Genomic DNA, 120,383 nt, shown 5'->3' on the forward strand with positions numbered 1-120,383 from the left:
ATGGAGAATAAATTGAATAAAATAACAACCATCATACAAAACGTAGCAGATTACACCGCCACTGCCCTAGATAAAATTTCTGACGAAATGCGAGCAATTTGAACCGTGGTATTACAAAATCGAATGGCACTTGACTATGTGCTAGCTGAAAAAGGTGGCACCTGCGCCCTGATTGGTGCAGAATGTTGCACTTTCATTCCCGATAACTCGAAAGAAGTGAAAGATTTGGCATTACATATCCAAAACGAAATCAAAAAACTTGATCCACCCCAATTTATCTCTCTCTGGGATAAAATTTGTGGGTGGCTTGGACCCACTGGAATGTCCACAATAAGAATAATCTCATTCTCCTGTGTAGCTGTATTCACCATTTACATAACATACCAATGTGCTAAGTGCATAAAAAACCTATTCGCTAAACGCAGGGGACCAACTATCAGAATGATTCAAACTAACCCAACGGTACCCGTAATTGATGAACTTGAGCTGAAATACTATTATTGAAATATTACTGATCAATCAACTATTTGACTATTATTAACATATTGTATAATTTATTAATACTGAATCAGTAGGATCAAATTTGATTAATTCATTAATTATAATAATTATTTTGACTGTATTATTAACATTGTATAATTTATTAATACTGAATCAGTAGGGTCAAATTTGATTAATCTATTAATTATAATAATTATTTTGAAATGCCTGTTGTATTTTAAGTGTCAATTTTATTGTTTAAAACTGCAATGATTCTTTGCGCTTTTACCTATCCTATCGCATTAATGATGTATTTTAACCTTTTCTGATATATCTCAATTTTTCGATTTATCAAAGGGCCGACTGTAGAAGCCAGGTATTTCGAATACAACTAGTCTCGGTAAAAGATAACTGTTTAAGCATAAATGTTGAGCCCCAGTTTTAATACCCATTTATACAGCATAATTCACTTTTACTGAAGTCCGTTGTTCTGGCAAATGCATATTTTCAAAGACAGTGTGACATTAAAACAGCAAGATAATTTGACACTGCTTGTGCTAATTGTCAAGGACAGGGACTGAATACACAGCACCATTGTTCACAATGCCGATAACAGTTAGGTCAGAAAAGCTGATGTTGCACATTGAAGGTGGACGGCTTGCCATCAAATCAAATGTGTTTGAGTCTAACCCAAACCAATTAGGATTATATTGGGGTGTAATTAGACGACTTAAGACAGATATGAAAGTGTATAACTGAAAAGTTTCTCCCGGCCATTTTAGGTTAGGTTTGGTTTTAGTGTTTAGTTTAGTCAGTTTTGTCCTTTATAGTCTCCATTTTAGAGATGTCTTTTGAGCGTTCTGTCAGTCTAACAGTCTGTGTCAGTGATGTTAGTCCACTTTTGACTTTGAGTTTGAGTTTAGCTGAAGATTAGCTCTCTCTCTCTCTTCATGTTTCATTGCCAGACTTTGACCTTTAAAAAGTTACTTTCGAGCTGTCTGCCTAAGCAAAGAAAGATAATGTCTGTAATTCTCTGAAAGCTTCGAATTGTCTACGAATTGCCTTTTAAATGACTTTCAAATTGTAATCAAGCGACTACAAATAAAACAATTCTTTTTGGCACCTGAGGAGTTGAGACTGCAAATTTCTGCTGAGTTCCAGTATTCGCAAAGTGCTACTGATAACCGAATAGCAGAGATGATATAAATTCCTTCAACTATACACAGTCGAATAATACAAGGAATCGAACAACTTAACACAGTCTACAAATAGTACAAATCTTATAACTTGTCGTATTGCGCCAGGACTTGATTCATCAACTAAGCTTCCCCCAAACTTGGCGTGGTTCGACAGGTTAAGATCCTATAAATTAAAGATTCCTTCAGATGTTAAGATGCCTAAGATGTTAAGTCAGACTAAACGATCTACTATAAATATGTCTGCTTCTGACAAGTCAATGCCAACCATCCAAGACGTCATAAGATTACAGGAGGACGCTCCTGAGAGTGATAAACAAATGTGGAAATGGTTAGGTTGTACATATGATTCTGTTTCCTCTTTATGGACCACGCCTGCACATCAGACTTATATGTCTGATGTGCTGGCTTTATGGGTAATTGAATGTGTACACTTTGCAACTCATTGTGGGGCTCGAGGGACTAGTGATTTGTTGCTGGACACTTGGTGGCACCCTAAAATGCAGGGGTTGGCCCAAAGTATCAGTAATCGGTGTTTGATTTGTCAGCAATATAACACCGGAAAAGGTATCTCTTGTGGGATGGGGCAAACCCCGTTGCCCAGTGGTCCCTTTGAGACACTCCAAATGGATTACATTGAGTTGGAAAGGTGTCAATGTTATAAATATGTTTTGGTCATTGTGGATGTGTTCAGCAGATGGGTCGAGGCATATCGGACTATCGATAATAAAGTTGCTACTGTGGTTAAAGTCTTGATGAGGGAATTGATTCCCCGGTACGGTATACCAGCTCAGTTAAGTTCTGATAATGGGCCTCATTTAATTGGACAAATTAACAAGGAGTTTTGCTCCCAGTTGGGCATACGCCAGCAGTTACACTGTGCTTATAGACCGCAGGCGGCCGGGTTGGTTGAGAGACACAATCAGACCCTCAAAACTAAATTGGCTAAATTAAGAGCAGACACGGGACTGACATGGCTTAAGTTGCTCCCCGTTGCCCTCTTCCAGCTGCGGGTTACACCTGCGGGACCGGCCCGGCTCTCTCCCGCCGAGATTCTTTATGGCAGGCCTCGAAGAACTCCCTGGAGCCTGCAGGTTCCCAGACTGGTTCAGTTTCATCAGATGACTGAAGAGATGACCACCTATGTTCTAGCCCTCACGCAAGTGCTCAAGGAACTCCATGGCCAGGTCCACGTGGCTCACCAGCCATCGCCCCCAGTACCTAGCTCACTTTCAGTCCAGCCCGGTAGTTATGTCATGGTCAAAAATTGGACTAGGAAGGGGTCGGAGCCGCGATGGGACAGGCCCTTCCAAGTTCTCCTTACCACCCCCACAGCAGTTAAAGTGGAGGGGCGAAGTGCTTGGGTCCACCTACATCACTGTAAATTGAGTCCATCTCCACTATTGTAAAAGGTCGGATACTAAACTGCCTCCCTTCTCCAGTGCTATTTTACAGGTGTGGAGCATGATGGAGTGGCTACGCATCGTCTGTATGATATTTGGCCTCACTTCGCTTGGCGTGTTATTGGCGATGGACATGGAAAAGGGGAATATTATGTATCTGTGTAGCCCCAACCAATCTACAAGGTTACATCACCTCTGCAAAGGTGATGTTCTTCGCTGCCCCCATATACGAGGACATGGTATCGACTCATGGAAGGTCATCAAAGTTAAGGAGAATGCAGGAGTCATGAAGCAGTTGCACCGGTCCCGGCGATGGGAAGGGAACATTATATGGACATTGCCTTGTTTTTGGAATACATGTAAATTCGATTTTGGATGTGTTAAGAGTGGTGCAATAAAGGTAAAATCAGGCCGTCAGGAGAGCGTAGGAAGAGGCTATGAGAAAGTGAAAGGGACTAGAGAGAGGACGGGGCGTATGAGAAGGGAAGTACAGCTAGAACGTAGGTTACCGGGAGATACACTTAAGTTAATTAAAGGCCAAACTGAGGAAAACCCGGGTAGTATGAATCTCTTCTACCAGATTTACCACCGCTTGTATGGCCAGGGACGGGTTGTCTGCTACCCAAACCCCGCAGCGGTGTCTAGGTTATTTTCTGTTTCACCGCTTTGGGGCACTACCCAAACGGTGGTCCATTGTCAGCATTCCGAACCACTGCCCGAGCAAGTCACTCTTCCTTACGATCCGGATTCAGCACCACCGGCTATTTGCCTTCCCCTTCCTCGGGATAATTCCCATTCACAGTACGATAGGCTGCGACGGTGGAGGGCGTACATACCTAGCCACTTCACTCCCAATAGGGATTCCCGGTCGTACGAGAATTGCTTCAGCAGTGAAGGATACGGCTGTTTGCTGGTAGAGGTGGACACAAATATAACATGTCTGTTTCCCACCTGTACGGACAGAAGGTGCCATATCACCCAGGCGTCTGGCCAATGCGTTTGTTGCAACACCACTTGCGTTCCATTGAACGCCGGCCTCCAGCTCCTTTGTGGCTGGGCGAATGTCTCTCATATCACTGTTGGGACTTGGGCTTTCCGCATTGCTAGGCGGCCCGAATGGGCGTTTCAAAGTTGGATAAACTGGGCTACTGGAGGGTCCTTACGCAACCGATATGCTGATTGTGATGCTAGCCTGCACACGGAGCAAGGATACTACTTTTTATTTAATGGTACAGCGACCAATGTTTTGTCACCCCCATTTCCCCGCCGAATTGCTATAGGGACTCTAGTCCCTACCACAGTCCCCTGCCCTTCGGCGTGGAACCTGCATAATCAGTTAGCACGCTGGGCAGTCTCTGCTGAATTTTGCGAGAACTGGAAAAAACCACAGGATCTTGCACCCAACCGGGGCCACTCAGCCGGGTGGGGCATTCTGGGCGTATTGACACTGGGAGGTGTGGGGGGTTCCTTGGCTGTCAGTGATCGGAATTATTTTATTTGCGGCCTTACCATCTTGGGAAATGAAACCTTGGGAGCCCTCGGGGCAATAACCAAGGAGTTGTCTCAGCTACGGTTGTTTGCAATGCAGAACCGGTATGCTCTTGACTATCTTCTGGCCCGTGAGGGTGGGGTATGCGCCATAGTGCAGGGCAAGTGTATCGTGGGAGTTCAAGACTTGACCGCTAACATCACTAAATTTATGGATCGCATACGGGATCACTTGGACGGGATGCAGGATCCTGGCTCTTGGGGTAACTGCGGATTTGGAGGTTGGAAGGACTGGTTGATAAATATGGCCATGTATCGAGTGGTAGCTATCGGCTGCATCTTTGTGGGCCTGGCCATCCTTAAATGTGTGATGGGTAGAATGCGGGGTGCACTGGATCAGATCACCGCCCCAAAAAATTTAACTGTTAAAATCCATGAGGGTGAAGCAGATGAAGGGGGGCTAAGACAGGAATTGGAAATGCAGCGACAGGTCTTTTTAGATGAGGAACCGTAGCTATGGATTGGATAGTTCGGTTATCATGGAATGATAAAAGGAGGGAATGACGAATGTGATATAAAATCGTTACTTTAGAGATATTAGCTAATGTAATGTAGAAATAAGCCACTTTGATTCTGGCAAGTAGAGACAAAGGATTTTAGACCGCATGGAAAAAAGCAGGAAGAGGTGTGTCTATGAGAGTGATGTTGAATTGATAGGGGCCGGAGAAAGGGATTGGAAGTGAGCCAATCAGAATAGATCAAACAAGTCAGGAGGGACATAGGATGACCTATGGGTGTCGAGTATGTGAAACTTGATGCCATTTGAATGCATCAGTACTGATCTCTTTGTCTGGGACATTCACTTAGTTCCCGGGGCTGCAGAGAGCAACATGTTATCTGTATCACTGTGGACTAGGTAGCTTGCAAGCTGAATAAAATAACTAATGTTATACCTGCAAATCCATCTCGACTTTTATTGAGGCCAGACTGACGGATAAAGAAATTTGGGATTCAACATTCAACATTCAATGCATTTACACTTTCAGGTCAAAGCATGAAGCCTGTGAAAAATGCTTGTCATTTAATGGTGAACACAGAAAATGTTGACAACATTTCTGTGGTGCTGACCTTCAAGATTGCTTTTCCTTGATTTATGTCAAACTTGATTCAAACTCCCATATCTCCCACTTTTCACGCAACTTCCATTTTCCTCATCTACTCCATTGCATGTAACCTCGCTTCAGCTCTGAATAAGGATCACACGGATTTGAAACATTAACTTTGTGTCTGGCTCCACAGACATCCTCAAATTTTATGAGCTTTTATTTAATCATTTTTAGTTTCTCATGCAGATTCACAACATGTGCAGTATTTTCCTTTGAATGCACGACAGGATTGACCTCAGGAAATCCAGAAGGAACATTTTGAATGTCTGTCAGCGATGTCTGTGAGCAAAGATTGAATGATTAAATGATTTACTCTGATGAAGAGTGACGCAGCCTCGAAACGTTAGCTCGGTTCTCTCTTCACAGATGCTGCCAGACCCACTGAGATTTTCCATCATTTCCTGGTTTGTTTCAAATTTCATAACTGCAGTAATTTGCCTTTTTATTGGACGATATATGTTGCTGCATGTCAGCAAGAACGATTTGGGCGGCATAAAGGATGGGGCGTTTTCTCTGAAGATGTGGCGTTGACAGATCTATTTGCACCCTGAAACTTTGCGATTTGCATAATTTTCTACTTTACCCGATGAGCTTACTTGCGTTCACACTCTGCCACAACAAACAACAGATGACACGCTTTATTCCCTCTCTCAAAATACAATCTGTATCTCTGCAGCTTCCCACTGATATCTCAGCGAACTAATCGTAATCTTCAATGTCTTGAAGTCCCATTGCATGTCCCTGCGTAACAACAGTTGTCACATCACAGGTCATTGGTAAAATGCGAGTCCAAGTTGAAGAATTTGAGAAAGAAAGCCGAAGGGAGGCTGCCGGTCTGCTTGCGAGGGAAATCAGCTGGAGAGGCTGAATGACCAGTGAAGGAAATTCAAAAGATACAATATGAGACTTTGACGTGAGCTATGAGAGAGTTGTTGAAATGGGCCCTGGTAGCTCAGTCGGTAGAGCATCAGCCTTATAATCTGAGGGTCCAGGGTTCAAATCCCTGTTAGTGTCTTGATTTTGGCTCAAGGCGTTTGCTTCCCAATGACCGGAAATAAAAATAAAGAATGCAGGATGCTTTATGGAAAGTGGAAGAACCGTGACAACGTCGTGTTTGCCAAATTGCAACAGCCGTCCAGAATTTTCAAGAATTTTTGCTAGATTTTCAGTTGATGTTTAAACTCTCTCCTGGTCTTGTCCTGCATTATACCACTATAGTTTTCTCGCCATGTTTAATCACTTACCAATTCGCAAAATATTTCCTGTTTGTATACTTCTTTCCTGCAGAACTGCTTTTAAATTAATAACTTTCAGAATAACTGCAATTTTTACAGTGTCAAAAGCCCAGTGCCGATGAATATTTTAATTTGCACTCTCAAAGTCAGCAGGAGAAATCAACAATACTGATGTTTAATCAAAACAATTGAAATCTGTTCTACACTTGCAAAGCTGTTGCGCAGATTGGTGCTGTGGCTTAGATGGTGAAAGTGCCTGTCTTGTAAATAGGAGATCCTGAGTTCAAATCTCAGCAGTATCTTTGTACATTCAGGTCAAAGCATGTAGCCTGTGAAGAATGCTTCTCATTTAATGGTGAACACAGAAAATGTTGACAACATTTCTGTGGTCCTGACCTTCAAGATCGCTTTCCCCTGTTTTACGTCAAACTTCCATATCTCCCATTTTTCACGCAACTTCCATTTTCCTCATCTACTCCATTGCATGTAACCTCGCTTCAGCTCTGACTAAGGATCACACGGATTTGAAACATTAACTTTGTGTTTGGCTCCACAGACATCCTCAAATTTTATGAGCTTTCACCCAAGCATTTTTAGTTTCTCATGCAGATTCACAATATGTGCAGTATTTTCCTTTGAATGCACGACAGGATTGACCTCAGGAAATCCAGTAGGAACATTTTGAATGTTTGTCAGCGATGTCTGTGAGCAAAGATTGAATGATTAAATGATTTACTCTGATTAAGTGTGACCCAACTTCGAAATGTTAGCTCAGTTCTCTCATCACAGATGCTGCCAGACCCACTGAGATTTTCCATAATTTCCTGTTTTAATTCAGATTTCACATCCGCAGTAATTTGCTTTTTTATTGGACGATATATGTTGCTGCATGGTAGCAAGAACGATTCGGGCGGGATAAATTGTTGGGCATTTTCCATGAAGATGTGGTGTTGACAGATCTATTGACACCCTGAAATTTGCGATTTGCATAATTTGTTAGTTTTCTAGATGAGCTTACTTGCGTTCACACTCTGCCACAGCAAACAACAGATGACACGCTTTATTACCCCTCTTAAAATACAATCTGTAGCTCTGTCGCTTCCCACTGATATCTCAGCGAACTAACCGTAATCTTCAATGTCTTGAAGTCCCAGTGCATGCCCGTGGGCAACAACAGTTGCCACATCTCAAGTCATTGGTAAAATGCGAGTCCAAGTTGAAGAATTTGAGAAAGGAAAACAAAGGGAGGCTGCCGGTCTGCTTGCGAGGGAAATGAGCTGGAGAGGCCGAATTACCAGTGAAGGAAATTCAAAAGATACAATATGAGACTTTGAAGTGAGCTATGAGAACATTTTTACATTGGGCTCTGGTAGCTCAGTTGGTAGCGCATCAGGCTTTTAATCTGATGGTCCAGGGTTCAGGTCCCTGTCAGAGTTTTGATTTTGGCTCAAGGCGTTTGCTTCCCAATGAACAGTCGGAAATAAAAATAAAGAATGCAGGATGCTTTATGGAAAGTGGAAGAACCGTGACAACGTCGTGTTTGCCAAATTGCAACAGCCGTCCAGAATTTTCAAGAATTTTTGCTAGATTTTCAGTTGATGTTTAAACTCTCTCCTGGTCTTGTCCTGCATTATACCACTATAGTTTTCTGGCCATGTTTAATCACTTACCAATTCGCAAAATATTTCCTGTTTGTATGCTCCTTTCCTGCAGAACTGCTTTTAAATTAATAACTTTCAGAAATAACTGCAATCTTTACAGTTTCAAAAGCCCAGTGCCGAGGAATATTTTAATTTGCACTCTCAAAGTCAGCAGGAGAAATCAACAATACTGATGTTTAATCAAAACAATTGAAATCTGTTCTGCACTTGCAAAACTGTCTGGCAGATTGGTGCTGTGGCTTAGATGGTTAAAGCGCCTGTCTTGTAAACGGGAGATCCTGAGTTCAAATCTCAGCAGTACCTTTGTACATACAGGTCAAAGCCTGTGAAGAATGCTTCTCATTTAATGGTGAACACAGAAAATGTTGACAACATTTCTGTGGTACTGACCTTCAAGGTTGCTTTCCCCTGTTTTACGTCAAACTTCCATATCTCCCATTTTTCACGCAACTTCCATTATCCTCATCTACTCCATTGCATGTAACCTCGCTTCAGCTCTGAAAAAGGATCACACAGATTTGAAACATTAACTTTGTGTTAGGCTCCACAGACATCCTCAAATTTTATGTGGTTTAATCCAATCATTTTTAGTTTCTCATGCACATTCACAACATGTGCAGTATTTTCCTTTGAATGCACGACAGGATTGACCTTAGGAAATCCAGTAGGAACATGTTGAATGTCTGTCAGCGATGTCTGTGAGCAAAGATTGAATGATTACATAGAACATAGAACATAGAACGATACAGCGCAGTACAGGCCCTTCGGCCCACGATGTTGCACCGAAACAAAAGCCTTCTAACCTACACTATGCCATTATCATCCATATGTTTATCCAATAAAATTTTAAATGCCCTCAATGTTGGCGAGTTCACTACTGTAGCAGGTAGGGCATTCCACGGCCTCACTACTCTTTGCGTAAAGAACCTACCTCTGACCTCTGTCCTATATCAATTACCCCTCAGTGTAAAGCTATGTCCCCTCGTGCCAGCCATTTCCATCCGCGGGAGAAGGCTCTCACTGTCCACCCTATCTAACCCCCTGATCATTTTGTATGCCTCTATTAAGTCTCCTCTTAACCTTCTTCTCTCCAACGAAAACAACCTCAAGTCCATCAGCCTTTCCTCATAAGATTTTCCCTCCATACCAGGCAACATCCTGGTAAATCTCCTCTGCACCCTGTCCAAAGCCTCCACGTCCTTCCTATAATGCGGTGACCAGAACTGTACGCAATACTCCAAATGCGGCCGTATCAGAGTTCTGTACAGCTGCAACATGACCTCCTGACTCCGGAACTCAATCCCTCTACCAATAAAGGCCAACACTCCATAGGCCTTCTTCACAACCCTATCAACCTGGGTGGCTACTTTCAGGGATCTATGTACATGGACACCTAGATCCCTCTGCTCATCCACACTTCCAAGAACTTTACCATTCGCCAAATATTCCGCATTCCTGTTATTCCTTCCAAAGTGAATCACCTCATACTTCTCTACATTAAACTCCATTTGCCACCTCTCAGCCCAGCTCTGCAGCTTATTTAAATCCCTCTGTAACCTGCTACATCTTTCCACACTATCGACAACACCACCAACTTTAGTATCGTCTGCAAATTTACTCACCCACCCTTCTGCGCCTTCCTCTAGGTCATTGATAAAAATGACAAACAGCAACGGCCCCAGAACAGATCCTTGTGGTACTCCACTTGTAACTGAACTCCATTCTGAACATTTCCCATCAACCACCACCCTCTGTCTTCTTTCAGCTAGCCAATTTCTGATCCACATCTCTAAATCACCCTCAATCCCCAGCCTCTGTATTTTCTGCAATAGCCTACCGTGGGGAACATTATCAAATGCTTTGCTGAAATCCATATACACCACATCAACTGCTCTACCCTCGTCTACCTGTTCAGTCACCTTCTCAAAGAACTCGATAAGGTTTGTGAGGCATGACTTCACAAAGCCATGCTGACTATCCCTGATCATATTATTCCTATCTAGATGATTATAAATCTTGTCTCTTATAATCCCCTCCAAGTCTTTACCCACTACAGACGTGAGGCTCACTGGTCTATAGTTGCCGGGGTTGTCTCTGCTCCCCTTTTTGAACAAAGGGACCACATTTGCTATCCTCCAGTCCTCTGGCACTATTCCTGTAGCCAATGATGACATAAAAATCAAAGCGAAAGGTCCAGCAATCTCTTCCCTGGCCTCCCAGAGAATCCTAGGATAAATCCCATCAGGACCCGGGGACTTATCTATTTTCAGCCTGTCCAGAATTGCCAACACCTCTTCCCTACGTACCTCAATGCCATCTATTCTATTAGCCTGGGTCTCAGCATTCTCCTCCACAACATTATCTTTTTCCTGAGTGAATACTGACGAAAAATATTCATTTAGTATCTCGCCTATCTCTTCAGACTCCACACACAACTTCCCATCCCTGTCCTTGACTGGTCCTACTCTTTCCCTAGTCTAAGAGTAGGGAGGGCACCTTCAAGGTTAGTGCCATGGAGATTTTGCCAATAAACTCTGCATTCACCATTAAATTGGGAGCTTTGCATAACAGGTTACTTGTTTTGACGTAAAGGTATAAAGGCACTGCTGAGATTTGAACTTAGAATCTCCTGTTTACTTAGACAGGCGCTTTAACAATCTAAGCCACAGCACCAACTTAAACCAGTACTGAGCCGACTTCCAGTTGCGGCAGGGATGAGCTAGCCGCACGTTTCGGCGGCTCAAGCTCCGACGGAACTTCGGGCTCTTTTAAGAGCCCCAACGGGGACTTTGACGGCCGAAAAACCCGGTGCGAGGCGCGAGGGAAGGGAGTCCCCCCCGAACGATGGAGGGAAAAACCGGCGGCGGCGGCTACAGCCCGAAGAATCTGCAGCCAGAAGGTCAGAGGGAGTGGAACAAAATGGCGGCGGAGAAACCACAGGTGACATGGGGGCCTGAGCAGGACGAGGTGGTGAGACGGTGCGTGGACCTGCTGAAGAAGGAGGTAATGACCCCGTTGTTACAGGCAATTGAGGGGCTTAAGGAGACTTTAAAGACCCAGGAGACTGAACTTCGCGTGGTGGAGCAGAAGGTGTCAGGTATTGAGGACGAGGTCCTGGGCCTGGCGGTCAAGACTCAGACGCACGAGGCACTTCATAAAAAGTGTGCTGACAGGATTGAGGCCCTTGAAAATGGAGCGCGAAGGAAGAACCTCAGGATACTAGGTCTCCCGGGGGGTGTGGAAGGAGTGGACTGTGGAGCGTACGCAAGTAAGATGCTGAGCTCACTGATGGGTGCTGAGGCCCCTGCGGGCCCAATGGAGGTGGAGTGGGCAAATCGGATCCCAGCGAGAAGACCAAAAGCGGGAGAGCCACTGAGGGCGATAATCGTGCGATTCTACCGCCTTAAGGACAGAGAAGAGGTCCTGAGATGGGCTAAAAAGGTGCGGAGTAGCAGATGGGAGAATGCGGTGGTAAGGGTCTACCAGGATTGGAGTGCGGAGGTGGCGAGAAGGAGGGCGAGCTTCAACAGAGCCGAAGAGGTTTTGCACGAAAGGAAGGTGAAGTTTGGGATGCTGCAGCCGGCAAGACTATGGGTCACGCATCAGGAGAGACACTATTATTTCGAGACGGCGGAGGAAGCATGGTCCTTCATCAATGAAGAGAAACTGGACCGGAACTGAGGGACTGATGCTGCAGGGAACTGTTATTGTTGTTATTATTGTTTTTGTTAATGGGATGGTGAAAGTTAATCGAGAAGTAAACAGGGAAGGGGGGGGGACACTGGGGAAATGTGGGCGCCGGTGAGGGGGGAGAGGCGGGACATAGTCGGAGAATGGGGAAGGAGAGGGGGAGGGGAAAGGGAGCTGCGCCATAAGAGGCGGGTCAGGTAAAGGGATGTTCCCGCGCCAGAAAGAATAAGGCGGGAAAATAGGCGCAAGGCGGATGGGAGTTCCCTCACACCGGGGGGGGGTCGAGGAGCGAGCAGGAGTAGCCGGGGTCAGTTGAAGTCAGCTGACTTACGGAAGTGATATGAGGGGAGCAATCAAGCTAGATAGGGATCTAGTGGGGCGGGGGGGGGGGGGGTGGGAGGGGACAACCGGGTTGCTGCTGTGAAATCCAAAAGGAAATGGCTAAAGAGAGGGTGGTCGGGGGCGGAATGCGACGCTGGGGGAGCGAGCGGGAGCGCGGAGGCGGGATATGGGACTGGCCTAGAGAAGGTAATGGCTAGTCGACACGGGAGGGGGGCAGGTAGCCCCCCAGTGAGGCTGATCACGTGGAACGTGAGAGGCCTGAATGGACCGATAAAAAGGGCCCGAGTGCTCGCGCATTTGAAAGGACTGAGGGCAGACGTGGCTATGCTCCAAGAGACGGACCTCAAGGTGGCAGACCAAGTTAGGCTAAGGAAAGGATGGGTGGGACAGGTGTTCCACTCAGGACTGGACGCAAAGAACAGAGGGGTGGCCATTTTGGTGGGGAAACGGGTAGCATATGAAGCAAAGAACATCGTAGCAGATAGTGGAGGTAGATATGTAATGGTGAGTGGTATGCTGGAGGGAATGGAGGTCGTGTTGGTTAATGTGTATGCCCCAAATTGGGATGATGCGGGGTTCATGAGATGGATGCTGGGGCGTATACCGGACCTGGTGGTAGGAAATTTGATTTTAGGAGGGGACTTTAATATGGTGCTGGACCCGGGGCTAGATAGATCCAGCTCAAGGACTGGAAGAAGGCCGGCAGCGGCCAAGGTACTTAAGGGGTTTATGGACCAAATGGGGGGAGTGAATCCATGGCGATTTCTTAGACCCAGGGCTAGGGAGTATTCCTTCTTCTCCCACGTCCATAAAGTGTACTCTCGGATAGATTTTTTTGTTTTAGGAAGGTCGTTGATCTCTAGGGTGGAAGAAGATGAATACTCAGCCATAGCGGTTTCGGATCATGCCCCACATTCGGTGGACCTGGAAGTAGGAGGGGACAGGGAGCAGAGAACACTCTGGCGATTAGATGTGGGACTGATGGCGGATGAGGGAGTGTGTGCAAGTGTGAGGGGGTGTATCGAGAGATACCTGGAGGTCAATGACAACGGCGAGGTCCCTGTGGGAGTGGTCTGGGAAGCACTAAAAGCGGTGGTCAGAGGAGAGCTGATTTCTATTGTGGCCCACAAAAGGAAAACAGAGGCCAAGGAAAGGGATAGATTACTGGGGGAGATTTTAAGGGTGGACAGGGAATTTGCAGAGACCCCGGAGGAGGAGCTATACAGGGAGAGGAGACGACTCCAGACCGAGTTTGACCTTCTGACCACCAGAAAGGCGTGGTACTGTGGAGGAAGGCACAGGGGAGGAGGTATGAATATGGGGAAAAGGCTAGTCGCCTGTTGGTGCACCAACTGCGAAAGAGGGCAGCAGCGAGGGAGATAGGAGGAATTAGGGATGAAAGGGGAGACACTGTGCGAAGGGCAGGAAAGATAAATGAGGTGTTTAAGACCTTTTATGAAGAACTGTATAGGTCTCAGCCCACAGAGGGAGAGGAGGGGATGCGGCAGTTCCTGGACCAGTTGAGGTTCCCGAAAGTGGAGGAGCAGGCGGTGGCAGGCCTGGGGGCGCCGATTGAGGTGGACAAGGTTATTAAGGGACTGGGAAGCATGCAAGCAGGGAAGGCCCCGGGGCCGGACGGGTTCCCGGTGGAATTCTACAGAAAATATGTTGACTTGTTGGCCCTGTTGTTGGCGAGGACGTTCAATGAGGCCAGGGAAGGGGGACACTACCCCCGACAATGTCGGAGGCGACGATATCGCTAATTTTGAAGAGGGACAAAGATCCGATGCAGTGTGGGTCCTATAGGCCTATTTCACTATTGAACGTGGACGCCAAACTGCTAGCAAAGGTGCTGGCATTGAGGATAGAGGACTGTGTCCCAGGGGTGGTGCACGAAGACCAGACAGGGTTCGTAAAAGGGAGACAATTGAATGTTAACGTGCGACGGCTATTAGGGGTGATAATGATGCCCTCAGTGGAGGGGGAGGCAGAGATAGTGGCGGCAATGGACGCAGAGAAGGCATTTGATAGGGTGGAGTGGGAGTATTTATGGGAAGTGTTGAGGAGGTTTGGGTTTGGGAACGGATTTATTCGCTGGGTTAGACTACTTTATGGGGCACCAACGGCAAGCGTAGTTACAGGTCGACATAGATCGGAGTATTTCCGATTATATAGGGGAACAAGACAGGGATGCCCGCTGTCTCCATTGTTGTTTGCGCTGGCAATTGAACCTCTGGCCATGGCGCTGAGAGACTCCAGGAAATGGAGAGGGGTGACTAGAGGGGGAGAAGAACACCGAGTCTCGTTATACGCGGATGACCTATTGCTATACGTGTCGGACCCAGCGGGGGGGATGATAGAGGTTATGCGAATCTTGAGGAGGTTCGGGGAATTTTCGGGGTATAGGTTAAACATGGGGAAGAGTGAATTATATGTGATAAATCCAGGGGACCAGAGTAGAGAGATAGAAGGCTTGCCGCTAAGGAAAGTGGAAAGAAACTTCCGATACTTGGGGATTCAGATCGCTAGGAGCTGGGGAACCTTGCACAGACTTAATCTGACACGGCTGGTAGAACAAATGGAGGAGGACTTTAAGAGGTGGGACATGCAGCCTTTATCGCTGGCGGGCAGGGTGCAGGCAATTAAGATGATGGTCCTCCCGAGGTTCTTATTTGTCTTTCAATGTCTCCCTATTTTAATCACCAGGACCTTTTTTAATAAAATAGATAGGGGCATTACGAGCTTTGTGTAGGCAGGGAAAGTTCCGAGAGTAAGGAGGGGGTTCCTGCAGCGCAGTAGGGACAGAGGAGGACTGGCACTACCGAACTTAGGAGATTATTATTGGGCCGCCAATGTGGCAATGATACGTAGATGGATGATGGAGGGTGAGGGAGCGGCATGGAAAAGGCTGGAGAGAAGGTCCTGTAAAGGGACGAGTCTCGAGGCGCTGGTGACGGCGCCGCTACCGTTCTCACCGAAAAAGTACACCACGAACCCGGTGGTGGCGGCAACACTGAACATATGGGGACAGTGGAGGCGACAGAGAGGGGTGCGGGGAGCCCTGGTGGGGTCCCCTATCAGGAACAACCATAGGTTCGCCCCAGGAAGAATGGATGGAGGATTTCAGAGCTGGTACCAGTTGGGAATTAGGAAGGTGGGAGATTTATTCATAGATGGGACTTTTGCGAGCTTGGGAGCACTGGAGGAAAAGTATAAGTTACCCCGGGGGAATTTCTTGAGATATATGCAGGTGAGGGCGTTTACCAGACAACAGGTGAGGGAATTTCCGCGGCTCCCGACACAGGGGATACAGGACAGGGTGCTTTCAGTGGTGTGGGTCGGAGAGGGCAAGATGTCAGAGATTTATAGAGAGATGAGGGAAGAGGGGGAGGAGTCGGTGGGCGAACTAAAAAGAAAGTGGGAAGAAGAATTAGGGGAGGAGATAAAGGAGGGTATGTGGGCTGATGCCCTAAGCAGGGTAAATTCCTCTTCCTCATGCGCCAGGCTTAGCCTGATTCAATTTAAGGTGCTACATAGAGCACACATAACGGGGGCAAGATTGAGCAGGTTCTTTGGAGTGGAGGACAAATGTGGGAGGTGTGGCGGGAGCCCGGCAAACCACGCACATATGTTTTGGTCATGCCCGGCACTGGAAGGGTACTGGAAGGGAGTGACGGGAGTGTTTCGCAGGTGGTGAAGGCCCGGGTCAAACCAGGCTGGGGGCTAGCTCTATTTGGAGTTGCGGAAGAGCCGGGAGTGCAGGAGGCGAAAGAGGCCGATGTCGTGGCCTTTGCGTCCCTCGTAGCCCGGCGCAGGATCCAACTCATGTGGAAGGAGGCGAAACCCCCCGGACTGGAGGCCTGGGTAAACGATATGGCGGGGTATATTAAACTGGAGCAGATAAAGTTTGCCCTGAGAGGATCGGCTCAAGGGTTCACCAGGCGGTGGCAGCCATTTCTCGACTACCTAGGGGAACGTTAGAGGGAAGACAGATGGCCAGCAGCAGCAACCCAGGGGGGAGTGTGGGGGGGGGGGGGGGGGGGGGGGGGAGGAGGAGGCTTAGTTGAGTATAGGTCAATAGAGTACGAGGTTTTGTTACTTGTATATTATTATTATTATTATTATGGTTAAAAAGTTTTTTTTAAATTCTGTTTTGTTATTGTTATCGTTTCGTTTGTTTTGTAAGCGGGAAAAATGTTGCTCAGGGAAAAGAAATTTCAATAAAACCAGTACTGAGCCTCTGACTGTGTGTAACTATCCCCAGTACTGAGCCTCTGACTGTGTGGCATTAACCCCAGTACTGAGCCTCTGACTGTGTGGCACTATCCCCAGTACTGAGCCTCTGACTGTGTGGCACTATCCCCAGTACTGAGCCTCTGACTGTGTGGCCCTATCCCCAGTACTGAGCCTCTGACTGTGTGGCACTGTCCCCAGTACTGAGCCTCTGACTGTGTGGCACTAACCCCAGTACTGAGCCTCTGACTGTGTGGCACTATCCCCAGTACTGAACCTCTGACTGTGTGGCACTATCCCCAGTACTGAGCCTCTGACTGTGTGGCACCATCCCCAGTACTGAGCCTCTGACTGTGTGGCACTATCCCCAGTACTGAGACTCTGACTGTGTGGCACTACCCCCAGTACTGAACCTCAGACTGTGTGGCACTATCCCCAGTACTGAGCCTCTGACTGTGTGGCACTAACCCCAGTACTGAGCCTCTGACTGTGTGGCACTATCCCCAGTACTGAGCCTCTGACTGTGTGGCTCTATCCCCAGTACTGAGCCTCTGACTGTGGCACTATCCCCAGTACTGAGCCTCTGACTGTGTGGCTCTATCCCTAGTACTGAACCTCTGACTGTCTGGCACTATTGTCAGTACTGAGCCTCTGTCTGTGTGAAACTATCCCCAGTACTGAACCTCTGTCTGTGTGGCATTATCCCCAGTACTGAGCCTCTGACTGTGTGGCACTATCCCCAGTACTGAGCCTCTGACTGTGTGACACTATCCCCAGAACTGAGCCTCTGTCTGTGTGGCACTATCCCCAGCACTGAGCCTCAGACTGTGAGTTGTTATTCACAGCACTAAACCTCTTGATATGTGGAACTATCCCAAGTATTACGATCTGACAATGCGGCCGCTCTTCAATGCTGACTTGAACTCACACGGTTCTGATGCTAGAAACGGGCTGTGACGTGCAGATTGATTGGAATAACACAATGGTTAAAATGGCTGAACTGGGAGTATGTACTCCAACCTCGAATATTATCTTGAATAAATTAAAATAAATTAAGAATAATTGGAATCATGAATATAGTAATACACAGGATCAGCAATAGGCGATTCAGCCCATCGAGCAGCGAAACCGTGGATGGCCTGATTGTGATCTTAGTTCCACTTTCCTGACAGTCCCTCTGGTCAGAGCTTCCACTGCTGGCTGGGAAAGGGAATGGAAATACCAGCGACCCTCAGGTTGAACCAATTCCCACTCCGCTCCATCTTAAATTTAACCTCGCCCCGCTTTTAATGTTCACGAAGCTCCAGATTACTGAAATGAAAGGAACATCTTCTCCTAATCTTGCCTGCCACGCCTCCTCGGAATGGGACATGTTTCACTAGGATCACCTCTCATTCTTCAAAGATTTAATGAGTATTGTCCAACATGGGCAAAGTCTCCTCCTAACCAACACCTTCATAACAGGAAAAAGCCAAGTGAAACGATTCTGAGTGTCATCTAATTGGAGCTGACCAACTCTGTGTTCTCTCCAATGCCATGTACATCAAGAAATCTCATCTTTTATACTTGTAATAAAGTTGAGCATCCGATTTGCATGTTGTGAGCATGTACATCGCAAACATACTGCTCACCCATGTCAATCTAGTTCTGCTCTTCTGCAATCCCTGTCCAAGTGAGCAACTCTGTGACCCTGTATGTAAGATTCTGTAGGATTTGGTGTATTCTCCTCCTCATCATGACCTACCCTGTCACCCCTCCGCTCTGTACAGATATTTGTTGTTCCTCGTCCCACATCTAGGGGTCCACAGCGAGCTTTACTTTGCACAGGTGGTTCCCCTGAACCAGGTTCAAGTGTAGCTGAAAGTGCATGCCTCAAATATCATGTTCATGTGTTCTCCTGTTCACGTGTCACGTGCTGTCCCAGCTGAGATTGTGATAAAAATAACATGCAGAAAAGTAAGCCATAACTAAATGTATCACAGGTCAGAGAATGCTCCTTAGGTTTTATTGTTATTTATTGGAAGGGGAAGAATTTGGATGGAACGCTGAGTACAAATATGTCCACAGTGTTGTCATTGAATACTCACGGGATGTATTCACACTCGATTATCCACAGAATAAATCTCCTTCTGCACCGCACTTATCAAATGCCCCCAAACACAGGGTTCGATACAAAGTAAAGCTAGCTCTACAATGTCCCTCCCAGGGAACATGGAGCTAGATACATCCAAAGCTCCCTCGATATTGTCCCTGTCAAGCACTTCCATCAAATGGTTCTCTAGAGATTGCAGTCCCCGAAACTGTCCAAAAACGACGTCCTGGGCAGGTGTATCAAGATGTAATTGAAGAGTAAATGCCCCTTTAGATTGTCCCATCAACATTTCCAGGGCAATTAAAGTGCCCATTAGATGCAGAATAAAGGTCTCTACACATTTTCGTTAGACCCATTCAGGGGCCTGCATTGGAAGAAACGCAATGGGTGTGGACAGATTGCAAGGAAGGGGAGAGACAGAGGGTGAGACTGAGAGAAAGGGGAGCAAGCAGTATGGTTGATAAATAGAGAGTGGGAGAGCGAAATAAAATAAAATGTGTGGAAATGATTATAGGGAGGCGAGAGGGACTGATTATGCTGGAGAGTGAGGAAAGGTAATGGGAGAGGAATTCAGTGTGATGTTGAGTGAGAGATAAAGTAGGAGAGTGAGTATTGAGCAGGAGGCAGAAAGCAAAAGTGGAGCCTGAGGGTTGAAGGTGGGAACAATGGACTGTGAAGAGACATATTGGTGTTGGGCAGTGAGAAGGAGAGTGGTAGATATCTGGTTAGAAACTTGTCTGATGTCAGATATGAACAGTCTGCAAACAGGCAGCGCCAGCTGCAGACAGTTCCCTGGAAGAGGGATGGAGTCGTCAAGAAAGCCCCAAGCTAAGTCTAAGAGTTGTCAGTACCGTTTGCCAATCCATTCACTGCCCTCGCATCCCTTACTGTTCTCAGCTCCCCACTGAGGTCCTTATAACCCCCTTCACCCACCCCCCCCTCCACCTACTGTCTGTCTATCCAGGGGAGAGGAGGGATAGAAAGAGAGAGAGAGAGTTCGCAATGATCAGGCGGGCGAATGAAAGTGGCACATATAAATAAATAGAATAATAAATAAATAAAATGTATTCACACAAGGTTTCCACAATGAGCAGCCTGTTGTATTTGTGAAAGCTCTATTCTTTCTTCTGAGACGACTGAAGGTGTTGAGAATCGAGACAGAGGAGGTGGAGGAGGCACGGGCCTGCTGTTGTATTTCCTGATGCATCAAGAAGTCCAGGTTAAAGCCCAACAGGTTTGTTTCAAATCAGTAGCTTTCGGAGCGCAGCGCATTCCTCAGGTGAATGACGAGGTGAGTTCCACATCCACATATGCAGACAAAGTCAATGATGCAAGACGATACTTTGAATGCGAGTCTTTGCAGGTAATTATGTCTCTACAGGTTCAGATGGAGCAACTGGAGAGAAGTATCATCGCAGGTTAAACAGGTGTCAATTGTCTCAAGCCAGGACAGTTGGTAGGAGTTTGCAAGCCCAGGCCAGATGGTGGGGGATGAATGTAATGCAACATGAGTCCAAGGTTTCGGTTGAGGCTGTAGTGCAGAACCTGGCTATCTGCATTGTCGTGCATCCTGAAGACCGCCTTGGAGAACGCCTACCCGAAGATCAAAGGTTAAATACCCTTGACTGCTGAAGTGTTCCCCGACTGGAAGGGAACATTTCTGCCTGGCGATTGTCGCACGATGTCCGATCATTCGTTGTTGCAGCGTCTGCATGGTCTCGCCAATGTGCCACGCTTCGGGACATTCTTTCCTGCAGGGTACGAGGTAGACAACGTTGGCCTGTTTGAGGCTGTGTGCTTGTCTGAAGGCAAGCAGTGGGGTGTGGGGATGGCCTTGTCAAGATGTTCGTCTCCATTGATGGCATGTTAAAGGCTGCGAATAAGATGTCGTAGTTTCTCTGCCCTGGGGAAGTACTGGACGGCGAACGGTACTCTGTCGGTTGTGTCCCATGTTTGTCTTCTGTGGAGCTTGGTGCGGCTTTTTGCTGTGGCACGTTGGAACTGTTGATCGATGAGTCGTGCACCATATCCTGTTCTTACGCGTGATTCTTTCAGTGTCTATAGATGTCTGTTACGTTCCTCCTTGACTGGGCAGATCCTGTGCATATGGAGGGCTTGTCCATAGGGGATGGCTTCTTTAATGTGTTTAGGGTGGAAGCTGGAGAAGTGGAGCATCGTGAGATTGTCCTTGGGCTTGCGGGAAGTGCTGAGGTGACCGTCCTTGATGGAGATGCATGTGTCCAAGAATGCAACTGATTCTGGAGAGTAGTCCATAATGAGTCTGATGGTGGGATGGAACTTATTAATGTCATTGTGTTGTCATTTCAGTGATTCATCGCTGTGGGTCCAAAGGAAAAAAATGTCATCAATGAATCTGATGTTGAAGGTCCTGTGCAGTGAGGAGGTCTTGTTCGAACTTGTGCGTGATGATGTTGGCGTATTGGGATGCAAATCTGATCACCACGGCTGTTCCGTGAGTCTGGACGAAGAACTTGTTGTCGATGGTGAAGACGTTGTGATCCAGGATGAAGCGGATGAGTTGCAGAATTGCGTCTGGAGATTGGCAGTTGTTGGTGTTGAGGACTGAGGCTGTTGCAGCAATGCCGTCGTCATGGGGGATGCTGGTGTCGAGTGATTTTGTCAATGTATGGGTTGTGGAACCCACCTCTTCACTCACCTGCTGAAGGAGCAGTGCTCTGAAAGCTAGTGATTCGAAACAAACCTGTTGGATTTAACCTGGTGTTGTCAGACTTCTTACTGTGCCCACCCCAGCCCAACGCCAGCATCTCCACATCAGTATTTCCTGATGTTCAGAGACTGTGCTGTCTGTCCTCCTGGCCCCTTTACAGCCGCTCCTCTGAATGTCAGCGCTTATCCATCGTGGCCCGATCTGTCGTATTCCCTCCTCGGGGGGTTTCCTTCCAGTCCTCCTGCATTCCTCTGTTACCCTTGAGCACTGGGCCATTGAGCTCCTCTCAGTGTTTCTGTTTCTTCATTAATTTAATAATTGACACAGCCGGATATCTCACTAACTTCACAACCTGTTCTCTAAATTTGGACTGAGTCAACACATAATTAAACGCATTGGTGCAGCAATTTAAATTCCGCAGCATGTATGAGACTTTTTCAAAGATATAAGAAGAACTATCATCTAAATATCCATCGACATCAAAAAAATATAAAATATACATAAACCACAGGAATATGAAGCTGCCCGATAGAGTGAAGAGTAAAGATTTCCTTCTGCTCTCCATCTCTGGGTCACTGACATTCTCTCTCTTCCTCTGACCCCTCAGTGCCTTCCGGGCTCGACTGGCCACTAAAATGTGTCTGACTGTCAGAGCGTTGAGCAGCAGAATCAAACCGAATGGCAGCAAAGGAGTTAAAACCTTATCAAACATTCTGAATCCAATCCAAACCGGGTCAGTAAAGTAGCTTGGCTTATTAGAACATCTGATTTCAACATTGTTAACTATCCTGCTGGGTTCAAATCTGAAGTACAGGGGAATGTTTTTTAAACAGAGAAAAATGCCGGTTGTTGCTAGTATCACCTCCGCAGTTGTCTTGGTGCAATATTTAGATTTCAGCTTCTGACAACAAATAAGGACAAATCGATCAAAAGTGAAGGTGACGGTGAACCATACAGAACAGTCGATGCCTATACGGAGCAGGACATATCGAACTCGACACGCAGGGGTGAATTCCATTAAAACCATTGGGAAATAATAATTATTGATTCGGTTGAGTATGACCTCAGTGATAATTGACAGGAGATCTGCCATTGCCATGGCTACCAGGTAACGAACGGTACCAGCGGAGAGGCCACACTTTCCCTGTGACACGACCACAATTACCATTAAATTCGCTGTCAGAGAAAGAGAGAAGACTGAAAATTACCAATAAACATTCCTGGTTTCTGAGCCCATGTAGTAAGGACTGCTTTTGTCACGCAAACATTGGATTTGGGATTGCTTAAGAGGTAAAAAAATCGCAATAATGACCTCACCTTGTCTCCGATCTAAACCTCCAGGCTGAACAGATAAGCAGCTGGGACATGCAGCAGATCACTTGCAGGTGGCAGGGGAAGGGGGCGCAGACTGTGACCAGAATAGGGACAGAGTGTATCACAGAAAAACAATCAAGTCAGAGGGAATACAGTGGCAGTAAGTTGCAGGAGAGTAAGAGAACGCTGAATGGCCTCTGCTTTATTAACGGAGTATTACAGGTAAAACGGATGAGTTAAGGGCGAGGATTGACACGTGGAATTATGATATAGTAGCCATCGCAGACACGTGGTTGAGAGAGGGGCAGGATTGGCAGCTTAACCTCCCGGGATACAGAATCTTCAGGACGGACAAGGGAGGGGGCAAAAGAGGGGGAGGATTTGCACTATTAGTTACGAAGACAATTACTGCAGTAAGGAGAGATGAGAGAGAACATACAGTGCAGAAGGAGGCCATTCGGCCCATCGAGTCTGCACTGACCCACGTAAGCCCTCACTTCCACCCTATCCCCGTAACCCAATAACCTCCCGAACCTTTTTTGGTCACTAAGGGCAATTTATCATGGCCAATCCATCCAAGCTGCACGTCTTCGGACTGTGGGAGGGAACCGGAGTAAACCTACACGGACACGGGAAGAAGGTGCAGACTCCGTACAGAAAGTGACCCAGTGGGGAATCGAATCTGGGACCCTGGTGCTGCGAAGCCACAGAGCTATCCACTTCTGATACCGTGCTGCCTAGGGTTGCATCTTGGGGGTTGCATTAATTGAAGCTTTGTGGGTAGAGCTTAGAATAAAAAAGGGACAGCCACATTGCTAGGTGTTTATTATAGACCCCCGAATAGCCAGAGGGAAATTGAGAAGCAAATATGGGCGTAATATGCAGATGTAAAAATAACAGAGTAATTATACGGGGGTGAATTCAACTTTCGCAACATTAACTGGCGTAGTCATTGTGTTAAGGGCTTAGATGGAGCAGAGTTCATAAAACTTATGTGTGGAGGGTCCAACAAGTGATGTTGCAGTGCTGGACCTAATGCTGGGGAATGAAGCCAGACAGAGTGGTAGACGTGATGGCGGGGGAGCATTTTTGTGATAGCGACCTCAACATGGTGCAATGTCAATTTATTATGTACAAGGAAATAAGCAAATTGCAGAAAATCCTTTTGGATTGGGGAAGAGCAGACTTTAATAAAATAAGGCCGGATCTGGCCAAGGTAGATTGGGAAAAGTTACTGGCGGGGAGATCTACGGAAGAGCAGTGGGGGGTGGGTTCAAAGAGGAAATGGGGAGGGTACAGGCCCAACATGTTCCCTTTAGGGTAACAGGAAGGAGTAACAAGCCCAGAGAAGCATGGATGGCCAGAGATATTCAGGATACAATGAGAAGGAAGAGAGAGGCCCTTCATAAGTACAAGGGAAACAAATCAACATACACATTCGTGGAGTACAGAAAGGGCAGGATTGAGCTTAAGAAAGCAAAGAGGGGATATGAGAAATCTCTAGCTGGTAAAAGTAGGGAAAATCCCAGGATATTCTCTCAGTATATCAATGGGAAGAGGATAACTAGAGAAACAGTAGGGTCCATTCGGGACCAAAGGGGGAATCTGTGGTGGAGCCAGAGGGATTGGTAGTGTGTTAAATTAATATTTCACATTTATCTTCACCCAGGAGAATGAGGAGGCAGCTATGGAACTCTGGGAGAGAGATTGTGAGGTTATTGAGCAAGTTGTCACAGGGAGGGAAAGTTATCGGAAAGTGTGAGGCGTTACATTTTGGAAGGAGCAAGTTGACAAGGAAATATTCAGTGAATGACACCACACTGGGAAGTCCTGTGGAACAAAGGGACCTTGGCGTGTTTGTAATTAGATCTCTGAAGGCAGAAGGGCAGGTTAATAGGGTGGTGAAAAAGGCATATGGTACACTTGCAATTATCAATCGAGGCATAGATAGTAAAAGCACGGAAGTCATGTTGGAGTTATGTAGAGCATTGGTGATGCCACAGCTGGAATACAGTGTGCAGTTCTAGTCATCGCATTATAGTAAGTATGTGTTTGCACGGGAGCGCCTGAAGAGGCGTTTCAACAGATGTTGCCTGGGATGGGACATTTTAGTTATGAAGAGAGGTTGGATAGGTTTGGATTGTGTTCACTAGAGCAGAGAATACTGAGGGGTGACCTAATCAAGGTGTACAAGATTATGAGGCGCATGGACAGGGTGGATGGAGAACAGCTGTTCCCCGTAGCTGAAGGCTTGGTTACGAGGGGACACAAGTTCAAGGTGAGGAGCAGATGGTTCAGGGAGGGTTTGAGGAAAAACCTTTTTACCCAGAGGGTGATGAGGGTCTGGAATGCACTGCCTGGGAGAGTAGTAGAGGCAGGTTGCCTCACATCCTTCAAAACTACCGGGATGAGCACTTGGCATCTCTTAACATTCGAGGCTATGAGCCAAGTGCGGTAAATGGGATTAGGATGGGCAGACCATGCGGCGGTGCAGACTTGATGGGCCGAAGGGCCTTTTCTACACTGTATTTTTCTGTGATTCTGTGAGGCATGTTTAATATTCTAATCATGAAACAAAGAAACTGATCGGTTGGCAAACCCTTCTCTGGACTTCGGTCACTCCCGAGGTTGTAACCCATCCAGGATTCGGATCAGTCCCCGGAATAGGAGACATTCCTCCCTGGCTCAAATCATTCAGTTAGACAGTGGACTCTCATTTGAATCACTGACTATTATTAGGATACCGGGGTTGCAAATGCATCAATTATTGAAATGAAAGCGAGTTTATTTTGATTATGTTAATATGCTCAAAGCACTGGGTGCATGCCTACAAGAAGACCATTAAAAGAAACAAGGTCATATTAGCTTATGTAAAACCAAGTTTATAGCACATTTAGCACGGTATATACGGTTCTAGTCTACAAATCATGTCGAGGCATTGAAGTAGGTGCACACGGTATTTTCAGTAATAATGCCACCATTGGAAATGATAGGTGTGGTGAAATATTGAACCGACTGAGGCACTATTCTAAGGATGGGAGAAGACTGCGTGATGACCCAATAGATTACCCTAAAATTATAGACTGGTTTGAGAGGGGCATATGTAGAAGTTATTTCCACATGTGAGCGTGTCTATTTAGAAAGTAAAGGCAGAACTGTTTGTTCCGAGTGGTGAGAATGGGGAATTCTTGGGAAACGGAATAGTTCAGAATCGAAACATTTAAAGGACGTGAGCTCAGTGCATGAAGGAGACAGGGATGGAAATGCATTCTGATGGGATTCGATGAGCTGGAACAGAGGAGGCAGGTGCGCAGCACAAAGTCAGATGGAACTCAGTTGGCACAAATGCCACGTTTCTCTGCTGTAACATCTGTAACTTCATAATCAGCAGAGTTTTAACTTCATAATATTGAGGTCATTTAAAATTTAATACAGTTCATTCCTGACTCAGCCACTCTCTGGACTGAAGAAGGCAATTATTCAGTTGCAAAAGGTGCTGTCATTACCCCTACCCAGAGTAAGAATAAGATGGTTCCCCACACCGAACGTAATTGAACAATGGAAGATTCTGCAGGAACAATATCCTAACTGTGGTGAGGTGTTACACACCAGTTAGTGATCCACACTCTGTGCTTTGTAACATTGACAGATACTCCCGGTAGCATACACTAACTGCGGTCAGATATTCCACTCTGGTTAATGATCCACACACAGTCCAATTCTACACGGATAGATAGTCCCAATGATACATCTTCACTGGAGTCAGGTATTCCACTCTGAATAGCGACAAACACAGTTGAATTATTCCCTGACAGGAACTCCCAGTAATAAATGGTCACTACTGTCAGGTATTCATTCTGATTAGTGGCCCACATTCTAGACAGACAGTAAACCTCAGTAATACATTTCACTTGGGTCAGGTCTTCCACTATTACTCATGATTCACAGTCAAGACAATTCTACATCAACAATGGGAAATAGGAAAATATCAAGACATTTCTCTTTATACGTGCACTGCCACACATCACGAGCCAACAGAAAAGCTCTTCCTGTTTTTAAACTATTGTATTGGTGAAACACAGATGGAGCTCCATTAATTGGAGAGATATTCTCCAAATAAAGTGTCATTTCAAAATAGGGTCACCCTATTCCACTTGTATTAGTGCCTTACAGTCAGCAAAATTTAGGTGCTCCCAGTAACACATGCTAACTGGGGACCGGTATTACACTATAGTTCGTGTCTCACACTCGGTACAATTCTACACTGACAGCTGCTCCCAGTAACACATGGCAACCAGGGTCATGTAATCCACTCTTGTTCGTGACCCACACTGAGTACAATTCTACACTGACAGGTGAACTCAGAAACATATGGGGTCAGGGAGGCACTGTTGTTAGTGACCCGCAATCTGTACAATTCTGCTCCCAAAAATAGCCACAGTAACACAGGGTCATTGAGATCAGGGGCGTCATTCTCCGACCCCCCAGTGGGTCGGAGAATGGCCGTTGGCCGCCGTGAATCCCGCCCCGGCCGGTTGCCGAAGTCTCCGGTACCGGAGATTGGGCGGGGGCGGGAATCGGGCCGCGCCTGTCGGCGGGCCCCCCCGCTCGATTCTCCGGCCCGGATGGGCCGAAGTCCCGCCAATAAATTTGCCGCTGACAGTTTCCCGCGCATGCGCAGTGGGGAGAGTCTCTTCCGCCTCCGCCATGGTGGAGACCGTTGCGGAGGCGGAAGGGAAAGAGTGCCCCCACGGCACAGGCCCGCCCGCGGATCGGTGGGCCCCGATCGCGGGCTAGGCCACCGTGGGGGCACCCCCCCGGGGTAAGATCGCCCCGCGCACCCCCCCAGGACCCCGGAGCCCGCCCATGCCGCCTTGTCCCGCCGGTAAATAGCTACTCTAATTTACGCCGGCGGGACAGGCAATTTATCAGCGGGACTTCGGCCCATCCGGGCCGGAGAATCGAGCGGGGGGGCCCGCCAACCTTGGTCTCACCAAGGCCCTGTGTTACTACACTAAGATATGTGTACTTCTGAACTCAAATCCTCTTGCGATGAAGGCTAACTTGCCATTTGTCTTTCTAATTGTTTGCTGCATCTGCCTCTTCACTTTTGTTTATAAGGAAACACTTTGTACATCCACATTTCCCAAAATATCACCATAAAAACAGCGTCTCCAATGCCCACTCTTTTGTAACAGTGTTCATATCAAAGAACTAATAGAACAAAGAACAATACAGCACAGGAACAGGCCCTTCGGCCCTCCAAGACTGCGCCGATCACGTGTCCTATCTAGACCAACCGCCTGTATCCTTCTATACCCCGTCTGTTCATGTGCCTATCCAGATAAGTCTTAAAGGTCACTAACGTATCTGCATCAACCACCTCACTTGGCAATGCATTGCAGGCCACACCGCCCTCTGTGTAAAAACCTTCCCCCGCAAATCACCACCGAACCTATCCCCCCTCACCTTGAACTTGTGCCCCCTTGTAATTTTCAATTGTGCCCTGGGGAAAAGTCTCCAACTGTTCACCCTATCTATACCACTAATAATTTTATAAACTTTTTTCAGGTCACCCCTCAGCCTCCATCTCTCGAGGGAAAACAATCCCAGTTTATTCAATCTCTCCTCATAGCTAATGCCCTCCATACCAGGCAACATCCTGGTAAGCCTTTTTTCTACTCTCGCCAAAGCCTCCACGTCCTTCTGGTAGTGTGGTGATCAAAATTGGACACAGTATTCCAAATGTGGCCTCCCCAATGTTTTGTATAACTGTAACATAATTTTCGAGCTTCCCCAAGCACCACCCTGTAAAACAATGCTAATCTCTGCCTTTGTTGTCATACTCCTGTGATGATACGCTCACTATTATTGAGACTCAAGTTTGTTCCCGATTTATTTCTTTAGTCAAATATATTCCCCCAGCTGGTGGAACTTTCACTCCAGGACTCCGAATTATTACCCCAGTAATTTAACCACTGTACTAGCGTTCCAGGTGGACATAAGGAATGTGTCACATCTGAATCATGTTATGTACATGATTTAGACTCTCTGAAGATGAGTCCAGAATATGGGTTGTTACAGTGTCAATTTATTGCATAAAATGTGTCTCAGGAGAACGCGAGTGGGCTCTCTTGGCAGCCAAGGTCAGTTTCAGAGTGAAATGACAAGCGATGGAATGAACAGAGGTCATTGATGTGTATTTCATCAATCTTTATTCTGATCAGTGGGGAATTTGGAGAAAGGTGTTCACCAGTCAATGATTTATCGACCCGCAGCGACAATTGTGACTGACTGATTACTCATGTAATAACTGTTACATTTCCGTCTCAATCACAGCCAGATAGGGGAGGGATTTCCCATACCCTCTTTTATTGTTTTTTGCCTCGAGTCTTGAGTTTTTTTTTCCAATTCCACGGTAAGTTTTTCTCTGGCATTCTGCACCATCTATTTCTTCTTAAACACTGAATGCCTTCCCCGTCATTTACCTACAAACATTGCATACATCCTATAGTTTAACCTTCTACACAACTCTCCTCTGTCCTATTTCTTACCTAACAATCAATATGTTCCATTAAGTTCCCTTCTTCTCTATTCCTAATTAAACATCACAGCACTTCATTCAAGTTATTTTTATTCTATTCTAATAATAAGTCACTTTGTCCCATTAAATCCACTTTGCTTTGACAAATTACATTATTGTTGCATTCCTCAAAATTCCAATATCCTCCAGTTACAGCTTACGAGTTACCAATTTTGAACTTCCTTTATTCCCATTGTAATTAAGCAATTCCCCTCAATTCACTTCCCTCTCTCTTCAAGGAGCTCCTGTATTACCAGCTCCCCTCTGTTTTCTCTATTTCCGGTCTTAATTCTTTAAGCTCATTAGTGCGAATTCTATCCAACTCGTGACCTCTTAACCCGATTCACCTGTTGATCATTCCGAACTGCAGGCTAGCTGATAATACGAATGGTTTATTATATCCGTCTCCCTTTTCAATTAGCCAAAATCTCGTAGCTCCGACCAAATACACTTTTGGGTCCTGTGGTTCTAATCTACTAGCCCAGCTCCATCCTGCATTCCCTCTCCAGAATCCTTCAATGTTTTCTCGTCTGCCCAAACCTATCATCCGCCTGAGGTTTCAGATTTGTGCCTTTGACACAGCAGTGAAATAACCTTTCACAAAGTTTGAAAAAGGCGATGGTGTCATTCATTCTGTCTTTGACATGGTTGGAGCGCGCCTTCCACTCTAAACTCAAGGCTCCAGTTAGCAGGTGGGTGGAACTGCCCTCGCCTGGTCCCACTCTTACCTCTGTGGTCAGATACAGAGAGAATATCCTGGAATGATTCACCATCGAGTGCTGGCACTGCTACCTCCGCCCTTTCCACTGGTTGTCCCGCTCACCTTGTTATTCTTTATTGTCCAGGCTAACTTTGGCGAAGTTATTGAGAAACACCTGATCAGATTTCACATACACATTCCTGACTCTGCCTCGACACCACTTTTCTCGACGCCTCCATTGCCTCTTTGTGGTCAAATTCCTTGAGCATGTTCTGCATGTTCAGAGAACATTTTTTCTGTCATGACATTAAACCAAAAATCGGAACAGATGACTCGAGTGCAGAGAACCTAGAAGTGACTGTATGACACGGTGCACACACTTCCAGTGAGAGTAACATATTACATAGAATTTACAGTGATTTGGCCCGTCGGGTCTGCACCTTGGAAAAAGCACCCTACTTAAGCCCACACCTCCGCCGTATCTCCCTACGGCCAATCCACCTAACCTGCACATCTTTGGACTTGTGGGAAGAAACCGGAGCACCCGGAAGAAACCCACACAAACACAGAAAGACAGTGCAGCCTCCACATGGACAATGACCCAAGCCGGGAATTGAACCTGGGACCCTGGAGCTGTGAAGCAACAGTGCTAACCACTGTGCTCCCGTGCTACCGATTAATCCGGTTCCCACCTAAACTCAGACCCTGGGTCAGTGAGGCGTAGAACAAGCCAAAAGTGGAAGGTTTCCCATGTGATGTGGCGGGCATGTAAGGTTAGGTTACTAAGGATCAATGTTTTAGACAATACAAATGTGAGGGGCCTTTCATTGTTGCAGTTAAGGGTCCATCAATATGCGAGGGTTTGTGTCTCAAAGATTCATTGTTTGGTCCTCGGCTCCATTTGTGATGTCAGCTGGAGACGGGAATCAGCCCCTAGTTACAATTCATTACCTGGAGTTACCCTGGGCACGGAGTGGAATTACTATCACACCTAAATAAGAGGAGTTATGGCTGGACGAGATGTAGATCCTCACATTATTAATCTGTGTCTGTGCCTATTCCCCAGGTTTAAATGGGCAGAGAAAGGTTTGCAGCCTCGTGATCTTGTCCTTCCGTCCCAGTGACTCCCATGGCTTCCTCCCAGAGATGGAGAGAAGCATTTGTGACTGTCTCCTGCACAAACATTTTAACCGAGGGGAAATAAAGAGGAGGAGACGCAGGGTGCCACCCAGCAGATGCTTGTCTTGGTGGAGGCCCATTTAGAAGTGTGCATGAGGATGAGGCCAGGAACCCTTCCTCTGTAGCTCAGAGGGACTGCCAGCAATGTGATGGAGGCTCAATAAGTAAATAGAGCGATTTTGCACAACAGGAGACTGACAAACTTCAGCCGCAGGTTAGCTCTCCAATCCCCACACGCACTCATTCCAGCCAGGAAGACGACAGCACAGAGAGCGGAAGCCGATTCATAGATGCAGAGCTCAGGTCCCTGCTGGACGCCATGGAAGAAAGGTGGGACACCCTGTTCCCCAAGGTGGGAAGGAGGATGCCAACTGCCATCATACAATGGGCCTGGGCGCTGGTGGCAGAGGCTGTGAGTGCCGTGGGCCCCACCATCAGGACTGGACAGCAATGCTGGAAGACGCTGCACCAGTTTCTCAGGGCCGTCAGGGTGAGTAGGCAGAATTGTGCCCCTGGCACTAACGCCCATCCAAAACACCTGTAGCCCCCCTCCCCCACACCAAACCCCACTCGCCGGCGGTGTGCACGCACCCCGCACTGCAACAAATGTCAACACCCATATCGGCCACCATGGCTGGTGCCCTGACCACGGACGCCACCAGCTGCTCCACCGAGTGTGGCACGGGTCTGACTGCCGAACACTGTCCACTTTCTGTCTCCTCCCTCCCACAGGAGAAGATGGCGAATAACCACAGTGAGAGAGGGGACCGCAGCGGGACCGCTTGACCTCAGCAGTTGCGGAACAGCGGGCACTGGACTTTGTAGGTTGGCTCGGAGAGAGGGCAGTCACCGAGACGGAGATCTGAATCGGGCAACCAAGTGAGCTCCTCGCTGCATGGTGGATTCCCATGGCACGCATGTGCACCACGCCCATCCCACCACCACCCCACCCCACACCCACACCGCCCACACACCACCTCGCCCCACACCCACACCATCCCTCCCCCACCCCACCCCACACCACACCACCCCACCCCACCCCCACACCACCCGCATACCACCCCCACACCATCCCACCCCACCCTCACACCACCCCCACAGCACCCCGGCCCACCCCCACACCACCCGCATACCACCCCCACACCATCACCACTCTCCCACCACCCCCACACCATCCCACCCCACTCTCACACCACCCCCACACCACCCCGGCCCACCCCCACACCACTCCCTCATCACCCCACCCCACCCCCACCCCACCCCACTCTCCCACCACCCCCTCACCATCCTCTCACCACCCCAACACCATCCTCTCACCATCACCCTCCAATCATGGGTCACGAATTGTGTCTTGCAGGATAACCGGGCGATGATGCGGGCCCTTCTGGTGTCCCCAACCCCAACACCAGGAGAGCAGCGAGGAGGATGCAGACACGGGCACGGGTGGGCGCCCTCGACCCGCAGCCAGAGGTCCCCCAGAGCACCAGTCTGGGGATGAAATTGACTTCCCATCAGAGCTGTCTCCAACACCCTCCACCATCCCAGAGACACTCACCTGGGCTGGGCAATTCAGTGAAGTGGGCCTTGTGGCAGGATCTGGTGCACATCACTCACGTGGAGCAGTACAGCAGGTGGAGGGAGGATCCCCCGAAGGGGTGGACGGTGGGACAGTGACCCTTTCTCAGGGACCAGCTGCCTTGTGGGCAAGTTTCGGCCTTCAGGAAAGGGCGGTCCCATCTATTGTGGAGATGCAGTCTCAGAGCCAGGGACTACATGAGGGGAGTCGGCAACCACCCATCGCCTGAAGGTGCAGTTAGAGCTGGTGAACCAGCTGTAGGGCAGGAGATGGTGCCGACCATGCGTACTACTGAGGTCAACACCGTACGTGCAGTATCTGCAATGGAGGCCTTGAGGACGAAGGTTTCGGCCATGGGTCAAGATGTCCAAGGCCTGGGCCACTCTGCACTCTCAGTGGCCAAGGCCCAGGACAGGGCTACCCTCTCACAGGCAGCCATGTGCCAGGGCCACCTGGATTTTGCAGCAGCACTCCTGGGCACGGCCCAGTCACAGGGGGACCATGACTGAGGGCCTCGGCAGCATTGCCCGGGTGCTGGCCGCCGTGCCACAGACCCATAGGGAGGTGGCACCGTCACTGCCCGATGTAGCACAGACCCAGAATGTGATGGCCCAGTCCCTGGGTGAAATGGCGCAGTCCTAGAGGGATGAGTTCCACTCCCTGCCCTCCATGGCTGCGAGCATTGCGACCTTGGTCTGGGCGCCTCAAAGAGTTCATGAACCGCCAAGTGCACCAAGGTAAAGGTGCCGCGCGCACTACCCGGGTTTCGGGCGCAGACGTGCATAATGCCCAGGTTTCGGGTGAAGAGGTGCATGATGCACATCTCATGGTCACACAGCAGCTGCACGTTCATCGAGAGGAACCTCTTTCAGTTTGTGAAGACCAGCCTGTCCTGTACCGGAGCTCGTAGGGTGACATGCATCCCATCAATCACCGAGCTCTGTGAGATTCCCGACAAGCCCCCACTCAGCGCTTGGAAGTTCCCCTTTTCATAAAGGATCAGGGCGACCATCACCTTGATGGCCAATGGGAGCGGGTGTACTCCCCCATTCCTCCGGGGTGCCAGATGCACCATGATCTGGTAGATATGCCTTAGACGGCATGCTCGATCCGGCAGGTCCTGGGATCACATGTGCTACCGGTGCACATGAGGCTTTATGCGGAACCTCCTTTGCACCTCCTCCCCCTCGGCCTGTTGGGCGACTGCCTTCAGATACCTTCAGGTACGCGCATTTCTAAAAACACAAGTGGTGTCATTTCCGCTGCTACCCCCACACAGGATACAGGATAGGGCGGTCTCCGGCACCTGGGTAGGGGAGGGGAAGGTGTCGGACATCTACCAGGAATTTCAGGAGGCGGAGGAAGCCCCAGTGGAGGAACTTAACGGTAAATAGGAGAAGAAGCTAGGTGGGGAGCTAGATGCGGGCCTGTGGACGGATGCCCTAAACAGGGTTAATTCTTCATCATCATGTGCCAGGCTTAGCTTAATCCAGTTTAAGGTGGTCCACCGGGCACACATGACGGCAACCAGGATGAGCAAGCTCTTTGGGGTTGAGGATAAATGTGCGAGGTGTGCGGGAAGCCCTACAGATCATGTCCATATCTTCTGGGCATGCCCGACTCTTGAGGGTTTCTGGCAGGGTTTTGTTCTGGCAATGTCCAAGATCTTAAACACGCGGGTGGTGCCGAGTCCAGTGATAGCGATCTTTGGTGTGTCAGACGTTCCGGGAGTTCAGGAAGTGAAACAGGCCGTCGTATTGGCCTTTGCCTCCCTGGTAGCCCAGAGACGGATCCTTTTAATGTGGGAGGACTCAAAGCCCCCTAGTGTAGAGACCTGGGTTAGTGACATGGCTGGCTTTCTCAGTCTCGAGAAAATAAAGTTTGCCTTGAGAGGGTTCTCTCGGAGGTGGCAGCCATTCCTCGACTTTCTCGGAGAGCAGTAATGTTCAGCAGCAGCGGCATCCCGGGGAGGGGGGGTGGGGGGGGGGAGAATTGTTATGTTGTATTGTTCTTTTCTTTGTATATATGATTAACGTTTACTTCATTTTGTTCTGTTAATGGTTGCGCATGGTTATGCAAAAATTATGTATTTGACAAAAATTTTGAATAAAAATAATGTAAAAAATAATAAAGACAAAGGCCATTGGGTGAAATGATATGAAATCTAAATATGGGAATCATGCTGTTTACAGGAACGATTCTAATGCTGGTTAATACAGCTTCCAATTGTTTTTTATTACATGTGATGGGACTTGTACACTCTTGTGGTAAGGAGGTGGAGTACAATTGCATCACAGAGTTTCTACAAGGGAATTCATTCAGCTGTCGAAACTTGATATTGCGATTTAGATCCTTGGGATAAATACAAATTCTCAATTCGCCGGAAGGCTTTTTTTATACATACCATGGAACTGACCCAGTCGGTTGGTTCCGTGACTTTGGAAATCACTCCTTGGGTCTGGAGGTCCTGCAGCTGCTGCTTGAGGCGGTCCTTAAGGGGTCCTGGGACCCTGCGAGGTGCGTGCACCACAGGCGTGGCATTCTGGTTTGTCGATGTGGGAAATTACAAAAAAACAACTTGAACCGTTTTCTAACCTCAGCTTCCCTGGAGAGATCCTGGAGAGTATAAAATGAATGCAGTTTAATTGAGAGACATTGGTTGCTTCTCAACGGAAGAGATTCACTCCACACAGAAAATGCATCGATCAATTCAGATGGTCAGGAAAATATACTACTTGATACTTGCCATAATTGGTGTTCCAGGTAAGGGTTTATAACAAATGAAGTTCTGAAATTATGCACATGCGCTGGTTTCCGGAATTCACCTTCTCATGGCTGCTTTAGTCACAGAAAATCTTTCATCACGAAGGATTAAGAACATTATTGTTTAATTCAAGGACACTGGTTGTTGCTGTTCCTGGAAATCACAGCATTTTAAAAAGTGCCTGGAAAACGGCTTACAAGCTGTTTTTTGGTTTCGGTCTGCGTGCTGAATGCAGAAATTGTTAAATAATATATTTTATGTTCGTGGCAGTAATGTGGCTACTAATCTATGTTAAGGTGTCCAGTCTCTATATCAGCTAAAGCTGTGCTTCTGTGTTATAAAAGGCGTGGCCATTATTGATGACAACCACTTGATTATTTAAAATTCAAGCAACCAATGGAAATGTGTTTTGATTGCTGGAGATTCACTGGAGTACAGATAATTTTACAAGGAGTGGTGGTCAGTCCTAGCTAAACAGGTCATGGAACCTAGTGGGCTACAGATTATATAATCAATGGGAGAAGCCAGATCTGTGTGCAGTTTTTCAGTCTGCCAGAAGGTTTGAGTTGAATAGCAGGCTTGCCAAATGCAGTCTGGCTGGGCACAAGAGTCTGATAAGACAGAAGGATTTTCAGACTTCCTGAAAGGGAACTCTCTCCAATGGTCTGCACAAATAAGCAGGGAAAGCGTTGTGTTAACTTTACTTCTAAGTGGCATTTGAACCATCTTGGGTTGCTTAGTTGGAATATATATGGCGATGGTGTAAGGCATCAGTTTGAGATTTCCCTTATGTTTAAGAGCTCTTTAACTGATAATTGTAAAACTATCTTCTTTGCTCTAAATGTGGGTAATTCTGTTCTTAAATTAAAGTTTGTTTGAAATAAAGGATACTTATTAATCAGAGTGATCACTCAGTTTAAGGGGGAATTTACTGGTAAGATTACTCTTTCAGTGAGGACGAGTTTCCTGGGTGTGGAAGAGGTTACTCTAGTTGTTTTGCAAAGAGTGGTTAAAACAAAACTTTTGGCTTTGGCGGTCAAACTGCAATTGACTTTACCTGAAGGGGTGCAGACGTTGGAGATAATTAAAGCGATAGCTCAGCATTTAAATTCACCAAAGGCATCATTCGGAATCACTAGAACTAGCTAAAATTTAATTACGAGTGAAACATTTTGAAATGGAGGAAAAACTTGAGCTCCTCAAAAGAAAATTGAAATGAGGAAACTTGTTGTGGAAATGGAAAGATGAGCAAGGGATGAAAAGGAAAGAGGCAAACAAAGAAGAAAAGGTAAAGGAAAGAGCAGCAACGGTAGAGGGAAAAGACAAGCAGAGAGAATTTGAACTTCGGAAAATGAATCTGCAAATAGATTACAAACTGAAAAGTTTGCAGTTAAATGCGGACATTGAGGCTGTTGTATTATATTACTTCTCCTGGTAGCATGTTATATTACTTGAAGTAATGTGTGTTACACATTTGTTTATGCCGAGAAGTTCTTAACTTTGATGATGATGAATACTCAAAGTCATCTCGTGATAGCGAATAATTTATTGAGTAACTAATCAATTACCTTGTGAGTTTGATTCTTCAATACGTTTATCAATACTTTTACTAGCAGTTAAATTAAACAAGATAGGATTGGATTAACTATGAATATTATACTTGTTCTCTGAGCTACCTCTACGCTTCTGTTCTCTAGTCACAACACACCCAAAGAGAACGGGGAAACAGATTGAGCCTGTATTTATACCCCCTATTAGTGTTGTCCTCTAGTGATCAGTTGACTGTACTGACTAACTATTAACCCTTTATGTATATACATATACAGAGATCACTACAGAGGCAAGTTCAGAAGAAGGCAGGACCCCTCTTTGTCAAAAGCCTCAAGTGAAAATGTTTGAATATATTCATGAACTTCCTACGGTTGACGAGAAAGATGTCGAAAAACGTCTTTTGTCTCGTTGTGAAATTAGCCAAATACCATGTGGGTATTGTTGGTTCAAACAAAATTGTTAGATGGAGCGAGTGAAGTGTTTGCATTGTTAGCAGAGGAGTTATCTAGGGATTATGATGAGGTGATAAAAGCCAATTAAATGCATATGGACTAGTGCCAGATTCCTATGGATGAAAGTTTAGAAATCTATGGAAGGAATCATGTCAGACGTATATGTAATTTGAAAGAATTAAACAAAATAATTTTGATATGTGGTTAAGAGAATTAAAAATTGACCGAACGCATGAAACCCATGGGGACATAGTTATTTGTTGACCAATGTGAAGATTCACTTCCTATAGTAGTGAGAACTGCTGTGAAAGAGCAAAGGGTTAAAATTACTCGACTGGCAGCAGAGCACTGTCAATTAGTTCATAAATCAAGGTTTGTAGTTCAACATCAATTTTAAACTGTGAAGGATATGAGCTGGGGAAATGAGAAGACTGCAGGTAGTGAAGGCAAAGCAAGTCTCGGAGATATTGATGACTTTTCAGCTCAGGTCAGAAAGGAATCGTCTGGGTGTGGAAGAGATTGAAGAAAAGTTCAATGTTTTCATTGTAATAAGTTTGGATCCACAAAGTCACGGTGTTGATGTCTTAAGATAAAAACTAGGAAGACAAACAGGATAAACTAACTGGTTTGTTTAAATATTTTAGATGTGGGGTCGGGTTTACACATGTCGACAAGGTGGGTATGTAAAGAGATTAAGACCTTCAGGCATACAGGAGGAAGTCAATCTTTAATGGGTGAGAGACAGAGGTATGTAGTTCAGATTAAAATTGCCCGATAAAGTGGTAAAATGTGGGATCACAATGAAGTGTGTCGTATTCCATTATGTAAAACTGGTGAAGTGGCTGCAGGGTAATTATCTTTTACAGGCAGGTCCAGTCCTTCGTGGGTAATTATATAGCGAGTGATGCCTACTGTGGTTGAAAGGCAGTGGAAAGTGAAGCGACTGAGGTGTTTCAAGAATCATATCCGAGTGGTGTTACTAGATTGTGTGGGAATAAAATCACAAAATCACAGGTTGAGACATGAGGCGGAGAAAACAAGGAGTACGGATAGCGAGATTGAGGTTCATTTATCAGGTCCAGCCTTTAACCAGATGACTGATAAAGAACAAGAGCAAGTGGAGGGTGGAGTTCAGCTGTGGAATTCTCTGTCAGCGGATACTCCGGCCCGCCGGTAGCACACCCACACCACGTTTGCTGACGGCGAGGGTCGGCCCACAATCGGGTACTCCATTGGCCAGCTACGGGAATGGGGAATCCTGCTGCCGACGGGGGTGCGACGTGCAGGACTGGTGGACCGGAAAATTCCGCATATCTTTAGTTCCAGAAAATTAGGAGAATTACAACAGAGGAATTCAGAGATAAAGTTGATCAGAAAGCATACACAGAGATAGAATCTGAGTAGCCAGGAGTGTTATTACACAATAAATAATGTATTAATAAGGAAGTGAAGCCCTTTAAATGCTCAGGTTGATGATAAAAGGTCAGAGCTTGATCACATGGTATTAACAGTGCGTTATAGAAATGAAGTTCTGTGGGTAGCACATGAGATTCCTGTAGGGGGTCATTTAGGAGTAAGGACAACTCCAGCAAATATACAAAAACATTTTCATTGGCCTGTCCTGCAGCGGGATGTCGTTGAACTTTGCCATACATGTCATACTTGATTGGTATTGGAAAATCTTAAACAACAATCAAGCCAGCTACCTTCATACCCATTCTTGCATTTGAGGAAACATTTGTTGAGGCCTCAATTGTTAAGACGTTAAAAATAAATCAATGTTTGTTGACAATAATGGGTGTGTTTGCTAGATTTCCGGAAGCAATTCTGTTGCAAAATATTACAGCAAAAAAGATTGTAGAGGACTTAACTTTGTTTTTGCCTCAAACGGGCTACCAAAAGATATCTCGTCGGATCAGGGATCCAATTTTATGGCAACATTATTCAGGGAAGTTATTAATAGCTGAGGAATAAAGTGCATCATCCAGCATCAGAAGGAGCTTTAGAAAGGTGGCATTTGAAAAGTGGAATCAGACTTTAAAGACAACATCCATATTGACTGTGTTGACATCTTTATTTCTCTGTGAACCACAAGCTGTTTCCTGTATTGACTGAATGACCGCACAACTGGAGTATTAGTTCAAAGACAGTTTTCTGAATAACACAAGACTTACATCTATATGCAATGATACACGCGACTACGCACTAAATTAGACCTAATCCCAAAGATGACCTTTACTTCACTTCGGGGTGACTGGCTCTGTGCGAGAGATCAGGCCTTTATCTGTGTCCACGTGGGTCGGTTGGAAGTCTTCAGGTTCATCTCGGCTGGACTCGTCCTTCTGGTAGCGATCACGGGTCCTTGAAGTTGGCTAGTTGATATGTTGCAATTGGTCACACACAGGCTGGTTCAAAAGAGGCCGATCTTTCGGTTTGCAGTTCTTCTTATCCCCCTGGGCTTTTGCCCCCTTTGGGCGGTCCTAACTGCAGATCCAGTAGATCGATAGGGTTTCGATCACACTCTTTGACCCTAGTCATTTAGGGGCGGATACCTCGGTGGCTGGGCAGGTCCTAGCTACCATTGTCATAGGCACATCGGCCTTTCCAAATAACAGGAAGTGGCGCCGGTTAGTCTGCTACCGTTGTAACACCTTGATTCAAACTTGAGTGTGCTGGGGGACATGGTGATTGACTCTTAGTGGATATAAGTTTCAGTCAGGCCTGGCTTCTTTGCACAATACACAGAGGCTGTGTACCTGTCTGTGTCCAAGCTGACCACAATTCCCGTGATCCTTTGCAGGTGGCCATTTTAGATGGCTACCGATACAAAGATTGCTCAGATACAAAAGGAGATTGCAAGCACCCTTAAGAATATCATTGAAGTCAATTACAACGATGGAGATCAACTATTGTGATGGTACCAAAACCAGGTGGAACAAAATGATTGTGTGTTGCACAAGCAAAGAGTAATATCAAAGTTTATTTACTAAACGTATACTGACAAGTACCTTTAACAGACAGGGTGATAGAGATTCTGGCTTTTGTATCACCAAATGGCCTGCATCAGTTTGGGTCGATTAGCATATTGATGGCCCGTCTCCGAGAAACAAAGGACTAACACTCAGGTAGTTGATATAGTTCCACAGTTACAGTACACAGATACAGTGCACAGATATGTACACAGATACATAGTTACTGGGGCTGGTTTAGCAGACTGGGCTAAATCATTGTCTTTTAAAGCAGACCAAGGCAGACCAGCAGCACGGTTCAATTCGCGTACCAGTCTCCCTGAAAAGGCGCCGGAATGTGGCGACTATGGGCTTTTCACAGTAACTTCATTTGAAGCCTACTTGTGACAATAAGCGATTTTCATTTTTCAGACATCCCGGCACCAGAAAGACACAAACAAAGCCAGGCCAACGGCCACCTAGGACAAGCCCAACCATCAGGGCACCCACCCCTTTCACGCCCAGCCATCAGGGCACCCACCCCTTTCACGCCCAGCCATCAGGGCACCCACCCCTTTCTTGGACAAGATCGATAACAATGATCGAGAAGCGGCCCAACTAATTGGGGCCAAGTTTAAGGCCCGCCTAAATGCGCAAAGCCCCTCCAAGTATAAGAAGGAACCCCCACGAGAGATTTGCTCTCTTGGACTTGGCTCTCAAAGCGGAGACACCCATCCACCAGCATCACCAGAAGCAAGTAAGTCCAAGGTCAGCGCTCGCTACCAGACGGACGACCTTAGCTGTTCTCCTGTATCTGTTCGAACCCAACAGCCTCAGATCCGAACAACGGCCATTGTTCCTCTGGCTGAGTGGACGCCCGAAGTTAAGTATAGGCGTTAGCGTTAGAGATAGTTTAGTTTGTAGTACTGTTGTGCATGAGTAGATCTTACTGTGTGTGTAAATAAATAGTATTGACATTGAACTAACTAACTGGTGTACTGGCTCTTTGATCAGTATTCGGGTTTGAACCTTGTGGCGGTATCGAGAGATACCTGACGACTCTAAATGTAAACATAATAATGATTAAGGAAGGCGGCCATATTGACCGCCATAGTTATAACCAGATCAACAGAGGTTGGGATGGCGAAGGTGTCCAATGTGGAACATTCATGATTGGGAAGGTGGCGCCAGGAGAAGGTATGGAATGTGGTACATCAGGGATGGGGAATGTTGGGAATGAGGAATGTGGAATACACAGAAGGTGGGGGGTGGGGAAGATGGGGATGGTGAATTTGCCGGATGTGAAAGGTGGGGTGTGGTCAAGCCTAGACTCTGGCAGAGCGGTGTGGAGGTTGGTCGTCACCACCAGGACCCATTTTCCTTGTGGGGTGGCTGTGGGAGGACGGGGTGGGGAGGTCTTGGGGAGGGGGAGCAGAGATCCTTGGCCATGTCAGTCGGGATGGTCAGTGTCTGAAGCAGCAACTCCTGCAGGTAGATCATTCTAACTGACAGGACAATGGAACAATGATAGATGATGTTGTGATGCAACAAAGATCATTGATCAAAAAGTAGGAGGGACTGGATTCCTTTCTCAAATTGTAGCTTCATATTGCCCTGGGTTTCGTGTAGTTTTGCTTATTCAGGCTTCAGACCGAGACAGAGAGCAAGGACTTTATGTCCATTCTTTCTAAGTGAGTACCCCTCATAGCAACATCGCCTACGACACAAATTGCCACCCCTGTCCCCTGTAAAATGATGGAAAGAGCTTTCCTCTTCATTTTCAAATACTCCATTGCCAGGCCCCGGTGTTGTCAGCCAGGACGGAAGCGAGACCCCGGAGGTGGATTTCCTGGGGAAGACAAACAGACGGTCGGGAGGGGTCTCGTTCGTGGCTGGGCAGAGGAGCGACTGAATGGAGCGGAGCGTGTCGGGGTGGATCTCCTGCCAGCGGGAAACTTGGAGATTCCTAGATCGTAGGGCCAGAAGGACAGCCTTCCATACCGTCACGTTCTCCCTCTCCACCTGTCCGTTTCCCCGGGGGTTGTAGCTGGTAGTCCTGCTCGAGGCAATGCCCTTACCGAGCAGGTACTGACGCAGCTCATCGCTCATAAACGAGGAGCACCGGTCTCTGTGGACGTAAGTGGGGAAACCGAACAGGGTGAAGATGCTGTGCCTTAATGACAGTGGCCGAGGTCATGTCGGGACATGCGATGGCAAAGGGGAAACAGGAGTACTCGTCAACGACGTTGAGAAAATAAACGTTGCGGTCAGTGGAGGGGAGGGGCCCTTTGAAATCGACGCTGAGGCGCTCAAAGGGGCGGGATGCCTTCACCAGGTGGACCTTGTCTGGCCGACAGAAGTGCGGCTTGCACTCAGCGCAGACTTGGCAGTCCCTGGTCATGGCCCTGACCTCCTCGGTGGAGTAGGGCAGGTTGCGGGCCTTGATGAAGTGGAGAAGCCGGGTGACAGAGGTCATTGTGGATGGCCCGAAGTCGGTCATCTTGTGCACTGTGCATGTGCTGTGGGACAGGGCATCTGGGGGCTCGTTGAGCTTCCCCGGACGATACACAATATCGTAATTCTAGGTGGAGAATACGATTCCCCACCACAAGATTTTATCATTCTTGATCTTGCCCCGCTGTGTGTTGTTGAACATAAAGGCTACCGACCGTTGGTCGGTGACGAGGGTGAACCTCCAATGCCGCACAGCTTCCACAATGGCTTGAGCTTCCTTTTCGACAGAGGAGTGTCGAATCTCGGAGGCATTGAGATTACGGGAAAAGAAGGCCACGGGCCTGCCTGCCTGGTTAAGGTTAGCGGCCAGGACGACATCTGACGCATCGCTCTCCACCTGCAAGGGGATGGACTCGTCCACTGCATGCATCGCGGCCTTGAAGCGGCTGAAGGCCAGGCGGGCCTCAGTCGTCAGGGGAAAGATGGTGGCTTTGATAAGTGGAAGGGCTTTGTCCGCATAGTTGGGGACCCACGTGGCATAATATGAAAAGAACCCCAGGCATCTTTTCAGGGCCTTGGGGCAGTGGGGAAGGGGGAGTTGCAGGAGGGGGCGCATGCGGTCGGGGTCGGGCCCTCGGACTCCGTTTTCCATGACATAGCCGAGGATGGCTGGAGGATGGGTGCGGAAAACGCATTTCTCCTTGTTGTAGGTGAGATTGAGGGCTTGGGCAGTTTGAAGGAACTTCTGAAGGTTAGCGTCGTGGTCCTGCTGATCATGGCTGCAGATGGTGATGTTATCCAAGTACGGGAACGTGGCCCGCAGCCAGTACTGGTCAACCATTTGGTCCAACATTCTTTGGAAGACCGAGACCCCATTAGGTGATGCCGAAGGGGACCCTGAGGAAGTGGAAGAAGCGGCCGTCTACCTCAAAGGCAGTGTAGTGGCGGTCTTCCGGGCGGATCGGAAGCTGGTGGTATGCGGACTTCAGATCTACCGTGGAGAAAACCCAATAGTGTGCAATCTGATTAACCATGACCGCTATGCGGGGAAGGCGATACGCATCGAGTTGCGTGTACCGATTTATGGTCTGGCTGTAGTCTACAACCATCCGGTTCTTTTCCCCGGTCCTGACGACCACCAGGGGACTATAACTGGCCTCGATGATATCCTCCCTCAAGAGCCGCTGGATCTCTGACTTGATAAAAGTCCTGTCCTGGGCACTGTACACTGTCCTGGTGGCGACGGGTTTACAGTCGGGTCGCAAAGAGCGAGGGAGGGGCGAGCTTAAGGGTCACGAGGCTACATACGGTGGGAGGGGGTAGGGGTCCGCCAAACTTCAGGGTCAGGCTTCTGAGGTAGCACTGGAAATCCAGTCCTAACAGGAGAGGAGCGCAGAGATGGGGGAGGACATAGAGTTTAAAATCGGCGTACTCGGCGCCCTGTATCGTGAGGTTCGCGACACAGTACCCCTGGATCTGCACTGAATGTGATCCGGAAGCAAGGGAGATTGTTTGGGATGCGGGGGAAATCTGGAGGGAACTGCGCCTTACCGTGTCCGGATGGATGAAGCTCTCCATGCTCCCAGAGTCAAACAGAAAGGGCGTTTCGTGCCCATTGACCCAAACGGTCATCATGGAGTTCTTGAGGTGCTTGGGCCGTGACTGGTCGAGAGTGACAGCGCCAAGCTGCAGGTAGCTGGCGTGGTCGGTGGTAGCGGGGTGGTCCCAAGATGGCAGCTAAGATGGCGGCCCCGTCGGTCGCACGTGTCGGGCGGCGTTGAAGATGGCGGTCAAATGGCGGCCCCCGTCGGTCGTACGTGTCGGGTGGCGTTGAAGATATCGGCCAAGATGGCGGCCCCATGAGTCGCACGTGTAAAGTAGTGTTAAAAATGGCGGCCCCCACGGATAGCACGAGGCGGATGACACATCAGAAGGGGGCGGTACCGGCAGGAACACAGCCACGCTGCGGGGTCTGCGGACCTGTGAGTCGGGCCTGCGATTTTGAAACTTTGGGTCGGGCCAAACAGACTTTGGCAAAATGTCCTTTCTTGCCGCAGTCGCTGCAGGTCGTGTTGCGAGCTGGGCAACGCTGCCTGGGATGCTGGTTCTGGCCGCAGAAATAGGAAGGCGCCACCCCCCAGGTTGGGCGGGCAGCCGCGCGGCACAGGCCTGGGCCACCCTCGGGACTAATCGAAGACGCAATCAAGGAACCTGGGACACCCTCGGGCCGGGTGATGGTCACGCCTCCGCTGCCCATGAGGAAATCGCGTGGTCGGAGGGGAAAGCATTTAGGCTATGGAAGGCTTCCTCTAATTAGGTGGATAGTTTTACCGTCTCGTCTAGGCCGAGGGCGCCCTTTTCGAGCAGGCGCTGTCTGACATAGTTGGAGCAGACTCCAGCCACATAGGTGTCCCGGATGGCGAGTTCCATGTGCTGCGAGGCCGTGACGTCCTTGCAGTTAAAATTTCGAGTGAGTACCCTCAGGTCGCGTAGATATTCCTCCAGCGTTTCCCCGGGGCGTTGACAACGTACGGTGAGGAGATGCCGCGCGAACACTTCATTCACCGGCCTCACGTAATGTCTTTTCAGGATCGCGACCGTGTCTGCATATGTGGTCGCGTCTTCGATTTGTACCGAGATTCTGTGGCTCACCCGGGCGTGGAGGAGACTCAGCTAATGTGCCTCAGTGACGGCGGGCGAGGAGGAGGCGGCGAGGTAGGCCTCAAAGCAGCGGAGACAGTGTGAAAAGATTCCTTTGGCTTCAGTTGCCTGTGGGTCGAGTTCCAGTCGATCAGGTGTGAGGGTGGCTTCCATTGCGATATCTTAGCTTATTAAATTGATGCGACCATCAATTCACACGAGACGATTAGTAGTGCCTGCCTGCGACTGCTCTGTACTGAGTGCCGCCTACAAGCTGCAGATTTATATACCACCCCTGAGGGGGCGGAGCCCACAAGGGCATCAACATAATACAATACAATGCAGTGGTGAATTGTAGTAGCAATACGTTCACCACAAGGACAAAGTAAGTTGCGTGAAAAATGGGAGCTTAGGAAGGTTTGAATAAAGTTTGACATAAAGCAAACTTCAAGGTCGGTGCCACAGAGATTTTGCCAACAATTTCTGCATTCATCATTAAATTGGGAGCATTGCTTCACAGGCTACTTGCTTGGACCTAAAGGCATGAAAGCACTGCTTAAATTTGAAGTCAGGATCTCCTGTTTACAAGACAGGCGCTTTAACCATCTAAGCCACAGCACCAATCTGCAAGACAATTTTGCAAGTGTAGAACAGATTTCAATTGTTTTGATTAAACATCAGTATTGTTGATTTCTCCTGCTGACTTTGAGAGTGCAAATTAAAATATTCATCGTCACTGGGCTTTTGACACTGTAAAAATTGCAGTTATTTCTGAAAGTTATTAATTTAAAAGCAGTTCTGCAGGAAAGAAGTATACAAACAGGAAATATTTTGCGAATTGGGAAGTGATTAAACATGGCCAGAAAACTACAGTGGTATAATGCAGGACAAGACAAGGAGAGAGTTTTACATTCACTGAAAATCTAGCAAAAATTCTTGAAAATTCTGGACGGCTGTTGCAATTTGGCAAACACGACGTTGTCACGGTTCTTCCACTTTCCATAAAGCATCCTGCATTCTTTATTTTTATTTCCTACCATTCACTGGGAAGCAAATGCCTTGAGCCAAAATCAAAGCCCTGACAGGGACTTAAATCCTGGACCCTCAGATTAAAAGTCTGATGCTCTACTGACTGAGCTACCAGGGCCCATTACAAAAATGTTCTCATAGTTCAGTTCTAAGTCTCATATTGTATCTTTTGAATTTCCTTCACTGGTCATTCAGCCTCTCCAGCTCATTTCCCTCGCAAGCAGACCGGCAGCCTCCCTTCGGCTTTCTTTCTCAAATTCTTCAACTTGGACTCGCATTTTACCAATGACCTGTGATGTGACAACTGTTGTTACCCAGGGACATGCACTGGGACTTCAAGACATTGAAGATTATGTTTAGTTCGCTGAGATATCAGTGGGAAGCTGCAGAGATACAGATTGTATTTTGAGAGAGGGAATAAAGGGTGTTCTCTGTTGTTTGTTGTGGCAGAGTGTGAACGCAAGTAAGCTCATCGAGTAAAGTAACAAATTATGCAAATCGCAAAGTTTCAGGGGGTAAATAGATCTGTCAACGCCACATCTTCATGGAAAACGCCCCATCCTTTATCCCGCCCAAATCGTTCTTGCTGACATGCAGCAACATATATCGTCCAATAAAAAGGCAAATTACTGCAGATGTGAAATCTGTAAAAAAACAGGAAATGATGGAAAATTTCTGTGGGTCTGGCAGCATCTGTGAAGAGAGAACCGAGCTAACGTTTCGAGGCAGGGTCACTCTTCATCAGAGTAAATCATTTAATCATTCAATCTTTGCTCACAGACATCGCTGACAGACATTCAAAATTTCCTGAGGTCAATCCTGTCATGCATTCAAAGGAAAATACTGCACATGTTGTGAATGTGCATGAGAAACTAAATATGATTGGATTAAAGCTCAGAAAATTAGAGGATGTCTGTGGAGCCAGACACAAAGTTAATGTTTCAAATCCGTGTGTTCCTTATTCAGAGCTGAAGCGAGGGTACATGCAATGGAGTCGATGAGGAAAATGGAAGTTGCGTGAAAAATGGGAGATATGGAAGGTTGAATAAAGTTTGACATTAAAACAAGGGAAAGCAAACTTGAAAGTCGGCACCACAGACATTTTGCCAACATTTTCTGTGTTCACCATTAAATGAGGAGCATTCTTCACAGGATACATGCTTTGACCTAAAGGTACAAAGGCATTGCTGAGATGTGAATTCAAGATCTCCTGTTTACAAGACAGGCGCTTTAACCATCTAAGCCACAGCACCAATCTGCAAGACAGCTTTGCAAGTGTAGAACAGATTTCAATTGTTTTGATTAAACATCAGTATTGTTTGTGGTATTATCAGGTATTTCTGTACCTAAGAGGCTGATGACCATTGGTTAAACCTAGAAGTTTACCATTGGCTGTTGATACGTAGCTCCGCCCTGACAGATGGTGTATAAGAACTGGTGCCATCCCAGCAGCCTTCACTTTCTGTACCGAAGCTGCTGGGGAACAGTTCTAGTCGATTAAAGCCTTCAGTTAGGAAATCACTTTGTCTTGAGTGTAATTGATCGTGCATCAATTTAATCAACTACACTTAAGCTGGAAGGATGGATCTCCGAATCAAACCGGAGTACCTACAACTCAGCCCCCACGCGGAGTACTCGGCTGCAATATTTAAACACTGGCTGGCGTGCTTTAAAGGCTACCTCGAGACGGCCGGAGGTACCCCCTCCGAAGGACAGAAAATGCATCTCCTGCACTCAAGGGTCAGCCCTGGGATCTACACCCTTATCGAGGAGGCGGAGGACTATGATCCCGCGATCGAACTGTTAAAAGGACATTATATCCGCCCTGTAAATCAGGTCTACGCACGTCACCTGCTTGCAACGAGACGGCAAAGACCCGGGGAATCGTTGGAGGCTTTCTACCGGGCGCTACTGGTGCTGGGCCGAAACTGTGGCTGCCCGCAATTTTCAGGGAGCGAGCACACGGAACTTTTAATCAGGGTTGCCTTCGTAGCAGGTATGAGCTCTTCTGAGATCCGCCAAAGACTATTAGAAAAGGACACCCTGGGACTTGGAGAGGCATGGGCCCTGGCAGGGTCCATGGACGTAGCCTCCCAAAACACGCAGTCCTATGCGCCCGACCGCGCAGCAGCCCCCTGGGCTGCGTGGCACCCCACAGCGGCAGCCCCACAGACCTTCCCCTGACAGCGCAGGCCTGCGCTGCGAGACGGCCCGCTAACGCCGCCGGGCACCGCTGTTTCTTCTGTGGGCATGTGAATCATCCCCGCCAGCGCTGCCCGGCCTGCACCGCCGCCTGCAAAGGGTGCAGCAAGAAGGGCCACTTTGTGGGGGTCTGCCAGGCCCACGCTGTGGCCGCGGTCTCCAGCGACTCCGGACCGCCGCGCCAACCCCCCCTTCAGGCCCCGACCGGCCAGCGCTCACCGCCACCCCACTATCCTAGGGCCACATGCGACCCATGGGCACGGCCATCTTGCCCCCCGGACTCCACGCTGGACGGGTGGGTGCCGCCATTTTGTCCATCCCCGCCGCCATCTTGTCCATCACCGATCACCATGTGCGACCCATGGGAGACGCCAACTTGGATGGGGCCCCAGGCCCCCAGCACAACCGACGAAACGCTGCCCAATCAGAAATCGCAACTGCTTCATCTGGCCTCGGTGACACTGGACCAAAGTCGACCTCGGACACTCGCAACAGCAACAATGACGGTCTTCATCAACGGCCACGAGACATCTTGCCTGATTGACTCTGGGAGCACGGAAAGCTTTGTTCACCCCGACACGGTAAGGCGCTATTCACTTGTTACCCACCCTGTAAACCAAAGGATCTCCCTGGCCTCCGGGTCACACTCGGTGGAGATAAAGGGGTTCTGCCTAGCGAATCTCACTGTCCAAGGCAGGAGATTCAACAATTTCCGCCTTTTTGTCCTGCCGCACCTCTGCGCGGCTGCACTCATGGGGTTGGACTTCCAATGTAACTTGCAAAGCCTGACCTTTAAATCGGCGGCCCTATACCCCCCGTTAATGTCTGCGGCCTCGCGACCTTTAAGGTCGACCCGCCTTCCCTGTTTGCGAACCTCACCCTGGATTGCAAACCCGTCGCCACCAGGAGCAGACGGTACAGTGCCCAGGACCGGACCTTCATCAGGTCAGAGGTCCAAAGGCTGCTGAGGGAAGGGGTCATCGAAGCGAGCAACAGTCTCTGGAGAGCTCAAGTAGTGGCGGTAAAGACCGGGGAGAAACATAGGATGGTCATCGACTACAGTCAGACCATCAACAGGTTTACGCAGCTGGACGCGTACCCTCTCCCCCGTATAGCCGACCTGGTAAACAGGATTGCGCAATACAAGGTCTTCTCCACGGTGGATCTCAAGTCCGCCTACCATCAGCTACCCCTCCTTAATAGTGACCGCAAGTACACTGCCTTCGAAGCAGATGGGCGGCTCTATCAATTTTTAAGAGTTCCCTTTGGTGTCGGTCTTCCAGCGAGAGATGGACCGAATGGTTGACCAGTACGGCTTCCGCGCAACGTTCCCGTATCTGGATAACGTCACCATCTGCGGCCATGACCAGCAGGACCACAACACCAACCTCCGTAAATTTCTCCAGACCGCGAAAATCCTTAACTTTTTTAAAAAAATATATTTTATTGAAAATTTTTTCCCAAACAACAATTTTTCCCCTCTTACAAAGCAAACGTAACAATACAGAAATGTTTAACAATACACAAATAACAAAACCCCATTATCTTTTGACATAAACTAAACTAAAACCCCCACCCCCCCCCCCCCCCCCGCCCCCTCCCCCCCCTCCCCCCTGGGTTGCTGCTGCTGGTCATCTGTCTTCCCTCTCACGTTCCCCTAGGTAGTCGAGAAATGGCTGCCACCGCTTGGTGAACCCTTGAGTCGATCCTCTCAGGGCAAATTTTATCTGCTCCAGTTTAATGAACCCCGCCATATCATTTACCCAGGCCTCCAGTCCGGGGGGTTTCGCCTCCTTCCACATGAGTAGGATCCTGCGCCGGGCTACTAGGGACGCAAAGGGCACAACGTCGGCCTCTTTCGCCTCCTGCACTCCCGGCTCTTCCGCAACTCCAAATAGAGCTAACCTGAAAATCCTTAACTTAACGTACAATAAGGATAAATGCGTATTCAACAGCGACTGTCTAGCCATTCTAGGCTACGTAGTGCGAAATTGAGTTTTAGGCCCCGACCCTGAGCGCATGCGCCCCCTTATGGAGTTCCCCCTCCCTCACTGCCCCAAGGCCCTGAAGCGCTGTCGAGGGCTTTTCGGTTACTACGCCCAGTGGGTCCCGAACTACGCAGCCAAAGCCCGACCCCTAATCCAGTCCACAACCTTCCCCCTGTCGACCGAGGCCCGCCAGGCCTTCAGCCGTATCAAAGCAGACATTGCAAAGGCCACGATGTGTGCCATCGACGAGTCCTTCCCCTTCCAGGTCGAGAGCGATGCGTCCGACATAGCTCTGGCGGCCACCCTCAACCAAGCGGGCAGGCCCGTGGCCTTCTTCTCCTGTACCCTCCACGCTTCCGAAATGCGCCATTCCTTGGTCGAAAAAGAGGCACAAGCCATAGTTGAAGCTGTGAGACATTGGAGGCATTACCTGGCCGGCAGGAGATTCACTTTCCTCACGGACCAACGGTCGGTTGCTTTCATGTTCGATAATGCACAGCGGGGCAAGATTAAAAATGACAAGATCTTGCGGTGGAGGATAGAACTCTCCACCTTCAACTACGAGATCTTGTACCGTCCGGGGAAGCTAAACGAGCCTCCTGATGCCCTGTCCCACGGCACTTGTGCCACTGCACAAGTGGACCCCCTCCGAGCCCTCCACGAGGACCTCTGCCACCCGGGGGTCACTCGTGTCTTCCACTTCATCAAGACCCGCAACCTGCCAACTCCATCGAGGAGGTCAGGATAGTCACCAAGGACTGACAAATCTGCGCGGAGTGCAAACCACACTTCTACCGGCCAGAGAGGGTGCACCTGATAAAGGCTTCCCATCTCTTTGAACTCCTCAGCATGGATTTCAAAGGCCCCCTCCCCTCCACCGACCGCAACACGTATTTCCTGAACGTGATTGACGAGTACTCCCGGTTCCCATTCGCCATCCCCTGCCCCGACATGACCGCAACCACCATCATCAAGGCCCTCCAGGGTATCTTTACACTGTTCGGTTTCCCTGCGTACATACGCAGTGATAGGGGGTCCTCCTTTATGAGCGACGAACTGCGTCAATTCCTGCTCAGCAGGGTCATTGCCACAAGCAGGATGACCAGTTACAACCCCCGGGGAAACGGACAGGTGGAGAGGGAGAACGGAACGGTCTGGAAGACTGTTCTACTGGCCCTATGGTCCAGGAATCTCCCAGTCTCCCGCTGGCAAGAAGTCCTCCCGGTGGCCCTCCACGCCATCCGGTCGCTGCTCTGTACAACTACCAATCAGACACCTCATGAACGTCTCCTTGTTTTCCCCAGGAAGTCCTCCTCCGGGACCTCGCTCCCAACCTGGCTAGCGACACCCGGACCCATCCTGCTTCGGAAGCATGTGCGGGCGCACAAGTTGGACCCATTGGTCGAGAGGGTCCACCTGCTGCACGCTAACCCCCAGTACGTCTTTGTGGCGTTCCCTGACGCCAGGCAAGATACAGTCTCCCTCCGGGACCTGGCGCCCGCCGGAACCCCACACGCACCCGGACCATTACCCCCACCCCCACCCCCCTGACAGCACCTCACTGGAGGGTCAGTACTCCCGCCGCTCCTGCCTAGGCCTGCCCACCCACCGATGCCCCCTACAGGCGACCCCCCCCGTGTCAACCGTTTGCCCCAACAGCGCCGCCTAGGGGTGACGAAGCTGCCAGGGAGGCTAAAGCTACACTCCCGGAGTCGCAACCACCTGGACCCCCACCAGAATCACCACCGAAGCCCAGACTGTCCAGAAGGACGACCAGGTCACCCGATCGACTGATTGCTTCGCTGTGACTTTAACCGTGAACAAACAATTTGTAAATATTCTCGACAGCTCTGTAAGGACGTATCACAGTACCTCCATATCTGATCATACCATGTTAAAGGCGACTGTTACCACTGGCCACCACCCCCGCCGGACTCTTTTTTAACAGGGGGTGAATGTGGTATTATCAGGTATTGCTGTACCTAAGAGGCTGATGACCATTGGTTAAACCTAGGAGTTTACCATTGGCTGTTGATACGTAGCTCCGCCCTGACAGGTGGAGTATAAGAACTGGTGCCGTCCCAGCAGCCTTCACTTTCTGCACCGAAGCTGCTGGGAAACAGTTCTAGTCGATTAAAGCCTTCAGTTATGAAATCACTTCGTCTTGAGTGTAATTGATCGTGCATCATTGTTGATTTCTCATACTGACTTTGTGAGTGCACTGGGGTTTTGAAACTGTCAAAATTGCAGTTATTTGCTGAAAGTTATTAGTTTATAGCAGTTCTGCAGGAAAGAAGTAAACAAACAGGAAATGTTTTGCGAATTGGGAAGTGATTAAACATGGCCAGAAAACTATAGTGGTATAATGCAGGACCAGACCAGGAGAGAGTTTTACATTAACTGAAAATCTAGCAAAAATTCTTGAAAATTCGCGACGGCTGTTGCAATTTGGCAAACACGACGTTATTCACGGTCCTTCCACTTTCCATAAAGCATCCTGCATTCTTTATTCTTTTTTCCTACCGTTCATTGGGAAGCAAATGCCTTGAGCCAAAATCAAAGCCCTGACAGGGACTTGAACCCTGGACCCTCAGATTAAAAGTCTAATGCTCTACCAACTGAGCTCCCAGGACCCATTTCCTAAATGCTCTCATATCTTACGTCAAAGTCTCATATTGTATCTTTTGATTTTCCTTCACTGGTCATTTTGCCTCTCCAGCTCATTTCCCTCGCAAGCAGACCGGCAGCCTCCCTTCGGCTTCCTTTCTCAAATTCTTCAACTTGGACTCGTATTTTACCAATGACCTGTGATGTGACAACTGTTGTTACCCAGCGATAATGCACTGGGACTTCAAGACATTGAAGATTACGGTTAGGTCGCTGAGATATGAGTGGGAAGCTACAGAGATACAGATTGTATTTTAAGAGAGGGAATAAAGGGTGTCATCTGTTGTTTGTTGTGGCAGAGTGTGAACGCAAGTAAGCTCATTTTGTAAACCGCAAATTATGCAAATCGCAAAGTTTCAGGGCGTAAATAGATCTGTCAACTCCACATCTTAATGGAAAACGCCTCAAGCTTTATCCCGCCCAAATCGTTCTTGCTGACATGCAGCAACATATATTGTCCAATAAAAAGGCAAATTACTGCAGATGTGAAATCTGGAAACAAACAGGAAATGATGGAAAATCTCAGTGGGTCTGGCAGCATCTGTGAAGAGAGAACCGAGCTAACGTTTCAAGGTTGGGTCATTCTTCATCAGAGTAAATCATTTAATCATTCAATCTTTGCTTACAGATATCGCTGATAAATTTTCAAAACGTTCCTTCTGGAATACCGGAGGTAAATCCTGTCATGCATTCAAAGAAAATACTGCGGATGTTGCGAATCTGCATGAGAAGCTAAACATGATAGGATTGAAGCTCAGAAAATCAGATGATATATGTGGAGCCAGACACAGAGTTAACATTTCAAATCCGTGAGATCCTTAATCAGAGCTGAAGTGAGGAGTAAATGCAATGGAGTAGATGAGAAAATGGAAGTTGCGTGAAAAATGGAGCTATGAAAGGTTTGACATAAGAGTAGGGAAAGCACCTTCAAGGTTAGTGCCATGGAGATTTTGCCAATATATTCTGCATACACCATTAAATTGGGAGCTTTTCATAAGAGGTTACTTGTTTTGACATAAAGGTATAAAGGCACTGCTGAGATTTGAACTCAGGATCGCCTGTTTACTAGACAGGAACTTTAACCATCTCAGCCACAGCACCAACTTGCAAACCAGCTCTGCAAGTTTGGAACAGATTTCCATTATTTTGATTACCGCTCAGTATTGTTGATTTCTCATGCTGACTTTGAGAGTGCAAATTAAAATATTCATCGGCACTGGGCTTTTGAAACTGTAAAAATTGCAGTTATTTCTGAAAGTTATTAGATTATAGCATTCTGCAGGGAAGAAGTAATCAAACAGGAAATATTTTGTGAAGTGAAAGTAAATAAACATGACCACAAAACTAAAGTGGAATAATGCAGGACAAGACCAATAGAGTTGTTACATGAACTGAAAATCTAGCAAAAATTCTTGAAAGTTGTCGACGGCAATTGCAATTTGGCAAACACGACGTTGTCACGGTTCATCCACTTTCCCCAAAGCACCCTGCATTCTTTATTCTTTTTTCCTGTCGTTCATTGGGAACAAAAACGCCTTGAGACAAAGTTGAAGCCCAGGCAGGGACTTAAACCCATCGATCTTCAGATTAAAAGTCAGATGCTCTACCGACTGCGCTTCCAGGGCCCATTCCAAACGCAGTCTTATAGCTCACTTCAAAGTCTCATATTGTATCTTTTGAATTTCCTTCAATGGTCATTCAGCCTCACCAGCACATTTCCCTCGCAAGCAGACCGGCAGCCTCCCTTTGGCTTCCTTTCTCAAATTCTACAGCTTATACTCGCTTTTTACCAGTGACTTGTGATGTGACAACTGTTTACTCAGGGACCTGCACTGAGACTTCAAAACTTTGAAGATTACATTTAGTTCGGTGAGATCTGAGTGGGAAGCTACAGAGACAAAGGTTGTATTTTCAGAGAGGGAATAAAAGGTATCATCTGGTGTTTGTTGTGGCAGAGTGTGAACGTAAATAAATTCATCTAGTAAACTAGCAAATTATGCAAATCGCAAAGTTTCAGGATATAAATAGATCTGTCAGCACCACATCATCATGGAAAATAACCCCAACCTTTATTTCGCCCGAGTCGATCTTGCAAACGTGCAGCAACATAAATCGTTCAATATAACAGCAAATTACTGCGGATGTAAAATCTGAAAGAAAAACAGGAAATGATGGAAAATCTCAGCGGTTCTGGCACCACCTGTGAAGAGAGAACCGAGTTAACATTTCGAGTCCGGGTCACTCTTCGTCACAGTAAATCAATTAATCATTCAATCGTTGCTCACAGATGTCGCTAAAAAACATTCAATATGTTCCTTCAGGATTACCGGAGGTAAATCCTGTCATGCATTCAAATAAAATACTGCGGATGTTGCGAATCTGCATGAGAAGCGAAACAGGATAGGATTGAAGCTCAAAAATTCAGAGGATTTATGTGGAGCCAGACACAGAGTTAACATTTCAAATCCGTGTGATCCTTAATCAGAGCTGAAGTGAGGAGTAAATGCAATGGAGTAGATGAGAAAATGGAAGTTGCGTGAAAAATGGAGCTATGAAAGGTTTGACGTAAGAGGAGGGAAAGCACCTTCAAGGTTAGTGCCATGGAGATTTTGCCAATAAAATCAGCATTCACCATTAAATTGGGAGCTTTTCATCACAGGTTACTTGTTTTGACAGAAAGGTATAAAGGCACTGCTGAGATTTGAACTCAGGATCTCCTGTTTACTAGACAGGCGCTTTAACCATCTAAGCCACAGCACCTACTTGCACACCAGCTCTGCAAGTTTGGAGCAGATTTCCATTAGTTTGATTACCGCTCAGTATTGTTGATTTCTCATGCTGACTTTGAGAGTGCAAATTTCATTGGCACTGGACTTTTGAAACTGCAAAAATTGCTGTTATCTCTGAAAGTTATTAGATTATAGCATTCTGCAGGGAGAAGTAAACAAACAGGAAATATTTTGTGAATTGGAAGTAATTAAACATGACCACAAAACTATAGTGGTATAATGCAGGACAAGACCAGGAGAGAGTTTTGACATTAACTGAAAATCTAGCAAAAATTCTTGAAAGTTGTCGGCTGCAATTGCAATTTGGCAAACACGATGTCGTCACGGTTCATCCACTTTCCCAAAATCACCCTGCGTTTTTTATTTTTTTTTCCTGTCGTTCATTGGGAACAAACACACCTTGAGACAAAGTTGAAGCCCAGGCAGGGACTTAAACCCATCGATCATCAGATTAAAAGTCAGATGCTCTACCGACTGCGCTTCCAGGGCCCATTCCAAACGCAGTCTTATAGCTCACTTCAAAGTCTCATATTGTATATTTTGAATTTCCTTCAATGGTAATTCAGCCTCACCAGCACATTTCCCTCGCAAGCAGACCGGCAGCCTCCCTTTGGCTTCCTTTCTCAAATTCTTCAGCTTGTACTCGCTTTTTACCAGTGACTTGTGATGTGACAACTGTTTACCCAGGGACCTGCACTGGGACTTCAAGACTTTGAAGATTACGTTTAGTTCGGTGAGATCTGAGTGGGAAGCTACAGAGACAAAGATTGTATTTTGAGAGAGGGAATAAAAGGTATCATCTGGTGTTTGTTGTGGCAGTGTGTGAACGTAAATAAATTCATCTAGAAATCTAGCAAATTATGCAAATCGCAAAGTTTCAGGATATAAATAGATCTGTCAGCACCACATCATCATGGAAAATAACCCCATCCTTTATCCCGCCCGAGTCGTTCTTGCAAACGTGCAGCAACATAAATCGTTCAATTTAAAAGCAAATTACTGCGGATGTAAAATCTGAAAGAAAAACAGGAAATGATGGAAAATCTCAGCGGGTCTGGCACCACCTGTGAAGAGAGAACCGAGTTAACATTTCGAGTCCGGGTCACTCTTCGTCACAGTAAATCAATTAATCATTCAATCGTTGCTCACAGATGTCGCAAAAAAAACAATCAAAATGTTCCTTCAGGATTACCGGAGATAAATCCTGTCATACATTCAAAGAAAATACTGCGGATGTTGCGAATCTGCATGAGAAGCTAAACATGATAGGATTGAAGCTCAAAAATTCAGAGGATATATGTGGAGCCAGACACAGAGTTAACATTTCAAATCCGTGTGATCCTGAATCAGAGCTGAAGTGAGGAGTAAATGCAATGGAGTAGATGAGATGGCGTAGATGAGAAGATAGAGTAGATGAGAAAATGGAGCTATGAAAGGTTTGACATAAGAGTCGGGAGGGCATCTTCAAGGTTAGTGCCATGGAGATTTTGCCAATAAACTCTGCACTTGTTTTGACGTAAAGGTATAAAGGCACTGCTGAGATTTGAACTCAGGATCTCTTGTTTACTAGACAGGCGCGTTTACCATCTAAGCCACAGCACCTACTTGCAGACTTGCTCTGCAAGTTTGGAGCAGATTTCCATTATTTTGATTACCGCTCAGTATTGTTGATTTCTCATGCTGACTTTGAGAGTGCAAATTTCATCGGCACTGGACTTTTGAAACTGCAAAAATTGCAGTTATTTCTGAAAGTTATTAGATTATAGCATTCTGCAGGGAGAAGTAAACAAACAGGAACTATTTTGTGAATTGGAAGTAATTAAACATGACCACAAAACTATAGTGGTATAATGCAGGACAAGACCAGGAGAGAGTTTTGACATTAACTGAAAATCTAGCAGAAATTCTTGAAAGTTGTCGACGGCAATTGCAATTCGGCAAACACGACGTTGTCACGGTTCATCCACTTTCCCAAAATCACCCTGCATTCTTTATTCTTTTTTCCTGTCGTTCATTGGGAACAAAAACGCCTTGAGACAAACTTGAAGCCCAGGCAGGGACTTAAACCCATCGACCTTCAGATTAAAAGTCAGATGCTCTACCGACTGCGCTTCCAGGGCCCATTCCAAACACAGTCTTATAGCTCACTTCAAAGTCTCATATTGTATATTTTGAATTTCCTTCAATGGTAATTCAGCCTCACCAGCACATTTCCCTCGCAAGCAGACCGGCAGCCTCCCATTGGCTTCCTTTCTCAAATTCTTCAGCTTGTACTCGCTTTTTACCAGTGACTTGTGATGTGACAACTGTTTACTCAGGGACCTGCACTGGGACTTCAAGACTTTGAAGATTACGTTTAGTTCGGTGAGATCTGAGTGGGAAGCTACAGAGACAAAGATTGTATTTTGAGAGAGGGAATAAAAGATATCATCTGGTGTTTGTTGTGGCAGTGTGTGAACGTAAAAAAATTCATCTAGTAAACTAGCAAATTATGCAAATCGCAAAGTTTCAGGATATAAATAGATCTGTCAGCACCACATTATCATGGAAAATAACCCCATCCTTTATACCGCCCGAGTCATTCTTGCAAACGTGCAGCAACATAAATCGTTCAATATAAAAGCAAATTACTGCGGATGTAAAATCTGAAAGAAAAACAGGAAATGATGGAAAATCTCAGTGGGTCTGGCACCACCTGTGAAGAGAGAACCGAGTTAACATTTCGATTCCGGGTCACTCTTCGTCTCAGTAAATCAATTAATCATTCAATCGTTGCTCACAGATGTCGCTAAAAAACATTCAAAATGTTCCTTCAGGATTACCGGATGTAAATCCTGTCATGCATTCAAAGAAAATACTGCGGATGTTGCAAATCTGCATGAGAAGCTAAACATGATAGGATTGAAGCTCAAAAATTCAGAGGATATATGTGGAGCCAGACACAGAGCTAACATTTCAAATACGTGTGATCCTTAATCAGAGCTGAAGTGAGGAGTAAATGCAATGGAGTAGATGAGATGGAGTAGATGAGAAAATGGAAGTAGCATGAAAAATGGAGCTATGACAGGTTTGACATAAGAGTAGGGAGAGCATCTTCAAGGTTAGTGCCATGGAGCTGTTGCCAATAAACTCTGCATTCACCATTAAATTGGGAGCTTTTCATAACAGGTTACTTGTTTTGACGTAAAGGTATAAAGGCACTGCTGAGATTTGAACTCAGGATCTCCTGTTTACTAGACAGGCGCTTTAACCATCTAAGCCACAGCACCTACTGGCACACCAGCTCAGCAAGTTTGGGGCAGATTTCCATTATTTTGATTACCGCTCAGTATTGTTGATTTCTCATGCTGACTTTGAGAGTGCAAATTTCATTGGCACTGGACTTTTGAAACTGCAAAAATTGCAGTTATTTCTGAAAGTTATTAGATTATAGCATTCTGCAGGGACTAGTAAACAAACAGGAAATATTTTGTGAATTGGAAGTAATTAAACATGACCACAAAACTATAGTGGTATAATGCAGGACAAGACCAGGAGAGAGTTTTTACATTAACTGAAAATCTAGCAGAAATTGTTGAAAGTTGTCGACGGCAATTGCAATTTGGCAAACACGACGTTGTCACGGTTCATCCACTTTCCCAAAATCACCCTGCATTCTTTATTCTTTTTTCCTGTCGTTCATTGGGAACAAAGACGCCTTGAGACAAAGTTGATGCCCAGGCAGGGACTTAAACCCATCGACCTTCAGATTAAAAGTCAGATGCTCTACCGACTGCGCTTCCAGGGCCCATTCCAAACGCAGTCTTATAGCTCACTTCAAAGTCTCATATTGTATATTTTGAATTTCCTTCAATGGTAATTCAGCCTCACCAGCACATTTCCCTCGCAAGCAGACTGGCAGCCTCCCTTTGGCTTCCTTTCTCAAATTCTTCAGCTTGTACTCGCTTTTTACCAGTGACTTGTGATGTGACAACTGTTTACCCAGGGACCTGCACTGGGACTTCAAGAATTTGAAGATTACGTTTAGTTCGGTGAGATCTGAGTGGGAGGATACAGAGACAAAGATTGTATTTTGAGAAAGGGAATAAAAGGTATCATCTGGTGTTTGTTGTGGCAGAGTGTGAACGTAAATAAATTCATCTAGTAAACTAGCAAATTATGCAAATCGCAAAGTTTCAGGATATAAATAGATCTGTCAGCACCACATCATCATGGAAAATAACCCCATCCTTTATCCCGCCCGAGTCGTTCTTGCAAACGTGCAGCAACATAAATCGTTCAATATAAAAGCAAATTACCGCGGATGTAAAATCTGAAAGGAAAACAGGAAATGATGGAAAATCTCAGCGGGTCTGGCACCATCTGTGAAGAGAGAACCGAGTTAACATTTCGAGTCCGGGTCACTCTTCGTCACAGTAAATCAATTAATCATTCAATCGTTGCTCACAGATGTCGCTAAAAAACATTCAAAATGTTCCTTCAGGATTACCGGAGGTAAATCCTGTCATGCATTGAAAGAAAATACTGCGGATGTTGCGAATCTGCATGAGAAGCTAAACATGATAGGATTGAAGCTCAAAAATTGAGAGGATATATGTGGAGCCAGACACAGCGTTAACATTTCAAATCCGTGTGATCCTTAATCAGAGCTGAAGTGAGGAGTAAATGCAATGGAGTCGATGAGATGGAGTAGATGAGAAAATGGAAGTTGCGCGAAAAATGGAGCTATGAAAGGTTTGACATAAGAGTCGGGAGGGCATCTTCAAGGTTAGTGCCATGGAGATTTTGCCAACAAACTCTGCATTCACCATTAAATTGGGAGCTTTCATAACAGGTTACTTGTTTTGACAGAAAGGTATAAAGGCACTGCTGAGATTAGAACTAAGAATCTCCTGTTTACTAGACAGGCACTTTAACCATCTAAGCCACAGCACCTACTTGCACACCAGCTCGGCATGTTTGGAGCAGATTTCCATTATTTTGATTACCGCTCAGTATTGTTGATTTCTCATGCTGACTTTGAGAGTGCAAATTTCATTGGCACTGGACTTTTGAAACTGCAAAAATTGCTGTTATTTCTGAAAGTTATTAGATTATAGCATTCTGCAGGGAGAAGTTAACAAACAGGAAATATTTTGTGAATTGGAAGTAATTAAACATGACCACAAAACTATAGTGGTATAATGCAGGACAAGACCAGGAGAGAGTTTTTACATTAACTGAAAATCTAGCAGAAATTCTTGAAAGTTGTCGACGGCAATTGCAATTCGGCAAACACGATGTTGTCACGGTACATCCACTTTCCCAAAATCACCCTGCATTCTTTATTTTTTTTTCCTGTCGTTCATTGGGAACAAAAACGCCTTGAGACAAAGTTGAAGCCCAGGCAGGGACTTAAACCCATCGACCTTCAGATTAAAAGTCAGATGCTCTACCGACTGCGCTTCCAGGGCCCATTCCAAACACAGTCTTATAGCTCACTTCAATGTCTCATATTGTATATATTGAATTTCCTTCAATGGTAATTCAGCCTCACCAGCACATTTCCCTCGCAAGCAGACCGGCAGCCTCCCTTTGGCTTCCTTTCTCAAATTCTTCAGCTTGTTCTCGCTTTTTGCCAGTGACTTGTGACTTGAGAACTGTTTACCCAGGGACCTGCACTGGGACTTAAAGACTTTGAAGGTTACGTTTAGTTCGGTGAGATCTGAGTGGGAAGCTACAGAGACAAAGATTGTATTTTGAGAGAGGGAATAAAAGGTATCATCTGGTGTTTGTTGTGGCAGTGTGTGAACGTAAATAAATTCATCTAGTAAACTAGCAAATTATGCAAATCGCAAAGTTTCAGGATATAAATAGATCTGTCAGCACCACATCATCATGGAAAATAACCCCATCCTTTATCCCGCCCGAGTCGTTCTTGCAAACGTGCAGGAACATAAATCGATCATTATAAACGCAAATTACTGCGGATGTAAAATCTGAAAGAAAAACAGGAAATGACGGTAAATGTCAGCGGGTCTGACACCACCTGTGAAGAGAGAACCGAGTTAACATTTCGAGTCCGGGTCACTCTTCGTCCCAGTAAATCAATTAATCATTCAATCGTTTCTCACAGATGTCGCTAAAAAACATTCAAAAAGTTCCTTCAGGATTACCGGAGGTAAATCCTGTCATGCATTCAAAGAAAATACTGCAGATGGTGCGAATCTGCATATGAAGCTAAACATGATAGGATTGAAGCTCAAAAATTCAGAGGATATATGTGGAGCCAGACACAGCGTTAACATTTCAAATCCGTGTGATCCTTAATCAGAGCTGAAGTGAGGAGGAAATGCAATGGAGTCGATGAGATGGAGTAGATGAGAAAATGGAAGTTGCGTGAAAAATGGAGCTATGAAAGGTTTGACATATGAGTCGGGAGGGCATCTTCAAGGTTAGTGCCGTGGAGATTTTGCCAAAAAACTCTGCATTCACCATTAAATTGGGAGCTTTTCATAACAGGTTACTTGTTTTGACGTAAAGGTATAAAGGCACTGCTGAGATTTGAACTCAGGACCTCCTGTTTACTAGACAGGCACTTTTACCATCTAAGCCACAGCACCTACTTGCAGACTTGCTCTGCAAGTTTGGAGCAGATTTCCATTATTTTGATTACCGCTCAGTATTGTTGATTTCTCATGCTGACTTTGAGAGTGCAAATTTCATCGGCACTGGACTTTTGAAACTGCAAAAATTGCAGTTATTTCTGAAAGTTATTAGATTATAGCATTCTGCAGGGAGAAGTAAACAAACAGGAACTATTTTGTGAATTGGAAGTAATTAAACATGACCACAAAACTACAGTGGTATAATGCAGGACAAGACCAGGAGAGAGTTTTTACATTAACTGAAAATCTAGCAGAAATTCTTGAAAGTTGTCGACGGCAATTGCAATTCGGCAAACACGACGTTGTCACGGTTCATCCACTTTCCCAAAATCACCCTGCATTCTTTCTTTTTTTTTTCCTGTCGTTCATTGGGAACAAAAACGCCTTGAGACAAACTTGAAGCCCAGGCAGGGACTTAAACCAATCGACCTTCAGATTAAAAGTCAGATGCTCTACCGACTGCGCTTCCAAGGCCCATTCCAAACGCAGTCTTATAGCTCACTTCAATGTCTCATATTGTATATATTGAATTTCCTTCAATGGTAATTCAGCCTCACCAGCACATTTCCCTCGCAAGCAGACCGGCAGCCTCCCTTTGGCTTCCTTTCTCAAATTCTTCAGCTTGTACTCGCTTTTTACCAGTGACTTGTGATGTGACAACTGTTTACCCAGGGACCTGCACTGGGACTTCAAGACTTTGAAGATTACGTTTAGTTCGGTGAGATCTGAGTGGGAAGCTACAGAGACAAAGATTGTATTTTGAGAGAGGGAATAAAAGATATCATCTGGTGTTTGTTGTGGCAGTGTGTGAACGTAAAAAAATTCATCTAGTAAACTAGCAAATTATGCAAATCGCAAAGTTTCAGGATATAAATAGATCTGTCAGCACCACATTATCATGGAAAATAACCCCATCCTTCATACCGCCCGAGTCGTTCTTGCAAACGTGCAGCAACATAAATCGTTCAATATAAAAGCAAATTACTGCGGATGTAAAATCTGAAAGAAAAACAGGAAATGATGGAAAATCTCAGTGGGTCTGGCACCACCTGTGAAGAGAGAACCGAGTTAACATTTCGAGTCCGGGTCACTCTTCGTCACAGTAAATCAATTAATCATTCAATCGTTGCTCACAGATGTCGCTAAAAAACATTCAAAATGTTCCTTCAGGATTACCGGATGTAAATCCTGTCATGCATTCAAAGAAAATACTGCGGATGTTGCAAATCTGCATGAGAAGCTAAACATGATAGGATTGAAGCTCAAAAATTCAGAGGATATATGTGGAGCCAGACACAGAGCTAACATTTCAAATACGTGTGATCCTTAATCAGAGCTGAAGTGAGGAGTAAATGCAATGGAGTAGATGAGATGGAGTAGATGAGAAAATGGAAGTAGCATGAAAAATGGAGCTATGAGAGGTTTGACATAAGAGTAGGGAGAGCATCTTCAAGGTTAGTGCCATGGAGATGTTGCCAATAAACTCTGCATTCACCATTAAATTGGGAGCTTTTCATAACAGGTTACTTGTTTTGACGTAAAGGTATAAAGGCACTGCTGAGATTTGAACTCAGGATCTCCTGTTTACTAGACAGGCGCTTTAACCATCTAAGCCACAGCACCGACTGGCACACCAGCTCTGCAAGTTTGGAGCAGATTTCCATTATTTTGATTACCGCTCAGTATTGTTGATTTCTCATGCTGACTTTGAGAGTGCAAATTTCATTGGCACTGGACTTTTGAAACTGCAAAAATTGCAGTTATTTCTGAAAGTTATTAGATTATAGCATTCTGCAGGGGCTAGTAAACAAACAGGAAATATTTTGTGAATTGGAAGTAATTAAACATGACCACAAAACTATAGTGGTATAATGCAGGACAAGACCAGGAGAGAGTTTTTACATTAACTGAAAATCTAGCAGAAATTGTTGAAAGTTGTCGACGGCAATTGCAATTTGGCAAACACGACGTTCTCACGGTTCATCCACTTTCACCAAATCACCCTGCATTCTTTATTCTTTTTTCCTGTCGTTCATTGGGAACAAAGACGCCTTGAGACAAAGTTGAAGCCCAGGCAGGGACTTAAACCCATCGACCTTCAGATTAAAAGTCAGATGCTCTACCGACTGCGCTTCCAGGGCCCATTCCAAACGCAGTCTTATAGCTCACTTCAAAGTCTCATATTGTATATTTTGAATTTCCTTCAATGGTAATTCAGCCTCACCAGCACATTTCCCTCGCAGGCAGACTGGCAGCCTCCCTTTGGCTTCCTTTCTCAAATTCTTCAGCTTGTACTCGCTTTTTACCAGTGATTTGTGATGTGACAACTGTTTACCCAGGGACCTGCACTGGGACTTCAAGACTTTGAAGATTACGTTTAGTTCGGTGAGATCTGAGTGGGAGGCTACAGAGACAAAGATTGTATTTTGAGAAAGGGAATAAAAGGTATCATCTGGTGTTTGTTGTGGCTTAGTGTGAACGTAAATAAATTCATCTAGTAAACTAGCAAATTATGCAAATCGCAAAGTTTCAGGATATAAATAGATCTGTCAGCACCACATCATCATGGAAAATAACCCCATCCTTTATCCCGCCCGAGTCGTTCTTGCAAACGTGCAGCAACATAAATCGTTCAATATAAAAGCAAATTACCGCGGATGTAAAATCTGAAAGGAAAACAGGAAATGATGGAAAATCTCAGCGGGTCTGGCACCATCTGTGAAGAGAGAACCGAGTTAACATTTCGAGTCCGGGTCACTCTTCGTCACAGTAAATCAATTAATCATTCAATCGTTGCTCACAGATGTCGCTAAAAAACATTCAAAATGTTCCTTCAGGATTACCGGAGGTAAATCCTGTCATGCATTGAAAGAAAATACTGCGGATGTTGCGAATCTGCATGAGAAGCTAAACATGATAGGATTAAAGCTCAAAAATTGAGAGGATATATGTGGAGCCAGACACAGCGTTAACATTTCAAATCCGTGTGATCCTTAATCAGAGCTGAAGTGAGGAGTAAATGCAATGGAGTCGATGAGATGGAGTAGATGAGAAAATGGAAGTTGCGTGAAAAATGGAGCTATGAAAGGTTTGACATAAGAGTAGGGTGGGCATTTTCAAGGTTAGTGCCATGGAGACTTTGCCAATAAACTCTGCATTCACCATTAAATAGGGAGCTTTTCATAACAGGTTACTTGTTTTGACAGAAAGGTGTAAAGGTACTGCTGAGATTTGAACTCAGGATCTCCTGTTTACTAGACAGGCACTTTAACCATCTAAGCCACAGCACCTACTTGCAAACGCGCTCTGCAAGTTTGGAGCAGATTTCCATTATTTTGATTACCGCTCAGTATTGTTGATTTCTCATGCTGACTTTGAGAGTGCAAATTTCATCGGCACTGGACTTTTGAAACTGCAAAAATTGCAGTTATTTCTGAAAGTTATTAGATTATAGCATTCTGCAGGGAGAAGTAAACAAACAGGAACTATTTTGTGAATTGGAAGTAATTAAACATGACCACAAAACTACAGTGGTATAATGCAGGACAAGACCAGGAGAGAGTTTTTACATTAACTGAAAATCTAGCAGAAATTCTTGAAAGTTGTCGACGGCAATTGCAATTCGGCAAACACGACGTTGTCACGGTTCATCCACTTTCCCAAAATCACCCTGCATTCTTTATTTTTTTTTCCTGTCGTTCATTGGGAACAAAAACGCCTTGAGACAAACTTGAAGCCCAGGCAGGGACTTAAAACCATCGACCTTCAGATGAAAAGTCAGATGCTCTACCGACTGCGCTTCCAGGGCCCATTCCAAACGCAGTCTTATAGCTCACTTCAATGTCTCATATTGTATATATTGAATTTCCTTTAATGGTAATTCAGCCTCACCAGCACATTTCCCTCGCAAGCAGACCGGCAGCCTCCCTTTGGCTTCCTTTCTCAAATTCTTCAGCTTGTACTCGCTTTTTACCAGTGACTTGTGATGTGACAACTGTTTACCCAGGGACCTGCACTGGGACTTCAAGACTTTGAAGATTACGTTTAGTTCGGTGAGATCTGAGTGGGAAGCTACAGAGACAAAGATTGTATTTTGAGAGAGGGAATAAAAGATATCATCTGGTGTTTGTTGTGGCAGTGTGTGAACGTAAAAAAATTCATCTAGTAAACTAGCAAATTATGCAAATCGCAAAGTTTCAGGATATAAATAGATCTGTCAGCACCACATTATCATGGAAAATAACCCCATCCTTTATACCGCCCGAGTCGTTCTTGCAAACGTGCAGCAACATAAATCGTTCAATATAAAAGCAAATTACTGCGGATGTAAAATCTGAAAGAAAAACAGGAAATGATGGAAAATCTCAGCGGGTCTGGCACCACCTGTGAAGAGAGAACCGAGTTAACATTTCGAGTCCGTGTCACTCTTCGTCACAGTAAATCAATTAATCATTCAATCGTTGCTCACAGGTGTCGCTAAAAAACATTCAAAATCTTCCTTCAGGATTACCGGAGGTAAATCCTGTCATGTATTCAAAGAAAATACTGCGGATGTTGCAACTCTGCATGAGAAGCTAAACATGATAGGATTGAAGCTCAAAAATTCAGAGGATATATGTGGAGCCAGACACAGAGTTAACATTTCAAATCCGTGTGATCCTTAATCAGAGCTGAAGTGAGGAGTAAATGCAATGGAGTAGATGAGATGGAGTAGATGGGAAAATGGAAGTAGCGTGAAAAATGGAGCTATGAAAGGTTTGACATAAGAGTCGGGAGAGCATCTTAAAGGTTAGTGCCATGGAGATGTTGCCAATAAACTCTGCATTCACCATGAAATTGGGAGCTTTTCATAACAGGTTACTTGTTTTGACGTAAAGGTATAAAGACACTGCTGAGATTTGAACTCAGGATCTCCTGTTTACTAGACAGGCGCTTTAACCATCTAAGCCACAGCACCAACTGGCACACCAGCTCTGCAAGTTTGGAGCAGATTTCCATTATTTTGATTACCGCTCAGTATTGTTGATTTCTCATGCTGACTTTGAGAGTGCAAATTTCATTGGCACTGGACTTTTGAAACTGCAAAAATTGCAGTTATTTCTGAAAGTTATTTGATTATAGCATTCTGCAGGGACTAGTAAACAAACAGGAAATATTTTGTGAATTGGAAGGAATTAAACATGACCACAAAACTATAGTGGTATAATGCAGGACAAGACCAGGAGAGAGTTTTTACATTAACTGAAAATCTAGCAGAAATTGTTGAAAGTTGTCGACGGCAATTGCAATTTGGCAAACACGACGTTGTCACGGTTCATCAACTTTCACCAAATCACCCTGCATTCTTTATTCTTTTTTCCTGTCGTTCATTGGGAACAAAGACGCCTTGAGACAAAGTTGAAGCCCAGGCAGGGACTTAAACCCATCGATCTTCAGATTAAAAGTCAGATGCTCTACCGACTGCGCTTCCAGGGCCCATTCCAAACGCAGTCTTATAGCTCACTTCAAAGTCTCATATTGTATATTTTGAATTTCCTTCAATGGTAATTCAGCCTCACCAGCACATTTCCCTCGCAAGCAGATTGGCAGCCTCCCTTTGGCTTCCTTTCTCAAATTCTTCAGCTTGTACTCGCTTTTTACCAGTGACTTGTGATGTGACAACTGTTTACCCAGGGACCTGCACTGGGACTTCAAGACTTTGAAGATTACGTTTAGTTCGGTGAAATCTGAGTGGAAGGCTACAGAGACAAAGATTGTATTTTGAGAAAGGGTATAAAAGGTATCATCTGGTGTTTGTTGTGATAGAGTGTGAACGTAAATAAATTCATCGAGTAAACTAGCAAATTATGCAAATCGCAAAGTTTCAGGATATAAATAGATCTGTCAGCACCACATCATCATGGAAAATAACCCCATCCTTTATCCCGCCCGAGTCGTTCTTGCAAACGTGCAGCAACATAAATCGTTCAATATAAAAGCAAATTACCGCGGATGTAAAATCTGAAAGAAAAACAGGAAATGATGGAAAATCTCAGCGGGTCTGGCACCATCTGTGAAGAGAGAACCGAGTTAACATTTCGAGTCCGGGTCACTCTTCGTCACAGTAAATCAATTAATCATTCAATCGTTGCTCACAGATGTCGCTAAAAAACATTCAAAATGTTCCTTCAGGATTACAGGAGGTAAATCCTGTCATGCATTGAAAGAAAATACTGCGGATGTTGCGAATCTGCATGAGAAGCTAAACATGATAGGATTGAAGCTCAAAAATTCAGAGGATATATGTGGAGCCAGACACAGCGTTAACATTTCAAATCCGTGTGATGCTTAATCAGAGCTGAAGTGAGGAGTAAATGCAATGGAGTAGATGAGATGGAGTAGATGAGAAAATGGAAGTTGCGTGAAAAATGGAGCTATGAAAGGTTTGACATAAGAGCAGGGTGGGCATTTTCAAGGTTAGTGCCATGGAGACTTTGCCAATAAACTCTGCATTCACCATTAAATTGGGAGCTTTTCATAACAGGTTACTTGTTTTGACAGAAAGGTGTAAAGGAACGCTGAGATTTGAACTCAGGATCCCCTGTTTACTAGACAGGCACTTTAACATCTAAGCCACAGCCCTACTGGCAGACCAGCTCTGCAAGTTTGGAGCAGATTTTCATTATTTTGATTACCGCTCAGTATTGTTGATTTCTCATGCTGACTTTGAGAGTGCAAATTTCATTGGCACTGGACTTTTGAAACTGCAAAAATTGCTGTTATTCTGAAAGTTATTAGATTATAGCATTCTGCAGGGAGAAGTTAACAAACAGGAAATATTTTGTGAATTGGAAATAATTAAACATGACCACAAAACTACAGTGGTATAATGCAGGACAAGACCAGGAGAGAGTTTTTACATTAACTGAAAATCTAGCAAAAATTCTTGAAAGTTGTCGACGGCAATTGCAATTTGGCAAACACGATGTTGTCACGGTTCATCCAGTTTCCCAAAATCACCCTGCATTCTTTATTCTTTTATCCTTTCGTTCATTGGGAACAAAAACACCTTGAGACAAAGTTGAAGCCCAGGCAGGGACTGAAACCCATCGATCTTCAGATTAAAAGTCAGATGCTCTACCGACTGCGCTTCCAGGGCCCATTCCAAACGCAGTCTTATAGCTCACTTCAAAGTCTCATATTGTATATTTTGAATTTCCTTCAATGGTAATTCAGCCTCACCAGCACATTTCCCTCGCAAGCAGACCGGCAGCCTCCCTTTGGCTTCCTTTCTCAAATTCTTCAGCTTGTTCTCGCTTTTTACCAGTGACTTGTGATGTGACAACTGTTTACCCAGGGACCTGCACTGGGACTTCAAGACTTTGAAGATTACGTTTAGTTCGGTGAGATCTGAGTGGGAAGCTACAGAGACAAAGATTGTATTTTGAGAGAGGGAATAAAAGGTATCATCTGGTGTTTGTTGTGGCAGTGTGTGAACGTAAATAAATTCATCTTGTAAACTAGCAAATTATGCAAATCGCAAAGTTTCAGGATATAAATAGATTTGTCAGCACCACATCATCATGGAAAATAACCCCATCCTTTATCCCGCCCGAGTCGTTCTTGCAAACGTGCAGCAACATAAATCGTTCAATATAAAAGCAAATTACTTCGGATGTAAAATCTGAAAGAAAAACAGGAAATGATGGAAAATCTCAGCGGGTCTGGCACCACCTGTGAAGAGAGAACCGAGTTAACATTTCGAGTCCGGGTCACTCTTCGTCCCAGTAAATCAATTAATCATTCAATCGTTGCCCACAGATGTCGCTAAAAAACATTCAAAAAGTTCCTTCAGGATTACCGGAGGTAAATCCTGTCATGCATTCAAAGAAAATACTGCAGATGGTGCGAATCTGCATGAGAAGCTAAACATGATAGGATTGAAGCTCAAAAGTTCAGAGGATATATGTGGAGCCAGACGCAGCGTTAACATTTCAAATCCGTGTGATCCTGAATCAGAGCTGAAGTGAGGAGTAAATGCAATGGAGTAGATGAGATGGAGTAGATGAGAAAATGGAGCTTTGAAAGGTTTGACATTAGAGTAGGGTGGGCATTTTCAAGGTTAGTGCCATGGAGATTTTGCCATTTATCTCTGCATTCACCATTAAATTGGGAGATTTCATAACAGGTTACTTGTTTTGACAGAAAGGTATAAAGGCACTGCTGAAATTTGAATTCAGGATCTCCTGTCTACTAGACAGGCGCTTTAACCATCTATGCCACAGCACCTACTTGCACACCAGCTCTGCAAGGTTGGAGCAGATTTCCATTATTTTGATTACCGCTCAGTATTGTTGATTTCTCATGCTGACTTTGAGAGTGCAAATTTCATTGGCACTGGACTTTTGAAACTGCAAAAATTGCTGTTATTTCTGAAAGTTATTAGATTATAGCATTCTGCAGGGAGAAGTTAACAAACAGGAAATATTTTGTGAATTGGAAGTAATTAAACATGACCACAAAACTATAGTGGTATAATGCAGGACAAGACCAGGAGAGAGTTTTTACATTAACTGAAAATCTAGCAAAAATTCTTGAAAGTTGTCGATGCCAATTGCAATTTGGCAAACACGACGTTGTCACAGTTCATCCACTTTCCCAAAATCACCCTGCATTCTTTATTCTTTTTTCCTGTCGTTCATTGGGAACAAAAACGGCTAGAGACAAAGTTGAAGCCCAGGCAGGGACTTAAACCCATCGATCTTCAGATTAAAAGTCAGATGCTCTACCGACTGCGCTTCCAGGGCCCATTCCAAACGCAGTCTTATAGCTCACTTCAAAGTCTCATATTGTATATTTTGAATTTCCTTCAATGGTAATTCAGCCTCACCAGCACATTTCCCTCGCAAGCAGACTGGCAGCCTCCCTTTGGCTTCCTTTCTCAAATTCTTCAGCTTGTTCTCGCTTTTTACCAGTGACTTGTGACTTGACAACTGTTTACCCAGGGACCTGCACTGGGCCTTAAAGACTTTGAAGATTACGTTTAGTTCGGTGAGATCTGAGTGGGAAGCTACAGAGACAAAGATTGTATTTTGAGAGAGGGAATAAAAGGTATCATCTGGTGTTTGTTGTGGCAGTGTGTGAACGTAAATAAATTCATCTAGTAAACTAGCAAATTATGCAAATCGCAAAGTTTCAGGATATAAATAGATCTGTCAGCACCACATCATCATGGAAAATAACCCCATCCTTTCTCCCGCCCGAGTCGTTCTTGCAAACGTGCAGGAACATAAATCGATCATTATAAAAGCAAATTACTGCGGATGTAAAATCTGAAAGAAAAACAGGAAATGATGGAAAATGTCAGCGGGTCTGGCACCACCTGTGAAGAGAGAACCGAGGTAACATTTCGAGTCCGGGTCACTCTTCGTCCCAGTAAATCAATTAATCATTCAATCGTTTCTCACAGATGTCTCTAAAAAACATTCAAAAAGTTCCTTCAGGATTACTGGAGATAAATCCTGTCATGCATTCAAAGAAAATACTGCAGATGGTGCGAACCTGCATGAGAAGCTAAACATGATAGGATTGAAGCTCAAAAATTCAGAGGATATATGTGGAGCCAGACACAGCGTTAACATTTCAAATCCGTGTGATCCTTAATCAGAGCTGAAGTGAGGAGTAAATGCAATGGAGTCGATGAGATGGAGTAGATGAGAAAATGGAAGTTGCGTGAAAAATGGATCTATGAAAGGTTTGACATAAGAGTCGAGAGGGCATCTTCAAGGTTAGTGCCATGGAGATTTTGCCAATAAACTCTGCATTCACCATTAAATTGGGAGCTTTTCATAACAGGTTACTGGTTTTGACATAAAGGCATAAAAGCACGGCTGAGATTTGAACGCAGGATCTCCTGTTTACTAGACAGGCACTTTATCCATCTAAGCCACAGCGCCTACTTGCACACCAGCTCTGCAAGTTTGGAGCAGATTTCCATTATTTTGATTACCGCTCAGTATTGTTGATTTCTCATGCTGACTTTGAGAGTGCTAATTTCATCGGCACTGGACTTTTGAAACTGCAAAAATTGCAGTTATTTCTGAAAGTTTTTAGATTATAGCATTCTGCAGGGAGAAGTAAAAAACAGGAACTATTTTGTGAATTGGAAGTAATTAAACATGACCACAAAACTACAGTGGTATAATGCAGGACAAGACCAGGAGAGAGTATTTACATTAACTGAAAATCTAGCAGAAATTCTTGAAAGTTGTCGACGGCAATTGCAATTCGGCAAACACGACGTTGTCACGGTTCATCCACTTTCCCAAAATCACCCTGCATTCTTTATTTTTTTTTCCTGTCGTTCATTGGGAACAAAAACGCCTTGAGACAAACTTGAAGCCCAGGCAGGGACTTAAACCCATCGACCTTCAGATTAAAAGTCAGATGCTCTACCGACTGCGCTTCCAGGGCCCATTCCAAACACAGTCTTATAGCTCACTTCAATGTCTCATATTGTATATATTGAATTTCCTTCAATGGTAATTCAGCCTCACCAGCACATTTCCCTCGCAAGCAGACCGGCAGCCTCCCTTTGGCTTCCTTTCTCAAATTCTTCAGCTTGTACTCGCTTTTTACCAGTTACTTGTGATGTGACAACTGTTTACCCAGGGACCTGCACTGGGACTTCAAGACTTTGAAGATTACGTTTAGTTCGGTGAGATCTGAGTGGGAAGCTACAGAGACAAAGATTGTATTTTGAGAGAGGGAATAAAAGATATCATCTGGTGTTTGTTGTGGCAGTGTGTGAACGTAAAAAAATTCATCTAGTAATCTAGCAAATTATGCAAATCGCAAAGTTTCAGGATATAAATAGATCTGGCAGCACCACATTATCATGGAAAATAACCCCATCCTTTATACCGCCCGAGTCGTTCTTGCAAACGTCCAGCAACATAAATCGTTCAATATAAAAGCAAATTACTGCGGATGTAAAATCTGAAAGAAAAACAGGAAATGATGGAAAATCTCAGCGGGTCTGGCACCACCTGTGAAGAGAGAACCGAGTTAACATTTCGAGTCCGGGTCACTCTTCGTCACAGTAAATCAATTAATCATTCAATCGTTGCTCACAGATGTCGCTAAAAAACATTCAAAATGTTCCTTCAGGATTACCGGAGGTAAATCCTGTCATGCATTCAAAGAAAATACTGCGGATGTTGCAAATCTGCATGAGAAGCTAAACATGATAGGATTGAAGCTCAAAAATTCAGAGGATATATGTGGAGCCAGACACAGAGTTAACATTTCAAATCCGTGTGATCCTTAATCAAAGCTGAAGTGAGGAGTAAATGCAATGGAGTAGATGAGATGGAGTAGATGGGAAAATGGAAGTAGCGTGAAAAATGGAGCTATGAAAGGTTTGACATAAGAGTAGGGAGAGCATCTTCAAGGTTAGTGCCATGGAGATGTTGCCAATAAACTCTGCATTCACCATTAAATTGGGAGCTTTTCATAACAGGTTACTTGTTTTGACGTAAAGGTATAAAGGCACTGCTGACATTTGAACTCAGGATCTCCTGTTTACTAGACAGGCGCTTTAACCATCTAAGCCACAGCACCTAGTTGCACACCAGCTCTGCAAGTTTGGAGCAGATTTCCATTATTTTGATTACCGCTCAGTACTGTTGATTTCTCATGCTGACTTTGAGAGTGCAAATTTCATTGGCACTGGACTTTTGAAACTGCAAAAATTGCTGTTATTTCTGAAAGTTATTAGATTATAGCATTCTGCAGGGAGAACTTAACAAACAGGAAATATTTTGTGAATTGGAAGTAATTAAACATGACCACAAATCTATTGTGATACAATGCAGGACAAAACCAGGAGAGAGTTTTTACATTAACTGAAAATCTAGCAAAAATTCTTGAAAGTTGTCGACGGCAATTGCAATTTGGCAAACACGACGTTGTCACGGTTCATCCAGTTTCCCAAAATCACCCTGCATTCTTTATTCTTTTTTCCTTTCGTTCATTGGGAACAAAAACACCTTGAGACAAAGTTGAAGCCCAGGCAGGGACTGAAACCCATCGATCTTCAGATTAAAAGTCAGATGCTCTACCGACTGCGCTTCCAGGGCCCATTCCAAACGCAGTCTTATAGCTCACTTCAAAGTCTCATATTGTATATTTTGAATTTCCTTCAATGGTAATTCAACCTCACCAGCACATTTCCCTCGCAAGCAGACCGGCAGCCTCCCTTTGGCTTCCTTTCTCAAATTCTTCAGCTTGTTCTCGCTTTTTACCAGTGACTTGTGATGTGACAACTGTTTACCCAGGGACCTGCACTGGGACTTCAAGACTTTGAAGATTACGTTTAGTTCGGTGAGATCTGAGTGGGAAGCTACAGAGACAAAGATTGTATTTTGAGAGACGGAATAAAAGGTATCATCTGGTGTTTGTTGTGGCAGTGTGTGAACGTATATAAATTCATCTAGCAAACTAGCAAATTATGCAAATCGCAAAGTTTCAGGATATAAATAGATCTGTCAGCACCACATCATCATGGAAAATAACCCCATCCTTTATCCCGCCCGAGTCGTTCTTGCAAACGTGCAGCAACATTAATCGATCATTATAAAAGCAAATTACTGCGGATGTAAAATCTGAAAGAAAAACAGGAAATGATGGAAAATCTCAGCGGGTCTGGCACCACCTGTGAAGAGAGAACAGAGTTAGCATTTCGAGTCCGGGTCACTCTTCGTCCCAGTAAATCAATTAATCATTCAATCGTTGCTCACAGATGTCGCTAAAAAACATTCAAAAAGTTCCTTCAGGATTACCGGAGGTAAATCCTGTCATGCATTCAAAGAAAATACTGCAGATGTTGCGAATCTGCCTGAGAAGCTAAACATGATAGGATTGAAGTTCAAAAATTCAGAGGATATATGTGGAGCCAGACACAGCGTTAACATTTCAAATCCGTGTGATCCTTAATCAGAGCTGAAGTGAGGAGTAAATGCAATGGAGTAGATGAGAAAATGGAAGTTGCGTGAAAAATGGTGCTATGAAAGGTTTGACATTAGAGTAGGGAGGGCATCTTCAAGGTAAGTGCCATGGAGATTTTGCCAATAAACTCAGCATTCACCATTAAATTGGGAGCTTTTCATAACAGGTTACTTGTTTTGACAGAAAGGTATAAAGGCACTGCTGAGATTTGAACTCAGAATCTCGTGTTTACGAGACAGGCGCTTTAACCATTTAAGCCACAGCGCCTACTTGCACACCAGCTCTGCAAGTTTGGAGCAGATTTCCATTATTTTGATTACCGCTCAGTATTGTTGATTTCTCATACTGACTTTGAGAGTGCAAATTTCATTGGCACTGGACTTTTGAAACTGCAAAAATTGCTGTTATTTCTGAAAGTTATTAGATTATAGCATTCTGCAGGGAGAAGTAAACAAACAGGAAATATTTTGTGAATTTGAAGTAATTAAACATGACCACAAAACTATTGTGATGCAATGCAGGACAAGACCAGGAGAGAGTTTATACATTAACTGAAAATCAACAGAAATTCATGAAAGTTGTCGACGCCAATTGCAATTTGGCAAACACGACGTTGTCACGGTTCATCCACTTTCCCAAAATCACCCTGCATTCTTTATTCTTTTTTCCTGTCGTTCATTGGGATCAAAAACACCTTGAGACAAAGTTGAAGCCCAGGCAGGGACTGAAACCCATCGACCTTCAGATTAAAAGTCAGATGCTCTCCCGACTGCGCTTCTAGGGCCCATTCCAAACGCAGTCTTATAGCTCACTTCAAAGTCTCATATTGTATATTTTGAATTTCCTTCAATGGTAATTCAGCCTCACCAGCACATTTCCCTCGCAAGCAGACCGGCAGCCTCCCTTTGGCTTCCTTTCTCAAATTCTTCAGCTTGTTCTCGCTTTTTACCAGTGACTTGTGATGTGACAACTGTTTACCCAGGGACCTGCACTGGGACTTCAAGACTTTGAAGATTACGTTTAGTTCGGTGAGATCTGAGTGGGAAGCGACAGAGACAAAGATTGTATTTTGAGAGAGGGAATAAAAGGTATCATCTGGTGTTTGTTGTGGCAGTGTGTGAACGTAAATAAATTCATCTTGTAAACTAGCAAATTATGCAAATCGCAAAGTTTCAGGATATAAATAGATCTGTCAGCACCACATCATCATGGAAAATAACCCCATCCTTTATCCCGCCCGAGTCCTTCTTGCAAACGTGCAGCAACATAAATTGTTCAATATAAAAGCAAATTACTGCGGATGTAAAATCTGAAAGAAAAACAGGAAATGATGGAAAATGTCAGCGCGTCTGGCACCACCTGTGAAGAGAGAACCGAGTTAACATTTCGAGTCCGGGTCACTCTTCGTCCCAGTAAATCAATTAATCATTCAATCGTTTCTCACAGATGTCGCTAAAAAACATTCAAAAAGTTCCTTCAGGATTACCGGAGGTAAATCCTGTCATGCATTCAAAGAAAATACTGCAGATGGTGCGAATCTGCATGAGAAGCTAAACATGATAGGATTGAAGCTCAAAAATTCAGAGGATATATGTGGAGCCAGACACAGCGTTAACATTTCAAATCCGTGTGATCCTTAATCAGAGCTGAAGTGAGGAGTAAATGGAATGGAGTAGATGAGATGGAGTAGATGAGAAAATGGAAGTTGCGTGAAAAATGGTGTCATGAAAGGTTTGACATCTTCAAGGTTAGTGCCATGGAGATTTTGCCAATAAACTCTGCATTCACCATTAAATTGGGAGCTTTTCATAACAGGTTACTTGTTTTGACAGAAAGGTATAAAGGCACTGCTGAGATTTGACCTCAGGATTTCCTGTTACTAGACAGGCGCTTCAACCATCTAAGCCACAGCGCCTACTTGCACGCCAGCTCTGCAAGTTTGGAGCAGATTTCCATTATTTTGATTACCGCTCAGTATTGTTGATTTCTCAGACTGGCTTTGAGAGTGCAAATTTCATCGGCACTGGACTTTTGAAACTGCAAAAATTGCAGTTATTTCTGAAAGTTATTAGATTATAGCATTCTGCAGGGAGAAGTAAACAAACAGGAAATATTTTGTGAATTGGAAGTAATTAAACATGACCACAAAACTATTGTGATACAATGCAGGACAAGACCAGGAGAGAGTTTTTCATTAACTGAAAATCTAGCAGAAATTCTTGAAAGTTGTCGACGACAATTGCAATTTGGCAAACACGACGTTGTCACAGTTCATCCACTTTCCCAAAATCACCCTGCATTCTTTATTCTTTTTTCCTGTCGTTCATTGGGAACAAAAACGGCTAGAGACAAAGTTGAAGCCCAGGCAGGGACTTAAACCCATCGACCTTCAGATTAAAAGTCAGATGCTCTACCGACTGCGCTTCTAGGGCCCATTCCAAACGCAGTCTTATAGCTCACTTCAAAGTCTCATATTGTATATTTTGAATTTCCTTCAATGGTAATTCAGCCTCACCAGCACATTTCCCTCGCAAGCAGACCGGCAGCCTCCCTTTGGCTTCCTTTCTCAAATTCTTCAGCTTGTTCTCGCTTTTTACCAGTGACTTGTGATGTGACAACTGTTTACCCAGGGACCTGCACTGGGACTTCAAGACTTTGAAGATTACGTTTAGTTCGGTGAGATCTGAGTGGGAAGCTACAGAGACAAAGATTGTATTTTGAGAGAGGGAATAAAAGGTATCATCTGGTGTTTGTTGTGGCAGTGTGTGAACGTAAATAAATTCATCTTGTAATCTAGCAAATTATGCAAATCGCAAAGTTTCAGGATATAAATAGATCTGTCAGCACCACATCATCATGGAAAATAACCCCATCCTTTATCCCGCCCGAGTCGTTCTTGCAAACGTGCAGCAACATAAATCGTTCAATATAAAAGCAAATTACTGCGGATGTAAAATCTGAAAGAAAAACAGGAAATGATGGAAAATGTCAGCGGGTCTGGCACCACCTGTGAAGAGAGAACCGAGTTAACATTTCGAGTCCGGGTCACTCTTCGTCCCAGTAAATCAATTAATCATTCAATCGTTGCCCACAGATGTCGCTAAAAAACATTCAAAAAGTTCCTTCAGGATTACCGGAGGTAAATCCTGTCATGCATTCAAAGAAAATAGCGCAGATGATGCGAATCTGCATGAGAAGCTAAACATGATAGGATTGAGCTCAAAAATTAGGAGGATATATGTGGAGCCAGACACAGCGTTAAAATTTCAAATTCGTGTGATCCTTAATCAGAGCTGAAGTGAGGAGTAAATGCAATGGAGTAGATGAGATGCAGTAGATGAGAAAATGGAAGTTGCGTGAAAAATGGAGCCATGAAAGGTTTGACATTAGAGTAGGGAGGACATCTTCAAGGTAAGTGCCATGGAGATTTTGCCAATAAACTCTGCATTCACCATTTAATTGGGAGCTTTTCGTAACAGGTAACTTGTTTTGACGAAAGGTATAAAGGCACTGCTGAGACTTGAACTGAGGATCTCCTGTTTACGAGACAGGCGCTTTAACCATCTAAGCCACAGCGCCTACTTGCACACCAGCTCTGCAAGTTTGGAGCAGATTTTCATTATTTTGATTACCGCTCAGTATTGTTGATTTCTCATACTGACTTTGAGAGTGCAAATTTCATTGGGACTGGACTTTTGAAACTGCAAAAATTGCTGTTATTTCTGAAAGTTATTAGATTATCGCATTCTGCAGGGAAAAGTAAACAAACAGGAAATATGTTGTGAATTTGAAGTAATTAAACATGACCAAAAAACTATTGTGATACAATGCAGGACAAGACCAGGAGAGAGTTTTTCATTAACTGAAAATCTAGCAGAAATTCTTGAAAGTTGTCGACGCCAATTGCAATTTGGCAAACACGACGTTGTCACAGTTCATCCACTTTCCCAAAATCACCCTGCATTCTTTATTCTTTTTTCCTGTCGTTCATTGGGAACAAAAACGGCTAGAGACAAAGTTGAAGCCCAGGCAGGGACTTAAACCCATCGATCTTCAGATTAAAATCAGATGCTCTACCGACTGCGCTTCCAGGGCCCATTCCAAACACAGTCTTATAGGTCACTTCAATGTCTCATATTGTATATTTTGAATTTCCTTCAATGGTAGTTCAGCCTCACCAGCACATTTCCCTCGCAAGCAGACCGGCAGCCTCCCTTTGGCTTCCTTTCTCAAATTCTTCAGCTTGTTCTCGCTTTTTGCCAGTGACTTGTGATGTGACAACTGTTTACCCAGGGACCTGCACTGGGACTTCAAGACTTTGAAGATTACGTTTAGTTCGGTGAGATCTGAGTGGGAAGCTACAGAGACAAAGATTGTATTTTGAGAGAGGGAATAAAAGGTATCATCTGGTGTTTGTTGTGGCAGTGTGTGAACGTAAATAAATTCATCTTGTAAACTAGCAAATTATGCAAATCGCAAAGTTTCAGAATATAAATAGATCTGTCAGCACCACATCATCATGGAAAATAACCCCATCCTTTATCCCGCCCGAGTCGTTCTTGCAAACGTGCAGCAACATAAATCGTTCAATATAAAAGCAAATTACTTCGGATGTAAAATCTGAAAGAAAAACAGGAAATGATGGAAAATCTCAGCGGGTCTGGCACCACCTGTGAAGTGAGAACCGAGTTAACATTTCGAGTCCGGGTCACTCTTCGTCCCAGTAAATCAATTAATCATTCAATCGTTGCTCACAGATGTCGCTAAAAAACATTCAAAAAGTTCCTTCAGGATTACCGGAGGTAAATCCTGTCATGCATTCAAAGAAAATACTGCAGATGGTGCGAATCTGCATGAGAAGCTAAACATGATAGGTTTGAAGCTCAAAAATTCAGAGGATATATGTGGAGCCAGACAGAGCATTTCAAATCCGTGTGATCCTTAATCAGAGCTGAAGTGAGGAGTAAATGAGATGGAGTAGATGAGAAAATGGAAGTTGTGTGAAAAATGGAGCTATGAAAGGTTTGACATTAGAGGAGGGAGGGAATCTTCAAGGTAAGTGCCATGGAGATTTTGCCATTTAACTCTGCATTCACCATTAAATCAGGAGCTTTCATAACAGGTTACTTGTTTTGACAGAAAGGTATAAAGGCACTGCTGAGATTTGAACTCAGGATCTCCTGTGTACTAGACAGGCGCTTTAACCATCTAAGCCACAGCACCTACTTGCACACCAGTTCTGCAAGTTTGGAGCAGATTTCCATTATTTTGATTACCGCTCAGTATTGTTGATTTCTCATACTGACTTGGAGAGTGCAAATTTCATTGGCACTGGACTTTTGAAACTGCAAAAATTGCAGTTATTTCTGAAAGTTATTAGATTATAGCATTCTGCAGGGAGAAGTAAACAAACAGGAAATATTTTGTGAATTTGAAGTAGTTAAACATGACCACAAAACTATTGTGATACAATGCAGGACAAGACCAGGAGAGAGTTTATACATTAACTGAAAATTTAGCAGAAATTCTTGAAAGTTGTCGACGCCAATTGCAATTTGGTAAACACGACGTTGTCACAGTTCATCCACTTTCCCAAAATCACCCTGCATTCTTTATTCTTTTTTCCTGTCGTTCATTGGGAACAAAAACGCCTTGAGACAAAGTTGAAGCCCAGGCAGGGACTTAAACCCATCGATCTTCAGATTAAATGTCAGATGCTCTACCGACTGCGCTTCCAAGGCCCATTCCAAACGCAGTCTTATAGCTCACTTCAATGTCTCATATTGTATATTTTGAATTTCCTTCAATGGTAATTCAGCCTCACCAGCACATTTCCCTCGCAAGCAGACCGGCAGCCTCCCTTTGGCTTCCTTTCTCAAATTCTTCAGCTTGTTCTCGCTTTTTACCAGTGACTTGTGATTTGACAACTGTTTACCCAGGGACCTGCACTGGGACTTCAAGACTTTGAAGATTACGTTTAGTTCGGTGAGATCTGAGTGGGAAGCTACAGAGACAAAGATTGTATTTTGAGAGAGGGAATAAAAGGTATCATCTGGTGTTTGTTGTGGCAGTGTGTGAACGTAAATAAATTCATCTAGTAAACGAGCAAATTATGCAAATCGCAAAGTTTCAGGATATAAATAGATCTGTCAGCACCACATCATCATGGAAAATAACCCCATCCTTTATACCGCCCGAGTAGTTCTTGCAAACGTGCAGCAACATAAATCGTTCAATATAAAAGCAAATTACTGCGGATGTAAAATCTGAAAGAAAAACAGGAAATGATTGAAAATCTCATCGGGTCTGGCACCACCTGTGAAGAGAGAACCGAGTTAACATTTCGAGTCCGGGTCACTCTTCGTCACAGTAAATCAATTATCATTCAATCGTTGCTCACAGATGTCGCTAAAAAACATTCAAAATGTTCCTTCAGGATTACCGGAGGTAAATCCTGTCATGCATTCAAAGAAAATACTGCGGATGTTGCAAATCTGCATGAGAAGCTAAACATGATAGGATTGAAGCTCAAAAATTCAGAGGATATATGTGGAGCCAGACACAGAGTTAACATTTCAAATCCGTGTGATCCTTAATCAGAGCTGAAGTGAGGAGAAAATGCAATGGAATAGATGAGATGGAGAAGATGAGAAAATGGAAGTTGCGTGAAAAATGGAGCTATGAAAGGTTTGACATAAAAGCAGGGAGAGCATCTTCAAGGGTAGTGCCATGGAGATGTTGCCAATAAACTCTGCATTCACCATGAAATTGGTTGCTTTTCACAACAGGTGACTTGTTTTGACGTAAAGGTACTGCTGAGATTTGAACTCAGGATCTCCTGTTTACTAGACAGGCGCTTTAGCCATCTAAGCCACAGCACCTACTGGCACACCAGCTCTGCAAGTTTGGAGCAGATTTCCATTATTTTGATTACCGCTCAGTATTGTTGATTTCTCATGCTGACTTTGAGAGTGCAAATTTCATCGGCACTGGACTTTTGAAACTGCAAAAATTGCAGTTATTTCTGAAAGTTATTAGATTATAGCATTCTGCAGGGAGAAGTAAACAAACAGGAAATATTTTGTGAATTGGAAGTAATTAAACATGACCACAAAACTACAGTGGTATAATGCAGGACAAGACCAGGAAAGAGTTTTTACATTAACTGAAAATCTAGCAGAAATTCTTGAAAGTTGTCGACGGCAATTGCAATTTGGCAAACACGACGTTGTCACGGTTTATCCACTTTCCCAAAATCACCATGCATTCTTTATTTTTTTTTCCTGTCGTTCATTGGGAACAAAAACGCCTTGAGACAAAGTTGAAGCCCAGGCAGGGACTTAAACCCATCGACCTTCAGATTAAAAGTCAGATGCTCTACCGACTGCGCTTCCAGGGCCCATTCCAAACACAGTCTTATAGCTCACTTCAAAGTCTCATATTGTATATTTTGAATTTCCTTCAATGGTAATTCAGCCTCACCAGCACATTTCCCTCGCAAGCAGACCGGCAGCCTCCCTTTGGCTTCCTTTCTCAAATTCTTCAGCATGTTCACGCTTTTTACCAGTGACTTGTGATGTGACAACTGTTTACCCAGGGACCTGCACTGGGACTTCAAGACTTTGAAGATTACGTTTAGTTCGGTGAGATCTGAGTGGGAAGCTACAGAGACAAAGATTGTATTTTGAGAGAGGGAATAAAAGGTATCATCTGGTGTTTGTTGTGGCAGTGTGTGAACGTAAATAAATTCATCTAGTAAACTAGCAAATTATGCAAATCGCAAAGTTTCAGGATATAAATAGATCTGTCAGCACCACATCATCATGGAAAATAACCCCATCCTTTATACCGCCCGAGTCGTTCTTGCAAACGTGCAGCAACATAAATCGTTCAATATAAAAGCAAATTACTGCGGATGTAAAATCTGAAAGAAAAACAGGAAATGATGGAAAATCTCAGCGGGTCTGGCACCACCTGTGAAGAGAGAACCGAGTTAACATTTTGAGTCCGGGTCACTCTTCGTCACAGTAAATCAATTAATCATTCAATCGTTGCTCACAGATGTCGTTAAAAAACATTCAAAATGTTCCTTCAGGATTACCGGAGGTAAATCCTGTCATGCATTCAAAGAAAATACTGCGGATGTTGCAAATCTGCATGAGAAGCTAAACATGATAGGATTGAAGCTCAAAAATTCAGAGGATATATGTGGAGCCAGACACAGAGTTAACATTTCAAATCCGTGTGATCCTTAATCAGAGCTGAAGTGAGGAGTAAATGCAATGGAGTAGATGAGATGGAGAAGATGAGAAAATGGAAGTTGCGTGAAACATGGAGCTATGAAAGGTTTGACATAAAAGTAGGGAGAGCATCTTCAAGGGTAGTGCCATGGAGATGTTGCCAATAAACTCTGCATTCACCATTAAATTGGGAGCTTTTCACAACAGGTGACTTGTTTTGACGTAAAGGTATAAAGGCACTGCTGAGATTTGAACTCAGGATTTCCTGTTTACTAGACAGGCGCTTTAACCATCTAAGCCACAGCGCCTACTTGCACACCAGCTTTGCAAGTTTGGAGCAGATTTCCATTATTTTGATTACCGCTCAGTATTGTTGATTTCTCATGCTGACTTTGAGAGTGCAAATTTCATCGGCACTGGACTTTTGAAACTGCAAAAATTGCAGTTATTTCTGAAAGTTATTAGATTATAGCATTCTGCAGGGAGAAGTAAACAAACAGGAAATATTTTGTGAATTGGAAGTAATTAAACATGACCACAAAACTATTGTGATACAATGCAGGACAAGACCAGGAGAGAGTTTTTCATTAACTGAAAATCTAGCAGAAATTCTTGAAAGTTGTCGACGACAATTGCAATTTGGCAAACACGACGTTGTCACAGTTCATCCACTTTCCCAAAATCACCCTGCATTCTTTATTCTTTTTTCCTGTCGTTCATTGGGAACAAAAACGGCTAGAGACAAAGTTGAAGCCCAGGCAGGGACTTAAACCCATCGACCTTCAGATTAAAAGTCAGATGCTCTACCGACTGCGCTTCCAGGGCCCATTCCAAACGCAGTCTTATAGCTCACTTCAAAGTCTCATATTGTATATTTTGAATTTCCTTCAATGGTAATTCAGCCTCACCAGCACATTTCCCTCGCAAGCAGACCGGCAGCCTCCCTTTGGCTTCCTTTCTCAAATTCTTCAGCTTGTTCTCGCTTTTTACCAGTGACTTGTGATGTGACAACTGTTTACCCAGGGACCTGCACTGGGACTTCAAGACTTTGAAGATTACGTTTAGTTCGGTGAGATCTGAGTGGGAAGCTACAGAGACAAAGATTGTATTTTGAGAGAGGGAATAAAAGGTATCATCTGGTGTTTGTTGTGGCAGTGTGTGAACGTAAATAAATTCATCTTGTAAACTAGCAAATTATGCAAATCGCAAAGTTTCAGGATATAAATAGATCTGTCAGCACCACATCATCATGGAAAATAACCCCATCCTTTATCCCGCCCGAGTCGTTCTTGCAAACGTGCAGCAACATAAATCGTTCAATATAAAAGCAAATTACTGCGGATGTAAAATCTGAAAGAAAAACAGGAAATGATGGAAAATGTCAGCGGGTCTGGCACCACCTGTGAAGAGAGAACCGAGTTAACATTTCGAGTCCGGGTCACTCTTCGTCCCAGTAAATCAATTAATCATTCAATCGTTGCCCACAGATGTCGCTAAAAAACATTCAAAAAGTTCCTTCAGGATTACCGGAGGTAAATCCTGTCATGCATTCAAAGAAAATACTGCAGATGGTGCGAATCTGCATGAGAAGCTAAACATGATAGGATTGAGCTCAAAAATTAGGAGGATATATGTGGAGCCAGACACAGCGTTAAAATTTCAAATTCGTGTGATCCTTAATCAGAGCTGAAGTGAGGAGTAAATGCAATGGAGTAGATGAGATGCAGTAGATGAGAAAATGGAAGTTGCGTGAAAAATGGAGCCATGAAAGGTTTGACATTAGAGTAGGGAGGACATCTTCAAGGGAAGTGCCATGGAGATTTTGCCAATAAACTCTGCATTCACCATTAAATTGGGAGCTTTTCGTAACAGGTTACTTGTTTTGACAGAAAGGTATAAAGGCACTGCTGAGATTTGAACTCAGGATCTCCTGTTTACGGGACAGGCGCTTTAACCATCTAAGCCACAGCGCCTACTTGCACACCAGCTCTGCAAGTTTGGAGCAGATTTTCATTATTTTGATTACCGCTCAGTATTGTTGATTTCTCATACTGACTTTGAGAGTGAAAATTTCATTGGCACTGGACTTTTGAAACTGCAAAAATTGCTGTTATTTCTGAAAGTTATTAGATTATCGCATTCTGCAGGGAAAAGTAAACAAACAGGAAATATTTTGTGAATTTGAAGTAATTAAACATGACCACAAAACTATTGTGATACAATGCAGGACAAGACCAGGAGAGAGTTTTTCATTAACTGAAAATCTAGCAGAAATTCTTGAAAGTTGTCGACGCCAATTGCAATTTGGCAAACACGACGTTGTCACAGTTCATCCACTTTCCCAAAATCACCCTGCATTCTTTATTCTTTTTTCCTGTCGTTCATTGGGAAGAAAAACGGCTAGAGACAAAGTTGAAGCCCAGGCAGGGACTTAAACCCATCGATCTTCAGATTAAAATCAGATGCTCTACCGACTGCGCTTCCAGGGCCCATTCCAAACACAGTCTTATAGCTCACTTCAAAGTCTCATATTGTATATTTTGAATTTCCTTCAATGGTAATTCAGCCTCACCAGCACATTTCCCTCGCAAGCAGACCGGCAGCCTCCCTTTGGCTTCCTTTCTCAAATTCTTCAGCTTGTTCTCGCTTTTTGCCAGTGACTTGTGATGTGACAACTGTTTACCCAGGGACCTGCACTGGGACTTCAAGACTTTGAAGATTACGTTTAGTTCGGTGAGATCTGAGTGGGAAGCTACAGAGACAAAGATTGTATTTTGAGAGAGGGAATAAAAGGTATCATCTGGTGTTTGTTGTGGCAGTGTGTGAACGTAAATAAATTCATCTTGTAAACTAGCAAATTATGCAAATCGCAAAGTTTCAGAATATAAATAGATCTGTCAGCACCACATCATCATGGAAAATAACCCCATCCTTTATCCCGCCCGAGTCGTTCTTGCAAACGTGCAGCAACATAAATCGTTCAATATAAAAGCAAATTACTTCGGATGTAAAATCTGAAAGAAAAACAGGAAATGATGGAAAATCTCAGCGGGTCTGGCACCACCTGTGAAGTGAGAACCGAGTTAACATTTCGAGTCCGGGTCACTCTTCGTCCCAGTAAATCAATTAATCATTCAATCGTTGCTCACAGATGTCGCTAAAAAACATTCAAAAAGTTCCTTCAGGATTACCGGAGGTAAATCCTGTCATGCATTCAAAGAAAATACTGCAGATGGTGCGAATCTGCATGAGAAGCTAAACATGATAGGTTTGAAGCTCAAAAATTCAGAGGATATATGTGGAGCCAGACAGAGCATTTCAAATCCGTGTGATCCTTAATCAGAGCTGAAGTGAGGAGTAAATGAGATGGAGTAGATGAGAAAATTGAAGTTGAGTGAAAAATGGAGCTATGAAAGGTTTGACATTAGAGGAGGGAGGGAATCTTCAAGGTAAGTGCCATGGAGATTTTGCCATTTAACTCTGCATTCACCATTAAATTGGGAGCTTTCATAACAGGTTACTTGTTTTGACAGAAAGGTATAAAGGCACTGCTGAGATTTGAACTCAGGATCTCCTGTGTACTAGACAGGCGCTTTAACCATCTAAGCCACAGCACCTACTTGCACACCAATTCTGCAAGTTTAGAGCAGATTTCCATTATTTTGATCACCGCTCAGTATTGTTGATTTCTCATACTGACTTTGAGAGTGCAAATTTCATTGGCACTGGACTTTTGAAACTGCAAAAATTGCAGTTATTTCTGAAAGTTATTAGATTATAGCATTCTGCAGGGAGAAGTAAACAAACAGGAAATATTTTGTGAATTTGAAGTAATTAAACATGACCACAAAACTATTGTGATACAATGCAGGACAAGACCAGGCGAGAGTTTATACATTAACTGAAAATTTAGCAGAAATTCTTGAAAGTTGTCGACGCCAATTGCAATTTGGTAAACACGACGTTGTCACAGTTCATCCACTTTCCCAAAATCACCCTGCATTCTTTATTCTTTTTTCCTGTCGTTCATTGGGAACAAAAACGCCTTGAGACAAAGTTGAAGCCCAGGCAGGGACTTAAACCCATCGATCTTCAGATTAAATGTCAGATGCTCTACCGACTGCGCTTCCAAGGCCCATTCCAAACGCAGTCTTATAGCTCACTTCAAAGTCTCATATTGTATATTTTGAATTTCCTTCAATGGTAATTCAGCCTCACCAGCACATTTCCCTCGCAAGCAGACTGGCAGCCTCCCTTTGGCTTCCTTTCTCAAATTCTTCAGCTTGTTCTCGCTTTTTACCAGTGACTTGTGATTTGACAACTGTTTACCCAGGGACCTGCACTGGGACTTCAAGACTTTGAAGATTACGTTTAGTTCGGTGAGATCTGAGTGGGAAGCTACAGAGACAAAGATTGTATTTTGAGAGAGGGAATAAAAGGTATCATCTGGTGTTTGTTGTGGCAGTGTGTGAACGTAAATAAATTCATCTTGTAAACTAGCAAATTATGCAAATCGCAAAGTTTCAGGATATAAATAGATCTGTCAGCACCACATCATCATGGAAAATAACCCCATCCTTTATCCCGCCCGAGTCGTTCTTGCAAACGTGCAGCAACATAAATCGTTCAATATAAAAGCAAATTACTGCGGATGTAAAATCTGAAAGAAAAACAGGAAATGATGGAAAATGTCAGCGGGTCTGGCACCACCTGTGAAGAGAGAACCGAGTTAACATTTCGAGTCCGGGTCACTCTTCGTCCCAGTAAATCAATTAATCATTCAATCGTTGCCCACAGATGTCGCTAAAAAACATTCAAAAAGTTCCTTCAGGATTACCGGAGGTAAATCCTGTCATGCATTCAAAGAAAATACTGCAGATGGTGCGAATCTGCATGAGAAGCTAAACATGATAGGATTGAGCTCAAAAATTAGGAGGATATATGTGGAGCCAGACACAGCGTTAAAATTTCAAATTCGTGTGATCCTTAATCAGAGCTGAAGTGAGGAGTAAATGCAATGGAGTAGATGAGATGCAGTAGATGAGAAAATGGAAGTTGCGTGAAAAATGGAGCCATGAAAGGTTTGACATTAGAGTAGGGAGGACATCTTCAAGGGAAGTGCCATGGAGATTTTGCCAATAAACTCTGCATTCACCATTAAATTGGGAGCTTTTCGTAACAGGTTACTTGTTTTGACAGAAAGGTATAAAGGCACTGCTGAGATTTGAACTCAGGATCTCCTGTTTACGGGACAGGCACTTTAACCATCTAAGCCACAGCGCCTACTTGCACACCAGCTCTGCAAGTTTGGAGCAGATTTTCATTATTTTGATTACCGCTCAGTATTGTTGATTTCTCATACTGACTTTGAGAGTGAAAATTTCATTGGCACTGGACTTTTGAAACTGCAAAAATTGCTGTTATTTCTGAAAGTTATTAGATTATCGCATTCTGCAGGGAAAAGTAAACAAACAGGAAATATTTTGTGAATTTGAAGTAATTAAACATGACCACAAAACTATTGTGATACAATGCAGGACAAGACCAGGAGAGAGTTTTTCATTAACTGAAAATCTAGCAGAAATTCTTGAAAGTTGTCGACGCCAATTGCAATTTGGCAAACACGACGTTGTCACAGTTCATCCACTTTCCCAAAATCACCCTGCATTCTTTATTCTTTTTTCCTGTCGTTCATTGGGAAGAAAAACGGCTAGAGACAAAGTGGAAGCCCAGGCAGGGACTTAAACCCATCGATCTTCAGATTAAAATCAGATGCTCTACCGACTGCGCTTCCAGGGCCCATTCCAAACACAGTCTTATAGCTCACTTCAAAGTCTCATATTGTATATTTTGAATTTCCTTCAATGGTAATTCAGCCTCACCAGCACATTTCCCTCGCAAGCAGACCGGCAGCCTCCCTTTGGCTTCCTTTCTCAAATTCTTCAGCTTGTTCTCGCTTTTTGCCAGTGACTTGTGATGTGACAACTGTTTACCCAGGGACCTGCACTGGGACTTCAAGACTTTGAAGATTACGTTTAGTTCGGTGAGATCTGAGTGGGAAGCTACAGAGACAAAGATTGTATTTTGAGAGAGGGAATAAAAGGTATCATCTGGTGTTTGTTGTGGCAGTGTGTGAACGTAAATAAATTCATCTTGTAAACTAGCAAATTATGCAAATCGCAAAGTTTCAGAATATAAATAGATCTGTCAGCACCACATCATCATGGAAAATAACCCCATCCTTTATCCCGCCCGAGTCGTTCTTGCAAACGTGCAGCAACATAAATCGTTCAATATAAAAGCAAATTACTTCGGATGTAAAATCTGAAAGAAAAACAGGAAATGATGGAAAATCTCAGCGGGTCTGGCACCACCTGTGAAGTGAGAACCGAGTTAACATTTCGAGTCCGGGTCACTCTTCGTCCCAGTAAATCAATTAATCATTCAATCGTTGCTCACAGATGTCGCTAAAAAACATTCAAAAAGTTCCTTCAGGATTACCGGAGGTAAATCCTGTCATGCATTCAAAGAAAATACTGCAGATGGTGCGAATCTGCATGAGAAGCTAAACATGATAGGTTTGAAGCTCAAAAATTCAGAGGATATATGTGGAGCCAGACAGAGCATTTCAAATCCGTGTGATCCTTAATCAGAGCTGAAGTGAGGAGTAAATGAGATGGAGTAGATGAGAAAATGGAAGTTGAGTGAAAAATGGAGCTATGAAAGGTTTGACATTAGAGGAGGGAGAGAATCTTCAAGGTAAGTGCCATGGAGATTTTGCCATTTAACTCTGCATTCACCATTAAATTGGGAGCTTTCATAACAGGTTACTTGTTTTGACAGAAAGGTATAAAGGCACTGCTGAGATTTGAACTCAGGATCTCCTGTGTACTAGACAGGCACTTTAACCATCTAAGCCACAGCACCTACTTGCACACCAATTCTGCAAGTTTAGAGCAGATTTCCATTATTTTGATCACCGCTCAGTATTGTTGATTTCTCATACTGACTTTGAGAGTGCAAATTTCATTGGCACTGGACTTTTGAAACTGCAAAAATTGCAGTTATTTCTGAAAGTTATTAGATTATCGCATTCTGCAGGGAGAAGTAAACAAACAGGAAATATTTTGTGAATTTGAAGTAATTAAACATGACCACAAAACTATTGTGATACAATGCAGGACAAGACCAGGCGAGAGTTTATACATTAACTGAAAATTTAGCAGAAATTCTTGAAAGTTGTCGACGCCAATTGCAATTTGGTAAACACGACGTTGTCACAGTTCATCCACTTTCCCAAAATCACCCTGCATTCTTTATTCTTTTTTCCTGTCGTTCATTGGGAACAAAAACGCCTTGAGACAAAGTTGAAGCCCAGGCAGGGACTTAAACCCATCGATCTTCAGATTAAATGTCAGATGCTCTACCGACTGCGCTTCCAAGGCCCATTCCAAACGCAGTCTTATAGCTCACTTCAAAGTCTCATATTGTATATTTTGAATTTCCTTCAATGGTAATTCAGCCTCACCAGCACATTTCCCTCGCAAGCAGACTGGCAGCCTCCCTTTGGCTTCCTTTCTCAAATTCTTCAGCTTGTTCTCGCTTTTTACCAGTGACTTGTGATTTGACAACTGTTTACCCAGGGACCTGCACTGGGACTTCAAGACTTTGAAGATTACGTTTAGTTCGGTGAGATCTGAGTGGGAAGCTACAGAGACAAAGATTGTATTTTGAGAGAGGGAATAAAAGGTATCATCTGGTGTTTGTTGTGGCAGTGTGTGAACGTAAATAAATTCATCTAGTAAACGAGCAAATTATGCAAATCGCAAAGTTTCAGGATATAAATAGATCTGTCAGCACCACATCATCATGGAAAATAACCCCATCCTTTATACCGCCCGAGTCGTTCTTGCAAACGTGCAGCAACATAAATCGTTCAATATAAAAGCAAATTACTGCGGATGTAAAATCTGAAAGAAAAACAGGAAATGATGGAAAATCTCATCGGGTCTGGCACCACCTGTGAAGAGAGAACCGAGTTAACATTTCGAGTCCGGGTCACTCTTCGTCACAGTAAATCAATTAATCATTCAATCGTTGCTCACAGATGTCGTTAAAAAACATTCAAAATGTTCCTTCAGGATTACCGGAGGTAAATCCTGTCATGCATTCAAAGAAAATACTGCGGATGTTGCAAATCTGCATGAGAAGCTAAACATGATAGGATTGAAGCTCAAAAATTCAGAGGATATATGTGGAGCCAGACACAGAGTTAACATTTCAAATCCGTGTGATCCTTAATCAGAGCTGAAGTGAGGAGTAAATGCAATGGAATAGATGAGATGGAGAAGATGAGAAAATGGAAGTTGCGTGAAAAATGGAGCTATGAAAGGTTTGACATAAAAGCAGGGAGAGCATCTTCAAGGGTAGTGCCATGGAGATGTTGCCAATAAACTCTGCATTCACCATGAAATTGGGAGCTTTTCACAACAGGTGACTTGTTTTGACGTAAAGGTACTGCTGAGATTTGAACTCAGGATCTCCTGTTTACTAGACAGGCGCTTTAACCATCTAAGCCACAGCACCTACTGGCACACCAGCTCTGCAAGTTTGGAGCAGATTTCCATTATTTTGATTACCGCTCAGTATTGTTGACTTCTCATGCTGACTTTGAGAGTGCAAATTTCATCGGCACTGGACTTTTGAAACTGCAAAAATTGCAGTTATTTCTGAAAGTTATTAGATTATAGCATTCTGCAGGGAGAAGTAAACAAACAGGAAATATTTTGTGAATTGGAAGTAATTAAACATGACCACAAAACTACAGTGGTATAATGCAGGACAAGACCAGGAAAAAGTTTTTACATTAACTGAAAATCTAGCAGAAATTCTTGAAAGTTGTCGACGGCAATTGCAATTTGGCAAACACGACGTTGTCACGGTTTATCCACTTTCCCAAAATCACCATGCATTCTTTATTTTTTTTTCCTGTCGTTCATTGGGAACAAAAACGCCTTGAGACAAAGTTGAAGCCCAGGCAGGGACTTAAACCCATCGACCTTCAGATTAAAAGTCAGATGCTCTACCGACTGCGCTTCCAGGGCCCATTCCAAACACAGTCTTATAGCTCACTTCAATGTCTCATATTGTATATTTTGAATTTCCTTCAATGGTAATTCAGCCTCACCAGCACATTTCCCTCACAAGCAGACCGGCAGCCTCCCTTTGGCTTCCTTTCTCAAATTCTTCAGCTTGTTCTCGCTTTTTACCAGTGACTTGTGATTTGACAACTGTTTACCCAGGGACCTGCACTGGGACTTCAAGACTTTGAAGATTACGTTTAGTTCGGTGAGATCTGAGTGGGAAGCTACAGAGACAAAGATTGTATTTTGAGAGAGGGAATAAAAGGTATCATCTGGTGTTTGTTGTGGCAGTGTGTGAACGTAAATAAATTCATCTAGTAAACTAGCAAATTATGCAAATCGCAAAGTTTCAGGATATAAATAGATCTGTCAGCACCACATCATCATGGAAAATAACCCCATCCTTTATACCGCCCGAGTCGTTCTTGCAAACGTGCAGCAACATAAATCGTTCAATATAAAAGCAAATTACTGCGGATGTAAAATCTGAAAGAAAAACAGGAAATGATGGAAAATCTCAGCGGGTCTGGCACCACCTGTGAAGAGAGAACCGAGTTAACATTTCGAGTCCGGGTCACTCTTCGTCACAGTAAATCAATTAATCATTCAATCGTTGCTCACAGATGTCGTTAAAAAACATTCAAAATGTTCCTTCAGGATTACCGGAGGTAAATCCTGTCATGCATTCAAAGAAAATACTGCGGATGTTGCAAATCTGCATGAGAAGCTAAACATGATAGGATTGAAGCTCAAAAATTCAGAGGATATATGTGGAGCCAGACACAGAGTTAACATTTCAAATCCTTGTGATCCTTAATCAGAGCTGAAGTGAGGAGTAAATGCAATGGAGTAGATGAGATGGAGAAGATGAGAAAATGGAAGTTGCGTGAAACATGGAGCTATGAAAGGTTTGACATAAAAGTAGGGAGAGCATCTTCAAGGGTCGTGCCATGGAGATGTTGCCAATAAACTCTGCATTCACCATTAAATTGGGAGCTTTTCACAACAGGTGACTTGTTTTGACGGAAAGGTATAAAGGCACTGCTCAGATTTGAACTCAGGATTTCCTGTTTACTAGACAGGCGCTTTAACCATCTAAGCCACAGCGCCTACTTGCACACCAGCTCTGCAAGTTTGGAGCAGATTTCCATTATTTTGATTACCGCTCAGTATTGTTGATTTCTCATGCTGACTTTGAGAGTGCAAATTTCATCGGCACTGGACTTTTGAAACTGCAAAAATTGCTGTTATTTCTGAAAGTTATTAGATTATAGCATTCTGCAGGGAGAAGTAAACAAACAGGAAATATTTTGTGAATTGGAAATAATTAAACATGACCACAAAACTACAGTGGTATAATGCAGGACAAGACCAGGAGAGAGTTTTTACATTAACTGAAAATCTAGCAGAAATTCTTGAAAGTTGTCGACGGCAATTGCAATTTGGCAAACACGACGTTGTCACGGTTCATCCACTTTCCCAAAATCACCCTGCATTCTTTATTTTTTTTTCCTGTCATTCATTGGGAACAAAAACGCCTTGAGACAAAGTTGAAGCCCAGGCAGGGACTTAAACCCATCGACCTTCAGATTAAAAGTCAGATGCTCTACCGACTGCGCTTCCAGGGCCCATTCCAAACACAGTCGTATAGCTCACTTCAATGTCTCATATTGTATATTTTGAATTTCTTTCAATGGTAATTCAGCCTCACCAGCACATTTCCCTCGCAAGCAGACCGGCAGCCTCCCTTTGGCTTCCTTTCTCAATTTCTTCAGCTTGTACTCGCTTTTTACCAGTGACTTGTGATGTGACAACTGTTTACCCAGGGACCTGCACTGGGACTTCAAGACTTTGAAGATTACGTTTAGTTCGGTGAGATCTGAGTGGGAAGCTACAGAGACAAAGATTGTATTTTGAGAGAGGGAATAAAAGATATAATCTGGTGTTTGTTGTGGAAGTGTGTGAACGTAAATAAATTCATCTTGTAAACTAGCAAATTATGCAAATCGCAAAGTTTCAGGATATAAATAGATCTGTCAGCACCACATCATCATGGAAAATAACCCCATCCTTTATCCCGCCCGAGTCGTTCTTGCAAACGTGCAGCAACATAAATCGTTCAATATAAAAGCAAATTACTGCGGATGTAAAATGTGAAAGAAAAACAGGAAATAATGGAAAATCTCAGCGGGTCTGGCACCACCTGTGAAGAGAGAACCGAGTTAACATTTCGAGTCCGGGTCACTCTTCGTCCCAGTAAATCAATTAATCATTCAATCGTTTCTCCCATATGTCGCTAAAAAACATTCAAAAAGTTCCTTCAGGATTACCGGAGGTAAATCCTGTCATGCATTCAAAGAAAATACTGCAGATGGTGCGAATCTGCATGAGAAGCCACACATGATAGGATTGAAGTTCAAAAATTCAGAGGATATATGTGGAGCCAGACACAGCGTTAAAATTTCAAATCCGTGTGATCCTTAATCAGAGCTGAAGTGAGGAGTAAATGCAATGGAGTAGATGAGATGGAGTAGATGAGAAAATGGAAGTTGCGTGAAAAATGGAGCCATGAAAGGTTTGACATTAGAGTAGGGAGGACATCTTCAAGGTAAGTGCCATGGAGATTTTGCCAGTAAACTCTGCATTCACCATTAAATTGGGAGCTTTTCATAACAGGTTACTTGTTTTGACAGAAAGGTGTAAAGGAACGCTGAGATTTGAACTCAGGATCCCCTGTTTACTAGACAGGAACTTTAACATCTGAGCCACAGCCCTACTGGCAAACCAGCTCTGCAAGTTTGGAGCAGATTTCCATTATTTTGATTACCGCTCAGTATTGTTGATTTCTCATACTGACTTTGAGAGTGCAAATTTCATCGGCACTGGACTTTTGAAACTGCAAAAATTGCTGTTATTTCTGAAAGTTATTAGATTATCGCATTCTGCAGGGAAAAGTAAACAAACAGGAAATATGTTGTGAATTTGAAGTAATTAAACATGACCACAAAACTATTGTGATACAATGCAGGACAAGACCAGGAGAGAGTTTATACATTAACTGAAAATCTAGCAGAAATTCTTGAAAGTTGTCAACGCCAATTGCAATTTGGCAAACACGACGTTGTCACGGTTCATCCACTTTCCCAAAATCACCCTGCATTCTTTTTTTTTTTCCCTGTCGTTCATTGGGAACAAAAACGCCTTGAGACAAAGTTGAAGCCCAGGCAGGGACTTAAACCCATCGACCTTCAGATTAAAAGTCAGATGCTCTACCGACTGCGCTTCCAGGGCCCATTCCAAACACAGTCTTATAGCTCACTTCAATGTCTCATATTGTATATTTTGAATTTCCTTCAATGGTAATTCAGCCTCACCAGCACATTTCCCTCGCAAGCAGACCGGCAGCCTCCCTTTGGCTTCCTTTCTCAAATTCTTCAGCTTGTACTCGCTTTTTACAAGTGACTTGTGATGTGACAACTGTTTACCCAGGGACCTGCACTGGGACTTCAAGACTTTGAAGATTACGTTTAGTTCGGTGAGATCTGAGTGGGAAGCGACAGAGACAAAGATTGTATTTTGAGAGAGGGAATAAAAGGTATCATCTGGTGTTTGTTGTGGCAGTGTGTGAACGTAAATAAATTCATCTAGCAAACTAGCAAATTATGCAAATCGCAAAGTTTCAGGATATAAATAGATCTGTCAGCACCACATCATCATGGAAAATAACCCCATCCTTTATACCGCCCGAGTCGTTCTTGCAAACGTGCAGCAACATAAATCGTTCAATATAAAAGCAAATTACTGCGGATGTAAAATCTGAAAGAAAAACAGGAAATGATGGAAAATCTCAGCGGGTCTGGCACCACCTGTGAAGAGAGAACCGAGTTAACATTTCGAGTCCGGGTCACTCTTCGTCCCAGTAAATCAATTAATCATTCAATCGTTTCTCACAGATGTCGCTAAAAAACATTCAAAAAGTTCCTTCAGGATTACCGGAGGTAAATCCTGTCATGCATTCAAAGAAAATACTGCAGATGTTGCGAATCTGCATGAGAAGCTCAACATGATAGGATTGAAGTTCAAAAATTCAGAGGATATATGTGGAGCCAGACACAGCGTTAACATTTCAAATCCGTGTGATCCTTAATCAGAGCTGAAGTGAGGAGTAAATGCAATGGAGTAGATGAGATGGAGTAGATGAGAAAATGGAAGTTGCGTGAAAAATGGAGCTATGAAAGGTTTGACATAAGAGTAGGGAGAGCATCTTCAAGGGTCGTGCCATGGAGATGTTGCCAATCAACTCTGCATTCACCATTAAATTGGGAGCCTTTCATAACAGGTTACTTGTTTTGACAGAAAGGTATAAAGGCACTGCTGAGATTTGAACTCAGGATCTCCTGTTTAATAGACAGGCGCTTTAACCATCTAAGCCACAGCACCTACGTGCACACCAGCTTTGCAAGTTTGGAGCAGATTTCCATTATTTTGATTACCGCTCAGTATTGTTGATTTCTCATGCTGACTTTGAGAGTGCAAATTTCATTGGCACTGGACTTTTGAAACTGCAAAAATTGCTGTTATTTCTGAAAATTATTAGATTATCGCATTCTGCAGGGAAAAGTAAACAAACAGGAAATATGTTGTGAATTTGAAGTAATTAAACATGACCACAAAACTATTGTGATACAATGCAGGACAAGACCAGGAGAGAGTTTATACATTAACTGAAAATCTAGCAGAAATTCTTGAAAGTTGTCGACGCCAATTGCAATTTGGCAAACACGACGTTTTCACAGTTCATCCACTTTCCCAAAATCACCCTGCATTCTTTATTCTTTTTTCCTGTCGTTCATTGGGAACAAAAACGCCTTGAGACAAAGTTGAAGCCCAGACAGGGACTTAAACCCATCGATCTTCAGATTAAAAGTCAGATGCTCTACCGACTGCGCTTCCAAGGCCCATTCCAAACGCAGTCTTATAGCTCACTTCAAAGTCTCATATTGTATATTTTGAATCTCCTTCAACGGTAATTCAGCCTCACCAGCACATTTCCCTCGCAAGCAGACCGGCAGCCTCCCTTTGGCTTCCTTTCTCAAATTCTTCAGCTTGTTCTCGCTTTTTACCAGTGACTTGTGATTTGACAACTGTTTACCCAGGGACCTGCACTGGGACTTCAAGACTTTGAAGATTACGTTTAGTTCGGTGAGATCTGAGTGGGAAGCTACAGAGACAAAGATTGTATTTTGAGAGAGGGAATAAAAGGTATCATCTGGTGTTTGTTGTGGCAGTGTGTGAACGTAAATAAATTCATCTAGTAAACGAGCAAATTATGCAAATCGCAAAGTTTCAGGATATAAATAGATCTGTCAGCACCACATCATCATGGAAAATAACCCCATCCTTTATACCGCCCGAGTCGTTCTTGCAAACGTGCAGCAACATAAATCGTTCAATATAAAAGCAAATTACTGCGGATGTAAAATCTGAAAGAAAAACAGGAAATGATGGAAAATCTCATCGGGTCTGGCACCACCTGTGAAGAGAGAACCGAGTTAACATTTCGAGTCCGGGTCACTCTTCGTCACAGTAAATCAATTAATCATTCAATCGTTGCTCACAGATGTCGCTAAAAAACATTCAAAATGTTTCATGCATTCAAAGAAAATACTGCGGATGTTGCAAATCTGCATGAGAAGCTAAACATGATAGGATTGAAGCTCAAAAATTCAGAGGATATATGTGGAGCCAGACACAGAGTTAACATTTCAAATCCGTGTGATCCTTAATCAGAGCTGAAGTGAGGAGTAAATGCAATGGAATAGATGAGATGGAGAAGATGAGAAAATGGAAGTTACGTGAAAAATGGAGCTATGAAAGGTTTGACATAAAAGCAGGGAGAGCATCTTCAAGGGTAGTGCCATGGAGATGTTGCCAATAAACTCTGCATTCACCATGAAATTGGGAGCTTTTCACAACAGGTGACTTGTTTTGACGTAAAGGTACTGCTGAGATTTGAACTCAGGATCTCCTGTTTACTAGACAGGCGCTTTAACCATCTAAGCCACAGCACCTACTGGCACACCAGCTCTGCAAGTTTGGAGCAGATTTCCATTATTTTGATTACCGCTCAGTATTGTTGATTTCTCATGCTGACTTTGAGAGTGCAAATTTCATCGGCACTGGACTTTTGAAACTGCAAAAATTGCAGTTATTTCTGAAAGTTATTAGATTATAGCATTCTGCAGGGAGAAGTAAACAAACAGGAAATATTTTGTGAATTGGAAGTAATTAAACATGACCACAAAACTTTTTTCCTGTCGTTCATTGTGAACAAAAACGGCTAGAGACAAAGTTGAAGCCCAGGCAGGGACTTAAACCCATCGACCTTCAGATTAAAAGTCAGATGCTCTACCGACTGCGCTTCTAGGGCCCATTCCAAACGCAGTCTTATAGCTCACTTCAAAGTCTCATATTGTATATTTTGAATTTCCTTCAATGGTAATTCAGCCTCACCAGCACATTTCCCTCGGAAGCAGACCGGCAGCCTCCCTTTGGCTTCCTTTCTCAAATTCTTCAGCTTGTTCTCGCTTTTTACCAGTGACTTGTGATGTGACAACTGTTTACCCAGGGACCTGCACTGGGACTTCAAGACTTTGAAGATTACGTTTAGTTCGGTGAGATCTGAGTGGGAAGCTACAGAGACAAAGATTGTATTTTGAGAGAGGGAATAAAAGGTATCATCTGGTGTTTGTTGTGGCAGTGTGTGAACGTAAATAAATTCATCTTGTAAACTAGCAAATTATGCAAATCGCAAAGTTTCAGGATATAAATAGATCTGTCAGCACCACATCATCATGGAAAATAACCCCATCCTTTATACCGCCCGAGTCGTTCTTGCAAACGTGCAGCAACATAAATCGTTCAATATAAAAGCAAATTACTGCGGATGTAAAATCTGAAAGAAAAACAGGAAATGATGGAAAATCTCAGCGGGTCTGGCACCACCTGTGAAGAGAGAACCGAGTTAACATTTCGAGTCCGGGTCACTCTTCGTCACAGTAAATCAATTAATCATTCAATCGTTGCTCACAGATGTCGCTAAAAAACATTCAAAATGTTCCTTCAGGATTACCGGAGGTAAATCCTGTCATGCATTCAAAGAAAATACTGCGGATGTTGCAAATCTGCATGAGAAGCTAAACATGATAGGATTGAAGCTCAAAAATTCAGAGGATATATGTGGAGCCAGACACAGAGTTAACATTTCAAATCCGTGTGATCCTTAATCAGAGCTGAAGTGAGGAGTAAATGCAATGGAGTAGATGAGATTGAGTAGATGAGAAAATGGAAGTTGCGTGAAAAATGGAGGTATGAAAGGTTTGACATAAGAGTACGGAGAGCATCTTCAAGGGTAGTGCCATGGAGATGTTGCCAATCATCTCTGCATTCACCATTAAATTGGGAGCTTTTCACAACAGGTGACTTGTTTTGACGTAAAGGTATAAAGGCACTGCTGAGATTTGAACTCAGGATCTCCTGTTTACTAGACAGGCGCTTTAACCATCTAAGCCACAGCACCTAGTTGCACACCAGCTCTGCAAGTTTGGAGCAGATTTCCATTATTTTGATTACCGCTCAGTATTGTTGATTTCTCATACTGACTTTGAGAGTGCAAATTTCATTGGCACTGGACTTTTGAAACTCCAAAAATTGCTGTTATTTCTGAAAATTATTAGATTATCGCATTCTGCAGGGAAAAGTAAACAAACAGGAAATATGTTGTGAATTTGAAGTAATTAAACATGACCACAAAACTATTGTGATACAATGCAGGACAAGACCAGGAGAGAGTTTATACATTAACTGAAAATCTAGCAGGAATTCTTGAAAGTTGTCGACGCCAATTGCAATTTGGCAAACACGACGTTTTCACAGTTCATCCACTTTCCCAAAATCACCCTGCATTCTTTATTCTTTTTTCCTGTCGTTCATTGGGAACAAAAACGCCTTGAGACAAAGTTGAAGCCCAGGCAGGGACTTAAACCCATCGATCTTCAGATTAAAAGTCAGATGCTCTACCGACTGCGCTTCCAAGGCCCATTCCAAACGCAGTCTTATAGCTCACTTCAAAGTCTCATATTGTATATTTTGAATCTCCTTCAACGGTAATTCAGCCTCACCAGCACATTTCCCTCGCAAGCAGACTGGCAGCCTCCCTTTGGCTTCCTTTCTCAAATTCTTCAGCTTGTTCTCGCTTTTTACCAGTGACTTGTGATTTGACAACTGTTTACCCAGGGACCTGCACTGGGACTTCAAGACTTTGAAGATTACGTTTAGTTCGGTGAGATCTGAGTGGGAAGCTACAGAGACAAAGATTGTATTTTGAGAGAGGGAATAAAAGGTATCATCTGGTGTTTGTTGTGGCAGTGTGTGAACGTAAATAAATTCATCTAGTAAACTAGCAAATTATGCAAATCGCAAAGTTTCAGGATATAAATAGATCTGTCAGCACCACATCATCATGGAAAATAACCCCATCCTTTATACCGCCCGAGTCGTTCTTGCAAACGTGCAGCAACATAAATCGTTCAATATAAAAGCAAATTACTGCGGATGTAAAATCTGAAAGAAAAACAGGAAATGATGGAAAATCTCAGCGGGTCTGGCACCACCTGTGAAGAGAGAACCGAGTTAACATTTCGAGTCCGGGTCACTCTTCGTCACAGTAAATCAATTAATCATTCAATCGTTGCTCACAGATGTCGCTAAAAAACATTCAAAATGTTCCTTCAGGATTACCGGAGGTAAATCCTGTCATGCATTCAAAGAAAATACTGCGGATGTTGCAAATCTGCATGAGAAGCTAAACATGATAGGATTGAAGCTCAAAAATTCAGAGGATATATGTGGAGCCAGACACAGAGTTAACATTTCAAATCCGTGTGATCCTTAATCAGAGCTGAAGTGAGGAGTAAATGCAATGGAGTAGATGAGATGGAGTAGATGAGAAAATGGAAGTTGCGTGAAAAATGGAGCTATGAAAGGTTTGACATAAGAGTAGGGAGAGCATCTTCAAGGGTAGTGCCATGGAGATGTTGCCAATCAACTCTGCATTCACCATTAAATTGGGAGCTTTTCACAACAGGTGACTTGTTTTGACATAAAGGTATAAAGGCACTGCTGAGATTTGAACTCAGGATCTCCTGTTTACTAGACAGGCGCTTTAACCATCTAAGCCACGGCGCCTACTTGCACACCAGCTCTGCAAGTTTGGAGCAGATTTCCATTATTTTGATTACCGCTCAGTATTGTTGATTTCTCATGCTGACTTTGAGAGTGCAAATTTCATTGGCACTGGACTTTTGAAACTGCAAAAATTGCTGTTATTTCTGAAAATTATTAGATTATCGCATTCTGCAGGGAAAAGTAAACAAACAGGAAATATGTTGTGAATTTGAAGTAATTAAACATGACCACAAAACTATTGTGATACAATGCAGGACAAGACCAGGAGAGAGTTTATACATTAACTGAAAATCTAGCAGAAATTCTTGAAAGTTGTCGACGCCAATTGCAATTTGGCAAACACGACGTTGTCACAGTTCATCCACTTTCCCAAAATCACCCTGCATTCTTTATTCTTTTTTCCTGTCGTTCATTGGGAACAAAAACGCCTTGAGACAAAGTTGAAGCCCAGGCAGGGACTTAAACCCATCGATCTTCAGATTAAAAGTCAGATGCTCTACCGACTGCGCTTCCAAGGCCCATTCCAAACGCAGTCTTATAGCTCACTTCAAAGTCTCATATTGTATATTTTGAATTTCCTTCAACGGTAATTCAGCCTCACCAGCACATTTCCCTCGCAAGCAGACTGGCAGCCTCCCTTTGGCTTCCTTTCTCAAATTCTTCAGCTTGTTCTCGCTTTTTACCAGTGACTTGTGATTTGACAACTGTTTACCCAGGGACCTGCACTGGGACTTCAAGACTTTGAAGATTACGTTTAGTTCGGTGAGATCTGAGTGGGAAGCTACAGAGACAAAGATTGTATTTTGAGAGAGGGAATAAAAGGTATCATCTGGTGTTTGTTGTGGCAGTGTGTGAACGTAAATAAATTCATCTAGTAAACTAGCAAATTATGCAAATCGCAAAGTTTCAGGATATAAATAGATCTGTCAGCACCATATCATCATGGAAAATAACCCCATCCTTTATACCGCCCGAGTCGTTCTTGCAAACGTGCAGCAACATAAATCGTTCAATATAAAAGCAAATTACTGCGGATGTAAAATCTGAAAGAAAAACAGGAAATGATGGAAAATCTCAGCGGGTCTGGCACCACCTGTGAAGAGAGAACCGAGTTAACATTTCGAGTCCGGGTCACTCTTCGTCACAGTAAATCAATTAATCATTCAATCGTTGCTCACAGATGTCGCTTAAAAACATTCAAAATGTTCCTTCAGGATTACCGGAGGTAAATCCTGTCATGCATTCAAAGAAAATACTGCGGATGTTGCAAATCTGCATGAGAAGCTAAACATGATAGGATTGAAGCTCAAAAATTCAGAGGATATATGTGGAGCCAGACACAGAGTTAACATTTCAAATCCGTGTGATCCTTAATCAGAGCTGAAGTGAGGAGTAAATGCAATGGAGTAGATGAGATGGAGTAGATGAGAAAATGGAAGTTGCGTGAAAAATGGAGCTATGAAAGGTTTGACATAAGAGTAGGGAGAGCATCTCCAAGGGTAGTGCCATGGAGATGTTGCCAATCAACTCTGCATTCACCATTAAATTGGGAGCTTTTCTCAACAGGTGACTTGTTTTGATGTAAAGGTATAAAGGCACTGCTGAGATTTGAACTCAGGATCTCCTGTTTACTAGACAGGCGCTTTAACCATCTAAGCCACAGTGCCTACTTGCACACCAGCTCTGCAAGTTTGGAGCAGATTTCCATTATTTTGATTACCGCTCAGTATTGTTGATTTCTCATGCTGACTTTGAGAGTGCAAATTTCATTGGCACTGGACTTTTGAAACTGCAAAAATTGCAGTTATTTCTGAAAGTAATTAGATTATAGCATTCTGCAGGGAGAAGTTAACAAACAGGAAATATTTTGTGAATTGGAAGTAATTAAACATGACCACAAAACTATTGTGATACAATGCAGGACAAGACCAGGAGAGAGTTTTTACATTAACTGAAAATCTAGCAGAAATTCTTGAAACTTGCCGACGGCAATTGCAATTTGGCAAACACGACGTTGTCACGGTTCATCCACTTTCCCAAAATCACCCTGCATTCTTTATTCTTTTTTCCTGTCGTTCATTGGGAACAAAAACGCCTTGAGACAAAGTTGAAGCCCAGGCAGGGACTTAAACCCATCGATCTTCAGATTAAAAGTCAGATGCTCTACCGACTGCGCTTCCAGGGCCCATTCCAAACACAGTCTTATAGCTCACTTCAAAGTCTCATTTTGTATATTTTGAATTTCCTTCAATGGTAATTCAGCCTCACCAGCACATTTCCCTCGCAAGCAGACCGGCAGCCTCCCTTTGGCTTCCTTTCTCAAATTCTTCAGCTTGTTCTCGCTTTTTACCAGTGACTTGTGATTTGACAACTGTTTACCCAGGGACCTGCACTGGGACTTCAAGACTTTGAAGATTACGTTTAGTTCGGTGAGATCTGAGTGGAAAGCTACAGAGACAAAGATTGTATTTTGAGAGAGGGAATAAAAGGTATCATCTGGTGTTTGTTGTGGCAGTGTGTGAACGTAAATAAATTCATCTTGTAAACTAGCAAATTATGCAAATCGCAAAGTTTCAGGATATAAATAGATCTGTCAGCACCACATCATCATGGAAAATAACCCCATTCTTTATCCCGCCCGAGTCGTTCTTGCAAACGTGCAGCAACATAAATCGTTCAATATAAAAGCAAATTACTTTGGATGTAAATTCTGAAAGAAAAACAGGAAATGATGGAAAATGTCAGCGGGTCTGGCACCACCTGTGAAGAGAGAACCTAGTTAACATTTCGAGTCCGGGTCACTCTTCGTCCCAGTAAATCAATTAATCATTCAATCGTTGCACACAGATGGCGCTAAAAAACATTCAAAAAGTTCCTTCAGGGTTACCGGAGGTAAATCCTGTCATGCATTCAAAGAAAATACTGCAGATGGTGCGAATCTGCATGAGAAGCTAAACATGATAGGATTGAAGCTCAAAAATTCAGAGGATATATGTGGAGCCAGACACAGCGTTAACATTTCAAATCCGTGTGATCCTTAATCAGAGCTGAAGTGAAGAGGAAATGCAATGGAGTCGATGAGATGGAGTAGATGAGAAAAACGCAGCTATGAAAGGTTTGACATAGGAGTAGGGTGGGCATTTTCAAGTTTAGTGCCATGGAGATTTTGCCAATAAACTCTGCATTCACCATTAAATTGGGAGCTTTTCATAACAGGTTACTTGTTTTGACAGAAGGTATAAAGGCACTGCTGAGATTTGAACTCAGGATCTCCTCTTTACTAGACAGGCACTTTCACCATCTAAGCCACAGCACCTACTTGCAGACTAGCTTTGCAAGTTTGGAGCAGATTTCCATTATTTTGATTACCGCTCAGTACTGTTGATTTCTCATGCTGACTTTGAGAGTGCAAATTTCATCCGCACTGGACTTTTGAAACTGCAAAAATTGCAGTTATTTCTGAAAGTTATTAGATTATAGCATTCTGCAGGGAGAAGTAAACAAACAGGAAATATTTTGTGAATTGGAAGTAATTAAACATGACCACAAAACTACAGTGGTATAATGCAGGACAAGCGAAACATGATAGGATTTAACCTCAAAAAATCAGAGGATATATGTGGAGCCAGAAACAGAGTTAACATTTCAAATCCGTGTGATCCTTAATCAGAGCTGAAGTGAGGGCTGTGGTAGTATGTATTATGGGTCATGTGGGACTGGAAGCCCTAATGTCATTGGCTGACAGATCCCGGGTCCTGGTTGGCCGTTGACCTCTAGCTCCGCCCTGAAGGCGGAGTATAAGAAGCCGGAGTCCTCCCCCGCAGGCCAGTCTACTATCGAGCTGCGGGGGAACAGACACGCTTATAAAGCCGCATCGACTTCACTCTATTCGTCTCTCGGAGTCTTTGTGCGCCACAATTTATTAAGCGTGCCTAAAAAGGACTATGGAGCTCAGGATGATCCCGGAATGCCTGAAGATCAGCCCCCACGCAGTGAACGCGGCAGCAGCCTTCAAGCACTGGCAGACTTGTTTCAAGGCCTACATCAGAACGACCACCGGCCGAGTCATAGAAGAACAAAAACTACAGGTCCTGCACTCGAGGTTAAGCACGGATATTTTCTCCCTCATCGAAGACGCGGAGGATTTCCAGATGGCGTTCGCAGCACTGAAAAGTCTCTATGTCCGCCCAGTTAACCAAATCTACGCTCGCTACCAGCTCGCGACGAGACGGCAAAGTCCCGGAGAATCGATTGACGAATTCTACGCCGCGCTGCTGATTTTGGGACGAGCCTGCAGCTGCCCTTCGGTGAACGCAAATGAACACACGGACATGTTAATGCGCGATGCTTTTGTGGCAGGTATGAACTCCTCCCAAATCCTCCAAAGACTTCTAGAAAAAGAGTCGCTAGGACTCTCAGAGGCACGGGCCCTAGCAGCCTCCCTAGACGTGGCCGCGCGGAATACCCACGCCTACGGCCCCGACCGCGTGGCAGCCCATTGGGCTCCGTACGTACCCGTCGCGACAAACCCACCCCCCCCGGATACCCCACAGGCTTGCGCGGTCCAAACGCCAAGTCGCACCGGGGGCGCCCGCTGCTATTTCTGCGGCCAGGCGAAACACCCCCGGCAGCGCTGCCCGGCCCACGCAGCAATCTGCAAGAGCTGCGGGAAAAAGGGCCATTTCGCGGTTGTGTGCCGGTCCCGCGAGGTCGCCGCTGTCCCGGGAGAACAGGGAACCCTGCACGCCGCTTATACTCCCCAACCCCCCCAGCGCCCCATGTACGACCCGCAGGCGCAGCCACTCTGGGTCCCGACCATCGCTCTCCCCGGAGAACAGGGAGCCCTGCACGCCGCTTACGCTCCCCAACCTCCCCCCCCGTCCCCACGTATGACCCGCCGGCGCTACCAATTTGGGTCCCGACCACCGCTGTCCCCAGAGATGAGGGAGCCCCGCGCGGTCCTAACGCTCCCCAACCACCCCAGCGCTCCATGTGCGACCAGCAGACACCGCCATTTTGGGTCCCGGCCACCACGAGGGGAGGAAGGGCGCCGCCATCTTGGACCACCCCAGACCTGTACGACGCATGGGGGCGGCCATTTTGTCCACCCCCGCTGCCATCTTGTGACCCCCCAGCCATGTGCGATGTATGGGGGCAGCCATTTTGTTCATCCCCGACGCCATCTTGGACGGCAACAACGGACCCCAGTGTCGACGGCTCGACGGGGTCCGAGGAAGACGCTCCACTACTACAACCACGTCTCGCTTCAATGATGCTCGATCAAGCTCGGCCCCGGACACTCCAGACGACGACGACAACAGTGCTAATAAACAGGCACGAGACACCATGCCTAGTCGACTCCGGGAGCACGGAGAGCTTTATCCACCCCGACACGGTAAGACGCTGTTCCTTGACCACCTATCCCAGCGCACAAAAGATTTCCCTAGCTGCAGGATCCCACTCCGTACAGATCAAAGGTTTCTGCATAGTTACCCTAACGGTGCAGGGGAGGGAGTTCAAAAACTACAAACTACACGTCCTTCCCCAACTCTGCGCCCCCACATTACTGGAATTAGATTTCCAGTGCAATCTACAGAGCCTTACGTTCAAATTCGGCGGCCCAATACCCCCACTCACTATCTGTGGCCTCGCAACCCTCAAGGTGCAACCCCCGTCCTTGTTTGCGAACCTCACCCCGGATTGCAAACCCGTCGCCACTAGGAGCAGACGGTACAGCGCCCAGGACCGGACCTTCATTCGGTCCGAAGTCCAGTGGCTGCTAAAGGAAGGCATAATCCAGGCCAGCAATAGTCCCTGGAGAGCACAGGTGGTAGTAGTGAAGACAGGGGAGAAACAAAGGATGGTCATAGACTATAGCCAGACCATCAACAGGTACACACAACTAGACACGTACCCTCTCCCCCGCATATCCGACATGGTCAATCGGATTGCCCAATATAAAGTCTTCTCCACCGTGGACCTCAAGTCCGCCTACCATCAGCTCCCCATCCGCCCAAGTGACCGCAAGTACACAGCCTTTGAGGCAGACGGGCGCTTATACCATTTCCTAAGGGTCCCATTTGGCGTCACAAACGGGGTCTCGGTCTTCCAACAGGAGATGGACTGAATGGGTGATCAACATGGGTTGCGGGCCACGTTCCCGTATCTCGACAATGTAACCATCTGCGGCCACGACCAGCAGGACCACGACGCCAACCTCCAAAAATTCCTCCAGACCGCCAAAGCCTTGAACCTCACGTACAACGAGGACAAGTGCGTTTTTAGCACCAACCGGCTAGCCATTCTGGGCTACGTAGTGCGCAATGGGATAATAGGCCCCGACCCCGAACGTATACGCGCCCTCATGGAATTTCCCCTCCCGCACTGCTCAAAAGCCCTGAAACGCTGCCTGGGTTTTTTTTCATACTACGCCCAGTGGGTCCCTCAGTACACAGACAAGGCCCGCCCCCTAATACAGACCACAACCTTCCCTCTGTCGACAGAGGCTTGCCAGGCCTTCAGCCGCATCAAAGCGGATATCGCAAAGGCCACGATGCGCGCCATCGACGAGTCCCTCCCCTTCCAGGTCGAGAGCGACGCCTCCGACGTAGCTCTAGCGGCCGCCCTTAACCAAGCGGGCAGACCCGTGGCCTTTTTCTCCCGAACCCTCCACGCTTCAGAAATCCGCCACTCCTCAGTGGAAAAGGAAGCCCAAGCCATAGTGGAAGCTGTGCGACATTGGAGGCATTACCTGGCCGGCAGGAGATTCACTCTCCTCACCGACCAACGGTCGGTAGCCTTCAGGTTCGATAATGCACTGCGGGGCAAAATCAAAAACGACAAGATCTTAAGGTGGAGGATCGAGCTCTCCACCTTCAACTACGAGATCTTGAATCGTCCCGGAAAGCTGAACGAGCCGTCCGATGCCCTATCCCGCGGCACATGTGCCAACGCACGTATTAACCGCCTCCAAACCCTCCACGAGGACCTCTGCCACCCGGGGGTCACTCGGTTTTTCCACTTTATCAAGTCCCGCAACCTCCCATACTCTTTAGAGGAGGTCCGTACAGTCACAAGGGACTGCCACATCTGCGCAGAATGCAAACCGCATTTTTTCAGGCCGGATGGTGCGCACCTGATTAAGGCTTCCCGTCCCTTTGAACGCCTTAGTCTGGATTTCAAAGGGCCCCTCCCCTCCACCGACCGCAGCACATACTTCCTTAATGTGGTGGACGAGTACTCCCGCTTCCCATTCGCCATCCCCTGCTCTGACATGACCGCGGCCACAGTCATTAAAGCCCTGAACACCATCTTCACACTGTTCGGTTGCCCCGCATACGTCCACAGCGACAGGGGGTCCTCTTTCATGAGTGACGAGCTGCGCCAGTTCCTGCTCAGCAAGGGCATAGCCTCAAGCAGGACGACCAGCTACAACCCCCGGGGGAACGGGCAAGTAGAGAGGGAGAACGGCACGGTCTGGAAGACCGTCCTACTGGCCCTACGGTCCAGGGACCTCCCAGTTTCACGGTGGCAGGAGGTCCTCCGACGCTCTCCACTCCATGCGGTCACTATTGTGTATGAGCACTAATCAAACGCCTCATGAGCGTCTCCTTGTCTTCCCTAGGAAGTCCTCCTCTGGAAAGTCGCTGCCGACCTGGCTGGCGGCCCCAGGACCCATCTTGCTCCGAAAGCATGTGCGGGCACACAAGGCGGACCCGTTGGTCAAAAGGGTTCACCTCCTCCACGCGAACCCGCAGTACGCTTACGTGGAGTACCCCGACGGCCGACAGGACACGGTCTCCCTGCGGGATCTGGCGCCCGCCGGCAACACACACACCCCCCCGACACCATTCACCCAACCCCCCCCTTCCTGCCACCGCCGCGCCCCGCGACCGCCCCTTCCCAGGAGGATCGGTTCCCCTCCCCTCAGGCCCGACCAAGAATAAAGCCCAAGCTGAAACCGTAAGGCTCCCGGAGACGACAACACCGGAAAAAGCACCACCACCACCAGCGGGGCCGAGGCGATCGACACGGACGACCAGACCGCCCGACCGACTCGTGGCGTCGATCTAAATCAATATATGGACTTTTCACAAGAACATTTTGCTTTTTCTCCCGATACCTTCTGTAAATAGTTGAAACAGGACAAAATTGTACATACTGTATTACCATATGAATGTTTTATCCTCCCAGGACCAGCCCTGTAAAACCTTACCACCATGCGAAGCATCACCCCGCCGGGTTCAATTTTGACAAGGGGTGAATGTGGTAGTATGCATTAGGGGTCATGTGGGACTGGAAGGCCTAATGTCATTGGCTGACAGATCCCGGGTCCTGGTTGGCCGTTGACCTCTAGCTCCGCCCTGAAGGCGGAGTATAAGAAGCCGGAGTCCTCCCCCGCAGGCCAGTCTACTATTGAGCTGCGGGGGAACAGACACGCTTAATAAAGCCTCATCGACTTCACTCTATTCGTCTCTCGGAGTCTTTATGCGCCACAAGGAGCAAATGCAATGGAGTAGATGAGAAAATGGAAGTTGCGTGAAAAATGAAGCTATGAAAGGTTTGACATAAGAGTAGGGAGGGCACTTCAAGGTTAGTGCCATGGAGATTTTGCCAATAAACTCAGCATTCACCATTAAATTGGGAGCTTTTCATAACAGGTTACTTGTTTTGACGTAAAGGTATAAAGGCACTGCTGAGATTTGAACTCAGGATCTCCTGTTTACTAGACTGGCACTTTTACCATCTAAGCCACAGCACCTACTTGCAAAACAGCTCTGCAAGTTTGGAGCAGATTTCCATTATTTTGATTACCGCTCAGTATTGTTGATTTCTCATGCTGACTTTGAGAGTGCAAATTTCATTGGCACTGGACTTTTGAAACTGCAAAAATTGCAGTTATTTCAGAAAGTTATTAGATTACAGCATTCTGCAGTGAGAAGTAAACAAACAGGAAATATTTTGTGAATTGGAAGTAATTAAACATGACCATAAAACTATAGTGGTATAATGCAGGACAAGTTCAGGAGAGAGTTTTTACATTAACTGAAAATCTAGCAGAAATTCTTGAAACTTGTCGACGGCAATTGCAATTTGGCAAACACGACGTTGTCACGGTTCATCCACTTTCCCAAAATCACCCTGCATTCTTTATTTTTTTTTCCTGTCGTTCATTGGGAACAAACACGCCTTGAGACAAACTTGAAGCCCAGGCAGGGACTCAAACCCATCGATCTTCAGATTAAAAGTCAGATGCTCTACCGACTGCGCTTCCAGGGCCCATTCCAAACGCAGTCTTATAGCTCACTTCAAAGTCTCATATTGTATATTTTGAATTTCCTTCAATGGTAATTCAGCCTCACCAGCACATTTCCCTCGCAAGCAGACCGGCAGCCTCCCTTTGGCTTCCTTTCTCAAATTCTTCAGCTTGTTCTCGCTTTTTACCAGTGACTTGTGATTTGACAACTGTTTACCCAGGGACCTGCACTGGGACTTCAAGACTTTGAAGATTACGTTTAGTCCGGTGAGATCTGAGTGGGAAGCTACAGAGACAAAGATTGTATTTTGAGAGAGGGAATAAAAGGTATCATCTGGTGTTTTTTTGTGGCAGAGTGTGAACGTAAATAAATTCATCTAGTAAACTAGCAAATTATGCAAATCGCAAAGTTTCAGGATATAAATAGATCTGTCAGCATCACATCATCATGGAAAATAACCCCATCCTTTATCCCGCCCGAGTCGTTCTTGCAAACGTGCAGCAACATAAATCGTTCAATATAAAAGCAAATTACTGCGGATGTAAAATCTGAAAGAAAAACAGGAAATGATGGAAAATCTCAGCGGGTCTGGCACCATCTGTGAAGAGAGAACGGAGTTAACATTTCGAGTCCGGGTCACTCTTCGTCACTGTAAATCAATTAATCATTCAATTGTTGCTCACAGATGTCGCTAAAAAACATTCAAAGTGTTCCTTCAGGATTACCAGAGGTAAATCCTGTCATGCATTCAAAGAAAATACTGCGGATGTTGCGAATCTGCATGAGAAGCTGAACATGATAGGATTGAAGCTCAAAAATTCAGAGGATATATGTGGAGCCAGACACAGAGTTAACATTTCAAATCCGTGTGATCCTTAATCAGAGCTGAAGTGAGGAGTAAATGCAATGGAGTAGATGAGAAAATGGAAGTTGAGTGAAATATGGAGCTATGAAAAGTTTGACATTAGAGCAGGGAGGGCATCTTGAAGGTTAGTGCCATGGAGATTTTGCCAATAAACTCTGCATTCACCATTAAATTGGGAGCTTTTCATTACAGGTTACTTGTTTTGACAGAAAGGTATAAAGGCACTGCTGAGATTTGAACTCAGAATCTCCTGTTTATTAGACAGAGACTGTAACCATCTAAGCCACAGCACCTACTTGCAGACTATCTCTGCAAGTTTGCAGCAGATTTCCATTATTTTGATTACCGCTCAGTATTGTTGATTTCTCATGCTGACTTTGAGAGTGCAAATTTCATTGGCACTGGACTTTTGAAACTGCAAAAATTGCAGTTATTTCTGAAAGTTATTAGATTATAGCATTCTGCAGGGACAAGTAAACAAACAGGAAATATTTTGTGAATTGGAAGTAATTAAACATGACCACAAAACTACAGTGGTATAATGCAGGACAAGACCAGGAGAGAGTTTTTACATTAACTGAAAATCAACAAAAATTCTTGAAAGTTGTCGACGGCAATTGCAATTTGGCAAACACGACGTTGTCACGGTTCATCCACTTTCCCAAAATCACCCTGCATTCTTTATTTTTTTTTCCTGTCGTTCATTGGGAACAAACACGCCTTGAGACAAAGTTGAAGCCCAGGCAGGGACTTAAACCCATCGATCTTCAGATTAAAAGTCAGATGATCAACCGACTGCGCTTCCAGGGCCCATTCCAAACACAGTCTTATAGCTCACTTCAATGTCTCATATTGTATATTTTGAATTTCCTTCAATGGTAATTCAGCCTCACCAGCACATTTCCCTCGCAAGCAGACTGGCAGCCTCCCTTTGGCTTCCTTTCTCAAATTCTTCAGCTTGTACTCGCTTTTTACCAGTGACTTGTGATGTGACAACTGTTTACACAAGGACCTGCACTGGGACTTCAAGACTTTGAAGATTACGTTTAGTTCGGTGAGATCTGAGTGGGAATCTACAGAGACAAAGATTGTATTTTGAGAGAGGGAATAAAAGGTATCATCTGGTGTTTGTTGTGGCAGAGTGTGAACGTAAATAAATTCATCTAGTAATCTAGCAAATTATGCAAATCGCAAAGTTTCAGGATATAAATAGATCTGTCAGCACCACATCATCATGGAAAATAAACCCATCCTTTATCCCGCCCGAGTCGTTCTTGCAAACGTGCAGCAACATGAATCGTTCAATATAAAAGCAAATTACTGCGGATGTAAAATCTGAAAGAAAAACAGGAAATGACGGAAAATCTCAGCAGGTCTGGCACCACCTGTGAAGAGAGAACCGAGTTAACATTTCGAGTCCGGGTCACTCTTCGTCCCAGTAAATCAATTAATCATTCAATCGTTGCTCACAGATGTCGCTAAAAAACATTCAAAATGTTCCTTCTGGATTACCGGAGGTAAATCCTGTCATGCATTCAAAGAAAATACTGCGGATGTTGCGAATCTGCATGAGAAGCTAAACATGATAGGATTGAAGCTCAAAAATTCAGAGGATATATGTGGAGCCAGACACAGAGTTAACATTTCAAATCCATGTGATCCTTAATCAGAGCTGAATTGAGGAGTAAATGCAATGGAGTAGATGAGATGGAGTAGATGAGAAAATGGAAGGTGCGTGAAAAATGGAGCTATGAAAGGTTTGACATAAGAGTAGGGAAGGCATCTTCAAGGTTCGTGCCATGGAGATTTTGCCAATAAACTCTGCATTCACCATTAAATAGGGAGCTTTTCACAACAGGTTACTTGTTTTGACGTAAAGGTATAAAGGCACTGCTGAGATTTGAACTCAGGATCCCCTATTTACTAAACAGGCGCTTTAACCATTTTTAGTTTCTCATGCACATTCACAACATGTGCAGTATTTTCCTTTGAATGCACAACAGGATTGACCTCAGGAAATCCAGAAGGAACATTTTGAATGTTTGTCAGCGATGTCTTTGAGCAAAGATTGAACAATTAAATGATTTACTCTGATAAAGAGTGACCCAGCCTCGAAATGTTAGCTCGGTTCTCTCTTCACAGATGCTGCCAGACGCACTGAGATTTTCCATCATTTCCTGTTTTTTTTCAGATTTCCCATCTGCAGTAATTTGCCTTTTTATTGGACGATATATGTTGCTGCATGTCAGCAAGAACGATTTGGGCGGGACAAAGGATGGGGCGTTTTCCATGAAGATGTGGCGTTGACAGATCTATTTACACCCTGAAACGTTGCGATTTGCATAATTTGTTACTTTTCTAGATGAGCTTACTTGCGTTCACTCTCTGCCACAACAAACAACAGATGACACGCTTTATTCCCTCTCTTAAAATACAATCTGTATCTCTGCAACTTCCCACTGATATCTCAGCGAACTAAACGTAATCTTCAATGTCTTGAAGTCCCAGTGCATGTCCCTGGGTAACAACAGTTGTCACATCACAGGTCATTGGTAAAATGCGAGTCCAAGTTGAAGAATTTGAGAAAGAAAGCCGAAGGGAGGCTGCCGGTCTGCTTGCGAGGGAAATGAGCTGGAGAGGCTGAATGACCAGTGAAGGAAATTCAAAAGGTACAATATGAGACTTTGAAGTGAGCTGTGAGAAAGATTTTGAAATGGGCCTTGGTAGCTCAGTCGGTAGAGCATCAGACTTTTAATCTGAGAGTCCAGGGTTCAAGTCTCTGTCAGGGTTTTGATTTTGGCTCAAGGTGTTTGCTTCCCAATGAACGGCAGGAAATGAAAAATAAAGAATGCAGGATGCTTTCTGGAAAGTGGAAGATCCGTGACAACATCGTGTTTGCCAAATTGCAACAGCCGTCCAGAATTTTCAAGAATTGTTGCTAGATTTTCAGTTGATGTTTAAACTCTCACCTGGACTTGTCCTGCATTATATCACTATAGTTTTCTGGCCATGTTTAATCACTTACCAATTCGCAAAATATTTCCTGTTTGTATACTTCTTTCTTGCAGAACTGCTTTTAAATTAATAACTTTCAGAAATAACTGCAATCTTTACAGTTTCAAAAGCCCAGTGACGATGAATATTTTAATTTGCACTCTCAAAGTCAGCAGGAGAAATCAACAATACTGATGTTTAATCAAAACAATTGAAATCTGTTCCACACTTGCAAACCTGTCTTACAGGTTGGTGCTGTGGCTTAGATGGTTAAAGTGCCTGTCTTGTAAACAAGAGATCCGGAGTTCAAATCTCAGCAGTAACTTTATACATTCAGGTCAAAGCACGTAGCCTGTGATGAATGCTCCTTGTTTACTGGTGAACACAAATAATGCTAACAACATTTCTGTCGTACTGACCTTCAAGATTGCTTTCCCTTGACTAATTTCAAACTTCCATTTTTCACGCAATTTCCATTTACCTTTATACGTTAAGGTCAAAGCATGTAGCCTGTGAAGAAGGCTCCTCATTTAATGGTGAACACAGACAATGTTGACAACATTTCTGTGGTACTGACCTTCAAGATTGCTTTCCCCTGTTTTATGTCAAACTTGATTCAAACTTCCATATCTCCCATTTTTCACGCAATTCCATTTTCCTCATCTACTCCATTGCATGCAACCTCGCTTCAGCTCTGAATAAGGATCACACGGATTTGAAACATTAACTTTGTGTCTGGCTCCACAGACATCCTCAAATTTTATGAGCTTTCATTCAAGCATTTTTAGTTTCTCATGCAGATTCACAACATGTGCAGTATTTTCCTTTGAATGCATGACAGGATTGACCTCAGGAAATCCAGTACCAACATTTTGAATGTTTGTCAGCGATGTCTGTGAGCAAAGATTGAATGATTAAATGATTTACTCTGATGAAGAGTGACCCAACTTCGAAACGTTAGCTCGGTTCTCTCTTCACAGATGCTGCCAGACCCACTGAGATTTTCCATCATTTCCTGTTTTTTTTCAGATTTCTTAACTGCAGTAATTTGCCTTTTTATTGGACGATATATGTTGCTGCATGTCAGCAAGACCGATTTGGGCGGGATAAAGGATGGGGCGTTTTCCATGAAGATGTGGCGTTGACAGATCTATTTACACCCTGAAGCTTTGCGATTTGCATAATTTGCTACTTTACTCGATGAGCTTACTTGCGTGCACACTCTGCCACAACAAACAACAGATGACATGCTTTATTCCCTCTCTCAAAATACAATATGTATCTCTGCAGCTTCCCACTGATATCTCAGCGAACGAAACGTAATCTTCAATGTCTTGAAGTCCCAGTGCATGCCCCTGGGTAACAACAGTTGTCACATCACAGGTCATTGGTAAAATGCGAGTCCAAGTTGAAGAATTTGAGAAAGAAAGCCGAAGGGAGGCTGCCGGTCTGCTTGCGAGGGAAATGAGCTGGAGAGGCTGAATGACCAGTGAAGGAAATTCAAAGATACAATATGAGACTTTGAAGTGAGCTATGAGAACATTTGTATATTGGGCCCTGTTAGCTCATTCGGTAGCGCGTCAGACTTTTAATATGATGGTCCAGGGTTCAAGTCCCTGTCAGCAGTTTGATTTTGTCTCAAGGCGTTTGCTTCCCAATGAACGGTCGGAAATAAAAATAAAGAATGCAGGATGCTTTATGGAAAGTGGAAGAACCGTGACAACGTCGTGTTTGCCAAATTGCTACAGCCGTCCAGAATTTTCAAGACTTTTTGCTAGATTTAAAGTGAATGTAAAAACTCTCTCCTGGACTTGTCCTGCATTATATCACTATAGTTTTCTGGCCATGTTTAATCACTTCCCAATTCGCAAAATATTTCCTGTTTGTATACTTCTTTCCTGCAGAACTGCTTTTAAATTAATAACTTTCAGAATAACTGCAATTTTTACAGTGTTGTAGAGGGTGCCATCTCTGCTACTCCACTACTGGGCCGATATCTGGGGTTTGAGTATCTGTGTGTGTCTCTCTCCAGCTGGCACTGAAACTTCAGAGGCCAGGGGATGCCGCACTGGGACACTTCCACTGAAGAGAGCACTGAATCAAGTCTGCCGTTTATCCCTAACCGGCAGCCTGAGGCTTATATCACACAGATCTCCAGACCCCTACCAATACCCAGGTGATTCTCTCTCTTGCCGGTGGTGCAACACCCACCCGGTTCCTACTTCGCTGGAGTAGCTTTCCCAAGAGAGAGAATAGGACACTGCTGTTTATTACCTAACCAGCAGCCTGTCCTGAGTGAATCGCTCAAGATGACCCTTGATTCTTGAACCCGGAATTAAGGTGAGGAATATTTTAACAATGACTTGGTCAGAGATCGCTGGTGAGAGATTGAAGAATTTAAACGACTCCAATTATCAGCAAATCAAGGTTTATTGCAAAACCCAGGTCAAAATCATCAACAGAAGAAAATATAATAAAATCTTAAACTCTAACACAAACTAAGTCTATTCAGAAAGTACTATAACGGACACAACGAAAAATCTTATGGTTACACAGTTTTAGCAATAGCACAAAACACAAATCAAGTCCCCTTCCCCAAAGCCTCAACCACTATTAAAGTCAAGGGAGTTTCGCAAGCTGCTGCAGGGTACTTACGGTCACAGGCTGCAGAGGTCAAGTCAAAGGTGGAGAGGTCGAGCCAAGAGACCCTCAATCGAAACACAGCCCCTTTTATATTGTTTTACCTGGCTTTGTCCTGTGTTCGGCCAGCCCCTTTTGCATTGAAAAGGTAAGGTTTAAAGTTCCCGCTGGTCCCGCCCCCTTTGAGCCGGTCAGAGCTGTCGATTTCCGGGTTTTCCTCCTCCTTTGCGTTGTATCAGTCCAAGTTTAAAGTTCCCGCTGGTCCCGCCCCCTTTTAGCCGGTCAGAGCTGTTTGCTTCCGGGTATTCCTCGCAGGTCCGCTCCTTCCAGCTAGGCAGACCTGCGCGATTTGAATTTGGCGCCGACTCCGCCCCCTCCTTCCAGTGAGTTCCTGCCGGTGGCTTCTGTCAAGATTGGAGTACCTCCCCCAGGTCCGCCTCCAACTTGGTTTTTTCTACCGTCCGCGATTTGAATTTGGCGCCGACTCCGCCCCCTCCTCCCAGTGAGTTCCTGCCGGTAGCCTCTGTCAAGATTGGAGTACCTCCCCCAGGTCCGCCTCCAACTTGGTTTTTTCTACCGCTTATCAGGTTAGGGGCTTTTCCAGCGCAAGATACTGAGCCCAGACAGTCTGTTTTTTAGGATAACAAGGTTAGGCTCTCTTGTGAAGATTTTCAAAAGGTCTTCCAGCTGCTCCGGAGATGGCTGCTATTCTCACCTTGCTATGTTGATGGGGTGTTAATTGGATTCTGCTCTGGTGGAGGCCAGGTCATTTACATTTGCATGGGGCTATGACCATCCCATTGTCCTGCTTGTAGGCAGGCCCCCTGTGTATTCCCGTGCCCCTTTGTCTGTGTTTTGATCTTATCTCGTTGTCTGGCTCCTTCTTGGTATCTCCTAGGGGGGGGTTTGTAAATACTTATGTCCCTACTCAGCTCAGCGGACCAAGCCTGCTGGGAAAACTGGTTACGTTCTCTTGGCTGAAAAGTCAGTTTACAGTCTCTGAGTTTTATTCTTGGGCAGTTCCAAAAAGGGCCGAATTGCCCGAAAACCTTACAAATGCCACAGAAATATTGTCAACATTTTCTGTGTCCACCATTAAATGAGGAGCATTCTTCACAGACAACATGCTTTGACCTGACTGTATAAAGGTACTGCTGAGATTTAAACTCAGGATCTCCTGTTTACAAGACAGGCGCTTTAACCATCTAAGCCACAGCACCAATCTGGACGACAGGCTTGCAAGTGTGGAACAGATTTCAATTGTTTTGATTACACATCAGTATTGTTGATTTCTCCTGCTGACTTTGAGAGTGCAAATTAAAATATTCATCGGCACTGGGCTTTTGACACTGTAAGGTTTTCGGGCAATTCGGCCCTTTTTGGAACTGCCCAAGAATAAAACTCAGAGACTGTAAACTGACTTTTCAGCCAAGAGAACGTAACCAGTTTTCCCAGCAGGCTTGGTCCGCTGAGCTGAGTAGGGACATAAGTATTTACAAACCCCCCCCCTAGGAGATACCAAGAAGGAGCCAGACAACGAGATAAGATCAAAACACAGACAAAGGGGCACGGGAATACACAGGGGGCCTGCCTACAAGCAGGACAATGGGATGGTCATAGCCCCATGCAAATGTAAATGACCTGGCCTCCACCAGAGCAGAATCCAATTAACACCCCATCAACATAGCAGCCATCTCCGGAGCAGCTGGAAGACCTTTTGAAAATCTTCACAAGAGAGCCTAACCTTGTTATCCTAAAAAACAGACTGTCTGGGCTCAGTATCTTGCGCTGGAAAAGCCCCTAACCTGATAAGCGGTAGAAAAAACCAAGTTGGAGGCGGACCTGGGGGAGGT

General features: G+C 44.7%; 32 non-coding genes across 32 annotated transcripts; 4 read left to right on the forward strand and 28 right to left on the reverse strand.

Moving 5' to 3' along the window:
- The first annotated feature begins 6,674 nt into the window (after nt 1-6,674).
- On the forward strand, nt 6,675-6,747 carry trnai-uau (transfer RNA isoleucine (anticodon UAU)). Its single transcript has one exon. It is a non-coding gene; the product is annotated as a tRNA-Ile (tRNA).
- Nucleotides 6,748-7,196: 449 nt separating this feature from the next.
- On the forward strand, nt 7,197-7,270 carry trnat-ugu (transfer RNA threonine (anticodon UGU)). Its single transcript has one exon. It is a non-coding gene; the product is annotated as a tRNA-Thr (tRNA).
- A 1,588-nt stretch (nt 7,271-8,858) lies between these two features.
- Nucleotides 8,859-8,932, forward strand: trnat-ugu (transfer RNA threonine (anticodon UGU)). Its single transcript has one exon. It is a non-coding gene; the product is annotated as a tRNA-Thr (tRNA).
- Nucleotides 8,933-53,615: 44,683 nt separating this feature from the next.
- On the reverse strand, nt 53,616-53,688 carry trnak-uuu (transfer RNA lysine (anticodon UUU)). The gene has a single exon. It is a non-coding gene; the product is annotated as a tRNA-Lys (tRNA).
- A 1,061-nt stretch (nt 53,689-54,749) lies between these two features.
- trnat-agu (transfer RNA threonine (anticodon AGU)) lies at nt 54,750-54,823 on the reverse strand. Its single transcript has one exon. It is a non-coding gene; the product is annotated as a tRNA-Thr (tRNA).
- Nucleotides 54,824-56,408: 1,585 nt separating this feature from the next.
- trnat-agu (transfer RNA threonine (anticodon AGU)) lies at nt 56,409-56,482 on the reverse strand. Its single transcript has one exon. It is a non-coding gene; the product is annotated as a tRNA-Thr (tRNA).
- Nucleotides 56,483-59,706: 3,224 nt separating this feature from the next.
- trnat-agu (transfer RNA threonine (anticodon AGU)) lies at nt 59,707-59,780 on the reverse strand. The gene has a single exon. It is a non-coding gene; the product is annotated as a tRNA-Thr (tRNA).
- Nucleotides 59,781-63,039: 3,259 nt separating this feature from the next.
- trnat-agu (transfer RNA threonine (anticodon AGU)) lies at nt 63,040-63,113 on the reverse strand. Its single transcript has one exon. It is a non-coding gene; the product is annotated as a tRNA-Thr (tRNA).
- Nucleotides 63,114-64,707: 1,594 nt separating this feature from the next.
- Nucleotides 64,708-64,781, reverse strand: trnat-agu (transfer RNA threonine (anticodon AGU)). Its single transcript has one exon. It is a non-coding gene; the product is annotated as a tRNA-Thr (tRNA).
- A 1,593-nt stretch (nt 64,782-66,374) lies between these two features.
- On the reverse strand, nt 66,375-66,448 carry trnat-agu (transfer RNA threonine (anticodon AGU)). The gene has a single exon. It is a non-coding gene; the product is annotated as a tRNA-Thr (tRNA).
- Nucleotides 66,449-68,041: 1,593 nt separating this feature from the next.
- trnat-agu (transfer RNA threonine (anticodon AGU)) lies at nt 68,042-68,115 on the reverse strand. The gene has a single exon. It is a non-coding gene; the product is annotated as a tRNA-Thr (tRNA).
- A 6,570-nt stretch (nt 68,116-74,685) lies between these two features.
- On the reverse strand, nt 74,686-74,759 carry trnat-agu (transfer RNA threonine (anticodon AGU)). Its single transcript has one exon. It is a non-coding gene; the product is annotated as a tRNA-Thr (tRNA).
- A 1,579-nt stretch (nt 74,760-76,338) lies between these two features.
- trnat-cgu (transfer RNA threonine (anticodon CGU)) lies at nt 76,339-76,412 on the reverse strand. Its single transcript has one exon. It is a non-coding gene; the product is annotated as a tRNA-Thr (tRNA).
- A 3,238-nt stretch (nt 76,413-79,650) lies between these two features.
- trnat-cgu (transfer RNA threonine (anticodon CGU)) lies at nt 79,651-79,724 on the reverse strand. Its single transcript has one exon. It is a non-coding gene; the product is annotated as a tRNA-Thr (tRNA).
- Nucleotides 79,725-81,294: 1,570 nt separating this feature from the next.
- trnat-agu (transfer RNA threonine (anticodon AGU)) lies at nt 81,295-81,368 on the reverse strand. Its single transcript has one exon. It is a non-coding gene; the product is annotated as a tRNA-Thr (tRNA).
- Nucleotides 81,369-82,952: 1,584 nt separating this feature from the next.
- trnat-agu (transfer RNA threonine (anticodon AGU)) lies at nt 82,953-83,026 on the reverse strand. Its single transcript has one exon. It is a non-coding gene; the product is annotated as a tRNA-Thr (tRNA).
- A 1,593-nt stretch (nt 83,027-84,619) lies between these two features.
- Nucleotides 84,620-84,693, reverse strand: trnat-agu (transfer RNA threonine (anticodon AGU)). The gene has a single exon. It is a non-coding gene; the product is annotated as a tRNA-Thr (tRNA).
- A 1,591-nt stretch (nt 84,694-86,284) lies between these two features.
- trnat-cgu (transfer RNA threonine (anticodon CGU)) lies at nt 86,285-86,358 on the reverse strand. Its single transcript has one exon. It is a non-coding gene; the product is annotated as a tRNA-Thr (tRNA).
- A 1,570-nt stretch (nt 86,359-87,928) lies between these two features.
- trnat-agu (transfer RNA threonine (anticodon AGU)) lies at nt 87,929-88,002 on the reverse strand. Its single transcript has one exon. It is a non-coding gene; the product is annotated as a tRNA-Thr (tRNA).
- A 1,592-nt stretch (nt 88,003-89,594) lies between these two features.
- trnat-cgu (transfer RNA threonine (anticodon CGU)) lies at nt 89,595-89,668 on the reverse strand. The gene has a single exon. It is a non-coding gene; the product is annotated as a tRNA-Thr (tRNA).
- Nucleotides 89,669-91,238: 1,570 nt separating this feature from the next.
- trnat-agu (transfer RNA threonine (anticodon AGU)) lies at nt 91,239-91,312 on the reverse strand. Its single transcript has one exon. It is a non-coding gene; the product is annotated as a tRNA-Thr (tRNA).
- A 1,585-nt stretch (nt 91,313-92,897) lies between these two features.
- trnat-agu (transfer RNA threonine (anticodon AGU)) lies at nt 92,898-92,971 on the reverse strand. The gene has a single exon. It is a non-coding gene; the product is annotated as a tRNA-Thr (tRNA).
- A 1,593-nt stretch (nt 92,972-94,564) lies between these two features.
- trnat-agu (transfer RNA threonine (anticodon AGU)) lies at nt 94,565-94,638 on the reverse strand. The gene has a single exon. It is a non-coding gene; the product is annotated as a tRNA-Thr (tRNA).
- Nucleotides 94,639-97,894: 3,256 nt separating this feature from the next.
- trnan-auu (transfer RNA asparagine (anticodon AUU)) lies at nt 97,895-97,968 on the reverse strand. The gene has a single exon. It is a non-coding gene; the product is annotated as a tRNA-Asn (tRNA).
- A 1,557-nt stretch (nt 97,969-99,525) lies between these two features.
- trnat-agu (transfer RNA threonine (anticodon AGU)) lies at nt 99,526-99,599 on the reverse strand. The gene has a single exon. It is a non-coding gene; the product is annotated as a tRNA-Thr (tRNA).
- Nucleotides 99,600-101,033: 1,434 nt separating this feature from the next.
- trnat-agu (transfer RNA threonine (anticodon AGU)) lies at nt 101,034-101,107 on the reverse strand. The gene has a single exon. It is a non-coding gene; the product is annotated as a tRNA-Thr (tRNA).
- Nucleotides 101,108-102,700: 1,593 nt separating this feature from the next.
- Nucleotides 102,701-102,774, reverse strand: trnat-agu (transfer RNA threonine (anticodon AGU)). The gene has a single exon. It is a non-coding gene; the product is annotated as a tRNA-Thr (tRNA).
- A 1,593-nt stretch (nt 102,775-104,367) lies between these two features.
- trnat-agu (transfer RNA threonine (anticodon AGU)) lies at nt 104,368-104,441 on the reverse strand. Its single transcript has one exon. It is a non-coding gene; the product is annotated as a tRNA-Thr (tRNA).
- A 1,575-nt stretch (nt 104,442-106,016) lies between these two features.
- trnat-agu (transfer RNA threonine (anticodon AGU)) lies at nt 106,017-106,090 on the reverse strand. Its single transcript has one exon. It is a non-coding gene; the product is annotated as a tRNA-Thr (tRNA).
- A 5,371-nt stretch (nt 106,091-111,461) lies between these two features.
- trnat-agu (transfer RNA threonine (anticodon AGU)) lies at nt 111,462-111,535 on the reverse strand. The gene has a single exon. It is a non-coding gene; the product is annotated as a tRNA-Thr (tRNA).
- Nucleotides 111,536-115,613: 4,078 nt separating this feature from the next.
- On the forward strand, nt 115,614-115,686 carry trnak-uuu (transfer RNA lysine (anticodon UUU)). The gene has a single exon. It is a non-coding gene; the product is annotated as a tRNA-Lys (tRNA).
- A 3,990-nt stretch (nt 115,687-119,676) lies between these two features.
- trnat-ugu (transfer RNA threonine (anticodon UGU)) lies at nt 119,677-119,750 on the reverse strand. Its single transcript has one exon. It is a non-coding gene; the product is annotated as a tRNA-Thr (tRNA).
- Nucleotides 119,751-120,383: the final 633 nt, after the last annotated feature.

Source organism: Scyliorhinus torazame, chromosome 4, assembly GCF_047496885.1.
Source record: "Scyliorhinus torazame isolate Kashiwa2021f chromosome 4, sScyTor2.1, whole genome shotgun sequence".
In the NCBI taxonomy this organism is placed as follows: domain Eukaryota; kingdom Metazoa; phylum Chordata; class Chondrichthyes; order Carcharhiniformes; family Scyliorhinidae; genus Scyliorhinus; species Scyliorhinus torazame.